We start from the raw sequence: 144,179 nt of genomic DNA, 5'->3' as shown, positions 1-144,179 counted from the left end.
ACCTCTCCCCACCTCTGTTTCCTCATAAACCAAGCAAGAATAGTAATACTTGACCATATTTTCCATCCTGCCAGCATCAGCCAGCCATCTACTACTGCTGCTGCTTAAAAAAGCATGCACCTTTGCACCAAAACCTTCTCACTCTCGAGATTGTCTTTGCCATGAAAACCGTCACTGGCACTTTTGGCAAGCAGTGGTATGAAGCTGATGCTCACAACTGCAATATATTGTGTCCCAGCTCAGCCTGTCCATGCCCGACATCCCCCTCCCAGCAGATGCTGCCTCTGCACCCTCTGAGCTGTTCACGGGTCCAGGAAAGCAAAGTCCAAACAGTGGCTTTACATTAAATCAAGCAGCTTGAGGACGGGCAGCCGAACTTCTGCTGTCACCTTCTCTTCCAGCTCCTTCCCACTGCACTGAAGAAAAGAAAACTGAAACACAAATCAAGTCCTATTCTACAAAATTAATAGTTTCCACTTGCTTCTTTTCTGTGTCTGCTTTCACTCTGTAATTACGCAAAAAGACACAGCGTACTGCGTGGTGCTATTGATTAACAAACCCCACAGCTGCACAGGCAGACCCGCAGGCAGTTCTGAAAGAGGCATGTTAAAGAAAGTTTGTTCTTTAATACTGAGATATTTATGGTACCCCCTCTGATTTGATGTGATAACATGGATGAGGTTGTCGTGTGGAGCAGGTGGCAGTGTGAGGACATGCAGTTCTTATTCTTGTAAAAAACTTCATAAGAAAGTTATCTCCTTGCTATTGAATAGAAAATTACTGAATAGAAAATTATCTCATCGCTATTGAATAATGATGCCAAAAACCCAGGGAAAAGATCTCATTCTCTATTAAGTTCGGTAAGATTTATCAAATAGTTTCTATAGAATCTGCCTGGGGTTCTACAGATCTCTTGGCTTCATCTCTCCAGAGGGTTTTGGAAGGGTCACAGAATATTTTCCTATTATCAACCCCACTGATGTCCTGTTTAAACCCTGTGATTGGCAGTGTTTATTTTTCTCTTATTAGGACTCCTTTCTTAGATAGAAAAGGATAAGCCTTACCAGCAATAAGGCTTACAGTCTGCTGGGCAAAATAGTAGAGGCCAGAAGGTTTAAAGGGAACTGGGTTTGTTTGCTTTTATTTTTAGGGCTTTATTTTTAAATTCTAAATCATATTTTTTAAATGTAGAAGTGCAGATTCTCAAGGTAAGTATAACACCACCACATAAAAAATAATGTCCTGATATTTACTTTATTTGGTTATCTTGCTATGTTACAGCTCGGTATTATTGTTCTGTCCTCCAGTGAGGCATCAAATGCCCGGGGCCCCAGTGCGTGGCTTTTCCCAGAGGCGGGCACAAACATCCACGAGGGCTGTGAAGAACTCCCCACTCCTGAAGCCTGCACACTTCTCCGGGCAACCACCACCGCTGTCCTAGGGACCAGACTCCCGGGGTCTGCCTGGGCTTTCTCGTGTCGGCACTGCCATGGGGGTCCAGCTGGCACGGCACGGCACAGCGCGGCACGGCACAGCGCCGGAGCACCGGGGCAGTTCGAACATCGCCACGCTGCTGCCGGGCACGGTGGGCGCAGCGAGGACGGCTCTGGCTGGCGGCAGTGGTGCCTGAGTGGGGCTGAGTGCTCTTGCCTGCAGATCCCAAAGTGGCCATTGGCTCAGGACTCATCTCCACTCCGGGAACAACAACATAATGCCAGGTCCCGGCATGTCTTCTCGAAAGGGGGAAAAACCACACCTCCGCGGAGCCGCGCCGTGGGAAAGGAGCCCGGTGCGGCATTTGGGAGGCCGCAGCTCTCTGGGGCCGTGCCCGGCCCCGGGGCAGCAGCTCGGAGGGGCTCCCGGCGGCACAGCCGGGGCGCGGGGGCCACGCTGGGAGCAGCTGGACAGGCCACGAATTCCTGCCGGCAGCCGGCCCGGCGGGACATAGCAACGGGAGCCGGGGGAGGAACGGGAAGCAGCGGGAGCTGTGAGAAAGCGAGCGGCGCCGCGGGCGAGGCAGGGGATGGAGCGGGGGCGCGGAGGAGGAGGAGGAGGAGGAGGAGGAGGAGGCAGGGGCGGCCAGGCCGGGGGGCGCGGCGGCGGCTTGGGCTGTCCCTCGGGGCACGGCCCCCTCTCCGGGGCAGCCTTACGCCATTCTAACCCGCCGGTTTGAGCCCGCTCGGTTCGTGCCAGCGCGCCCCGGGCTCGGGCCGAGAGCCCTTGGCGACAGCTCCGCGCTGTCGCCAGCGCCGCAGCGGGGGTCGGGGGCCCGGGGGCCCTGCTGCCCCCCCGCCGGCTTTGGCTGCCCGCCTCTCGCAGCGCCGCTGTCTCAGCCGAGGCTGTGGAGCAGCACCGCTCCCGGGGGCACCGAGGGCTTTGGAAGCGCCGCGGCTCCGCCGCTCGGCGCAGCCATGGCAGCTCCGCACAGGGTCCAGCTCCCGGGGTGAGCCAGCCTCGGCGGGGGCAGGCACTGTGCTCCCACACAGATTTCATGTCAGAAAGGATGTTTTACTGCACTGGTTTGTTTCTCTGCGTGAAGAAATTGTTAATCAAACTGCAGAGGATACACAATAGCTGTACAGATACATTAAATATCTAGTTACTACGCAATAAATAATAAATAAAGTTAACCTATTTCACCATACTCTGGTCAAGTCATACCCTTATAACCGATCAATAGCAATAAGACATAACATTTGTATGAGCCTTCTCTTTACTGCGTGATCATGAATAACCAACAGCTGAGCACTCCCAATTCCACAGGCCAGCAAAAACTTAAAGTTTCGATTGTATCAATAATTCTATTTTTAGTTTGTTAAATGCTCCTGAAGTGTCCAGCCTATCTAGCAGGCACATAGGCTGGGATTTCCCAATGAATTTAGGTAAACTAAATGCCATGCTCCTATTGACTTTCAATGGAAACAAACTTCCCAGTAAGTTCAGGCCTTTTCAAAACCTCAGCCTTCATATTTTTTGAAAGTTACACATACATAGTGCCAAGTTTTTAACACTGTTCTAATTTAGCTGGGAAGTGTCCTATATAAGAAAGGAAACAAACAAACAAACAAACAAAAGAACCTGGCTTAAGAACTGCAGAATATTGCTTATTTGTATGAAGTTTACAAAAGTTTGTATAAAGTTTACAAAACCATCACTAGAATTTCTGTTTCAGCAGTAGCAGAAATCTGCACCTGAAAGAACTCTCAGCTTGAGGATAGTGGAGGGCTGTGAGACATTTCAAAAGGTAGCAACAACTGTCCTGACTTCCTCAGGAGTTAAAACAGTTCACAACACACAGCAGTTTGTTTCTTCTTCAGCTATTTGGAGAGGAAGATTTGACCCCCACAGGGAGAGACGTGGCACAGGGGGCTGGCACTCCTCCCAGGCCACTCTCACTGCCCTGGGTGGCCACACATATGGGGGCCTGAGCACCAACCCCTTGAAGGAAGCAACTGAGCTGAAGCCAAGACACTGAGTTTTCTGCAGATCAGCACCCTACAGCTGGCCCAGGCTGCCCACAGCCAAGGCTGCCCCCAGGCTTCAGTGGGGTGAGCCACACCTCCAGCTGCTGCCTCAGGCACTGCCATGGCAGGAGGAAAAGATGGCTTGTACCTCCCAGGGTCAATGGCACCAATCCTGGATGGCCACAGAGATCTCCCTGTGAGAGATCTCATCCCCCCGTTCTGTTCTGTTTGGGTGCACCCTGCCCATCACCACCACAGGGCTCCTGTCGCAGTCAGGGCAGGGGTTGTTTCCAGGCACTCTCTGCAGCTCCTCCTGCTCCTGGGAGCTACTAACATCTGTGTGAACAAGCGAGTTTGCCTCTTCAGGGTATCTTTTGCAGTTATATGCCCAATAACCACAGGAAAAAGGCGGCCCAGCTGGATGGGAACAGGTCACTGAGACACGGTGATGGTTGGTGAAGGGCCAAGGCTTGCCAAGGCAGCCAGTGCCAGAGCTAGCCGTGACATGGACTGCTTCTAAACCCCATGCCATTGCCCTGCTGCCAGCCCACCCTTCCCCTGTACAGTGAGCTCTGACAGTGGCGGTGAGCAGGCCCCCAGTGCAGCCATACCCCCCCTCAGCCCATCCCAGCTGTGGTGCTGTGCTCGCAGGGTGCACATGGCCACCCCCAGCACCGAGCACTGGGGCCACGCTGGGACGGCCAAACTAAAGAGCCGCAGGAGGAAGAACACAAGAGCTTTGTAGAAATATGTATTTTTACATCAGAGTCCTTTGTATATACAAAAAATCCCACCCTGCTGTGCTAGGAGAAAAAAAAGTCCTGTGGGCATTTCAGACCAACCTATTTTATTAATGCAAACTGCCAGATTCAACATGCGAGGCAGCTTGAAAAATAAGGGGCTGGGGAGGAGGAACGTATCCATGGTAAGAACTCCTCAGGCCCATTAGTCACATTGCTCTTAGCTGGAGATCAGAAATAGAGGTGGGCAAGTGATAGTGATGCAAAACAAAGGTGTCTGTAATTTGAAGTGGGTTTTGCTAACTCTGCCTAGGGCTGTGCTGTACGTGCCTTTTCCTTACTGTCAGATGACATGAGAATTCATGGACAAAACAGTAACAGCAAACCTGTTTTGGATGTGGAAAATGTCTGTGGCAACTGCTGCCTACGTTTGCACAGCTGAGTGTGTTACACCTGGAACACGGCTGCATATGTCCTGGTTGGACCCATCTGTGACATTACAGGACTTACATAGCCAATTGCTAACTGCCCTGTGAGGCATCAGTGTGAAATATTCATATAATAGTCCAGTGTACAATTTCATGAGATTTCATATGATTTCAGAATAACTGCGTATTAGAAAATATCTATAAAGTGAACTCTCAAGAAAAGACGTGAAAAATTTAAACCGCAAGTCATTACATATTCACTGTGGTGTATTTGCTCAGCTCTAATCAGCATCTGAAGAGGGCTGATAAATGCTGCTTAGGAGCAGTTCAAACAGTGGGATGGGTCAAAGTAAAAAAGAAAGTTAAATCTCAGGGTATCAGCAGTCAGTACAGGGAATTACTTGCCCAACAACAGGATGAAATAAAAGCTTGGGATAAAAGACTTCCCAGATAAATACAGTGGGCTCATTCTGATGGCTATTTCTGGAGGTGCAGACACCAAAGCTCTCCCAGGGAGAGACAGAACTCCAGGTGCTCCCTTCAGGGACACGCAGCAAGGAGACACCTTGCTGCCCTCACAGGGTGTTCTTGTCCACCCCCTAACTGAAAAACTGGGTGCCTTTGATGTCACTGCCTCTTTAATGCTGTCAGAAGTTGATACAGATACACACGTGGAATAAGGCTGCAGACTCCTGTTTTGCTATGAAACCTCACTGCAAACCCCTCTCACCGTTTTTATTTAGCAGAAAATATGCCCATGCAGGCAGGGGCACAGAGGACCAGAGCAGCACCAGCAGAGATGGGAGCTGGAGCACAGACAGAAGTTGGGCTCTGGAGTCAACAGAAGTGTGACTGGGTTTTTGGTGAATGTTCTATGGCCTCAGGGCAGTGCCATGGGACCTGGGCTCTGTGTCCACCACAAGTGCAGCAATCTCTAAGAACTGCACATTTGAGCATATGCCATGAGGAAAACAATGCTCTTGAATTACTCTGCCTCAGTTTCACCACTGAGCAAACGCAGCTGGTAACTGGTGTATCTCCCTAGGGAATGCTCCACGACTTAGGCTGTATTTGGGTCATAAGAGCCTTAAAACATCCTCTGAGCAAAAGCACTAAAGTGCTGTAAAATGTGACAGGCACTGGTAGACAGTGACCTGGCAGTAAGGCATGCTACGAAATTCTTCTAATCTTTCCTCCCCAGCTGATTCTGTCAGCCCTGCAATCAGTTGTGCAGATCTTCCTTGAACTCTTCCTTGCCCTCAGTATTTTTTCGTACAAATTGGGATGCCCAGACCCATCATGCCGTAACCTCAGTGAGATGCCAACACAGCCAGGTAGTCTCAGAGGGGTGCAAGCCCCAGCCCCACTGGCACCCCCTGTCCCAGTGCCTGCGAGCTGTGATGATGAGCCATGTGCCTCTCAGGAGCCCAAGACCTCAAATAAGGAAGAAAAAAATCAAAAAATTATGGAAGAGGCTTGGACACTGTCAGAAGCCAACCCATGAAAAATGCTGGCCAGGGGTTAGTTACTAAATATTTTAAGATCAAATAAACCTGATGTTTTAGAGGGCTCTTGTCCATTATTTTTGTTCAAATTACATGTGTGCATCCTCTAATAAATACCTCTGCAACCATAAACACAAAACATGACAGAAACAGAGAAAGAAAAATCTTACTGAACAAGGGAGTTACATACTGTAGGAATGCAGGAGTCTGTGATCTACGCTGTTTCTTTGCTTAAGGCCACCTAGCAACAGCGCATAGGTTAATCCTCCACAGACTGAACAGACAGCATCAGCCAACAGGAAAACAAAACATCCCTGCTAGAAGAAAATCAGAACAAGAATTACCCATTTGCAAAAGGGTTGTAGGAACAGGCAGCAACAAATAAGAGGTATACATGATATTCCTGCAAAAGGAAGATTTCCCTGTAAATAGAGTTATTGTCCACCCTGTTATTAAAAATACAAAAAGAGCTTTACAACATTTACAGAAAGCCTCTGAGGGAGCTGCAGGAGCCCTGCTCTGCAGGGAGCTGGAGAGATGAGCTGGACCGTGGTCAAGGCTGGTTGCCATCTTAGAGAGCACCTTTAAATGATAAATAGAGTGTCCTCTAAAACAACAAATAAACCTCAGGAGCCATAACCCTTCTGCCAGGGGTTAGCAGCACCTCCAAGGGTGGGTTCAGATCTCTACGAGCATTTCTTGGGTGTTAGGACATACCCTTACTTTCTTAAAGCCATTGTTTGCCCCCACTCTTTGCAGCTCTGCCAGGGTCCCCTGCACCAGGACATTCTGCTAAAGAGGCCTGGAAACACAGAATTAACTCACCAGGAGATTCCCACTGTGCCAGGACCGCTCCACACAGCTGCTGTGCCCTAGAGAAGGCACCCTGCAGGGCTTGCTGGCCCCAACACCCACTGGGCCTGCAGAGCCCGCGTGTCGGCAGCACGCAGGGTGTCCTTGGCAAAAATGCGGCCCAGGAGCCCTGCTGTCCCCCCAGTATCACCCCTGCCTGTGCCATCCCTCACACTACCCCAAGGGGTAGCCAACAGGGATGGGATTTTGTAGGAAAACACAGTGGGAGGCCAGTGCTCCTTGCCAGCTTGCTGCAGTGCTCTGCCTGCTTCCCCGCTGCCCGCTTTCCTGTCCGCCCCGAGCTGAGTGTCACCTGCTGCTCAGCAGTGCCAGCACAGCCGGCCTGTCCCCAGGGCAGCTTCTCACCTAACTTTTCCAAGGGGTCTTTGCAGCACAGCACATCTTCCCGTGCTCACCAAGGAAGGTGGCCAACGTGGTGCCACACATACCTGTGTATCTGGGAGGTGATTTATTAAGGGGTCTATTGTTGCTCCTTTGCTGCTGTTCACCAACAGATGGTAGCAGCACCGCTGCTGTCATGCCAGGCCAGGAGCTGCTCACAGGAGGTGATGGCTTCTGCTCTGAAACTTTTCCTATTTGATGAAAAGTCATGCTTTGCCATCTCCTTGCACCTCATTATCTGTGTTTCCAGAGCAAGTTTGGAGAGCAGATTATCTCCCAGCACTGCATATTCTCAATTCAAAGCTCTAGGGAGGGACATGGGCAGTTGTTGGAGTTGACTCTCTGTTCACTGAGGCTGGAAAATCAAAGCATGCTCGAGTGCACCATCAGTGCCTGGGCTGAATGCCTCAAACCTTCTAGTCTACATGGGGCTGCAGCAGTGCATTCTGCCTGGCTCTGCCCACACCAAGCCATTTCCAAATGGTGAGCAACACACAGCTTGAAGATGGGCACCAGCAAGGACCAAATTAATTATTTCATGTATTATTTACAAATTTATTATTGGACAAAATCAGAGCATTTTGTGCTACTGGCTACACCGTCCACTTGCACAGGATAGGGCCCCAAGCCACTCGCTGCCTTTGCTGGATGAGCACCAAAGCCAGCTGGAGCTTTGCCTAAGCAAGGTCTGGCTAAGATGGAGCTAAGTACAGACCTCAGGATTTGGTCTGTGGCAAAACTGCTCTGCGGACGAAAAACAAACAAGCAAACAACTCCGCTCCAGAGGCTTCCCCTAATTCTGTAAAGTGCTTTGAGGCTTGCGAGTGGCTCTGAATAATCAATAACACCATTAACAAAAAGGTGGCCGAATGGCAGCTACCTCTGATTAAAACAGAGCCCTCGGTGTATTGCAGCAAACAGCCATGTAGCCATTTCTCCTATCAGGAGCAGGTCTTTCCTAGTGTCATATAATTCATGTTAAAATTGCAGCAATAAGGCAGACTTCCTTGCAGCCGTTCAGAAGTCTTTGGAGGCTGCCATTAGACTTCACCTTTTTAATGCTTTATGTATTACAGCTTTATTTTCACCTAAGGCTGTGATCCTAAGCTTCCTCACAGCCTTATCTACAACTCATATTTCAAAGCCTAATTTTCCTGCCCCCAAATGTAGAATAAAATAGCTTGCAAAAAGGCCTGCAAGGAAGCTGCAAGTTCTGTGGTTTTACAGCCCTTCTCCATCAGATCTGTATAGGTACTATTCCTCATGGAGCCAAAACCTTCCCAGAGAAGTACAGTAGCTAGAAGATATTTCTTGACCTGGCATACACTCTGTCCACCCCAGATGGTGGAGAGATTATGAAATTTTAATTGGACTGAGAGCAAGATATCACTATAATTGGAGCCCAAGTGCCTGCACGAGCCTGAGAGCGAGGACTTGCTGGAAATCCTCGACAGTCGCCAGCGGCCCCAGTGCCTGAACGTGCCTGTGCCCCTGCACGGAGGTGATACACATCCTCTTCTCCACTTGTGCTGCAGCCACTGGTTCCCTTCCAGAAATAAAAGGTTTTGCAAAGGAAGAATGCCCAGGCCCATCCAGGTTTCCACCTCCCCTGCAGCAGCACAAGAAACCACAAGAATATCGCAGCTCATCCTATCACAAGCTTTTGGGAACATATGTTCCTTGTCACAAAATGACTCTGCTGCAGTGCTGGCAGTGGGCTCTCACTCCACTGAGCTGTGGTCCCCTTCTGCAGCCCCTGGCCGGCCAGACAACCCCACTGTGGCTGTATGTGCACAGCAGTCCCCTGGCGGGCACAGCTCGCCCTGCAGCACAACATCTCAGGTGACACACTGAGTGGTTTTGTACCACCATCTGGTGAGACATAAACCGAGCACTGACTTCCATCACCTCCAAAAGGCAGGCAGGGGCTGTTGTTTGGAAAAGACAGGCATGCTGAAGGAATGCAAATCGTGGGATTATTTATTATTCACATGGATGCTTATCCCGTAGCATGTCACCCAGCTCCATGTAATCATACAAATCACTCAGCTGAGTCAGTGATCTAACTGTAGACCCCACAGCTTGGGGACTCACATGATCCCAGAAGGACCATGCTTGAACATTCATGCCCAGATGACACTTGCTCCCACACATACCTTTTAAATTTTTGCCAGACACGGTGAGACATCAATCTGCATATGTCACACATAAAATAAGATCTCAGTTATACTAGGAAGCCCACACTGAAGAATCTTCTGGAAAACAGGGTGCCACTACAAAGTAGCAGTCTGAATGCATAGCAGAGATCATCTTTATCTAAAGGTCAAAGCAAACCTCCCTTGCATAACACGTTTTTTTTCCTAGGGAAGTACAAAGCCAAGCTCCAAGGTAGCCAAGTGTTCCCCTTCCTAATAGGCATCTGCTCACAGAGGGACCTGCTGTGCTCCCCACTCTGGCCATCCCTGCTGCAAAGGGCTTATTGTGTTACCACTGCTCTGGGAAATCTCCACTCCTGACACGGGCACTGTGGAGGTGGCTCTTGATGAAGCACCATCCCTTTGGCTTCTTTTCTACATGTGATGCCATAAAACCTTAATGGGCAAATGGTCCCACGTCAGGACAAGGAACCAGCTTTGCCAAGAGGTTAGGCTGGCAATAAGCTTTGTTTGTGCTGGTGTGAGGGACAGGAGATCAGAAACACCTTGACTCTCTGTGGTTGCCATACTGAGGCCCTGCTCCACATTCCTGTCTGGTCTGTGCTGTTCATGGCACAGGCGCTGCCACAGAAAGGCTCCAACGCTACTGATGAGCTGTGCAGGTCATTCATTGTCCTGAGAAAAGGAGTATTTTTAAAAATACAACAATGAACTGAAGAAGTAGAAGGACAATTTAAAGTGTTTGCACTGGACAGATGTGTCCTAGAGCACACTTCCTGCTGCAAGCTGCTGTTTTGAAACCACTGGGCAAGTTCCTGACCCTGACTAAAGGCAGTGGCACAAGTGGAGATTGCTTTGGTCAGGTCTCTGACACCAGTGCCAGAGCATGCTTGGGGACTAAGGATGAAACTTAATTTGGCTTATGTGCCTGATCTCCTTTAGCATGAGGATCACTAAACAGGAAAAAAACCAAAAATTATAAAAAAAAGGCACTTGAAGAATAGACTGCATTATATATAGCATTCATTGAGGCAGAGCTGGGAACAGTATGTGTGGCCCTAAGGGATGACCCATCCTATCTAGCATTGGTTTCCTCCTCACACTCTCTCACCTCCCCATGGCCCACATCTCCCATCACACCCCAGCAGAGCTGCAAACGTCCACCCCAGCACAAAGCACAGGTAGGTCATACTCTGCCTGCTGCCCCTGGCCAGCCTCCAGCCCACCTGCATGGGAACCACAAAGGGAAGGCAAACAAAATAACCAGCAAGAAAACGCTTTGCATTTTAGTTGCAGTCTTCATCTGAACAAAGCATTTTGCAAGCTGTGCTGGATTCAATTAATGAAGCCTTCATTTCTTAATTCATTAAGAAACAGTCTGCTTTATGATCTCATAATTGAAACCAAGTTGTAAGATACTGAATAAATTCAATTTTTTTCTCATTTTGTGAGAAAATTAATAAAAAAAGAGTATTAAAAACCTGACTCTGTTTTGAGTGAGAAGGGAAGGAAATCCACTTCTTTGTTATAATAAGCTATCTATATTTCTGCTTAAACATTTTCCAGCCATGCCATCCAGCAGGCACACTCTGCGAGTCTGAAGCCAGAATGAGGTCCCTGCCCTGGGAATGCAGCACATCATTTGGGAAGGGAGCGGCCTGGAAGCTCTGATCTGCAGCCAGCGCTCATCCCACAGTGACGGGGTGGCCCAGGAACAGACCTGCCCAAGCAACCGGGGACCAAAGTCAAACAGTACCAACCCCCCTGTTAGCATAAATAATTGGCTTTTCAACATGAAGGCCCCCACAGTGACTTTCCCATAGAGGAACTATGTGCTACTAAGAAAATTAAAGGTTGAAGGTTCATTACTGGGACAAGTAGAGCACGAACTTTTGCAAAATGCTTCATCGATTAGCATCATCTCTTGACCTAAAAGAGAAACTCTAAAGAGAGATGATAGGAAGGTGATTCCTGCTGGGGTTTATGCTATTAAGTATTATTATTATTATTGATTTTGGCTCATTATTTTCCTTTATTATAGGAAGAAAATAAACATAGAAGGTAAAAGAAAAAGAAGTTCAATGGTCTTTTCATCAGTCTGGCTCCAGGTAAGGCTACTCATATTGCAAGGCAAAATAGAGTTGCACATACAGATGCTATTAATACTTCCTTTCTAATTAAATTCTGCAAGAAATTGTGCAGGATATTTCTGTCCCCATACTCATTCTAGTCCCATCATCTTTTGATTAACTATCCTCATGCACTAGGAATTAAGGTGTGACCTCTAACTTTTTTTGAGAGAGTGCTGTTTTTAATATTAACAGCTCCATCTTTCCATTGTTCCTTGAGCAGGGTTGGGAGGAGAAATATAATTACACACAATGGGGGTATAATTCATACATTAAAAGTGACATTAAAATGATAGGTAGCAAAATATAACAATATAACAGCTTGTCTGTCACTCTTTTATGGATTGTTGGCACCCTCCAACCCCATTACAAACACATCCCTGGAGGGAGCACAGCAGGAAGATGTGAGTGAGAGTAACACCACCATGGGGCTCCCTGGACAGGGGTATCCTGCAGGTCTCTGCTTCCTGAAGGTGCCACATCCATGAGCTGGCTGCCACAGCCCACACCACCAGCACCTGTGGGTCAGCCTCTCTCGGCGAGGAACCACCCCAGCATTACAGATTCCTGCAGCAGAATCCCAGCACTTCCATGAGGAGATAATGTTATGCAGTTTGATGTATCTGGGGCATGGGAGGTCCTCCTGAGCAGCACACAGGAGAGCAGCTCTGCTGCCTGCAACATCGCCTCCTTCCCAGGAAAACGAGCTGGGCCTGGCAGGGAGGAAGCCAAGCACCCATCAGCAGGGAGGCACATCAAAAGGACTGTCAGTGTGGAGCCAGGCTGTGGGGACCAGCTGCCCACAAGGCAGGGGATGCCCAGGATGCTATGGCTGTGCCACAGTAACATGTCTGGCCCAGCAAGTCACTCAGGCTTTGCCTGCCTGTGGAACCTGCAGCCCAGTTTCACCTGCACTGCATATACACGGCTGCAGAAAAAACGGTGCAAACCCCAAAGCCTGCAGATTTGGTGATTTTTTTCTGCCTAGATGCAGAGGGTACTCCCTGTCAGCATAACCTAAATGTGAAACTGTTTGGAAATTGAATTAGGGCATCATCTGCTGAACACACCAATGTCCAGCATCCTTCCTATCCCCATGGCTGCTGGGTCCCCTTCAGGGTTCCTGCACCAGCTCATAGGCAGATGGATTTGTACTGATTTGCCCTAATGCACCCCATTTGGCCTGAAGTGAATTAAAAAACATCTAGGTGGGTGGGAGCCATCCCTCTGGGCAGGGAGGCACAGTCTCCCCAAAAGCCCAGCAGGCTCCAGAGGAGGATGCTGTCCCTGGGCAGGGGAAGCTGGAGCTCAAACAGTCTCAGTGTATGCCTTCCTTAGGCTGCAGAGAGCTTTCTTCTGAGCACAAATGCTTTGGTCAATGATCACCATGCTTTATCTAGTATGAAAATCAAATTAACTTAAGCACATGCTCATATTTAAGTGTAACTGACTCCTTGGTTAATCCCCACAAAGAGAAACCTGCAATCACTCCTCTCTCCATAACCTTCCTGCGACACTGGGGCCATGCTGCCTCAGCTGCATGGAGTCTGCACATTCCTCAAAGACAAACAGTAGATGTTGCTTCTGACAGCAATTAGCTAATCTTCAATTAAAATTTTTCTCATGTCCAGTTTTGAGACCTGAAGATCCTGATGAATTAAATACAAGTGTAAAAACATCAGTGCTGTTATTGGGGGATTCTGATGCAGCTCCACATGGAAAGGAATGTGAAAATCCAGAAATATTCAGTGTGAAACCTTATACCAGCAGCCAGCAAAAGTCCAGCAGCAGGAACTTCACTGGACACACAATATTCTAAGTCAAATATGCAAATTGTTCACATTTGTCTGGATAGTGAAATGTGTATTTTAAGATCAGCCTGTTTTGAAGAGCACCAGCCCTTCCTGCTCTCTGCTTTTTACATCCCCAGGTCTCATTTAGACACAGGTTAACAAACAGGAAAGTAAGATTGTCGGGGGTCCTGCTGCAGCAAGCAGAGTTTTCTTGCCCAGTGTCACCCTGCAAATGTAACTGCAGGATTTTTGCCATAGTTGTATTTGTTTTGAGGAAAATGGATGATGGGAGGCCTCCACGCCTGGAGTGCACATCTTGCTCTCTCCAAGCTGTTCTCAGCCTGTGCCCCACACCTTGGGCCTGCCAACACAGCCCATTTCTCAGTCCTGGGAGTTGGTTTCATCCCAGTGACTTTTTTTTTCTTTTTTTTTTTCCTTTTTTTTTCCTTTTCCAAACATGGAATATTTTAGTTCCGTTTAGCGCTCCTCACCGTATAAACGTAAGGAATTAGCTGACACCAGAAGCAAGGTTTTGCTGCGTTAATTACAGCAGCCCCAGTTCTTTTGGAGCGGTGTGGAGCAGCACATGGCAGCAGCCCCAGTGGAGAACAGATCACCGACACGGTGCTGCGCTTTCTCAGGCTGCGGCACCGAAGGCAACCCCAAGGAATTAGGTTCGCTTGATGTCTAAAATTAACTCGGAAAAAGTAGTACTTGCCATGGTGGCTACCCCAAATAAAAGCATCAGATGCTTTTCGTGGCAGAAATCTAAAGCAAGGTGATCTGTAATTTCCACATCAGGGAAACCCGGTGTCTCTGTGGCACGACAGCCTGTCCAAACAGTAGGACAGGGGTGACTGCTTCAGCACCCAGCCCTCCCTCGGAGCCCCCATCCCACACGAGGTCCTGCATCACTCTTGGCTCATCCTGCAGGCCAGGGGCAAGCACCCACCCCAAAACACGGAACGAGTTTCAGTCCTCAGGTACACTCAGTATTAAACCAAACCACTTTTCGTGTCAGCACAACTTTCATGTCAGCTGGCAAATTGTGGTTACACAGGTTAGAGCGTTCACAGATGTGCCGTTTCAGGCAGCACACACGTAGAAACTAAAATGACCACATTGTGATAAATGGACTTCATGTTAATTTTCTGGTAACCTTCAGAATGGTAAATGTAAGACTGAAAAATAATGCACTCCTGGAAAATGTAGGACAGTTGGGGTGTGAGGTTAAATTTTGTGATTTATAGCCAGGTGTAGTTTTATGCAGTCTTTGAGTTCCATTTTATTTTCTGTGGGCTGCTGCTTACTGAGGCCTGCTTTCTTGTTGGGAAAAAAGGTGAAAGGAGGCTGGCTCTCAAGCATTTCTTGCAGTAAGGTGGGTTTTTAAACAACAGAAATCAAAAATATTTGGGTATGCATTTTTTTCAGAGTTCTTCTTTTTCCCTATGCAGTCATACCCACAACTACCATTTCACACTCCTGAATTCTGCACAGCCTGAGGTAAGACTATTTAATGGTGCCCTTACTATAGATAGTCCTTCAAAGTGCTTTACCACCATCTGATGCCAGTGCCCCAGGAAGCTCTATGTGATGGGCAGCCCAGTATGATTGCACAGCATGGGGAGTAACAAACTACATCCAGCTTTAAGAAACTCTATTACATTAAAGACTAAATCTGTCTGTCTGTCTTCCCAAAAACTATTCACAGATATTACCATGACACTTGGGAAAACAGGCACCTATGAATTCCTTGGTAAATTTTATATATATAACATTACCCCTTTATTAAATAAAATATTGAGAATCATGCTTCCACTTTCCATGAAGCCTTTACCTGGATATGCACATTTTCATATTTTACTTTAAACATAAAATTTAAGCACATATCCAAGGGTTTAGCAGTGCAATTGGAAAGCTCTCCATGGACTGCGAGTCATTAGCTGCAGCTTACAGCAGATGAGCACTGAGCCTTTGGAGTAAAAACCTGGGGATTGTGTTTATTTGGGGTGTCCCACAAGCACTGGAGGGGAGCATTGTTGCAGGGTGCAGGTCTGGCCCTGGTACATCATCCCCAAGGGGTCTGTGGTCATGGGATGTCCTGGGCACCTCGAGCTGCTGTATCATCACCATGCTGGCATGTCACCCCATAAGTTTATTTATTAAGCAGTATGTCCACGTTTTTTCTTTTGTTCACATCCTAATATCCTCAAATAGTTTGAGAGGGCAGTTCAGTACATGTGACTTGGCAGCAAATAGAAGCTGTTTTTTTGAGACAGCCCTGCATCATTCTACACTTGTTCATTCAGGTTTTTTCTACACACTTTCCCCTCGCAGTCACCACCCAGTGCTCCAGCAGGGCCAGGCTGCTCAGCCATGTGCTTGTGAGAGCCAGTTCAGGGCACAGATTTAAAGGCTGCTTTTGCAATCCAGTGTCTCACAGTCCCCTCAGCCACAGGGCAGGGTGGCAGCCAGCAAGTGACTCCAGAGTACCACCAGAGGGTGACACCAGAGGGTGCGGGTCCAGAGCCAGCCACACCCTCAGTTCAACTGCTGGAGTTTCCTTCAGCAGGAGTGAGGTGAGACCTTTGGAAAGGAGCTTGAAGGATGAGGAAAGCTCCAGGTACAGCCCCATCCCTGCTAAGCAGTGCCAGTGCAGAGGTCAGCAGTGTGGTACATCAGCAGCAGCAACGCCGGGCGCCAACGCAACTGGGCACCCACCATGAGCTGCAGAAAGCCCAGAGAACAGCAAAAACCATGAACACCTTAAAAACATCACCCAGGAAGGCAGCTTTAGTGGTGTGACTGTATTTGGTCTACAGAATGAGAAGCCTGGGGAGGATATGCTTACAGTCTCCCTGGAGGCAAAGGGTTTTGCAAAGAGGAGTGAACCAGTGCTGCAGGTCCAGGGCAAGGATGATGCACCCTGACGGCTGCAGGGGAGATTGGAGCCTGGCATTGAGGAAGAACTTTTCCATTAGAAGTGAAGGAAGAAGCAACCTCCAGAGATGCTTCAACTTATTTATCTTTCTTTGTTTTCCCCTACCAGGTGAGGCAAGGAGCTAGTGAGACTGTAGATGCACCTGGTCCTGTGTCACAGAAGGGAGATGGACTGAGCTGGTTCTGACATCCACTCCAAACCTGTGCTCCTGGGGTTATCTTGACCTAAAGCTTCTCAAATCCTTTCACATCAAATTTTATCAACACAACTGTTTAAGTGGACAACCAACTCAGCGCTGCCAAGGCAAGTAGTGCATTCTAGAGGGCTACAGGCTCCTTGTCTGGGAGGTTTTAAGACTGACAGGTTTGTGTGCTTTCTCAATAAGCAGGGTGGCAGAGGCACAGCGCTGTGATGTGAGGATATCACCAGCATTGAGCTCCAGAGCTCCCCTCACACCATTTACATGTCCTCAAAATTCGAGTGCTGTCCCAGGTGGGCAGAGCACCCCAGTACCACTGCCTGCCAGGAGCCAAGGCTCGTGAAAGGAGGGGGTCCTGAGGTGGCTGGGAGGTCACATGTGCTCACAGGCTAACATGACAAATCTGGAACAGAGCTGATAAATCCTCCTCTGCGTAGACAGCACAGTTTTCTGTTTTGCCTTTGCAAGCTCCAGTAGCCCATCTCTCACATACAGTATAAATGAGCCACAAAAATCCAATGCGCAGGCTGGAAGGTGTAAAGACCTTCCCCGGATCTTCGCTCGCGAAGACTGGCCATTATTATTATTATTTATAAATGAGCCCAAAAAAGGGAGGGCCACTGCAGATGAGCTGAGCATCTGGAGCTCCCATGAGAGCCAGTGGCTATCACAGGCACGTGGCTTCTCTGACAACGGATGGTGTTTTACCTTTCCTCTCTTAATGACAAGATATTAACAATGAAACCAAGAGGATAGTCCTTACACCCTCCAAAGCACACTTACAGCCTGATGGGCAGGTAGCAGACAGAGAGGACCCCCAGCCCTTGGCTGGAGTACCACAGCTGTCACCAGCAGCACTCCTGCTACAGGAGGGAAGGACATGCTCACACCTGCCCCAGTGTTTCCCATGGCATGTCAGGTTGCTGCTGTTAATAACCCATCTCTGGGCCAGCTTGGCCATAGACCTATTGGGCACATCCTGCAGCTTCTTCTAGCAGTGACAGATCTGTTCTAAAAACACATTTCCTCTTTACAAAACTCTTTAGTGGTTCTGAATAATTATTCCCTGTGATACTATTTTCCATAGTTTTAAGAGCCAGTGATTTATTTTACTGCTGTCCATCTATTAGACTTTCATTTCCTCAGGAACACGAGTGCTGAGAAAGGAGGCAGTGCAGACTCCCTGTGATTGTACATGAAGCATTGGCAATAAAAACTTGCAGCAAGTTTTCATTTTCTGCTTTCTTGAGCTAAGTTTCTGGAGAACTGACATCCATTTGTCAAAAGACATTATTATGAAGCGATACCTATGAGCACTGATATTGACTTACTGTCTCTGCGAAATTTCTTCTCATCTCTTTCCAGCAGAGCTGAACACAAAGCTGGCCATGTCCCCAGGGAGCAATCCAAATAAACTTTTAAGCTAGTACCAATGCCCAACTCACTTCCTTCCAGGACTGGCAAGACTTCAAGAAACCCACTGGGAAGCTGCTGTGGAGAGGTGTGAGATGCTCCTCCCTTTGATTTGGAGTGGACGATGCTCTGGGGGCCATCGTGCAATGGGTGGTGGTCACCCAGGGGATGAGTTATCACTTCCACCCACGCAGAGGATGCAAACCTCCCAGAAAACAACAAAACACTCTGCAACACTGAATCCTCTAAATTCATGGAATATGCTGAGTTTGAAGGGACTCATCAGGATCATAGAGTCCAACTCCTGGCCCTACACAGGACACTCCAAAAATCCCAGCCTGTGCCTGAGAGTATTGTCCAAACGTGTCTTGAACTCAGGCAGTCTTGATGCTGTGACCACTTCCCTGGGGAGTCTGTTCCAGTGCCCAAACACCCTCTGGATGAAAAACTTTTCCCTGATATCAAAGCATTTCCAGGACCTGCAGTTGAAGGAGGTGATCATGCGGCAGAGTGCAGGACTGGCTCACAGCAAACAGGCAAATACAGGTATATTTACCCCCCTTTTCTATTCCACAGAACAACTCAGTGCCTCAGCAGAGGAACAGAAAGCTGAAAGTGGGGCAAACCTAAGCTTGTTGTGTGCTCCAGGCAGGCTGGGCTAATTTGTGTGTGCAATGCTCTGTGTGGGCAGTGTGGGTAGGCTGTGGTCCCTGGCAGGCTGTGGTGAGGAGCCAGCACATCCCAAGAGCCTGTATTATGGAAATGGCAGTCTGTGATCATAGGAAGTCTCCTGCCACAGGGGCAGGAAAAGTTTTGGCCGTCTTTTTCCCTTGTCATCTCTGCCTGCCGTTATCCCTCCTTGCGCTGGAATAAGGAGGTCAGCCAGACCCACACAATTAGAGGAAATTGTGCAACGCTGACCTTGTACCCTGCCAGGTCCTTTCAAGCGTGGGCAGTCTTTATCAGTAGCAGCATAGAAAACACAGAAGAGATGTGCTTATAGGTGGGAGAATGAGATTGTTAAGACATTTTTTCCCCTCACTCTCCACAAACTAAGATAGTACCTCTGCCACTTGGGTGAACTTAGGTTATTCCCACTCATATCTGGCAGCCCGTGGTTTCCTCCTTCATCTTGACTTCTGCTATTTTCATTCTGTGATGTCTGTACTTTTGCACTATTGGGAGTGGATTGTGTGTGGATCACTAACTTTTGGACAGGTCAGCTATCTCAGCCTGAGCACCACTAGATGGATACTAATAAGAGGAAACGAATACATCAAAGAAAAGTCTCTCTTTTTCTCCTCATATCCCTCTCCCAGGCACACTGCTTTCTTCTGCTCTTGTTGTTGCTGCCCTTTCTCGCTCTGCGTTTATGCTCTGATTTCTGCAGATGGAGCTGTACCAAGACGAGGTGAAGATTCACTTTTTAGGTGTGCTGGAATTACACGAATGAGCCCACGTGGAGCCTCCCTTTCAAAAGGGACCATGTAAAAGAGATAATGGATGCTACAAACTGCACACAAAATTTCACAAAACAGTTAGAGCCATGGCTGTGAGGAGAAAGGTGATGTTGCTGTCAGGAACACATGGAAGTAAAGTAGAAGTGGCTGTTTGAAGGAGACTAAACCCTAGAGAGGACAGGGAGCCTCCAGTCTAGTTAAATCATTTGACAGCTGGATGTGGCTGTAGCTAATATTTGGCTCAGATGGATCTAGGCAAGTATATCAAGTTTGCCACTTCCTTGGCAGAAGATGAGGTGGAGGAGCCCTGTAAGAGCTGAGCAACCACTCTTCATTTTGTACAGCTTTAGTAGACACAAGAGTGGAAGTCTGGAAGGCCACTGTGGTTGCTGTAATAGGTTTTCCAAGGACATTGTCCAAACATAAGATCACTTTCCTTTTATTTGTAAGTAGTGGAATGTGGTACATAACACAGTAGATTGGCCTACCTGACCACAGACCCTGTGTAACTCAACCCAGTGACACAAGTCACTGCAATTTGTCACTACAGCAATGGTGTGAGTTTGGGTATGCAGACCAAACTGTCTGGTACCAACCTTAAGGCACTCTGGGCAGATAATGTGTGCAACATGTTCTTGAAAGACACAGACTTTCAGAAATAGCTTTCAAATCCATTTTCAAAAACTCTTTAAGTCCTCATTAAACTAATGATTCTAGTTAATAAGGCATAATTTTTATTATTTTAGCAAACAAGTGCAGAAACACCAAGGTTCAGTAACCACTTACTTCCCCGACTCCTTTATACAGAGGCTATTTATTTAAAGCTGTTTTAATGGCCATACCTGCCTGTGCTAAGTAAAATGGAACAATGCTTCCATTAGTGCAACTTGGACATGGCATCTCACTTGTGGTTTCCGTTTTGCAGATGCATTGATAACTACAGCCCACATTAAATCCCACCATCAAGGACTTGCTCCACCTCTGGTTAATAACAAGTGGGAAGTTCTGCCAATGCAGGTACATCCTGAGACTCCATGCCCGTGCTGAGGCTCGACAAGCAGCCAGGCACCAGCTTGTGCAGTGGCCATCACCCACAACAGCCCAGCAGCCCCGGCCTTTTCTCTGTGCTCTTGGTTCATGTTTGGGTTTTCAAATACACGTTTCATGCAGTATTTCAAAGACTAAACACCAGTCACCTCTGACACCACTTGTTTTTAAAACCTCATTCAATGTTTGTATGTGTGGTGTATTTTCCCTGGTGGCTGTACTGAAAAATTATGGTAGATTTAAATTTTTCCAAGACAATTATTCTCCTGAATGTTTTCTGCTAGCTGAAAAGTAGTACATACTGGAAAAAAAGCAGCAACAACAAATTCAAATCTGATCACTGGGGTCAGAAAACATACTCGCACATGGCAGGGTAGTCCCATCCTTTTTTTGAGGAGGTCACAACTGCCCACCCGTGGCAGGTGTCTCAGCTCAGCCACCTTCCTTCAGTCGTGATCTAACATAGCTATTGCACATGTCAAATTAGGATACTCAGTTCACTGAAGAAGGTAATGCACGACTTTTTTAACAGCACTACTGAAAATGTTTCCACCTCCAAAATTTTTCTGTGGACATCAACCCTTCCTACTCCAAGCAGGGAGGTCAAGGATCACAGCCTGGTATTATTTGGGTGCAGGTTCCAGGGAGACCTCAGGATGACTGGGCCTCTAATGAAGAACCACCTCTGATCCCAGCAGTACGTGGAGGAAGCACAGCTGGCCTCAGCTGTCACCATCCAAAAGTGCAGGCTGCTGGCCTCCACAGCCCCTCATTGCCCATGCAGAGATGAGCCAAAACTGAGGAGAACTAACCCAGACCGCTTTGTCCCAAAGCCACATGGAAACACTCATATGTTCCCATATGCCACTGGGACCCCTCTGCAGGAGGAATCAGACACTGAGGAATGGGAACATTGTCCTGACTACAAGATGATGTCACCTGGGATTTGCCTCCATCCTACCGAGCCACAGTTCACCAGTCCAGCAGCCTTTTTTGGAGGTATTGGCTGTCTTGGGCCTGCCCACAGCAAGCCCCCACATCCTGCCAAGCCCCCGTGGTCGCACAGCTCTCCTGCTGGCCCCAACTCGACCACCCCCGCGTCTCCAAGCTCTCCCATTTGCTAACATCCCCATTAGCTGGTAATGACTGCCATTTAGAAAACATATTTCCTCCCACATGGTTCCAGAGGGGTTTGCAAACTGAGCGACAGGAGCTCGGCAGGGACTGCTCTACTCTCAGGGGCGAAGCATCGCGGCGGCTCCAGGGTGCACTGCAGCCCAGAAGTCCCACGCACCAGCACTGCTGTGGGACGGTGCTGATACCAGCAAGGGGCTCGGCACTGGGGACGGATTCCTGTGTGCAGACCTCTTCAGGGAAAGTCGCCCCCAAAACTGGCCAACACGTCCCAGGCATCAGCGGTTGCTGGCGTGCCCAGGCAGCACTGCATCCCAGTGTGGTTGATGCCCAGCGGGCAAAGGCTGCCCAGGGACCACCAGCGCCGTGAGGGGCTTTGCTCCACCAGTACCCACTGTCCCACACCTGCCACGGGGGCCGAGAAAGCTGGCGAGACAACAACCGTGACACACTCCGGCTACTTTCCTAATTTTCTAAATGTCCAGCCATTAAGCGTTTATTTCAAATTCCTTGCCTCGGAGTCATTACGCATTCAGGTGGAGAGGAAAGTGAGCTCCGCAGGAGGCTGACAGTAATTCTGCATTAGTTAAGCATTAGCTGACAGACGTACAAAGCAAAGCCATTACTCCTGTCAGCCTCTCTGTCCCAACTCCTGTCCCTATTGTGGGGCTCCTCCAACCAACAGCTCCAAAGCACCACATAAATGCAGGAACGAAAGCCTGGCAATAGGGGGGAAAGGGGGAGGGAGTGCAGTCGTAATTAGAGGTAAATGAAAGCAGGGAAAAAGATTTTGTCTGGAACACAGTTTGGCAAAGTGCTACCGTTGCGTTTGTTTATTTCAGGGCCTTTCTGCTGAAACAATGTCAGGGGTACAAACTTTTCCAAATGCACACAGGCCATTTAGAGCAGGCATGCCAGAAGCAATGCTTACATAGTGTTCAGGTTGCTAAATATTAAACAAATTTGAATTTATTTGAAATTCAGCCCATTAGTAATCATATTGTAAAATCACAAGAAGTCCCTGGAAAATTTGGCCTCCAAATAGCTCTGACTAAATCACTTACTACATACTAATCACTAAGTACCATTAATAGGAAAAGAAATACATGAAGAGATCACTACATACAGTCAGAATCCAGAATTGTATAAGAGATCAATGCTGCTTTTCTGCCGAGTAAACTTTAAAAAACATTAAGTATATAGAAAATCAATGCAAATTACAATTCCCTGTGATTACTGTTGTTGGGTGCAAAATCAAAGATACATGGAGCAAATAATTAATTCTCTGTAGCATTTCTGTACCCCTCCATCATCAGCCTGTCTAAGCCCTGCACAAGCCTGAGCACTGTCTCATCACCCAAGAAAAGCTAAGAAACATGCTCAGGACTATCGGGAAGAACTTCCAGTGTGGTAGAAAAATCAAACTGGTGTCTCAGACAAGTCCTTCCTATTGCATTCTATTTGATGCAAAATTACCCAGGAACATAAACAGCACATTATAAAGTATTTCAAGACATAACAAGATTAAAAAGCCCCAAACCCCACAGCCCTCTATTCTTGCTGTTTACTAGATGTTGTCCACATTAAAAGCTTTTACACAAGCAAGTGCAAAGATACAGTGTGAGCAGGACCCCCTGTGTCAGTTTGTGTGGGGTCCCCTGCAAGTACAGAAAATCAGGTCCAGAAGAAGTAGAATTTACAGCTCTCCATGATCCTGATGACACTCAGCTGAATACTTATTTTCAAACATCTGAACAAGATCTGCTGAAGTTTCCATGTAATGAATTTCTCCTGGTACCTCCTGGTGCCAATTTTGCCCCCAATTCTTTTACTGCTGTGTAGTTTCACAGCAGTGAAACTTGCCCTCTCTGGGGATGGACAGTGTCAGCAATGAAGATGCTTCTCTTTAAGGCACCTCAAAACAGCTTTTGTTTTCTTCCACAAATGGGCCATAGAGGAGGGAAGGGAAGGGGGCTGTGAGTGAGTGGCACCTCACACCCACTGGACTTTCTAATGGTCCTGCAGGACTTCTTGCACAACACATGAAACTAGTTATACTTTCTCTTTCCCCCACCTTTAACTACTTCAACATCACCCACCTTTTAATGACTGACTTCAATATTTTATTGCCCTATACCACTTTCTGTTAAACCACCCTTTATCATTTCCCTCCTGCCCGTTAGACGCTCCCCCTAATAAATTATTAAACCACGTACTTAGATCCCAGAAGCAAAAGAATTAGATTACATTGATCCATGTCAATTTGCTCTCAAACAATTTCTTCGTGAAACAACATCCCTGCGATGCTTCCTTCACATCAAACCTCAACATCGAAATCCAACACTTCCATCAGCTCAGCACGTGGCTAACCTGGCAGTCAGGGTGGGCACAGGGCAGGGCCACATTCTGTGGTGAGGACACCCAGCATAGACACATCCCCACTGGGCAAGTGCTTTGCAGGATGAAAGGAGGCCTCCACAGAGGGGTTTATCAAACTTGAGAAGGGATATTTCCTCCTTTTTGCATTCTATTTCTCTTTGGCAGTCCTTTTCTTAAAGAAGAGACCAGATGGAATTTTAATTATTTTCAAGACTTCTCTGCAATAGCAATGTCTCTGTACAGCCCTGTGTGCTGGCTCAGGGGGCTGTGATACCCTCCCAGTGACAGTGTGCTCTTGCAGGCCTGGGACAGTGGCAGCATAACCACATCCCACAGCACTGTGGTGGGGACAGGCAGACACAGAGAGGGCTCACAGATGCATCAGGAAGAGATTGTAAGGGAACTTCTGTCCATTTTTATCCATAGACAAATGCACCTCCCAAACCTGGTCATTCTCCAGAATACTCCAAGTATCTCGTCCTTTTGCATAATTTTTTTGACACACCAGTTTAATTTCAAATGGAAACCAGCAAAACAGACAGAGAATTGTCACCAGCAGGGTACTATAAATAAATGCTACCAGTACCAGCCTGTGCCTCCAGGGAACTCCTAGGGCCATCAGGGTGGGTCAAGGCAGCCCATCCCACAGGAACAGGCTGTGACTGGCAGGCAGGTTGGGTCTCTTTCTGCATGGGAGGGGGGCCCTTGTGGGAGCTGAGCAGAGCTGAGCCCAGTGCCACCTCTGAGGGGGCACTGCCTTCCTGGCTAATTGCAGATGACACACAACATGGGCAAAACCCACTTAGCTTCAACAGCTTGCCTCTGTGGGGAAATTCATCTGGGTCCAGCGTGGTGTATTCAAAGCAGAATAGCTATTTCTGACCAAAATTATCAACCTATTCCAAGCTCTAAAATTAGCCCAGGCTGAAAGTACAGATGAAGACTAACATTAATCAGATAATTCAGTTTGTGCCTAAGCACAGGAGGTGACTTTGCACACCAGTGGGATGAAAGAAGGATTGTTTTCCAGAGTGAAAAATTATTTCCCTTCTGAGGGGATGCAGTTTTCCAGGGCAGACAGGCCCAGGTCATTGGCATGAGATGCCCTGCCCAGCCCAGCACATGGTACAACAGCAGCATAGGAGGGTCCTGCCTTCACAGGACTGTGGTGCAGCTTCAGGCCCTTTGCTAAGGGGCTGCTGGATGTGCCAACATCCCCAGTGCATCCCTCAGCCAGGTGACCTCCCTGACACAGCCATGCTCCACCCTGTGGAGAAAGGAGCAATTATTTTTCTCCTAAGATTTCTCACTTCCCCAATAAGATATTAAAAGGGACCAGGTTCATTATCAAAATTGGCAAGAGTAATTGCACAGCTGCACAAAATAGCAGCAGCCAGGGCACCTCACTCTGCTGCCCAGAGCCCAGCACTGTGTGACTGACTGCACAGCACTCACCCTGCAGAGCCTGATAATGCTAATTTTGTTAACTTCCCACATCAAAATATGAAATTAAACTCTTTTTTTCCAGGTCCCATTTCAGACTTGTGAGCAGAGATTTTTCAAGCCTGCTTTGCCACTGTGGGAAAACAGGAGAGAACCCAATGTGCAATGGGGTTTTTTTCTAACGTGGGGAATTTTGGAGGAAAACAGCTGTTTAAGTGCTGTTGCATTTATCACATCTTTCAATAGAGTATTGAGGAGATTCTTAAGAGATGAGCCAGTCTCTGTTTGCTACGTGTTATCATAGCAAATCAACGCAACTCCCAATTTTCTACAGGTTCTGTAACGTTTAGTTGGGTGCAGTGCTTCCTGCACAGAAGGTGGAATGCTCCTGGATACCTGCCTGTTGCTCCCACTGCCCCTAAACACTGGGGTCACCCCTCCAGGGCAGGCCAGATTGGTGGGCAGAGGCAGGGGAGGTTTGTTTCTGATTTTGGGGTAGTTTTGTTTGCTTGTTTTTAAAACTCGGTGTTAGCTAACAAAGAATATTTATCCCTTTCTGACCCAAATCCAATCCAATGTTTGAATGGAAATGTCCACCTTTTTAACCACATTTTTAATTTCATTGCATGTTCTCTTATAAACAGTTCAGGTAGGAAGTGGAACAAAGAAACTGCAACCCACAAAAAACTTTGTGCCCTCTCCTCCCCAGTTCAGCTACGCAAGCTTTCAGTGGCAGGACAGGGTTGGAGCACAGATGCAGAGACAGAAGATCTTTGATTTTCCCCAGATAAAACAACTTTAGATCAAAACTCCAGTTTTAATCAAGGGAGGGCTGGTGATTTCCACAGCCTTGTGATGCTACTGAGCCTTCCTTCTGCCTGAGCATGGGCACAGCCGGCCCAGGAGTGCAGCCCCTGCAAAGCTGCTCCCCTGGGTTCGGCCTTAGCGCTGCAGCCCTTGTCCTGCTCTCCCCCGTTGCCTCCCTGACCCACCACACACAGCCCCGGCTCTTTTGATTCCTGCTTCCAGGATATGGGAAGGGAACCACGCTGAATACCCCTCAGCTTGGGGAAGGAAGTCCTCTGTCATGTAGCTTTATTTGTTCTTTGCGTAGTCATGTGCCAGAGCAAGCTTTATAATGCACGGATAAATACCAGAGGTTACAGCACTGATAGGAATGGGTATCAGGGAAACCATACAGCCCACGTTTTACTGACACAAAGATCCCGACCTACACGAGAACCATCCCAACTGAGCTGAGCGACGCTGAGACGCATTATTTCAATTCCTCTACTTGCTTTCCACCCCCCTCCCCTCCACTTCCTTTCTCTTTCGAAGGCTCTCGGAAGCCAACCCCGTCCTACAGCGCCTCGCCAACATTCCTGCCGGGAAAACCGCGGGCTGGGAAGGCGGGATGGCGGCGCGGGGACACCGGCCCGGCGGCCGCTCCCGGAGCGCCGCTGCCCCCTGGCGGACACGGGCGGCAGTACGGGCGGCAGTGCGGGCGGAGGCGCCGCGGGACGGGGACAGGGACAGGGATGGGGACAGGGACAGGGACAGGGACGGGGACCCTGCGGGCACCGGCACCGCCCCGGGACAGGGCAGCAGGCACAAGGAGCGCGGTTCTCCTCTTTGTCCAGCTGCAGCGGCACCTCTCCCTGCCCGGGCTGCGCCAGAAGGCTCTGCAGAGCCAGCGCGCCCCGCGGGCACGGGCGGTCCCTGGGCTTCCTGCGGGTCTCTCTCCATCAGCAACAGCTGAACTCCCCGCCTCTGGGCTTTTCCAAACACGGGCAGACCGGGCGCTGCTCCCGCCTGGCAACGCCTATCAAAAACTTCCCAAACGGGCCTCCAGCTTCCCGCTTGTCCTCTAACGACTCGCTCTCATCTCTCCCTCGCTTTAAAGTCACAGCTTTCCTAACTCTGCCGGCCCCTTCCCACAAAGCTGGGGAGCTGCTACCAGGGATCCTAGGAGCAGGTCGCCAGGGGTAGCAGAGCGCAGAGGTGCATTCGTGCGCGAACAACTTCAAAAGTCGCGGAGTAGAGTTTGTGTAAGGGGCTATTTTCCCCCTCCCTCCCCCCTTACGTTACTGCTTTATGACTCCAGGCATGTGGCATCCCTTTGAAGGAAAGGCTCGGCGCTGGAAAAAACAAAGGCACTGAAGGAACTGTTCAGCGAGCTCAGGAAAAGTGCCACAACCCCGGCAGAACCCGCGGGAGCTGCGGGCAGAGGGGCTGGTTGCGATCGCTTACAGGGGCGGAAGCCACTGAAAACCCCTCCGGCTATTGCCGGGGCTGTGAGCCCAGGGTCCTTAGATTATCTGATTACCGCCTCTGCCCGTTGATCCAGGTGAATTCTCGACAGCAGTTAACCCCTTGGAGCTCCAAACTTAGGAAAAGCATCAGAGAAACAGCATATCAACAGTGATTTGGGCAAGACCCTACAGAGACAAGAAGAAAGAAGTAAAAGGGAAAAAAAAAAAAAGTTGTCGATTCAATGAGTACACCGCTGAAGCTCTAAGAGCGTGAGGCTTGTTTTCACAGTCATAGCTCGTTTCTGTGGTCTCTAATAGAATCCCAATGTATCTCCAAATCCTCCCTAAAATATGGACTCAAACCAGGCAATTTCTATGCTTTTTTTCTCTGACAATAGAACCACTAAAAGTGTTCTCCTTTCTGCTATTGGAACTAACAGAGAAATAAGCCATGCAAGGATTGGGCTTATTTCTTTCACTGCAGTACAGCAGTCTTACAGCTGCAGCTCTGAGGCACCATCTCCCATCTGAAACACAACTCACTTTCTTTGTGAGCAGATGTGCAGCAAGAGCCAGCTCTTGCCTGTGCCTGTGTTTGCTGATTGAGTCCACTTAGCCAACCGAGTCAGCCAGAAACAAAATCTTTGTTGTTTACTACCTTGCTGCTTTGGTCGTTTGAAAGTTTTGCCAGAAAAGGGTTTCCATCACTTAGAAGTGCTCAATCTGCGGCACACAGGCTGTGCTTGGCTTGACAAACAAACTCAGCCTGCCCCAGCCTCTCTGCCCTTTCTACACAGTTGTCAATAGCAGAAATTTCAGAAGGATTTACCCCAAGGGTCTTAATGTTTCCGGTGAAAGAGGCTTAAAACCTCACAGCTTCCATGAGGAATAAGTTACCTGCTGTTGCAGTTTCAGAGTAGCTCACAAGAGGCAGCAGATACATTTACAAGAAGAATTTCTACTTCCATTCATGCCATCTGCAATGTGTGTCTTGCTTCAACACGTCTCATTAGTTTACACAAATTACACAATCCAGCAGTCTTCTCTCCAAAAGTCAGAGAGAAGACCCAAGCAGACATCACCAAACTGTTCCACAGCTGGTTTGCACTGAACAGCATAGGAAATTGCTACTAAATAAAGCAAAGCAATACAGTAAAGGTATACTGCCTCTAAATAAAGTAATACAGTGATGCTTCTGCTTGCTTTTCAGACCCTAGGAAGCCTCACAAAGCTTCACAGATGCAGAACAAAGTGTTCAGATGTTAGGACTGACGTCTGAGTTGAAGGTGTGTGGTTCACTAAAAGGGGGTATAACTACGGGAGTGCCTTCAATTACCACCCAGCATTTAGCACACCCTGCACACAGCCTCCTGTTTCCTGTGACTTTTTCTTGTCACTGAGGTTAAAAGAGTCAGAGGTTTGGGGTACTCACTGCCAGCATACCGGTTTGGGTACTCAAAATAAAAAAATCCTAACACAAACAGGATCCAGTTACATACATTTTACATGGGTTGCCTGCAGTTACATGGAAACACTGTGACAGGCAAGGAATTGCAGGAATAGCACCATGCTTTTTGTGATCTCTCAGCTCTCAGGCTTAACACAGCCTTAGAAAATTGCAGCATGTTGCTGACTTTTATCTATGAGGAGCCTTCCAATTTCTGCAACACTCTCTGTCTTTCTTACATAAGGCAGCTTTGATTTTAAAACACCCCAGACATTTTGAGACAAATATCCTGCACAACTAAGTGAACAATTATCACACAGGATGGAGGACAACCATAAGTAGGGAGTACTGCAAAATCACTGTACGCATCTGGGATGGGAATGAACTGGAGTCTCAGTTCAGCATCTTCCAAACACTTGAGTTTGCAGCTTTAGTGTTGTTAATGTAGCCTGAACACATAAGCCAGCTCTGAACACAGGTTACATACCTTAAATCAATCAGAACTCAGTTTCTGACACTTGAGTCTAACATCTACCCAGAAAATCCCCAGAATTTGGCAGGGAACACTTCTGAACAATTAGTTCTCAGTGAAGGGATATTAAGAAGCTGATAAGACATCAAAGTAGCTTAAGTACCGTCAAGCCAACGCTGTACATAATTTCATTCATAATAGACTTGAGAACAGACTTTTTCTTCCCTCTACACATTCTATTTACCTTCCCAACAGTGTTGCACCCCATTAAACACTATAAAAGCATTTTGAGGAAAAAGTACCAAAGAGGAAAATACCCAATAAAATCAGTACTTTTACAAACATCAGCAGGAAGTTTACAACACACAAATGATCCCAAAAGAAAGGATAAGAGCTTTAGGCTCACACCATTTATTCAGCCCAAAAACCAAGAAAAAACAAGTACCATGTAAAACCTTCTTATCACAAGAGGAAATATATTCTTGCCTGGTACCCCCACAGCACTCTCATCTTTAGCAAAAAAGTGCAAACTGAAAACATGACAAAGAATTTATGCCCAACCCTAAGTGTCACAAGTAACTAGAAAAAAGAGTTTGAGAAAGAATACAGAATTAGGAACAGTATCTAAAAACATTAAAATAATTAATCATCAAGCTTCCATCATTATGCACTCAGACACTAAAGCAACTGCCCTCATCACTGAGCAGTTAACAAGCCAGCCAATATTTGTATTTTTCAACACGTCTGTTGCAAAGACCAAAGTTTACTGCTGCCCTACCACAGCCTGGTACACAACCTCCAGCTTCCCTACTCATGCTCTGCACTTGGAAAACACTAGAAAACACCTTCATAAACCAATAACTCTTCAGTACTTTTAAAATATCACCACGTGAGCCTTGAGGACATTTAAATCAATGGCAGAACTGGCAATGTGAAGAGCTGTCAATAATTCAAGCACTCTTGGCCATGTGTCAGCCTTAACTACAGATGAAAGTTATCATTCCTTTTTCTACTAGAGCAGGGTTCTGATTAAAATCTCATCTGATATGTTTTCTTCTTGGTAAAACAAGACATAGGCCTTGAGTGACTCCTGCCCGGCGAAGCAGTTTGGAAAGCAAACAGCAGGTTGATCAAAGGATGTGTTGAGAGCCATTTTCTGCCCACAGCAGTCCTCCTGTGGGCCTTGATGCTGCCCATGCTTTGGGTTTATTCCCATCCTCGAGTGTAACATGAAAGGTTGAAGACATACAATGGAGAGAGTTTCACTCTATTTCCTCAGGATATTTAGTTCTAGCACCTTCCTCACCACACAGAGGAATTAGTGTTTACGTGCACAAGGTGTCACTCACATCTAGAGGCCACCACAGGGCCAGGATCAACCCCTGTGTGCCTGAGCTGCACTGCAGCTTCCCACTCCCTGCCTTTGAAAAGCGACATTTTACACCATGACAGGAACTCTTTAGCAAAGTTCACCTCAAAACCACAACCTTGAGTGTTAAAAAAGAAAAGCCCTTAAATGATACAAGTTATTACATTTAATCCCTTTGGGGTAGTGGGGAATGATTTTGTGATTAAGGACCTACTGTGGGGCTCAAGAGAATTAGTTCAATTCCAGACTCTGAAACCAGCTTCCAGGTTCCCCTGGGAAAGCCTAAGCAATCTCCTGTCTCACATGGACACTGGCAGGGCAATTTATGTGTGTGCAGCCCTCAGACGCTGTAGTATCAACACACAGATAAATTCATAGGCAGGAGTTGAGTGGGGTTCAATCATTTGGAGGATCGAGAGGGCACTACCATTAGACTATCACTTACCACAAGTCATTCTTACATTCTTAAAAATGGATATTAGAGTCTTGAAAAATAGGAAGTTATATTATTACTTACTCCTGGGCTGACAGCTAGCTCCTAATGGGTTTAGCTAATGCATTAATGAAAATGATGAATGAATGAAATAAGCTGCAAGATAAAAATAAATTGGCAGGTCTTGCAGAAAGACACCACTTAGTTCTCAAGCACAGGATTATTTCACACAGTTTACACTGCAGGGAAATTTTGTTCCATTAAGATCTATAGTTGGTACTGTTTCTTGGAAAAAAAAATTAAAAAAATGAATTGATTTAATTCATAAAATGAAGAAATTCAATAATAAAACCTCATCTGACAACATGAGTTATGACAGAGCAAATCCAGAAAGAACTATCAGAAAAACATAATACTGAAATAACTGTAACCTTCTAGACAGCAAAGTGCTCCACTACCCAATGCACAGTGAAGGCATTAGACAGCCTGTCTTGGAAGAAGAACAAAAAGATTTAATTACTCTGATATACTGATAAGAACATATATTAGTCAAATTCTTTGCTATTCACTACCAGTGGAAATTTTCTCCTACAACTATGAAAAGCAGTTGTCACACACCAGAAATATAAAGTAAAAACTACTTCACAATTTTAAAGATATTGCAATCATTTTAAAATTTCCTTTCTGAAAATGTGCTGTGCCTATTATGGTTGCAAGTGATACCTATGATGTATTTAATACATTACAGAAGTTACTTTCAGTAACTTGATTTGTGCTTCATATACTTCAAAACTACTTTCTGTATGGAAGTAGGAAAAATTCACATAAAATTTCAAGACCAGCATTTCTGGCACGTTTGTTTATGTTCAATCTATAAGCAATAATTTAAAATTGATATTAGGTATTTTTGCAGACCACCTGCCATTTATTTTGCACGTATAAAGTTCACTTGGTATTTATGTAGACATAGACACCAGGCTTAAGAAATGCCTGAAAGCAGGCGTCTAAAAAACAGGAAGGAGCACTGCAGCCAAAGCAGCGGCACCACACACCACCAGCTACAAACGCCTTGGCCTCTCTCATTCAGAGCGCCCTACTTTAAAAGATGCACGGCCACTGAGCTACCCGTCCAACCTTCCCGCAGGTATTCAACAGCAGGGCACACTGACCCACAGTGGCACTAATCTTAGCACGGGCACACGACAAAGGAAAACTCTCTGATGTTAATGTTAACCTGCACACGCAAGTTAAAACAAACTGACAAATGAAGTGCAGTTGGTAAGAAAAGTTTAAAGCCAGATTTTATTTCCGAGTGATTTTGTCATGACAAATGTACTAGATATCATCTGAGGCTGGTTCTAAGCAAGGATTTAATCCATGATCATAATGTAGGTCACTAGTTTTGATTCAGTTTGTGCCTCGTATTCATTCCAAGGAATCAGACTCAGCACTAACATGAATAGCTGTTAGGAGCGTACATGTAGTTTCTTTTTACACTAGCATTCAATAAAAGAAAATAATCCAATTAAGCAGATGTCACAATATTTTTTGCTGACTTCCCCATTGATTTCAATCATTAAAGCTATATTTAATTTCTAACAAAACACTAGAATTCTAAGCATCCGAGAATATTCATGTTTAAAACCTGAACCGCCCTCACCGTTTCTGCTGCCCTCTTGGTTTCCCATGAGCTTCAGTAACTCAAAAGAATTGCAACCAACTTGGTAACTAAAAAAGAAAGCTTTGTAGAATGGGAAAAGTTCACAACAGGGGAGGAAGAAAAGCCTTTCTAAAATAGCCAGGTGTTCACCTCAACCCATACCAACTTCAAATAGATGCAAGGACAGTAGTTGAATCTGATTTCAGACTAAGGACATGAAAGATGAGCATTATATTCTTGTGCTTTTATAATGTTAGAACGAATTCATTTTTAGATAAAGAATAGTATACTCCCCTACTCTCCCATTCTTTTACACAAAGTTTGCTCTGAAAATAGCACAGCTGAGTTCCAGTCTTTCAACTATTATTTGATCACTGCCAAATATTTGCAAATTCAGATTTTTCCATATTTCACCCATCTACTTGATGGCGGTTCATGTAGTATCTACTATGTTTTATTCTATGAGTAAATGTACTGTGGCAAGTGATCAAGTCAGTCATGGAAACAGAATTAATTACTTTGAAATACAAAACAGAAATAGTGCTGGAAGAAGAGCCCCTGACAGCCTTTCACCCAAATCAAGGCTTAACCTCAGGAAGGGATGACTGGCCTAAGACAGCAATCCTGCCTGGCAGCAGAAGAGATGGGGATTTGCTTAAAGTGTGGGCAGCAATGCCTGCTCATGGCCTTGCATCCTCATGACATTGTGTCTTCAGCTTCAGTGGAAGGACGAGTTGGTTCAATAAGGCTTAGTTTAAATGGACAAAAGTGGTAAGTGATCCTTCTAAAGAAATTAGGAGCACAAGCCTGCAAGAATCTCACTATCCTCTTATCACAAGGGTATCCAAGAATTTTCTATAGAGTAGATCTACAAATTAAAATGACACAGATATTCCAAGTCTATAATTTATATATGTGGTTGGGTGTTTTTTTTTTCTTCTAGAGATATTCTGCTGGATATTAAACTAATTAAAATAACTTCATACACCATTATATTACTGAGTGCTGTTAAACCAAAAGTTGCATTCTATTCTGATGGATATCACTAACTTAAATGCATTTCTGTGTACAGTGCTATTACAATTTCAATACTCAACAGCATTAGCAGATGACCAAATATTCACTTTGCAACCATAACCTGTGAGAGAGCAATTGCCCACTAGGAACATGAGGGTACGTCCTTGGAACATTCTAGTTTTGTGAAGAATATCTGCACGTACTCCAGGATGCATGTGGCCATTAATACACACACCAGCATTTTATACATGAACTTTTGATCTCTAGTACATATCATTTATTTACAGATTATTTCTCTGGAATGTACCCAAGCTTAGGTATATCAGATTTAAAAGATGATTGAAGCTGTATTTCAGACGGAAAAATATTAATACCTTCAATTATACATTTTCTGGTATTTTCAGAGTCACTTGCTGGGTTCAACTCCAACCAATCCAAGTATTTTCCTGTTCATAACAGAAATAAGTCTAATGTTCAGAGGCAAACTGCACATCTCACAGCTCCCACACTAGGTAGTCATCTACCACATCAGCTGTCTTGTGTGAAACCCTGGTACACTCCTGTTGCTCATGCTCAGCAAATCTATTCCCAAAAGCTTCAACTATGAGAGCCAGTGCATCCTCCACAGGCACGTTGTGAGGTACTACAGAAAAGGGATGGATGGCTTTATCAAGCTGTTGTTTTCAACTTCACACTTTCACAAAAAGATAGAAAAATATAGCTGTAAAATCTGTGTGATATAACAGAGTGAGTTTTTTAGAGCCTTCAGTTCAGTATTGGTACAGCCCTCCTGTAGCTATAGAGGTTACTTTTAATTTAGTACCAGTATATGAACTTAATTTGAAATATAAATGAAAAGCTGTAATTTCTCCTTCCCACTGTCAAAACATTATTGGTCAGTTTAGCTTTAGATCACAAATGAGACAGATTCCCAATTCCATACAAAGGCTTAACTGAAGAACAGGACAGTTACTTTTCCTCCAGGAGAAACTGCATTTTTACTACTGTGTTCCTGGTACAAGAAAACATGTGAAATTTGTAAATTTACAATGAAAAGTCCTGCAACAAATGGAGATAAACCTTAAGAAGGATTTTTATTTATTTACATAGAATCAATGTAAGAAAGCAAAATTATAATTAGGCAATTGCTGTATAACTTCCTATAATGTAACTACTATGAGTTTGTTACATGCATTTTATGCCATTTAAGCAGCAATTCAGGACAGACATTTAATCACTCCATGTATTATGCATTATTAGAAATTAATTCAGAGAACTATTTCAAAGCTGTCTCACTTTAACTAGGTCAAATTCTGTTACCCAGAAGTGCAATGAATCAGTGTTTAAAACTTTAATGGGTTGAAAGAAATTTAAACTGTAGTTCTGAATGGAGAATACTTTAAGTGACATCTCTCAAACAAGCTAAACTTTCTCTGGATAGAATAATGAAGCCTGATTACAGGGCAAGAGAAAAGTGCTGCATTGAGATGTTCAAGAATACAGAACAGTTATTTAACTCCTTGGAGTGCATGTGTGAGATGTGACCTATGTGAGGTATGTTACTTTCACCACACCTTCAGTTCTTGTAACTCATCCCCTACAACTGTAGCTTAAAAAAACAGAAGTTGGTTATATAAAACTAGAAGTCTGTGTCATTGTTTCCCATCAGTGGGTTGTTGTCATTTTGTATGTACCAGAAGCCACAGGTGCCAAGTCCAATGTTGAGGTGTGAAAAACCGGCAGAACAAAGTGTTCTTTGATCAGATACACTTTCTACAATATTGGGAAGTGACTGTGATCTCTATTTTAAGCTACAGAGAAAATTTTGAAAGTTACTTTGATATATTAGGAGGCTGTAATATACATAAAAGGAAGATATTTAGTTAATGATTCCTGCTTGATCACATTTTAGTGCTAGATTTGAGAGTGAAACACATTATTAATATTAGTGATATTTATAATCTGATTCTATCTTACCACCCTAGTATACTGGGAAATATTCAACAGAAAGGAATATTGTCTATTATGAACTACTACATTGACATTAGGGTAATTTTGTTAGCAGCCTCTTTTTGGCAAAAATACTGAACACAGAGAGCACAAAATTTAGAGAGCACAAAATTTAAGACTAGTAATAAATATGTTCTGAGGATCGATGCTGATGAATACCTTCCTTTAAGAAGGTAACCTGATTTTAGTCTTCTAACTTTGAAGATCACATTTCTTTAGCAATGTGGAGAAATGAAAGTCACTAATTCCATTCACTGACAGAAAAGTTTGCTAACATTGATCCTGAAGTAACCAGTGAGACAGTAGACAGCCATGGAAGACCTAAGGCTTATTATTCGTAAATTGTAATACACCTACATTTTTTGGCCATTCTAAAAATGATTTATCTACATATTAAAGCAACATATCTGGGCATAAAACAACTGAAAACAAACTGATCTGTCACCTTCAATTATTTAATTGCTTAAAAAAATTAGAAGCCAATTTACAACCTGCTCCGATTATCCCACACGATCTTTGCATTTCAGGCACATGAACCAACCCAGCTGAGGTAGCTGTAGTTCTTTCTATCTGGATTTCAAGTATCTGCCTAAACATTTCCATAGATCACTAAACCATGATAGTGGCAGAGAATTTCTAAGTCGCATTTGAAGAGATTATGTACCACTACACTTGAGCAACACTCCATGAATTGAAACAGAAAATCTCTGGTGTAGCCACAAACATATGAGTATCAGAGAGGGATATGTCAAATATTGAGGTCAGTGAGGAGGAAGGAAATTAAATATTGCAAAAGATACTGCCTAGGAGATGCATAAGAAATTTTAGGACTAACTAGAAGTATTAAGGAGATCCTATTTAAATAGGCATGATCTTCAAACGTTATCTACATATTTGCAGGGTCACATTTCTGAACTGGGTTACACTTACCTATGTAATTACCATCTCTGTAATAGAATTAGCTAAAAAAATTTTAATGGAAACCTACTTTTGCTCCTTGCTGGTGGCAGCAATGACAGTCAGAAGGTGTCTCAGTCTTTCTGCATCTGTTAGTAAAACTGCACGTATACCTTCTCTCCACAGTCATCCCTGGTGTAGTCATCTGCAACCAAGTGAAAAATCAATTAAGCAACAGCACAGACTGCAAAACTATATTGGAACATTACCAAGTTTCACTACTTTACTATTTAACAATACTGTCAAAAATTATAAAAAGAGTTCTTTGAAGCAAGGGTTTTTCTCTCCCTCATTTTCTTTTTCCCTGAGGAAATTTCTTAGACATGCAAAAAGGGCATAAGAAACATGGTTAAACTTGGCTGCAAACTTGTTAGAATTAATCTACTGAGAACAGCCCATTCATCTATTCCAACCCACAGAGCTTTATCTTTGTACCAATCTCTCCTGAACTATCTTCCGTTTTGATGCCGGAACTCAAATCTCACTCCAAGGGAAGGCAGTGACACTAGGAGAAGCCACCAGAGTACCGTTTTTTTTCACTATAGCCAGACACCAGAAGCTAAACTGGAACATTTTTCACATGTGTTACAGAACACCTTTCCTAAATACTTTAGGAGCCATATAGAAAAATCACCCACAACAGACATACATCAATGTAGGAGTCACCAGAAATGAGCTTGCCTGCCCATCTCCAACATACAACTTATTCCTTATTCCTTCTATAGCATTACAAATACTTTTCATAGGATGTTCAAAGCCTTAGAATAATTTCTATTTATGCTACTGAAAGTTTCTTTCCTATTCAGATCTTAAAAATCCTTTGAATAATCATCTTGGGAAGAATGACTCTTGTAACATGATTTGTAAGGATTTATACTAGAAGAGGTAAGAACATGAGATTAGATATATAGTACCAGAAAAGCCTTTTAAAAGCTAGAATAATCCAAGACGTTAAACTGATAAAATAAGCACATTTAATAGATTTTCACACTACATTTGTTCTGTAAAGAGTGTCATATCAAATAGAAGTGATGTACTATTTTTCCTTCACCACTCTTCATTAACAAACTCTGGGGAGATGTGAAAAGGTCAGGTTTCCTTCTTCAGGTTTGCCTAAACTACTGAATGCCTTATGATACACTTGCAGCACCTCAGTCAGCTTCTCCTGACACTGCTTAAATAAAGCCTTAAAAAGTACACTGACATCCCAACAGTCACTGCATAAATTTGCAGCCACAGGGGGACATTTTAAGGCAAGATTTCTGCTTACACAAGATGCTTCCAAAGCTTTTTCTTCATCCATTTTTCCTTAAAGTAAAGACGTACTGAAAAGTGTACAGCAGCAAGTATCATTAAGTATCAGCAACTGAAAGCGACTGCTGCATTAAGGGAATAGAAATTTAGCAGAAAATAACCCCCCTTTCCATTCCAACTAGTCCTCAGAGATCAGAGGGGCTGCATGCAAGACGGCTTGATTTTTGATTAGAACCAATTCAGCATTATAGGTCTGGTCAAGTTCCATAAGAACTTGCATGAGCACAGATTTGTAGTATAGTTTACTGAAGCTGCAGGAAAGCAGATTCAGGACTGCCAGTCATAAAGGCACCAACTACAGAGTGTTAATATGTGTTGTGGCAGAAAGTATGGTAAGAGAGATCTCATAGCACTATATGTATATAAATGCACATTCCTGGATCTGCTTCAATGCAGTTGGAGGTGCAAAGCTCACATAAAGGTGTCCCTTCAGGGCAGGAGGAGAGACACAGTCCATCAATCAATACTGAGCAGGAAGAGGGGTTTTCCCTCCTTGACTCTTTCTGCCCAGAACTCCCCCTTTTATACTATAAATTTCTGGCCCTTCACAATGGGATGGAACAATTGCATGTTATAGGGGATGTCTGGTGACTTTGTACATACATGTACTACGTCTCTTGTTCCTCCTCATTTGCATTCCACAGGGTGTGGAAGTTAATACATAAACAGAGCTTAATGAGGGTCTCTTACTTTTGGTCAGAACTTATAGCTGACAAAAAAAGGTACAATAAACAACTTGTCCCTCCTGCACATACTCAGGCAGCAGCCAGGGCCATCTGACCTTCTCCTGACAGTCTTTGCACACATCCTTATCTCATTAATGCACCAGATTTACAGCAAGGCTGGTTGCTCAGGGTGAAGGGGGAGTAGGCTGGTGCAGAGGCGTGGGTGCTCTTCTGTGCCTCACAAACATTTGGCCATGAGGCCTCTGCTTCCCTCCAGACATCCTGCAGTTGTTAGACCTTTGCTAGAGGCAGGTGCAAGATAAGTGAGGGGCCCAGCTCATGTTTTTCTCAACCAGCCTCATCAATTCTTCACCAACCTAAAGCAACACTGTACAATTCTGACCATTTACAAGTGACTTACGTCGGTATTTCATTTCTTTGCTTCCCACTAACACATGGCACTTGTACATTACTTGCACATTCTAAATTAAGCATCTTTTCAATTAGAGTATCAAAGACAGACCTTACTGAAAAGCTACACCCTGAACTCGCCACAACACAAACTCATACATGCTTATTTCCCACTTCTCTGGTATAACTGCAACACTACAGAGAGAAAAGCAAGGGAAGTTTACTTAACAGAGGGATAGCCATGTTATTTCAGAACATGCCCTTTTGGAAACAGGTAGGGGATGGAGTAATGCAAGAAAAAAACCTCATAACCATATTTGTGTGCTTGTGGTTATTTTGTTAGTTTTTAATAAGGGGCACTTCTGCTTGGAAGAAATCACTGTTTTGCAAAAGTAGTATCACACATTAACCCTACAGGACAAGCAGGAATGCAAGCAACCCTCAAAGCAGCAGCTTGTGAACAGGATCTCAGGCTGAACAAACAGATACCCAAAACCATGGTTGGAAACAAGAAATACAGCATATCCTGGCAAGCCAGCAGGGCACATGGCTCATCATCTCAAAAGCCAACAAACCTCCTACTCCCATGTCTGGCACAAAGCAGGCTGTGAGCAGAACAGTTCAGACAGTGAGTAGATGCCAGCTCTCAGGAAACTGCTGTAGGAATGCAGCTGCACCTGCACCACAACCTGTCCTGCTGTGCTCTGCACCCATAACAGCTGGTAAGGACACCTTAGGGCTACCCCTTGGCTGCCAGCCAGGGAGGGAGGTGGGGACATATCCACCGGGAATGACCAGGCACACAGGAACAGTGGTCCCATCACCTCTCAAGTCTGTGTGCCCACAGCGAGGAAAGGACACTGCTATATCCAGTGGAAAAGAAACAAATCCATCTTTCAGTCTTGAGTTCTCTACATTGTTAGTAACAAACAGTTTGGTTTTCTCATGAGCCTTTATTTTTATGGTGTAATGTCTTTGCCATAAATCTAAGATATCACAGAAAAATGTCCTTGTTCTAAATACAAAACTTTCAACCTGAAAGTCAGGAAAAGAAGACAACTGAATCACTCAATATTATCATATGAGGAGCGACAGTTGAAGAATTAAGGCACTCCTCGAAACAAGGAAAAATCAGATGAATACATCTGTTCCCTGACAGCTTTTAGAAAACCAAATACAATGTGTGGGAGAAGAGGGGGAATAAGCAAAGAGGCTGAGAAGACTCTATTTGGGAATTAAATGGGAAGGACTAGGAACTGGAAAAGCTGAATACACATGGTTCAAGAGTGAACAAGAATCCATACCCTAATTAAAAAAAAGTAACAAAAAACATGAACAAGAAGTTGCTGAGGGGAGTTCATTGTGCTAAGTGTAAGGAAATTTGGCAGAAAATAAACCCCCTTGCATTCCAGGTGGTCCTCAGATACCAGAGGGGCTGAGGGTGGCTGGACTTAAATTCTGAGTAACAGCCAATTCAGCACAATAAGTAACAGAAATGCAGAGCCACTTCAGTGCCATAAGTCCAGTCATGTTTTGTAAGAGCTATCACAGCCAGATTCACAAACAGCAAATTATTGAAGCAACAGAAATGCAGATTCTTATTGGATTGCCAGTGATAACTGGATATCTAGCTCAGCAACTGTGTGACACATGCTATGCACTTTATGAGTTATACAGTTCCCATACCTGCAGTGATTTACAGCAGTGCCTGGCCATGGTCTCTCTGCTCCTCCATCCTGTTTCCCTTAGGTCAGCATCCCAAGCTCCCCCAGTACCATGAACATCTAAGACTGCTGCCAATGCTGCTCGAGGAACAGATATTTCATAAACCAGTGACATTCCAGCCCTGGAAATTTCCTTACTGTTACTTCTCTTAGGATGTGGACATAACTTTAGCCTCAATAATCTTTCCCAAGTAACTCTAGTAATTCTTCGGCATTTTTTTAACTTTATATTCTATGCTTAACATAGAAAGATTCACTTTTTTCCTCAAACTGCTTCATAGTAAATTTCTGGTACATATTATTCACTTCAGATGACATGGAGTCTACCTGGGCTTAAAGTTAAGAAAGTTTGGAGATTAAATAATATTGAAGACAAACAGCAAAGAAAAGTCACCACAGTTTAATAAAACACTGTGATATTTAGAACACAGAAATTCTACAACATTCTTTTAAGTTCCCCTAAAATGTGTTAAGAGGAACAACAAACTAAAAAAGGAATTACGTTATCTTGGATATAAGAAGCCTGTCTTCAAAAGTATTATATGGAATATGAAGGTGAATTATTCCTGGTGTAATATATAAAAATATATAAAATATAAAAATATATAAACCCCTCACTTCAGTTGCAGAAAAAGAGCAGAGGAACACAAATTAGCTTTACAGATCAACAAACTTCAAAGCATTTATGGCGTCTCAAGCCATAATTTACCATATTCAGTGTGGTAGAGTAAGTTTCATATTACAGTTCTAAGAAGGGAAAACAAATCTCACAAAATGTGTATTTTTACACTATACATAAATTGTGTAGAGATAATCCTGTGGATTCTGTTCAGTTGTCTAATGAACTGCATTCTGTTTTCTATAGACCACAGTGGACTATTTGAGAAAGCTCACAAATAAAATAACTTTAAAATATTTTCTATAGGCCTACTAAAAAAAAAAAAAGTAATGGAGGTGTTTTTTTTTTCTGACCAGAATTTTTTGTTGTCTAAACCAAGAAGCTCTGAATATGGATCTTCTTACAGAAAACCCCCAGCAGTCCTGTAGATAAGTAAGACTTCTCAGGGAAAATGAGACAGAATGAATAAAAAGAGGACAGTCTCTTGATAAGATTTAAGCTTCCAAAATCTACTCAAAAAAGGAATATAAAGCATGTAAACACTATCCTCTTATCACTAAATGCAAGTTGGGATTACACTTTTCAAACTTGGAAGGTAGTTACTACAATAAACAGATTTATAAAAATACAGCATTAGTACATTCAAAAAGACTGAATTTGTAACAGCCTTCAACATTAACACAGTATCTCTGAAATAACATGTTGCCTCAAGAGGGAGGGATTGTTTAGAGGAAAATGAATGTATAAGGGATATGTAGACAAAAACATGCAGAAGAGGACTGGAAAAGCAATCAAACTTAGAAACAAGTGACCCATCCTAATTATCTCTGATAGCAGATGCTGCCAACAGATGCTCCCACATTATGCTCCAAGTACAGCTGTGGGAACCAGAAATAGATAGCAAAGCTGCTAAACTCAGAAAGATGCATCCCTTGCACCTCGAAAAAAGATACTTGAGATAGCACCCTAAACTGAAAAAGCGCATTTTTTCCAATCACCTCTGCATTGGGAAGCAATCCAAAGGTACACTAGGCTCTTTTGCTTAAACTGTTCATTTTAAGGTTTCACAGGTGTTGGAAGAAAAAAATATCAAGGATTATTAACAGATGCACTGACTCTAAGAAACAGTTTATTCAAGTCATAGTTGTAGTATGATGACAGTTGCATCATCTTGTCTCATTTATCTTAGTTAGTGAGCAGAATTTTACAGAAGAAAGTAAAATCTACTCGGGAAAAAAAAAGGCATTTTGAACTGCCAGATAAATTTTACAATACAAACAATAAAGGAATGATTTGCTTATTTACTTAAGCATCTCAAGGGTTACAGGTCTTGGAATTTTTTTCCTGGTGTTGGTTCAGCCTTTAAGTGTCACAAATCATCAAAGTTTGAAAAAACCCAGCTTTAAAATACCTGTATCTGTTCAGAAGTAAACCTAATAGTTAGAGCAATATAAAAGATCAGAGGAGATCTGCACATCAGCAAGCTCACAGAAGTATAAATAATGCAAATCACAACTTTCATCCTTTCAGGATTCTGGAAATCTCCAAGGGCTATGCACAGCACTCCACTTTTCAGAGTAGCATCCAGCTTTTTGGGTCTCGTTAATTTAAGGTTCTACCAACTGCAAGAGCACAGCTGTAGCAAGGAAAAAACACCTACTTCTCAGACTGATTCAGTGAAATATTCTAGTGCTAATATCTGCTATAGCCTCTATTGACAGCCAGCAAAAAAAGACCACTGAGGTGTCCAGCCTTTCCACGTAGCTGACAGAATTCCTACCACCACCAGTGTAGTGTTTCTTCTGGTTTTTACACTGGCTAAACTGGTGTAAACTAACTAGGCAAAACTATAATAAGCTGGACTCAAACACTCTTAAGAAAATATTAGGCCATCATCTACATTCAGTGAGTTATCACCAAAGCAAAAGTAACTTATGACTTTCTAGAAAACACATTTTTTTTCATGATCACAATTAAAACAAATGAGAGCAAAATGGCAAGTCATATTTCATGAATTTCCAAGGTCTCTTTAAAAAAATTAATGCCCTGCCCATGCTCCCCAGAAGTAGAGAAATGACACCGCATCTCACCCCTGAGGGCACTGCAGCTCTCTGCTTTGAGCAACGCAAAATCCTTACTGGACCACAAAACATAATCCAGGCTCCAGTACCGGTTAGCTGAAAACAGATGGCAGTGCAGAGAGCCCGGGTCCCTGGAGAGCTCACTAATCGAGTCACTCCCTAACTCAAAAAGCTTTCATTTAGCAAACAGACCAGTTCAGTTAACTCTGCACCCTAGCTGGGACAGCAGCAGGCAGGGCTGTGGGATCATGGTGGCCAATCCCTGTACGTCCAACGGGACACTTACAACCGACAGAGAAACCCAACCTTTCCGCACTGCTCTTGGACGATCGCTATTTCAGCTGTTGCCATCCCCTACGTGATCGCTACTGCCAGAGCACAGTCGGGATGAGCAGGATCCAGAAGGGACACCACCAACATGCCACTGTCGCTGTCCCCATCCAAAGGCCCCTTCCTGGTGCCTCACCAAGGGAAGTAGCAGAAAACTCGAGGGGTGATGGGTAATGGGTGATGCGTGCAAGCACCTTGCACCCCTTCTCCTGACAGAGACACTGGCCCCAGATGACCCTGGAGAGTCTCATTAATGAGAGTCCCCTTAATGAGCCTCATGTCTGGGGAAACAAAAACTGGCCAAAACATTCTGCCACAGGTTACCACACCTGCCTGCCCCGCTCTCACCTGCCATCTCTGGAGATGGCTTGTTCCTTCACCTCTAGTGGAAAAGTTCTTCCTCAATGCCAGGCTCCAATCCCCCCTGCAGCCCTCAGGGTGCATCATCCTTGCCCTGGACCTGCAGCACTGGTTCACTCTTTGCAAAACCCTTTACCTCCAGGGAGATTGTAAGCATATCCTCCCCAGGCTTCTCGTTCTGTAGACCAAATACAGTCACACCACTAAAGCTGCCTTCCTGGGTGATGTTTTTAAGGTGTTTGTGGTTTTTGCTGTTCTCTGGGCTTTCTGCAGCTCATGGTGGGTGCCCAGTTGTGCTGGTGCCCGGCGTTGCTGCTGCTTATGTACCACACTGCTGACCTCTGCACTGGCACTGCTTCGCAGGGATGGGGCTGTACCTGGGGCTTTCCTCATCCTTCAAGCTCCTTTCCAAAGGTTTCACCTCACTCCTGCTGAAGGAAACTCCAGCAGCTGAACTGAGGGTGTGGCTGGCTCTGGACCCGCACCCTGGTACTCTGGGGTCACTTGCTGGCTGCCACCCTGCCCTGCTGGGGCTGAGGGGACACAGCCTGGTCTGTGGCTGGGGTTGATCTATTAACACCAGCTTCTCAGGGCTGCATGGAGGTGAAATGAATCTGGTCTCCCACACAGGGAGTGAGTGGGGCATCGTGTGGGTACAAAGCCTGCTGGCAGCATCCCACTCCGACTCTTCGTGTCCCGGTGCCCTCCTCTTGCACGGAAACTGCATTTGTGAAAGATTTAGCCCTATGCTCGTGCTTGTCAGCAGCTTTCAAGAGCTCTGCCCAGCCTTGCTGATATTAGAGGTCACTCTTGCTCGACCTGCTTCCAAAACACGGCAGAGCAGCCCGGCCGCGCCGGAGCGCTGGATGGTGACTGTAAGGGGAAGGTGCGTAGAAAAAAACCCTGAGTGAACAAGCGTAGAGGTTGACCCAGGGCTGCCTGGGGGAGGGGAATAAAAAAGAGCATTGTGTCTTCTTTTCTAGCTTTTATTTTCCGCCAAGTCACATATACGGAACGGCCCTCTCAACCGACCCGAGAGTGCCGGGATGTGACAACTGGACACAAGGCGGGGACACCGCTTAATAAACAAAGCCCGGCCAAGCCGCTCGTCCGCCCTCAGCGGGCCGGGCCGCGCCCCTTCCCCGCCCGCAGCCAATGCGGGCCGCGCTTGCTGCGGGCGGCGCGGCGGGCGAGTGGCGCGGGGCGTTGTTGCGGGGCCGGGCCGGCGGGCGGGGCGCGGCGTTCGGCCGGTGCTCGGTGCTCCGCCCGGTGCTGCTGCTCCGCCCGCCCGCCATGAACTCCCTGGACCAGGCTGAGGGTGAGTGCGGCCGCACGGAGCGACCCCGCCGCTGCTTCTCCGGCGCGCCGGGAGCTCCCGGCTCCACGGCCGGGCTGCCCGGGCGCGCTGCGCCGTCCCCGCGGAGCGGGGCGAAGCGGCCGCGGGAGGCCTCGGCTCCCTCTGCACCGCGCTCCCGGCGCTGCTCCTCGGCCCAGACAGGCGAGCTGGGGCGGGGTCCCGGGGCTCCTCCGCATCCTGCGCTCGGGGCGGGCTGTGCTGCTCCCGGGGAGCGGGGCCGAGGGGAGGCCTGTGCCGGGGGGCTCCTGCCGGCCCCGGGAAGAAGGGACCTGCTTCCCTTTCCCTGCCGCTGCTCGGCTGTGGCTTACTAAAATCCGCTTGTGCTGTGCTAAACCCGCGGGTTCGTGCGTGAGGCGCGTTTCTTGCAGCTCCGAGTCCCACACTGTGCTCGAAGAACGCGACCTCAAATAGCCCTTTCTTATCCGAGGACACTGATGGTCTGGGATACGCGGTCCTTGAAGTTGCAGCTTGCAGCATGTCAAAACCCCGAAAGGAGTTTTTAGCGTTCAGAAATACGGCTGGTAGGGATTTTAGAAACGCATCAGTGCAGGTTTTTTGTAGCGGACATGTCGGCAGGAACTGATAGTCCGGCGTTGTCAGGGCTTTGTTGCCATGTCTCTACAAGCTAAGGGATCCCAGAAGGGAGCCCTGCTGGTCACAGCTGCCCAAGGGATCAACTCAGAGATAATAAACGAAAATAAGTTAAAACTTTCATTTCCTGTTTTCTGAAAGAGTTTTTTCATTTTTTTGTTTTCGTGATGTCTGCATTATGCAAGTGTTTCCTTGAGAGCTTTGTTGTCAGTAGCCTGATTTTATGCCTTCAGGGTGCTGCTTCTCAGAGAGCAGATTTTCATGTGCTGCCTCCTATTCCCCCTCTCACTTCAGTGACTAGGTGCAGGGGCTTGTGCTAGTCAGGGAACAGTTAATTAGCTTTAATTGCTGGCAGTGGTTTAGCTTCCCCAGAAGGGAGGTGGAGGACAGGCCATAACTACCGGGCTCTTGGCGGTAATTAAGACTAGTCAGCTGTTCTGTGGCTGAAGTCAAGGTACTGTAATCTTAACCCATGAATTCACCTGCAAACCACTTAGGAGTAAATTCAAGTTTAGAAAACTGCATTAGTAATGATCATAATAGCGACACTTCTTTCAGTCTTACTCTCTATTTGCCTTATTGAGGTAACTAATTTAGCAATAGTTGCAAGCTGAAGTTCCACGGTGATGCTGATGGAGACTTTAGCTGAAAGTTAAGCTGACGCTAATTAAAACTTCAGGTAAAATTCTACGTGGTTGTCATATATTGACCTTGTTCAACAGAAGCTTAAATCTAGCCTGGACTTGAGGTGAAACAGCTCCTGTAGACACACGTTGAGAGGTCAAGATTTTTTTAAAAACAAATTAGGAGTATGAACTTGAAATGCATTTAAGAGCAATTTCAGTGCAAAGATTATGGGAGAAGGATGGCAGTAAGAAGAAATATCCGTTTAAAGAAAATAATGAATTAAACTAAGATCTTTGGGTCAGTGTTTGCTGTGGGTATTTTTACATATATGTGTATATGTATGTCAGGGCACTCAAAGTTTCTACAAAACAAAGTCATCAAAGCCACACTGGTACAAGTAATCCCTTGAGCAGCTGGCAAAAGGCTAACCTTTTTTAAAACTGCTGTTATATAGATAATAGAACATAATAGTTTCCTGATGTACCTAATAGTCCAAAATGTGATACTTTTTTTTGTTTGTTTTGAGGGGCAATTTAAGCTACTTAGAATCTAACTCTCAGTGTTTTTAAAAATATCTAAATAGTCTGATTTCCCAGCTACATTGATTTTTCTTTTTTGTAAGTGGGAATGTTTCTTGCATTTAGTTTTACTCCATCAGTGTACTTTTTACCTGAAGTTGAGTAAAACTACTTTGCCTGGGCTTTTATTGCATCTAAATGATCATTGCATTGGTTTTCTCTGCCTGTTTAAGTGGGTATGCACAGGGGAAAATGAATTCCTTTTATCTTTTACATTAAAATGTGACTAAATAGATGAAGATCTAATTATGCTTAATATACATCCTCCCCAGATCTCAAAGCTTTTGAAAGAAGACTTACTGAATATATTGCATGTTTGCAACCAGCTACAGGACGTTGGAGAAGTAAGTTTGATGTTCCAAGGGATAAACAGGATTCTGTCTTTTAAGGTTTTTAGATTTATCAGTGTATATCTCTGATTTAAATTTGCCCAAACAAAAATCTGGTTTTCTTTAAAATTTGTGGCATAACTTCAAACACTGCAACAAGTTAATACAGGATAATAAACTAATACTTTAGCCAGAGTTAGAAAAATGAGGTTAAGATTGAACTGGTTGGAACAATAAGTTGTTATGGTTTTTTTTCTGTTTTATTCTGGGTTTTATGTTTTGTTGGGGGGTTTTTTGAGACTCAGACTTCTGATAGTCACTATAGTTACCTAAACTAAATATAATTGAGCGAGCTAGTCCCTATAAAACTGAAGGTGAAAAAGTTACAGCAGTGTGCCATAAAGGCAGCATATATCTTCAGCTCTGTTCTAACAGGGAAGTTTGAAGGAGGGGGAAGGTCAAAAGATACCACAGATGTGCTGCCAACTTCTGAATCAGTAGTCTGTGGTGGAAACACACAGCTTTTTTTTTTTTTTGTGAGATTCTGCTGAAGTTTCCCTACTGAAAGAATACTGATGTTTTTTGGAACATATAAAATTGCATCTTTTCTCCTGAGAGACCAATTTTGAATGAAGGAACAACTACTTAAAAAGCAAAACCAACACCACTACCCCAATCCCCCTTGTTTCGGAGCAATCAGGAGGCAGGCAGATATTTATATGCACCTCTGCCAGACTTGTGCATACCTATTGTAGGAATGCATTTGGCTTCCAGAATTGTTATTTACTGTCAGATATAATTAAAAAAAAAGTACCGAAAACTTCTAGGCATATTTAAATGACGTTTGCATAACTAGTATTGTATTCAATTGTAATTCATGTTTTTTTCCCAAACTACTCATTTTTCTAGTTTTGCAATTCACATAAAAGAGGAACTGTCTACTTTAATTGTAACAGGGTATTTAATGTTTGCTTTTCTTCCTGTTATCCTGAAAAAAATGTGTTTGTATAGAGCAGCTTTATGCTTTTGATAGATCTTCTTCAGCTTTCTTTTTGAAAACTTAACTTGTCAGAGTTCCTGTTTTTTTTTTTTAATTTGTAATATCTATAAGCAATACGCAACTCAATAGCAAATTATAGCAGTCTTGCAAACCTGAAAGTAGTATTTAGTGAATATTTGGGTTTTGTTTCCAGGTTCTTCCCTATGATCCTAAAGGCTAGTAACTCCAGGCCTTCTCTTCCTTTTTTTTTTTTTTTTGTTGTTTGATTTGTTGGCTTTTTTTTTTGCCCTGCCCTGCCCACTTCCTTTCTAGTAAAAATTTATTTGCATCCAGGCTCCACAGAAAACACTCAGAACTGCAATGAAAGCTACAAGGCCTTATGGGTGTGCAATATAATACGAGGTTTCTTTATGTTTATATTTGTTCTGTTTTTCCATCAACCCCTGTTCCCCAACCCTTTGTAGTCTCTCAAAATCAGTCTATTTATGTTTTAGTACCAACTTGTACAGAATCTTTACAGTTTCCCTTATTGGAAGTTTTTTCACCTATTTTCATTTCTGCCTCTCAATAGAAGCTTTTCCTCATGCAGAAGTAGGCAAAGAAATACAAGCTTAAAAGTTGCAGCTGAAAAATAAATGCTCTGAAATATGAGTGAGGTATACTATTTATGACTCTTGTTCTTTTCTTCATCAGTGATTCTGATAGTGGTATCAGTTTGCACAGCAACTGGGGCTTGGAACTGGTTAATAGATCCGGAGACACAGAAGGTAAGATCAGGCTAGTGCTGCACATTTTCTGTTTCATAACTTGGTGCTGCAGTCAGGTGGTATATTGAAAACTGGAAGGCTAAACCATGGAAGATAGTTTTTAGTAAAGCTCTCAAGCTGTCTGGAATTGTTGTGGAATGTGTCGTGGGATGTTGCCTACCAAAATGCTACGCCTTGAGTGCTGATATGAACAATTGTTCACCAGTACTTGGACAGGGCTAGGAGCAGTATTTTATTTTTCATTAAGCAAACTAGGAAGCAACTTTCTGTATGTTTTAGAAAGTATATAGTGAGACTAATCCAATTTCTTTCCTAGGTGTCGTTTTTCACATCACTTTGGAATCACCCGTTTTTCACAATTAGCTGTATTACCCTAATAGGCTTGTTCTTTGCTGGAATACATAAAAGAGTGGTGGCACCATCAATGTATCCTTTAATTGTGTTTGTCAGGTTAAAAGTGTTGTAGTTACTGCTGTTCTTGAAGCCTGTGCTAATGCTGCTGTTTCAGTTTTGACTTACTCTGTGTACGAGTGTTAGCTGCTTTCCTTGACACAGTCCACACAGTATAGCAGCCCGATGTCGAACTGTTTTGGCAGAATATAATATGTCCTGTGATGATGTAAGTGTTAGTTGTTCATTGCCTAAACTTTGTTTGTATAAAAAAAAAAAGGCAAACAATTCAAAAAGACACATTTGTTTCTTTTCTGAACAGTGTTTGTTTACACCTCAACAAATTCTGTGTGTCTGTAAAACTGGAATGTGAAATGCTCAGTATTGTTGTCTGTATTAAACTCAGCCTCTAATATTGAATTTGAAATGGAATTACTGGGCTCAACTTTCAGAGTTTAAACTCTTTTTTTTTTTTTTTTCTCTCTTGCAGACTGGAAAATTAATATTAAAACCTAGGCCTCACGTTCAATAAGGGCTGTCTTCCTTCAGTTTTTTCCACTGCCATGGAAACCAAAAATGACCTTTTTTAAGGTAGTAAGACAGCAAAAAACAAATGGGACTGGTTGTCACTGCCTGGGAGTGAAAGTCTTAACACAGTTGACAGTCAAAGTGTGCAATATTACTTTCTTGAATATTTATCCAAATTCTTTGTTATCACATTATCAGTGCTTTTGCTACTTCTGATTACCTCTTTTTCAGTATTAGTCTCACTTTTTTACTTCGGCTAGAAAGGAACATACAAGTTGAGTATGTTAATCAGCAATGAAGTTGAACTTGAAAATTAAACCTCATTTGTGTTACATGTCTTTGTATGCTATTGTAAATAGCACATCAATGCCAGTGTTCAGGAAAAGGAGTATTTGATTTATGGATTCCTTTGTTCCCATGAACCGTATTGCGAGGAACACTTCCCATTCTCCTGATGTTTTATTAGCACACTTCCTCATTACAGCTGTCTTTGTCTCCTGGTCACTCTTTTTGGAACTGGTTAAAAGGCTCGCAGGAAGACGGTCTGTCTGTGCTGGAGAAAACTGGTCTTACTGTTTAAGAACTTCACAAATATATCAAGGATCACCTTTGTCGAGTTGTGTATATAGTGCACCAGCCACTTTCCTTGTGGTTATACGTAGTTCCTTGTTTGATCTGGTTCAAAACACTGCTATTTTAAGGTTTTAATATTTTAAAAGTTGTCTTAAATATGCTTGTATCTTCCTGATTGCAAGGTTGTACTGTATCTAAAGTCCACCCGAACATTCTGAGGGGATTTTTATGCTGTGATAGTCAGAACATGAAAATAGTATTGCAAATGCATAACTTCAGATTTGGTAAAGAAAATATAAAGAGTGCCACAGGAAAATAACAATTTTGTTATTCAGAGTGTTAACAACGAGGTGTGGATGAAATATGCTCAAAGTGTAACTTTTGAATAGCTAAAACTAAAGTTTTAAGTTTAAGTTGTTCAAGGTGCCTTTTTAATTGTTTCGAACTCTTTAAATTGACTCTAACTGCAAAGCTCTTGCAACTTCAGTAACTCCTACTACAGGGTAGACTGGCTTTTAAAGGCAGCCTATTGATGTAACTTTGTCAGTTAAGACATTAAGAATTGTCTTCTGGATTTTTTTTCCAGTAATTGTTCTGCCCACGCATTATTTTTAACTGCTGTATATTTTGTAGGTAAATGTGTATAAAATAAATCCTTTGTATAAACAAAACGCTATCTTCTTTTGTACCGTGCAAATGCAGATCTTCAGCGAACGCAGAAGAACTTAAAAATTTGTAGCTGAAGTCTGTAACTTTCATACCGGACCAACATTTCCCGTATTTGATGTCAGTGTCTTAGATTATAAGAGCCACACCAGAGAGAAACCCCCCCAGCCGGGTTTCCACCCTACAGGTCAATCCTGCCTCTGTAAGTGCTCTTGGAGGAAGCTGTTTCATGTGACACTTTTATTGACTTGTTGAGCTGGGGGAAGGTCCGGCGTACCCCGAGGCAGGAGCGGGGTGCCGTGGGTGCGGGGTGCCGGGGTGCGGTGTGCGCTGTGTGTTCCGTGGGTGCGGGGTGCCGTGGGTGCGGGTGCGCTGTGTGTTCCGTGGGTGCGGGGGGTGCGGGTTGCGCTGTGTGTTCCGTGGGTGCGGGGTGCGCGGGTTGCGCTGTGTGTTCCGTGGGTGCGGGGGTGCGGGTTGCGCTGTGTGTTCCGTGGGTGCGGGGTGCGGGTGCGCTGTGTGTTCCGTGGGTGGGGGTGCAGGTTGCGGTGTGTGTTCCGTGGGTGCGGGGTGCGGGTGTTCCTGGTGCGGGCCTGTGCCTCGCGGTGCTCGCCGGGCGGGGCGGGGCGGGGCGGGGGCGGCGCGTGCGCGGGGCCGCACACGTGTTCGCGCCGGCGCCGAGCGCAGCCATGGGCAAGAGCCGCGCGCGGCGGTTCCGCCGCCCAGCCCTCGGCCCCGCCGGGCCCGCGCAGCGCCCGCACGGCGAGCCCGGCCCCGAGGAGGAGCCGGCGGCGGAGCTGCTGGACAAGGTGCGGGCGGCGGGGCGCGACCCTCTCTCGGGGCAGCGGGTGCGGGGGGAGAGGGTTGGGGCCGCCCCCGCGGCGGGGACAAGCCGAGCAGCCCGGCGGGGCCGCCGCCCGTCCCTCCCGCCCCGCGCTCTCCCGGCTGCGCCCGCGGCTCGGCGGGGCGGGGCGGCACCGGGAGATCCCGGGTATCGCCTCCTGCGGCGGGCGGGAGGCGGCGCTGCCCCTCGTCCCGGGAGGGGCTGGGAGGCAGCTCCGGCGGTGCTTGGGTTTGTTCGCCACTCCTCCTCCTCTCTACGGGAGAGTTCTACAGGTGGTCAGAGCGATGAGTCAGTGAGCCGTACGTGAGGGATAACTGATGGAAACGCGGAAAAATGACTTGTAGCCACTTATGTAGGCCGCAGTCTTGGTTCTGGGTTAAGCATTGCAGATGAAAAGTGATGTAAAACTCGTCTTGCACACGTGACTTTAGAATCAGAAGCAAAAATCTGTTTTCCCCTCAAGTAATTGAATCTTTGTTCACTTTACCGAACTGAACTCATTGAACAAATCACTGCTTGATTACTCTTCTGGACTGACCTATTTAGTCTGAAAATTGAGAGAAAGTATATAAAGGCAGAGGTGAGGATGAGCTGAGGCACTTCTATCAGTGTCAGTGAGGTAGGATGTGATGTACCACTCTTCTACTCTGCTCTTCAGTAGACGTTTATATTTTCTGTTAGGTTTTCAACAAACTACATGACCTTCCAGGATATACACTTCAGCTGCTCTGTCATTTTTATGTCTGAAATTCTTACATCTCACCTAAACCCCTGTTACAGCACAAGTCAGCATCATCTTATGGATGTAGAGAACACTTGCTTCTCTTTGTTAAGCAGATGCTCTTAATCTAAAGGCTATGGTTTTTTTATTATTATTTTTTAATTCTTCTATTTTTCTTTATGGTGTCATGTGTTTTATATTCCTACCGACTCGTTCCTTTTTTCTTTTAAATACATGGTAATTGAAAGTAGATATGGGGTCTCACCGGTGCCAGCTAGTGTCAAATCTGTGTCTGGACTATGGCTCTCTTGTTAAACACCCAGAACGGTGTTTATTTAGTCATATAGTTAACACACAACACAGGCAAAGATTTGTAAACTTTCATGGAAGTTAAAAGCTCTTGCTTCCATTCAGGAGCAGTAAAGCTTCCAGCTACCTTTTCCCTCAACCTGATCTGCCCTGTTTGTGTCTCCCCAGCTGCAGCATCCAAGTGCTGAAGTGAGAGAGTATGCCTGTGCCAGTATTTCCAAGCTGTTGCAGCAGAAGCATGTCATCCCAGCCTTCCTGCAGAGGGACGTTGTGCGGTGTTTGGGGCCGTTGCTGATGGATCACAGCTTAGCTGTTCGGGAAACAGCTGCAGGTGCTCTCCGGTAAGCAGAGTTAGAATGGGGTAATCCTGGCATAGGACGGAAAACAGTGGGGTTTTGCTGTTGACAGCCATGAACTTGAATGCCAGCATGTCTTGCTTTAGCTCTGGCCTCAGTAGGTATGCACACATCAGCTAAAGTCCACAAGAGAGGGGGTTTTCTTGCTCCATGATACTCTAATGTCAGGAGCAGGCTTTATGCTGGAAATGTATGCTTTATGAAGAAATACAGAGGACTTGAATGCAGTTCATATGGCACTTTGTGTCTTGATGTTTTAGTACCCATAATCCTTCGTGTTGCGCTTGACAAGTAAGTGAAAATATTCTTTTCCTACTGCCAAAGTTATTCTTTGGTAGTAGGTAGAAGACTAAAGTTACTGATTGAGCAAATTGATTTTAAAACAAAAAGTACCATAACCTTTAGAGGAGAATATAGAATATCTGATTTTTTGAAACATTCCTGGAAAGTGTTGTATCTAATCCAAAGCATTACTTTTTTTGTTTTCCTCAGAAATCTAAGCGCTTGTGGAGGATTTGAAGTCTGTGATGACATGGTGACAAAGGACATTATGACACCCCTTGTTGCACTTCTGAAAGAGGTGTGTTTATTCTGATTTTAAAACTTATCTAGCCATTGAATTATCCCCACTTACAAAAATAGTTAAATTTTTGTAATCAATTATTAAGATATTTAAAAGATATTTTAGAAGAATTTTCAATAGATTTAATGGTACAAAAATTATTCCAGAGATTTCACACCACTAGCTTCTGTCTCCTGACCAGCTAATTTTGGTCTGTGGTGAGGCTTGCACCCTGGGATAATTTTTGCATGAAAAGTCTGGAGATTTTGGGTCTGGAGAGTTAATCAAGACTAGTTTATTGTGTCAGTCAAAATCCAGGTCCAACATTTATGTTGCAGTATTATTCTAGTGTGGTTTTTTTGGTGAGCAGTTCTGTCTGAATAAAAGCTTGGGTTTACAGCTGGGTACTGTAGGATAACTTGTACTGAATACCTGTTCTTTGTTTGGTCCAGGTGTTGCAGTGCAGTTTGGAAATCTGTCTTTGTATGAGCAGCCTTGAGCAATACCATCATTTTCTGTATGTTTCTTCCCCATTTTAAAATGAGTAATAGCATTATTGTAAAGCATAGCAAGATATTAGCTGAATTAGTCTTTGTGGTTAGAAAGAACTGTTGACAGTGGCATACAGACTATTAGCAAGAAATAGCGCCTGGGGTTCTAAAATTGTAAAGTTTTTTAATTAAAAAATTCTTCTAAAGACTACTGAATGCAAAGCAAATAGTATAAGAGTCTTTCTACAAGAGAAAAGTTGCTGATGATTCAATTCCATTATTGCCCAATTTTCTTAAAGAATAGGAAACTAGTCAGGTTTTCTGGTATTAAACACTGTGGCTTGATTGTTTCCCAACACTGGTTTTCTTGTTTTGTTGTAGTGTAGCACTGAGTTAGATGCTAACCAGCTGTCTCCAAAGAAATGCAGAGAGACAAACAAAAATTATATTGAAGACATAGCCAATGAAGCTATTAATTTGCTGTGGAATATATGGTAAGTGCTGTGTAAACACTGGCCTTTTAGACAAACTAAATTAAATTATTCCTGAAAAGTAGCCTGGTAATTGAGGCAGAAAAGAAATGACTGTCCTGGCATGGGAAGATGTATCCAGTTGCTGATTCTGATTTCTGATTGTGTTGCTCCTACATGTGCCTTCCTTTAATAATGGTGAGCCCTAATCTGATTGGAAATACAGGTTTATCTTCTGCCATAAATTACTTTTTTAAATTAAGGATTCTAGAAGTCCATTAAGTTGGTCATTAGTTTTAGGAGAGTGACGAATTTTTTTTCTATTGGTTGTTCATCCTGAGTTCTGATTTTGTTTTCTGGACATGTTCTGTCATAACCTGCTGTGCAGTTTGGGTTGGGATTGGGTTGGGATGTCTTGCATTCAGTTCCTGTAGATCCTTATTGTGCTATGAGAGATGGAGAAAGTTAAATTCTGATCTGGACTCCAGTGCTCTGGGAATATGAGGACTTCTTATACTACTTCCTCCCTCTACAGGTCATCCCAAAAGCTAATATTAAATGTTTGAACCAACTATCCCTTGGTTACTGAGACACTGATACAAATCTACTTAATTATGTGAGAAATAATGTGAATTGTTCAATTAATATTTGTGTTGGAAACACCAGGTGAAGGAAGAAAAACAGCAACACTTAATACAGGAATGACTATGAACACTGAAGTGATAAAAACATATTCTGAAAGTTTTTCTTGAGTTTTGTGTTGTTTCTCTTCATTTTTTAACAACTGCACATCGTTACACACCTTGGTGCATACAGGGTGTGCTTTAGTGTTGTACAGTGTTTCAGTGGAGCTGCCTCTCTGCCTGACTCTGTGGTATGGCTGCTGGCTTGAGGCCTTATTTCTAAATTGGGATTTTTTTTTTTTTTTTAGGAATTGGAGTCTAGAACAGTAGAGAAACTGCATGCTCAGCACCTTGCACAGAGTACATGACCCTTTGTGACTCTGACTCAACAATGTTATGTGTTCTTTTTTTTTTTTTTTTTTTTTTGCTTTTGTAGTCAGTGCTTTGGAACAGGAACTATAATCATTAAGTGAGATATGAATCACCTCTGTATTTTGAACTTTGTGGCAATGAACATGAACTACTGACTTCATTGCTAAGTTTGCTACTTAGCATAGATACATTGCTAAGTTTGCTACTTAGCATAGATAAAATTGGGGCTGGCACTGGTGCTGAGATATAATATTTCCAGAAATAAATATTTGAAGATCCTTGTAGCCGATTAGGTCCTATGATTTTTTTAGTTTGAATTAGTCTTATATCAATATATTAGTTTAAAATAGGGAATAACTGTGGAAAGCTTGAAGAAACACAAATTCCACTGTTAAATAATTAAAGTGAATGCATGTCTGAATGATAAGAGCAGTCATTTTATGGAGTGAATGAATATTGATGTGAGAGGCAGCAACTCTGGTCAGTAGGTTTGTGGGTGAAGTTTTCTGTGCCTGCAGAAAGCCTTGGGCTGGCTTATAGCCTGCAGCTTCCTTTCACTCTCTGAGTGGACTCGTCCACATTTGTATTTAGACTCCCAAATAAACTCCCAAACACTGTGTATGAGGAAGCAGCTGGTAGAAGCCAACTTTCCTCAAAAGTGGCCAGGATTTTGCAGTTTCTCTTTCAGCATATTTACACAGAGTTGATCATAACCTCAGTAACGAAGAATAGCTCTTTGACTAATGCATAATTCCTACATAGTTTTTATAACTCTGAGTAATAGTGAGTATGAGGTACTTAAAACATTGTTACAGTATTTTTTTTCCTGGGAAAAGTGTTTTAATTAATCTTTTTCATACATTAGTGAATGCAACAACACCGCCGTGTACATATTCAATAAAGAAGGGTGTCTGGAGGCTGTGTTACATTACATGAAGAAATTCTCCACAAATGTGGATCTGGCTATTTCAGTAGGTAAGTGGTAAAAGGAGGAGATAAGGATTTAAAGATACTTTTTTTTTCTTTACTGTATAAACGTAACATTGATTTTACACACATAATGCACCTGTCTTAGGACTGCTGAGCTTTACACTGAATATAAGATTTAAAATTCATTTTTGAACAGCACATGATTCAGAAGTTTGCATCTGTTGTGCTTGTTTTCAGTCCAAAGGACGATGACTTATTGGTGGTTACATGGGAGGAAAAATTTTGTGGAAAGAGGGGTCTAGAGGGGGGCAGTGTTTTTAATTTTGGTTTTGGGTTTTGGTAGTGGAGGATTTAGTTTGTTGAGCAAAGGACATAGTCCATCTAAAAAAACCCCAAACAACTCCTATCACTTTCAGTATGGTTTTATTAGTAGTATTGTTATTATAGTCTTACAATGGTCATACAGGTGTGTGTGGTCCCAACATTTATTATGTTGTCACTAGTCAGTATACAATGGAGAAATCTATTTTGGAGTAGCTGAAATTAGTACAGCCAATTCCATGTCTGATATGTTATTGTCCTCATTTGTTTTGTGTACAGGTTTGCCACAGAGTGTCTTTTAATCTAAAACACAGATTGTGAGAGCAGTGTTGTACCATTACAACTTGATGCTGCATGAATTTTTTTTTCCTTTCAACGTTTCATTACTCCAGCTTGCAGGAAGATAATGCTTTTTCATTAGGAGAGTGAAAGCTATACTGTTGGGTTTGTTAACTATGTTTGTTCTTGTTGTTTGCTGCAGCAAACTGTTTGCAGGCGGTGACAGAAGATAATCCAGACCTTCTTTCTTCATTTAATGCTTCTGCACAGCAAGTATTGGAAACAGTGATGTTGTGTGCAGAGAGCACAATGAAGCATGTCCTTCTGAGAACACTGATAGCAGGTACGGTGCTCGAGGGTGCTCACTGCTCTGTGAAGGGGAGCACGGCAGGTAAAGGGGGGTGGGAAGCACAGAAAGCTTAGGCTTCTCGACTGAAGTTTGGACATCTGATTGTCAAAGCCCATACAGATAGTTCATGAGGTTATATATCTGCCTTTTGGAACTGCAAACAGATTTTACAACTAGTTTTGAAACTGTCTTAAATACTTGACTCTAAATTCAGTCCCTGATCAGGGTGATAAAGCATTTTATCTGCTTATTTGGTTTTCAGCAGTGAAACGGGTCAATAATGAGTGGTACAGGAGCAGTTTTGATCTTAATAGGTGTAGATTTTTAACTCAGATTCTCTACTTTGCATTCTTCTTGTAGCCTTGGATGTTTAACCATTGTGATTTTTGATACTGGAGTGTAATAAATTAATTTTGAGAATCCTTAGAAAATTCTCTCATGTGGATTTATTATCAGGTACAAAGTGATACCGAGGTCAGTCCACATAAATATTCTGTAGTTACGTATGTGCTGAAATTTACCTGAGTTTAAAATGTGGGCATAGCAGTTATTAGAGATGAGTATATGAAATGCTAAACAGAAAAAAATACAAATCTGTAAAGCAAAGACTTCAGCATTTATACTGAATGTAATCATTGTTTATTTTAAGTAGTGCAGGTTGTGTCCTTACAAAATATATGACTATTACAGAGAACTGAGTACATTAGTAATTTTTATATTTTGGTTATCTCATATTTAGGCACTATCTGGAATATCAAGGATACCATTCCACCAGGCAGCCTGGGAAGCATGGTTAATGCGATCCTGAAGATTTTTTCAGAATCGTTAGCAATAGATGCTGGTGAAACAATTATTCGTATGAATGAAGCTGAAAAAAACAGGTTAAAACTTACTGTGGAAGCAGAAACAGAGGAAAACATGAGTGATGTGGTGGACAACTGTGTTTTGAGTGAAGATGATAACATGGAAGAAATACCAAAAGGAAAACTCAGGAGAGAAAATGATGTTTCAGATTTACTTCCGGTAAGTGTGGCTGGCTGGCTGTTGGGATTTGTGCTTTTGGCTGAGCTTTGGACTAGTCTTGACTCAGCACTGGCCAGAGGAAATGACCTGTGAGTGTTACTAACACTGGTTCTCAAATAGCTTGGCTATTTTAGCGAAAACCTCAAAGATGAGCATGGAAAATTTCAGCACAACTTGTTCCAATGTGGCCAAGTTGCACAACCACATCAGGAAAGCGCATTTCCATGGTTTTCCTCCAGTGGAAGGTATAGGCTTACCTGACACTTCTACCTGCAGCTGCTGCAGGAATTTTGATTTCTGTTTACAGCAAGTGAGATTTGTAGCCATTCAGTCATGAGTGAAGGTGGCTCAAAGGTTTACAGATGCAAAGGGAAAAGGGTAACAGGAATATATGTTTCTGTTAGGGCTTTAGGTAATTTTTTTCCCTTACAGCTGTAGTGCAGATGGTATTTCTTGAAGATAAAATTTGCTCTGGAACATCCGACAGAGATGTGGTAGCTTACGCCTCTTGGTTTTGTGGGGCTTTTAGCAAGTTTTGGTGTAGAATGAGAAGAGAAAATGGCTGGACTATAATTTTAGCTGACAGCTTGGGTAATTTAAGTTGCACTTAAATGTTGTTTTACAAAATCAAATTTGGTTCATGTTTTTATTTTCTAGTCTGATAAGTGGGAACTGGAAGAAGTGACAGCTTTACTGACGGCTCAGCAGACTGCTCTGGAAATCATTGTTAATATGTGCTGCAGTGAAGGTTTGTAGGAATGTCTTTCATTGCAAGTGTTGTGGTGTGTTTTGTTTTTGAATAGGTCACGTGTAGTCATCTTGGCTTTTAAAGGCAAACACACTCAGGCGTATTGTCCCTGATACCCTCATCAGAGGGGGGCAGATTAGGTTGTAATTTCTATTACTATTTCAAGTGGGTTTTTTCATTTAAGTGATTTATGCTGCTTAAATGTTTTTTTTCTTTTTTGCACGGTACTACTATGTGCCAACATTTAATTACAACAAAAAAGCACTTGCGGCAAAGAGATATTTCCTGAAGTGTTGCAGTAAAATCTTTGTTCGGTTAGAGCGTGGTCTGAGTGTTCTTCTGATACAATATGTGTGTGAATCTTATTGCAGGATGGGGCCCTTGATTTTTTTTTTTTAAAGCAGATAAGTCTTGTAGCTTCGATTTAGTGTTGATACTACAAGTGTTGCGGAGCCCCTGGTGGTCTAGTGGTAAAGGCGCCGCGCTATCACTGCGGAGACCCGGGTTCGATTCCCGGTCAGGGCCACTCCCGGGCAGGTGGGGCTCGTTAGCCCTTAAAGGCAACCCACCTACGTCCTAAGGACCTCGCTGCCACCGTCCAAGCTCGCTTGGCCCCGGCAGATGAACCTTAGGATTAAAGGGTGGGCTCAGTTCCGCGCACACTGTGTCTCACCTAAAAAATCCAATGCGCAGGCTGGAAGGTGGAAAGACCTTCCCCGGATCTTCGCTCGCGAAGACTGGCCATTGTACAAGTGTTGCAAAATTAGGAGTAGATACAACTTTTGCATGCAACTTTGGCAACAATGTAGATTTAGGCTTTCGGAGCTCTGCCTTCATGAGGTTTTTTGAGGAGAAGAAAGGCTGTTATTTGGAGGGAAGTAGGAAATAGATATTCTATATCTTTTATGAACTCTGATACTCAGGTTTGATAGCTTTTGTCCTCATCTTCAGGAAAAGAAATGAGAGATTATCAAATTCTAATTAAAAATGCCGATAACCAAACAAAATTAATTCCCTAAATCCTTCAACACCTAAAAACTTCGGTTACAGTTTTAGCCTGATGCAAAAGTAATTGTCTAGGAGATAACTGAGTTAAACTTTCAGGTTCTGATAGAATCCACAGTAATACCGAGTTATTCCCAATGGTGATTTTTTTTTTTCTCTTGCAACGCAAGGAAATTCTGTGTCTCATGTATGAAACTCCTTTCATAACTGTATTTTTCATCTAATGAGCTGTAATTCATAAGTTTTTTCTTTTAATTGGAAAATCTCTTGTGGATAAGCTGCATATTCTGCCATTCACTCAGTATAATGTAAGGTTGATTGTGTTATATTGCACTGCAGTTCTTTACCCATTCATGGACAGACAGAAACATAGGCTGTAGAAATTAAGAGGAATCCAGAAGCAGCTGTTCATTTAATTTTCAAGTTATTTGAGGACTAAAATAGCTTTAACCATTATGCTGAATTCATACAAACACTTGGCTTGCTACAGAACTGAGGGAAATAACCAGGCTGGCAAGAGATGTGTTTTACTGAGCACTGGCCTGCGTTTGGGAGAAGCAGAGTGCTCTCCCCTTGACGGGGACATGGGCAGGAAGCCAGGAGGCTCCAGCATTGCTGTCCAGTCTGCAGTTCAGAGGTTACCAGTGCTAGTTAAGATGGGATTGCCACTGGAAATGACTCTGTGTTTCCCAGAACATTACAAGAAATGTGATCATAGCCGATGTTCTAGATCACAGTTCCCGCTCTGCCCTGGTCACTGCTGTCTTTGTTGTTGCTGAGTTGCATTGTCAGCTCATATTCTTATCATTTAGTTTTCAAAGGAGATTTTTATTTGCTTTGTAAAGATGCACATGGAATTTTTCTGCAAGAGGCAAGAGACTTAAGGGGATGTTTGCTTTGTTTTCATGTTTCTTGCTGCCATGGCCTGGTAAAACATAAAAGACAACCATTTTCTCATGGAAAGGCTGTTAACACCAACGTATTATGGCTGCAGAATTAATTTGAGATTACCATAAGTAACAGAAGATACCTGTGTTGTCAAGTTGCTGCAGCTTGATGAGTTACTTTGCATCAGATAAACAATAGCCACGACCTTCAAATAAATTCTTAATTTCTGCACGGTACAGGAGAAATGCATTAATTTACATCTTTCTTGCTGTATTTTAAGTGACTTTACCTTTTGCCATGGAAGTGGCATGGCTGTTACTATAGTTACTACAGGACCTCCTACATCTCAGGAGAATCTGTGTTGTTAGACGAGATTACTTGGTGAATCTGATATTTTTTCATTGCAGTAGTTAAATGTCCTGACCTGTGTACGCAGGCAGAGCTTTCATCGTCTAGAGAGGAGGATCAGTCCAACCTCTAGACTTAGGACCTGGGTAAACACCAGTTAAAATGTAACCAGGTTTAAAACAACTTTTGATAAATCTGTGTGAACCCTGTGGACGTGGTTATATCAGTTTAAATATAAATTATGAAGTGAGCTTGTGCTTGTTAGGCCAAGCCTGGCTTTAGCTGTGGACAGATTATTCACTTTACAGTAGCCTGTTGGTAATACGACCTCAGCTCCTCTCACCACGTGTGATTGCCCTTACATGACTTACTCTACTAGATCTGTAAGTATAAATCTAGTTCAGGTTTAAGACTAAACCTAGCTTAACTTACTTTAAATATGTTGCCTGAAATGACTGTCAGAGGTTATTTAGCTTGCTTTGGCTTGTTTTGCTGTCATCTTTTCCTTTCAAGTGGCCTTGCTGTGGAGACAGTAACATCTTCATCCAGCCCAGTTACTGCCCAGGCAGAGGACATCTGTCTGTGGCTTCAGTACTGCTAGAGGAAACAATTACCTTAACTTTTTTACTCAGTACAGTTAAACCAGTGTATCTGATGCTTGAATCTACCTCAAAAATTGAAACGGTGCAATCCAAATTCAAATCTTAGTAAATCTTTATGAAGTTTCTTCTATACCTTTTTTGATATTTTTAAGTGACCCATTGTTAATATCACAGATTAAAATACCTGTGTATGAAGAGCCTCTCTCATGAGAATACTTGTTGCCTGAGTGAATATAAAATATCTTTTTCATAAAATATTTAGGACTGTGGCTTAGTGGCACTTGGTTTGTGAGGAGTTCATAGAGCCCAAGAACTTAAAGATTCCTAAACTAAGAGGTGGAGTCGAGTACAATTGAGAAGTAGGATACCTATTGTGTGAGGGTTGTTACATTTACAAGTCTGTCTTGTGTCCTCAGATCCCTCTGATGATGAGTGGGAAGAACTCTCCAGCAGTGATGAAAGTGACTTGTTCATGGAAAACTCATACAATGAGGGAGGGGGGCTGCTGATGACTCCCCTGTGCCTCTCTGATGAGGTTCACTCAGCATTTCTGAACAACCTCATTCCAAAGAAGGTAGTGTTTTCTGTTTTATTTCCAACACATGGCACAGTCTTCCCCTATTTCCTGCTTTATATCTCAGGTTAGGCAAGGAAATTATCCCAATCCACCTGAAGGAAAGAAATATTTTTTTTTTAGTTTAGCTTCACATTTTTTGGCCTAGAGACAGTGCATCATTGCATGAGCTGTCTTGACCTAAACAATTCTTCATGTAAGTTGAAACAGAATAGCGTTTCAGAAAGCTGGTGGAGTTTCTTTTAATTTGTTGTTTTTTGGTTTTTTTGGTTTTTTTCCCAAAATACAAAGGGTGTTAGTCCTTGATTTGGACATGAAAAAGATTACCTGCCAAAAGAAAGGGAACTTCGGCAAAACATGACTGCCAGATTTCCATATTAACTAAATGAGGTGGAAGTAACGTGTGAATGGCAACAGTCAGCACTGAAAAAGTACAAGTTCCTCTTCCCCTGTTTGTAGAAAGTGTCTGAAGGACAGTATTTGACACTGACAGGATTTTAGATGTTTTTGTTTCAGAGTTGTTTTGCTCATTTTTATTTGGGGTTGTAAAGATGGAGTTTGTTATTTGAATTGTTGCTCTGCTGGTTCAGCAGCGTTGTAGAATTCCAACCTAAGACATTAAGGTGCGAGATGAAAACTTTGAAGGCTTTTTGTACTTAATACCGGGAATTTTATGGCAAGGCCTTCTACACTTGCAGCTATCTGAAAATTCTGTAGTGGCATCTGTAAGAAGAAAGAACCAAATAAGAAAGAATAGCAGAGACCTAGAAAATCACCTGTTGTTCAGTAGAGGTAGATACCTTTAATATGCTATGCTAAACTCAGGGTATAATTGCACCATTTGAGTGATTGAGGAAAATGCTGACGTTTTTAGCAGGTGAGACACTTGCTGCCTGGAAAGCTTTGAAATACCTAGTTTACAGTATCTGTTTGAATCAAGATAAAATTTCAGTCTTCCCTCCAAACACACTATAACAAAATATATTAAAAAAAAGGCTTTATTGCTAAACATTTCTTTTTCCCCTCCTCAGATTCTTGAAAAAACTGCTTTTCCGAACAGTGTTGCTCTAGACATCTGTATGCACAATCCGTCTTGGAAACCATTAATTAAAAAGTAGGAATTTCATTGTCTCTCTTACTATTTTTCATTTATATTCAGTTGTCTTAGAACTCTTAGAAGGATTTTCCATCTTTGGGTTACTTTTAAGATCTGAGTACTGGCAGATCTGATATATGATTTTGAATAAAGAGATAAAAATGCTTTTGTAAACTGCACATCAGATCACAGACTTAATTAATTCAAGATTCTTATGTATATTTCAATGTGTTTTCAAAGGGATCTGCTAAGTGCTTTTTTTGTTTGTTTCAGACTGAATGCAGTGCAGTGCAGAGCTTTAACATGTCTTCATAGCATTTTGCTAGTGTCGGATGTGGATTGTCTTGGAGGAGCTTCAGCACTTCAGTCCCTTTCACAGCATCTCTCACAGCTGATCTTTTCTAAAACAGGTAAGATGTTTAGTAGAGGGGACTTGCTGACCCCCTTTGCTGATCATATAGGTATAAGGTAGCCATATAAGTTAAGTTCTAATGCCATTTAATTACTAATTGTATCTCTTTGGTCTTTCAGTATAAGGATACTGACTGTTGGAAATGTGCTGGAAAAACAATATGTCCTGATAAGATGTGTTTATCCAAACTGCACCTCAAGCAAGTCTGCTCTTAATGCAAGAATCTGCTTTACATCTGGGTCCACAAAAAAATCACTTAGTGGATGAATCCTGCCTTGCTGAGACCAGAACTCTTTGCTTGATCATGTTTGTGATAACAGTTTTTCATCAATCAGACAAGCCATGAAGAAGATAGGGCATTTTTTTGAATGTGCTGGCTAGCTTGCCTAAAGAGATGTTAAAAAGAGGATATCTAGCGCAATCTTTCACATAACTTTTTTCTAGGAATCTTATAAATTTATAGCAAAGGCGGTTGTTGCAAAAAAAGAAAATGTACGTGGTTGTTATAGTAGGAAAGAGAGCAGCCACCTTGTCTCCAGGACATGCTTTATGCTTATGATGGCACAGCTTTATTGAAAAGATATTTGTAGTATGAAAACGTGCAACGTTTTTATGACTAAATATTAAAGCTACTCCATGTCCTGTTCTGGTTTGATTTCAATGGAGAAGGTAATAAATTTCATACTATTTTAGAATATCATATATATATATTTAATATATTTAGAATTGGAATGGACTGCCCAGGGAGGTGGTGGAGTCACTGTCCATGGAAGTGTTTAAGGAAAGACTGGATGTGGCGCTGAGTGCCGTGGTCAGTCATAGGTTGGACTCGATGATCTCGTAGGTCTTTTTCCAGCCTCATTGATTCTGTGATGTATCCTGGTAAACACTAGAATATATCCACTATAGATCCTCCAAGGTGCATTATTTCATAGAGATACTGTGAAGGTTTCCCCATACATCTGATAGTATCACTATTATTGGATGGTCTGTGCAGCACTTGGCATTTCCAGCCACTTCCTGGAATCCTATACATGAGATCAGCATCATTTCAATAATCCTGTTGGACCATTTACTCTGTGATCTCTGTTACTGACATGAGAGAAGCTGAACTGAGATTTAACAAAAAAAAAAAGAGGGGGGCGGGCAAGAAAACCCCAGCTGGTTCCAAACTGATGATATGGTTCCCTGGTGATCTGGGTCCCTGACAGGCTTGGCTTCATGCAGACTGTTCTGATAATCTGTTTTTGTTATAAGGTAAGTGATGATGGCTTTTCAAAAGAGAAGAGATATTCTTGGAGGCTGGAAAAGCCTGCCAATTCTCAAATTTGTCAGAAGACATTTTCCCTGAGACAGATCTGTTGAAGTTGAGCGTATGTGTGGCTTTGTCATTTCTTGTCTCTTAGAAGATCGAGAAGCTCAGTTTCCTTCCCTTTGTTCCAGTGTCTCCCTTTGTAGCCACAGATGCAGCATTTGTAGTTCTTTGCTGTAGTGTGTAGAATGACACTGCATTAATGTTTGAAAATGCATCTGCCTGCAAAACACACTTTTTTCTCGGTGTCTTTAAAAGCATGTGATCAGTCCATGGGAACATTGCTACTGAGAGTGTAGTTCTTGAAAAACTAAAATGCAGAAATGAAAATATCAGTGAAGACATACGCAAGGATGTTCACATAGCATACTAGTCTTATGCTTAAAGAGACAGCTTCCAAGATTTTGGATCTACCTATTAAGCTTTGCAATAGTCAGAAAGTTCTCAGAGGAAGCTGGAGAAGTTGTAAGCTGAGGACAGATGGTGCTAATAAAACTAATTTGACGGCCTGGGCCCATTTTTTAATGGTTAAATGCTATGTAATGGATACTGCCAGATAGAGTTGATAAAATACCAACATGTGGTTAGAAGGAATCCTGTGGTTTACAGGGTGAAAAAGAGGCTTAAAGATCTAGTTGCTTACATGGGGAGGGAGGAACTTTGCATTAATTGAAATGTTCTGCATCTGGAATGGTCCAGAAAACAAGAATGCATTAAAAGAAAATAAAAAGCCTGAAGAAGTGCAGAACATTCATTGAAGGTGATGGCTGGTATTGATGAGTTTGTAGTTAAACAAGAATAATGCAGTGTTTGAGTCATACATTCCTGAAATGTTATTAAACCACCGGAAAACATGCTCTTTATATGAATTGGAAAGAGTCCAACGTTCTGGGTGTCTAAAAAGCTTGCTCAAGAAGGCAGAAGAAAGGAGGTAAAATACACAGTCAGCTTCTGCAGTTTTCTCAGTTCCTATATTGTGGCCTCCATGTTATACCAGTTTTCAAGCTGCTGTTCTGATGACACTGGTTTGTACCATACCTTGAGTCTCACAAGTGTCTGAACCAGGGATGTGCCTGAAAATGAGGACCAGCTGTGGTCTAACCTCTAGATGCAGTTAATACTGAATTCCAACAAATTGCTATGGTTACAGCCTACAGAGACTACTCTGAAAATCTGGCTTTTCCTGTTGTGGTAGTACCTGGAGGAACAATTACAGGATTAAGGCATTTGTATTTCTTTGCTTCCTGTGTCCCTCATCTCACTGTTTAACTTCTGTGTCTGGGTTCAATTCTTTCACAGAACTCCCTGCAGACACAGAATTCCTGGAAGCCATAACCAGTGCTTTGAGGGCTCTCCTGCAAACAACGGCATCAAAGAACATCTCCCAGGTAAAAGCTTTCAGATTTGAATGCTCTGTTAGGTTCAAATTTGTGTGAGATTGGGCTGGAAGGTTTTTGAAACAAAAATATTTAAACGCAGTGCAAAATTTTAGCAGGTGCAGACACTGAGGGAACAGATTTAATAGCATCAACTCTTTGGGGTTTTCACGGACCTTACAGGAATACTTTTTTGTTTACCTCTTCCTTACACATAAACAAATGAAAGGTATTTCAAAACCAGAAAAAACAGGTAATATCTTCAGGAGATAGGTATAATGACAAATATTTAGTAAATTAGCACCTAGAAACGTGCATTCTTTATTTCTTGATGTCATCTAGTTGAAGCTGGTTGTGCTAGAATCTTGGTTGGACATGAATTAGTGAGCTAAATACAAGAATGAAGCATTTTGTTATGCAAGACATAATACTAGTCTGCTGGTCCTTTCTGGCCTTAAACTGAAAAATGAGAGCTTCTGTACTGTTAGTTATGATGAGGTGGAAGCAGCTATTGAGCAGGGTAAATTTGTGAAAATCTTTGGGCTTAGAACTTTTCCTTCACCTTCATGACAGCCTTTGTTATATTCTGGAAGAAACACCTTAAATAAAAAGGGAGAATTTGACTGTTTTCTTGGTAATTACGTTTTCAGAATTCACGTAGTTTTCATAATCCAGGGCTCTTTATTTCTCTGTTATAAATTTCCCTGTGTTCTGGAAAAGCAGAGTAGCTAAATGTCACATTTGAAAATGTCCACGAAAGTGTAAATGTCTTCCTTTTTTCCCTCCCTTCCCTTGCTGTGCAGTGTATGACTCCTGAGCAGCTGTTGGCTTTATGTGAGGCTGGTATTCACAGCAGCAATGCCAGTGTTAGAGTGAATGCAGTGAGCATCCTTGGAATTTCTGGCAGCGTCCTGGCAAAAGGACAAGATACAGCTGAAACGCTAAAGGTGAAAAAGCAAACTTTGCATTGCAAACCTATATGAATTTTGATATTTCTTTCGATTTTCCCTTGTTGAAAAATCATTTTTTCTCTCTTATTTCAGATGATTGGAAAATTTCTTCTTGAAGTTGCTATGAAGGAATCTTCTCTTGTTGTAGCAGGGGAAGCCTTGGATGCACTTTTTGATGTATTTGCAGATGGTAAAGAAGCAGAAAAGGCAGCGGTGCAGATCAAGTTGCTTCCAACACTGAAGGAATTTCAGCCAGTGTTCAGAACAAGGGTAGGCATTCGAATGCAGCCAGCTCAGGGTCTCAACACACAATGTGCATTAAAGCTTTGAGATTTGGGCTCCTAGAAGAGATGGAAAAAACCCAAAAAGTGTGTGATTTTCTGATATTCCACTTTAGAGGAAAGCAAATACCTTAAAGTTCATGGAACTGTCAAGGCGCAGCGCCTCTGTTGCAACATCTGCAATACACTGTCAGTATTATTGATGTCCAAATCACTACATTGTTCAGAAACATTTGTAAAAAAATCCTGCAGGTGTCTCTGGAGGAGTGCAGCTAAATTGGTGGGAGAGAAGTCTCTTCTGAAGTTACATTGACATCTTTTGTTTTTTACTTCTTGTAGTTGCAAGTGGATACTTTTGTTCTGCTGTTGGTTAACTGAAACCATGTATTTTGTGTTTTCAAGAATAACAAGGCCAGCATTCTAAACTGTAATTTTAGGTACATGCTTGTCTTAGGGAATGATGGTCACATATTGTTTCTTTGGTCAGATGAAGCCCGAGGAGTGACTGTCATAATCTAAAAGCTAAGCACTATACACACAAAATATATACCTGATGGTGCCTCAGTTGTTTCCTTAGATGTGCAAGGTTTTCCATATAAAAAGCTGCAGAAAAGAAGTGTATGTTTCAGGTATTTGAATGAAATATGATACCAATAGCTTAATTTTAGGCAGCAATGTATTATAGTAAATTGACTAGCTCCGCATGTGCACATGTGAGCACCTTGGAGTTCTCAAAAGCCATGGGTAGCATATCCTGACAGAAGACCTATATACAGAATTGCTGTAAACTTGAAGTGATCTGACAGGAGAAACCTCTGCATTAGTAAAGCATGTACTTTCTTTGGTTTTACAGATGCGAAAAGAAGGCAAAGGACAATATAGTGCTGATCAACTGTGTGTTCTTGACAATGTGAGGATGAATTTGAGAAGATTCATTGCATATCAGGAGACACTAGGGAAAACTCCAACTTGAAACATCGAGGGACTTTTAAGGTTTCCCTTATTGAGTAATGTTTTCAAAAATATAACCATTTTGAACTTCTAAAATTTACTGAGCAGAGCAGTTTTGCTTTAATGTTAATACTACATTTTGTAATGTTCAGTATTTTTATACACTTGGGTTGATGCAATGTGAAAGTCATACCAGCATAAAAAAACCTGTAGCATACTCTGAGATGGTTGCAGTGATAAGAAGGTGCTCCTGCAGCCCTGAGGTCTGTACACAGCACCACTGTCGTCATTTAGAAGTCTTCATGTACCCTGGCAGAAAACTACAATTGCATGAAAAGGTAATTTAGAGAATATTCTCGGTGATGTGCCAGATCAGGAAAAAAAATTAAAAAGCTCAGGAAATACTTAAGGGAATCGAGCAGTGGCAGAATGTTCATATTTGCTGTTTGCTCTTACCTGTTCCTAGAATTGCACAGGCACTTATGGCAGGCTTCCCAAGAGAAGTTTGTGACAAGTGTGTGTAGATTCCTGTCAGCACTTGGTTCTGTTATTTCATGAGGTTTGTTGAGGAGAAAACTGTTTCAGATTCATTCATGATAAATTCACTATGATAGCTTTTTGCTGTGGAAATCTGTGTAAGCAGATCCTACAGTTAGACACAGCTCCCTGGTTTTACTTTATTTCGATTGGTGTTTCTGAAAATCAAATCTCCTAATTTACATTCTTCCTTGTAATTCTACGTCAGGGTGAATTTGAATTCAAGGAAGTAATAAGCCAAATAAAAAGCATTTTTTATATTGAGGTATTACCTAAAGTAAGTTTATAATTGCTTAAAATACCTTTTAGAAATATTTGTAATGGAGATTTTTAAGCTCTAAAATACAGAAACTGTTATTTTCAAAAAATGTCACCAATTCTTGAAGATTGTATGTAAACTTCCATATATCAAGAACTTTGGTTTTGTTTCTTTGAATGAGATTCTCTCATTCATTCTCATACACATTTTTCTCAAGAAAAAAAAACCAAAACACAACCAAACACAAAAGTGTTTTGTTGTGCTGCATTTTGAAATAGGAGGGGGTTTTTTCCCTCTCTTTAAATGCACTGTCTTAGCACAGGCATATAGTTTTTGGCAAAATTTTGCCCATGGTGTTAAGCATGGAACTTTTAAAGACCAAATTTGCTCAGTTTGTTAGATTTCAGTCTCTAAGATTGGAAAGCAGACTTGGGAGCTGACTGGATAACTTGCAAATGACTGACTTTATGAAATCCTGGCATATGGTATTTTGTCAAATGCAAGAGAAAGTGAAAGATGAGTTTAAGCAGCTCTAGTGCCTGGAAGTCATGTCAGTACTGTGACTTTGGAGGAGTTGGATGAAATGTGTGACGCGATGCCTGCTAACCAAACGAGTGAGAGTGTGGGACTGGGAGGGCTCCAGGGTCACTGAGCATGGCCTGGAGAAATCCAGGAGAAGTTGTGAGGAGCATGGTTGAGAGGTTATCCAGGAATTTAGCAGGGCAGGCAGTGAAAAGGGCCGGAGTGTAACACCTGGGGAAAGGTGGATTATGGCATAAGACTACACAGTGTGTGGATTTTAATCCTAGTGCTAAGTTATACTTGCTGTTCACTGAGGATAGTACAATATTAGCCTGATGAAAGGTAATATTTGTTTAGTCCTCAAAGGACTTTGTTGTGGGAAGTTCTGCTCTCAGTTTCTGAGTGCTGCATTGAATTGGAAGATGATCTAGATTGGAAAGGATCTCTGGAGGTCTCGTAGTATAGTCTCTGGAGTCAGATAGGTTGTGCTATGCCTTGAACATCTTTCAGGATAGAAATCCTACAACTATGGCAGCCTTGGGGGCTTGACTGCCCTCACTTGAAATACTTTTTTTTCCTTTTCCCCTTTGTGCCTTGTAGAACTTCCCCCTGCTGCAAATGCACCTCTTGTCCTTTGCACACCACCTTGAAGAGTCTGGCTTCATCTCATAACCCCCATCTGGTAGCTGAAAACAATTAAATTCCCCTCTTTTCCAGCTCCCTTAGCCCTTCCTTGTACTAGCTAGAGTTCTAAACCTCTAACCATCTTAATGGCTTTCTGCTTGACCTGCTGTACTGTGCCTTGTACTAAGGGGCCCAAAACTGAACACACTTCCTCAAATGTGATCTCATAAGTGCTAAATAGAGGGAAGTAATTGTTTTTCTTAACCTGCTGGCCATGCTCCTGCCAATACAGGACCCTTTGGTCCATCTCTCCAAAGCTGCTCTTTGGTCATTCAATCAAGAGCCTGCTCTGTTTCGAGGGATAACTCTGTCCCAAATGTAGGACTTTACATTTTACATCAAGTGTAGCAGTCAGAATCTGGTTCCTGGGGACTGTTAGAAAAATAAAGTATGTTGTTTTCTGTTTAGGGGTTTTCTTTTAGTTAATAATGAGAAGAAACATTTCATCTTCAAATACAAATTTGAAAGTTGCAGATAAATATATAGAAGATAGGGCATCCACAACAAAAAATGATTTTCTTAATACAATCTATCAGACCATGTTTTTTTCCTTCAAGTGAAAAAACCAAACTGAATTTAGATCTTACACTGTTCTGGCAGTAGGAATGCAGAGATTGTTTTTTTGCTATGCACTGATCAATGGAATGTCTTAGGTGCATAGTATGAACCATATTGCTTGCAGAAGTATATGATTTTTAGTGCTTAAAATACTTGCTTCTGTCTTCTGGTACACATGCCATTTCAAGCGAATAGCTAAAAGAGAAATGAGGATATGGGAAATCATTTTGTTTTCTTGCAAGTTTGTACTAAACCCCTGACATACAAACCCTAAAACAATCCCTTCATCTGTTCCATCTGAGGAGACCAGAGCACTTTGGTGGCCTGTTTGGATGAGGGCATGAGACACTGACAAGCAGGTGGCCCTGTCTCCAGCTCACCAGGTGTGTTTGGGTGGTAGAGAGGTGAGCTGTAGCTCTTGGGAGGTGTTTTTGTACTCTGTCGCTAATATTAATGACATTAGATGTGATTCCCTAATACCCCATGTTGTAAGGTCTTTGCCAAAGTCTATTGCTCTTATCAGTGGCCCATGGCAAAATGGAGCCCTCATCTTCCTTTGGGGTTTCTAACATAAGCCAACTGCATATTTTGATGTCTGTATTTTTATTTCTCTGAATGGGAAAAATCTTACTCTATCATCTGCCCAGCTGCCAGTTCAGTGTAATTTGTTCCTGATGGCTAATGAAGGGCTTTTGTCTGAATGAGAGGCGAAAAATTTGTATGTTAATTTAGAGACCACATCGTGCTTCTAAGGGACAAGATGGGAATAATAGACATGGACAACTTCTGAAGACTTGCATCTATGAAAGACAAGGAAGTTGTCAGTGATTTAAAGAAGTGTCAGATCAGGGCCTAAAGCCAAATGAGATATATAGGTACAGAAGAGCCAAGCTGTAAGATTAGGGCTATGAAAGTTGTTCTGACACAATTACGGAAAATTAAGGCAGCAGCAGAAGTGATGATGTGCAAATTAAATGTTTTGGGCACTCTTTTGGCACTGGTTTATTTTAATAGGTTTTGGGTTAGCCTCAGATGAAGGCAAGATCCTTGACAGTCTACAAAGTGAAAGACAGATCTTGAAGACACTTTAAGGGTGGCAGAAATTGGAGTGATTTAGGCAGTGTGCAGCATAAGTAAAGAGATGCTAAATAAAGAGATTTAAGTGATCTTCATCAGTTCATGTAATCACACAGATAAGACTGGTATCAAAACAGGTATCTGAATTTGTTTGCTTATTCTGGTCCCTAAGGCATCATCTGTCTGTACTTCAGTTAAAAACTGCAATCCTTGGAAAGCATGGATTGCTGCTTTATTTGTCTCCCTGTCTGACACTGAGCACAACAGAATCTGGGTCTTAAGATGTAATTCCAGAATAGGTGCTGAATTTACATCGGTCTGTGGTATCAGGTAAAGAGTGTGAGGGGGGCTGTGGGCCCCCTGCCCTGTTCAGAAGCAGTGGGACCCTGGCATTTGCTGCTGCTTTGGTTTCTGCAGCCTGCAAAATATTGAATCCCCAGCTGCGTAGAGAAGGAGTTATCATTGCTGTGTGGTTTTATTTTTGCTCTCTACAAAAAGAAACAAGTGGCAAGATTTAAATGGGCATTTGTTGTGAAGTACTTTTTTTATACATCATGCCTTGACATTCAGAAGATGGCTGTTTACCACAATAGAGTCAATAGCTGAACTATTTGGGGGTTATGGTGTGTGTTGAAGGTATTGTTTTGCATAGCATGTGGTTTTTTTAAGGATTGTCATCTCAGAGGAACAAGAATATCTTCAACTAGTACTACTTGGCTTGGGTTTATATTTGTATTTTAAGAGAAAAATATATAAAAAGTGAGATTAAAATAAAATATTAAAAATTAAAAGATTAAAAAATAAAATTACAAAATAAGAACTGTGTTGGAAAACAAATTAATGTAAAATTTGTTTGTAGTTTTAATATTATAAATGAAATGCGTATCTTGTGGAATATTAACATCGAAAAACCAACCAAAAATGCCCATAAACTCAAGTTCTGTTTTCTTAGGAAATGATTTTCAGTAGAAGCCTTTCCAGAGGATTGGATAGAAATGTCTAGCCTTACATTTACTGTTGCAAATTCTAATTCAGGCAATGGCAGTGGTAATTGAAAATAATGTAATTGTTTCTTTTTGGCACAGGTGACTTGAACAAACAGTCTAAATATAGTTTGAGCTGGACATGCTGTTAAGATACATAACGTTAAGGTATTTGGCAAAAACTGAAAACTCTTGACAGTCAGGTCAGATTAAGGAACTTGAAGTTTTTCCACCAGGGCTGACAATAATGGTGAACCTTTCTGTTTGAAGCAGCTTTTACTTGAGTACTGGGATTTTTTTGGTCTAATTTCCAAATAGATTCAACAGTTAATTTTTGTACCTTCTGGGAAAAATAGGAGGTGTTTAAGTCAATTCACTTCAATTTGATTTTGTTTCTGTGTTATTTTTGCAAGTTTCTTGTTTCTGTGAGAGGCGTTTTGTCATACATACAGATATAGTTCAGTGACCACAGAAAACATAGTTTGAGACTTGCAAACAAAAGGATAATGGTAAGATGCCTTTTTATTTCCCCTCAAATCTGGGTTTCAGGAACTTGCATCACTGTTACGTTATGGCCTTAAATCAAACAGCTTGGGAAGTGAACTAAGATCCTACTGTAACAATCCAAATGCAGTTGGAATGATTGTGGCTGCTGCGTGTTCTCAACACAAGGAGAGTCCTGATGCAGCCCTGGGGTTGCAAGCTGCTCACATCAATCATGTACCAACGCTTCAAGATGCACTGGGATTTCAGTAAACCTTCTCCAGCTTTGTGTTCCTGTTATGATAGAAGTCCCATCAAGGATTGTTTTCTCTCTCCTCTGCATATGATTTTTTTTTAAACTTTTGAGGAATATTGCATTGGCCTCTTTCCTCCTCCCCTCCCCTTCAAATGGAGAGTGAAAAGCACTTCCAGAATGTAACGGAAGAATGGCTGATTCAGCCAGTAAATGCATGATGTTTCTAAATAACCTTTTCTGGCAAGTTCTCTTTTTAGTAAGTAAAAGAGTTAAATTCAGAGTGTTGATTAAACAAAACACTCCAAACCATATTTAAGTGTGGGTTTTGTTTGTTTTTTATGCCTAGCCCTGGCTATACTTCCTGATCTTAAGCATTTGTTGTACTACACCACCTGTATCATGTCCTGGCTGTGTTTGCTTGGGACTGGGGTTGCTGCGGAGGAATCCTGTAAATTAATAAACTTCAGTCTTATAATAAAACTTGTTTGTATTTACGTGCTGCAAGTGTAGACCAAATCGTGGGGTTTTGCAGAATTAACTTTATTTAAAAAGTAAAGAAAACAAACCAGTTTTTTCTTCTGTTACTGTTATCTCCTTAAGGATAACAAAACCCTTTATTTGACTAACGCTTTTCTTTGTTGCATTAAAAAAATGTTTATGAATTGAAACCTTTTTATTTGCATCTTTGATGTGCAGGAAACATTAGAATAGACCTTTCTCATTATCTTTTCCTGCTATGCTTATAGTTCTCAGAATAACTGAAGAATATGGGATTTGGAAAATAGGGTTATTCATAGTGGGCTTTCCCCATTTCCAAGATGTGTTAAAGTCCCACCAGCTTCCACTTGGCTTTTGGTAGTAGGTTTAGGTACAAATCCTAATTTTAAAAGGAGTTAAGTTTGTCACCTCAAACCCCAAATTTCAGCCACAGCTTCTTGCTGTGGTTTTCTCTTGGGCAATGCAGATCAGACATGCTGTGACATAACAGAGGAGGGTTGAGGACAAAATCTCCTGCTCTGCGATGGTGGGGAGAAGCCAAAACTTCAGGCTTTGGTTGTCACCAGGAAGTGGTGCTAAGTCTTCTTCTTTGCAAACTTCGTGGGACGCTTGGAATTGGAATGTGACTTTTTAATTCCAAAACCTCCACCTCCAGCTTCCTAAAGAGAAATCCTCTCCCATCCAATTCTGAAACTGGGGGAAGAAGCACCAGGCCCTCCATGCAGAGCGTGCTGGAAACTTTGTAGCCGATATTAAAGATGTTTTAAGGATGTAGTACGAAAACACTAAGAACTGGAGTCTGACAAGAACTGGCACTACTCCGTGTTGCTGTTTGGGGCGTCGTGTGTGTGTGATGTGTTTTTCTATCTGCAGGCAGGGCTGTACCTAGCGCTGCCTTTTCCTCTGCTTTGGAGTTGAATGCAAGGCAGGAAGAGCCAGAAGTATCTGTGACCACCCCCGGAGCAGTTTTAGGGGAGAGCAGCGGCGGCTGTCGGGGTGACGCCGGTCCGGGTCCGCCTGTCCCTGTGCCCGGCGGGTTTGGCAGCGGCGGGGCCGGTGCGAGGGCTCGGCCCTCCGAGCGCGGCTGTTGCCCCGCGGGGCCGCCGCGCACCGGCCGTGCCGAGAGAGGAGCCTGCCGGCCCCGGGCCGCGCTCCGGGCCGTGCCCCGGGCTGGGCTCGGCTCCGGGGCCGGGGGAGCGGCCGGGGCGCCGCCGCCGCCCCCCGAGCTGCGCGCGGCCCCGCGTGCCGGCGGCTGTCCCGGCCCGGCCCCGCCTCGCCGCGCTCGCCAGGAGGGGCGGGGGCTGTGGAGCGACGGCGGCAGCAGCGAGCAGGCAGGCGCGGAGCTGCCCTTCCATAGGAGCCGCCATTAGCGCTGGGACCCGCTGACAGGGTCTCGGCGGCGGCGGCCGGCGCGGCGCGGGGAGCGGAGCAGCCGGGGTGGGTCCCCGTTTGATGGATCCCCGGATAGCCTGGTTCCAGCCAGAGCAGCTCGGCCCCTCGAACCGCCTGTGGATGCAGATCTGGGAGACCACGCAGGGGGTCCGCAACCTCTACTTCCAGCAGCAGCAGCAGCAGCAGCAGCAGCAGGAGCAGCAGCAACAGCAGCAGCAGCAGCAGCAGCAGCGCCCCCGCCGCGGCCGGCCCGGCCTCCCCGCCCGGCATGTACCGCGCCCCCCGCGCCGACCCCCCGCCCGACTTCCTGCCGCTCGAGAGCGCCAACAACCCGCACAGCCGCGGGCACCGCCAGGCCTCGCCGCCCCCGGGGGCCGCCGCCTGGGCCCGGCCCGCGCGGGGGGCGCCGCCCGCCGCCTCCGCCGCCGCCGCCGCCAGCAACAAGAGGAAGCGCGACAACAAGGCCAGCACCTTCGGGCTCAACTACAGCCTGCTGCTGGGCCGCGCCCCCGCCCCGGCCGACGAGCCGGCCGCCCGCGCCCAGCCCGGCCTGGCCGAGCCGCTCTACACCGGCACCCCCTGGAAGAAGAGGAACTACAGCCAGGGAGTCGTGGGGTGAGCGGCCGCACGGGGCGGGCAGGGGGGCGCCGGGGCCCGGTCCCGCTCGGCCACCGGAGGAGGAGGAGGAGGCGGGGGCCGAGGTCCTTCCCCGCCCCGGGGCAGCGGTGGCCGAGGGGCCGCTGGGCCGCGGGCCCGGCGGGTGGCGCAGCGGGGCCGGGCCGGGGCGGCGGGCGGTGGGTGCCGGGCTGTCGCTGCCCGGCTGTGGTGACAGCTATACCCGCCGGTGGCCGAGCGGCCTGCGCGGGGCCGGGACAGCCGCGTGTGTCCGTGTGTGTGTCCGTGGAGCGGGCGCGCCTCTCCGCAGGGACCGGCGCTCCGCGGGCACGCCGCTGTCACCGCCCGTGCACGTGTTGGGCGCTCCCGGCCGCTGCTCCTCGCTGTCACCGCGCTGTGCCGGCGGTGTGTGCCGTGCTCTGGAGCTCTGTGGTGCCCTCGCTGCTCACACACGTGCGGCGGGGCCGGGGGAGGGAGGCGGCGGGGCCGGCACGCCTGCCCTCCGCAGCGCTGTCAAGCACACCTCTAACGCTTTGTGCTGCCTGTGCAACAACGGCGTGGTAGGGACTAGAACTTGAAAAAAAATAATAACAATAATCTGCTGGCGTTAAAAGAAAGCGCACAGACTAGGTAATTTCCCGGCGAGTGTGTTTTCTAAGAGCTGACAGAGTGCACGCAGGCAGGCACCTGCTCTCAGAAATAAACTTCCATGCATATGTAGTGAGCTATGGATTTCAGTGTGGGGATATTAATGGTTGTCATGGATCTCTGACTGTGGAATGCGTGTGCTGATCTGAATATTTTGTCCCTAGTGTTTTTGCGTTAGCTTAGGTCTCATCAGTTGGCAGTGCATGAACCCCGAGAGATGGAGGGCAGCGAACACCCCTCTTCTATTCACCTGAAAACTGGTTTGAGCTCCCCTCTCCTCTTTTTGTAAATATGGTGATGGCTTTTGATATGGGTGATGCCCTGGATAAAAGCCATTTGGTAACTTCTGGGGATTTTTTTTTTTTTTAGAGTTCATGTTTTTCAAAATATAACCTTTGCCTTGAACCCTCCAGGGTCCGTGTGGTGGAGGTTCACAGTAACAGTTGAAGGCCTAGAAGAGCTCATTTTAGAAATCAGTAGTGACTGGGCTGTGAGAGTTTTTGTGTGCTCAGGTCGTATCTAAGGGTCCTTCAGCCCTCTTCCACTGGAAAGCATCGACCTCTTCGTCTTCCAGAATCTCTGTTCTGTAAGATTTGTCAAAATGACTGTTCAAATTTGCTGGTCGTTTTGGCAGACAAACTCTTACCACCTCTGGCTCCCTGTTTTCTTGTGAGCACTTATGTTGCCTTTACTGCTGGGGTTATAATAATTAATAAAGTGACACTGCAGAAGTATGTTTTTTTAAATTTTTTAGTCACTATAGCTTGGAACATTCTGTAACTTTCTTCACACCACTTAGAAGTAACATACCAAGTACTCAGTTTTTGTAAGTTAGTTTTTGGACTCTGTTTATATTCTACCCTGTAACTTATTTACTTGAAGGCTGAGGAACATTTTATAGAAGAGCTTTGCTCTCTCTCTGTCTTGTAAATTCATAAACCTTTTTCTGTATTGAAGATATAGGGGGAGAAAAGGGTGAGTTTCAGCAAGAGGTTAATAATAATACTAATAATAACTGGAACTCTGCCAAAGTAATCAAGGTGGCCAGAGTTGAATTTTGGTGGAATCAGTTTCAAACTCCAAGTGGAAGCACATTATAGACTTCTTTTTTAATAGTATCAAAACATACTCAGTTATCTTAGTCTACATGTGCATTGACTATCTAGTTTGTGGCAAATATTTACATGATGCTGAGCTTCTGTCTTAGCTGTTTCCTTTCTTCAAAGGGGAGTAAGGTAGATTGTCTCCAATGTACCCCCCTACATTGCTTTTCATAAATTATGGAAGTTAGCTTCTAAAATGCTGTTTATTTCAAAAGTTTTTAGAGGCTATTGACTAACAATCTTGAATGAAAAATCGTGGAAACGATTTCTAAAAGGAACTGAAGCCTCCTAGGAAAGCCTAGGAAATGCTTATGCCCTGTGAAGGTTGCAGTGTGACCGACTGGCTGCTGACAAGGCCACGTGAAGGCTCCTGTGTGAGGTGCTGCCATTGCCCCTGAGTGCAAGTTTCTCTTTAACTCTCTGTTGTAAGGCATCTGTCTGCATCTTGAGGCACTGGACAGTAATGACAGATAGAGAGGTTTGTAACTTAGCAAATGAGGTTGTTGCTAAAGTAAATATTTTAAATTTGTTATTTCCATCGTAGATTCCCAAATTTGTGTTGACTATTTCTAGCAGTTGTTGGGGAAAAAAAAGATACCTGCGTTGCTGTTACAGCATTACTTGTGTGTTAACAGGTATCTTTTTCTCCCCTGATTGTTACTATCCAAGTTGTGAAACAGTAGTAAAGGCCTGCAGTGCTTTTCCCTCTTTACCATCTTATGATTTTTTTTTCAGTTAATCACTTTAAATTTGGAGTCTTTGGAATATGGGTGGTGTAGAACAGTCCCACTTTCAGAAAGATGAGGCCTGATTTGCTGGCAAACACGTTGGATGCTGATATGTGGCATTCATATTTCTAGTGCAAGGGTGTCACTTGTGTGTATGGCTGTGCAAAATCAGCTCTGAATATGCAATTCTATTGATCAGCTGTCTGGGAAAACAGTCTAATAACTTTTAGCCTGTTGGACAGATTATGTAAACACATAACAGCATGTAACTAGCTGTCTAAAGATTTAGGTAAGGTAAACAGGTTGAAATAGAGATTTTGATTAAAGGCTTAGGTATCTGTTCAGTCAAATCTTGGATTTTTTTTAAATTATTGAGAAACATACTCTTTTATTTAATAGTATTTACATATATGAAGAGATAACCAAATAAATAAAAAATAATGCATAAGAGTATTTGTTTTGATTTTAAGATAGATTTTCTATGAAGTCTGAACATTATTTGCTAACATTTACCTGTGTTGAAATATGGACATTCAACACGTGGCCAGTTTTTACTCTCACGGAGTTACTGGTGGTATTGTGTACATCCTATTCTGGCCTATCTTTAGTACCTTTCTTCAGTCTAAGTTCTCAGACTTGAAAATCTGTTAATAATGCAGATGGCTGCATTAATTTGTTGTGGCACTCTTAACTTTGTGACTTGTGAAATATCACTGTAAATCAGTTTCCTAGCGCTGCCTGTGTGTTGTTTTGCACCAGTTGGATTCAGCTTGTGTGTCTTCCATCCTCTGGGGACTCTCTCATCAGACAGTAGTGCTGGAAAGAACAGAGAATGCAGAAAATGAATGAAAAGTTTTACAGCAGGCGTACGATGTTACTGTTGACTTAACACCTACCTTCTAAGAGTTAAATTGTATTTGCCTTGCCAGAGTAGTTAGTAGCAAAACTCAGGGATGTAGGTTGGGGGTTTTGGATGGGATTCTCTGTGTGTGTGTCCCAAGGGCATCAGTAAATAATATTAGTGGTGTCACAATTAGAAAGGAATAAAAGGTTGTTGGGTTACTGAAATACTGTTCTACAGCTTTCACCGAATTTAGATTGAGCCTGGCAAAAAGATGACACAAGAAGAACTGCTGAAACCAGAAGCTTTAAGCATAACAAAACCCAATAATAGAGACTTGCACTTAAGTTTGGCATGTTTCTTGTTGATTTCTGTGATTCTTGTGCCAAAGGAAAGAGTCCAGTTCGTACACAGTTCCCAGGAAGGAGATATGGATTTAGGGAGGCTCTGTATGGATCTGGTTAGTTTTCACAGTAATCTGCAGCCAAAGGTGCAAACACAGTTAATGTGTGAGTTTAAGGAGTTAAATCTATCATGAGTACTGCTGAGGAGGAACATGGTTTACATAGAAAACAGCGCTTTTTGAAATATTAAATGTACACTGTTTTGAAATACTGATGGAAACTCTTCCATGAAAGGGAGAGAATCCTGTGACCCCCAGAGGAGGGAGATGCACACAGACATTCACACTCTCCCATGCTGCTGAATTAGTTGGCACAGACTAGAGCAGACTTCTGCTTAATTGATATAAGGGTTCCCAGCATGTTTCCCAGGATTACAGAGGATACCATGAAATGAAATTATAACTACTTTAGAGAAGAAAATAGCTTAAAGCCATACATCTTTGCAACAGAAATTCCATAGTGAGTTTTTCGTGTGGAGTTTGTCAGCTTCTCGGGTCTTTCAGTCTCTTTTTTCAAAGAAGCAGAGTGCGTGAAGGTGGGACAAACCCCTTCTCCCAGGTGTGAGCTGACCAGAGGACAAGGAGCCACATTAAGGCTACTGTCAGCTTGTGATAACTTACCTTAGGTCTCCTTAGCTCTATTGGCTCAGGCCCTTGCATGTTATTAGCCATGGCAGCATGATTTCCACATGGGCTGCAGCATGAACTGAAAGAGCTGAGTGTAGTGTGAGCAGAGCAAGTCTGTGTACCTGCAGGAAAACCACTAGCCAGCCTGAATGCCTGACCTGGGGAAATTTGGTAAAATCCTAATCAATTGTGTTGTTTTTTCGTCATGTACTCTGAAGTGCTTAAATCAAATGCAGGGGTGGTGTTTGATTTGCTGTTGCATTACTTGATACAAATCTCCAAGTAAGTGAAACACCTTTGTTCACAGACTTCTGATTCCTGGTGGAACAAGAAGGAGGTGTGTGCGTGACTTCTTCATGTGTCTTCTTGTTACAGTGGTTGCATGTGGTTTGGATTTGGTGAATTCATGTACATTGAAACATAGGTTGCAGGTGAATTCACTATGTACATCGCGTGTAAAAAGGAGTTATTTGGGAAAAAGTCATAGACACAGATCTGCTTGGTTTCTGGAAAAGCCTCTTAGAGCAGCTCTCTGTCCTCGCTCTGTAGCTGCGTGTGTCGCTGTAAGGTGGAAGCGCAGGGATGTGACTCGAGTGCAGATCCTTTCCATGTCCCTGTCGGATGAGATCCACTGTCGCTCCCTGTCTCATCCTGAGTCATGCCACAGCACTGTCCTGGCAGTACCCTTGTGACAGCTTGTGCAGCTCTTGAAGCCAGTCAGCTGGGTTTTGTGGAAGTGAAATTACATATTATCCCACAGCCTCCTGTAGTAAGGAATGACTTCTTTTGGAGTGGTTAGGAGAGAGAAACACGTTTACTAGGGAATGAAGATGATGGACCAAAGGCAGATTGAGGAAACCTTTAAGAAATATATTGTGCCTGTTATACAACAGTATTGCTTGAGGTTGCAGAATTTTGGAATGGGGCCAACATTTCAGCATGTTTTGTTTAAACAGTTTAAGGAGGACTTCAGAGGCTGCTGATTTCTGCACGTGCAAGGAAACAGCATGTGGATGAATTCCTGTGAACTGCTCTGATTTCTCCGATTCATATCTTTGGTTTGGGACTTGGATACCTATTTACCTTGGAGTGGCTATATAAGGAGCAGAAGTTTGGCAGACTTTTTTTGGTAGATAGAGATGTCTATATTAAGTAATAGGAAGAGCATGTCATTCCTTCTTATGTGCTTGCTGATTCCCGAGAGCTGCTGTGTGCTTTATGTAGCAGTAGGCATTGAAGAAAGAGGATCTGTTCACTCTGAGTCTTTATTAGTATTATATTAAACCATATTGGGGTTGTAACTCATATTTTTTAATTGTCAAACTGTTACTACAAGGTCGGCTTTAAAAAAGCGTGAGACCATGTTATCAGTCCTAGGGAACACAAGTAGATGGAGATGTGTATCATGGGAGCACATTGTTGCTCTTTCTCCACTTCAGTATTTTCTGCTATCTCACTATGTTAGTTTGTTCCTGGGCAGTTTCTAGTCACTTATTTAAAATTGGAATATGAGGTCTGTTTTCCACTTTGGGAATTTGCAAAACTCTTAAATGTGGTTTTCAGAAGTCATGTTCATAACTTTACCATTAAAATAGGCAATAATGGAAATACATAATATTTTTGTTTTATTGACCTCATAATCTGAGGATTCTGAACAAATCTTTCAATATGCTGTATATGCTCCCAAAATAATGCATATACCAGAATTTAAGAGGTGATTGTTCCTTCAAAGCTTGTTGTTTATGTTGTGTGGGATGTAAAACAGTGGTTCCTACACTCTCTTTGCTGGATGTTGGAACCGGCAGCAGTAGGAGAATGCAGCCTAGAGCCAGCTTAGGTGTTGTGTTGAGGGATGTCTGTGCTGGTAGTGATATAGCAACATAACCAGTGAAAATCTTACACAATACATCTTATAAGCAAATAAATACCATTGCTGTTCTCAGTGAGCAGTTGGCATGCTAATTTATTATTTGAACATACTGGGAATTCTTAAATTATGAGCATTGTCTTTTTGAATTATCTTTTTTGGATGAACTACCAAAGAGTGCTCAAGATGTCAGTTGTGTTTGAGTATTGCTTTCTGTCCCTCTGCCTAGAAATTGGGGCTAAAGAATATAAGCAAGAAAAAGGGAGGAAAACTCGTGAACTGAACGTAGGCTTCAGTTATTTTTCCTAGGTGACACAGAACTGTAGAAGGAGCAATTTGAACTTTAATTATTTTGTAACTTTACTAACAACAGATAACACAGCAGGATTTTTTTCTGGGAATACTACAAATTTATGATATCAAAGCAAGAGATAGACATGAATTGAGGCAGCAGAACTCTTGTTCTTAAGTTTGTACAAAAACCTCTCCTACAGATCTCTAGAGCTGGTATAAATCTTTTCAACAACTTTGTGTTGGTGACCCTCATGTTTTGTATCATAGTCATGCAATCAATATTAGTGTTGCTGCATTCAGTACAGATCTTCTGATACTGCCTGTCCCTGGTGGTTGTCTTCCTGACCCTTAAAGCCGTGTCACAAAATCTGTGTGAGACTGAGCCCCACATCCCATGAGCTGATTGTGTCCCTTGGCTGCCCCCAGGGCCGCCAAGCTCTGAGGGTGGGTCATGGGTGGGAGGCAGCTGTGCCAGGGCAGCTCTAGCTCAGCAGCTCGGTGTGAGGGTGAACTGGCTGCCTGACTGGGGCTGAGGATGTCTTATGCTGGTGCATCAACAACATCTGTTAATTTTCTTCCTCCCGTGGTGACAATTAAGATTATTTGGCAGCCCTCATTCCAGATCAGCCTCTCTGACAGTCTGATAATGTCCTCCATGGCGTGAGAGCTGCATCTGAATTATGCAAAAGCAATGTGCAGTAAAAGAGGCAAAATCTTGCTACAATTGCTCGAGAAGGCTTTCTGGTGTGGTCTGTGTCATGTAACCTTTTTTTTTTTTTTTGCATTGCATTTTTTAGGATTTTTGCTGGAAAACAATGGTAGCAGAGTGAGTGTCTGTGCACCTCCACTCTTCCATGTTGTTGATGTGATCTCTTATGGGAGAAGTAGCCAACATTATGTTGAAGATGTTGTTAGACAGCATGGAGGAAATAGTATTGTGATTCTGCAAGTAATAGGATGTAACAGTAGACAGATGCAAACATTAAAGTCCTCTAGGAACTTCCAAATCAGAGAAATGAGGGTAACATTATATGATAAATGAGAGGTGTGTAGCTGAGTAGCAACATTGGCTCATTTATCTTCACTCGTTGTGGATTTGTTTCCAGTTATATTAAAGTACAGCCATTAAAAGTATCACGTGCTTTCTTACCATTACTTTGTTTCTGGATGCAGTAACACCTGAAAGAACTTGAATTAACCTGTTGCAAATAGCAAGCATAGATAAGCCCATCATATAATATCACATGGTAATTAGAGTAAGAATACAGCTAAAATACAGCATGCAGGAACATTGTGCTGTAGTCTGTGATGACTAAGGTGTTGGTCCTACTGTTATGTGTCATTGTGTAGTCTGAAGACTGCAAGTCCTTAATCAAAACTTGTTGACCTTGCCTGACCTCTTGATGTCGTGATTGATCTGAACTGAGAAAGTGTGATAATGTGACTTATTTTCTTAAGCTTTCTTACATCTCACTCTGTTCATTTTAGAACTATTCACTTCCGATTTTACTTCAGGAACAGCTGATAATTTCCTATATATTACAGAAAGTAATTGTTTTGTTGTGGTTTCAAGGGGTCTTTTTTGTTTGTTTTGTTTCAAGAGAGTTGTTATTCAAAGCATACTTCTTTATTTGCATCTGCATTCCTCCCCCTTCTGCCTCAGTAAGATTTTGACTTTAAAATAAATATGCATGTCATTTTTTAAAATGGTGTGAAGGAGTTGTGCCTTGCACATGACTTTATCTGTTATATATTCAGAGGCACTCCTGGTTGGCAAGCTTTCCACAGCTGCTGGTCAAAGTACTGAGTGTGGTGAAGGAACTATCTTGATCTGAATAATGGTCATGATTGCAAATCACAGTCTTGGGTCACAGTATAGAGTCAGGCTGAGAAAAATGAGGTCATGGTGGTTTATTTTATTTGATTTTTGTTTTGTTATATCACACTCTTCAGCTGGGTGATTCAACTCACATGTTTGAGGATCTTTTATATACTCAGCCTTCTGGTTGTGTTTTGGGCTCAGCATCTTATGCTCATTTGTCCATGGGGATTTTTCCTTGTAGTAGTCATACTTGGCAGGTAATCACATGAGAAAATTTTCATGTTGATTTTTGCCTTGAAGAACTAGTTTGTTACTGAGGAAAGCAACTTCCCTACATGTACCTCTGCTTCTGACATCAGGTGGAAAAGAAGTTGGCCTCATCAAGCTGTTAGATTTCTTTTTATGGGATAGTGTTTGAGATGAGGGAGAAGGGATAGTACTGTCCTGCTTTTATTGCTGTCTCATATTTGCATTATACATCAGCTGCAATCGTTTTTCTACCGAAGTCTGAACTAACCAGTGATCTTCTGAAGCTGCTCATGTTACAACCTGGACAAATGTGACAGGGCACATACAGGTGGTAAAATATAAAGTTTCAATGGCAGTCAGTAACAGTGTCAGCTCCTGGCATAACAGCACCTTGGAGCAAATGAAGAGAATAACTGTATTAACACACTTCCTCTCTTGTTTTTTCTGCAGTGTGGTATTTGCCTGTAGGCGTTAAGTCACTGAACATTATATGCTGGAATAGTTCAATTCAGCCTTTGCTCCTCTGAAGCAAACCTGCTTCAGGCATGCTGAAACGTGCTCTTTCAGTTGCTATTGATTTAGCAGTTTGTGAAGCTCACAGCGACCCTCTCATGCCTGTCTTATAGCTGATCCCCACTGCTGCATCTGCTACTCATTTTTTGGGCACACTAGACACTTTTACTTGATCTTCAAATTATTTTGTGTGGCTTCAGCGAGTCAGATGAATGCTGAGCGGGTTTTTGAGAGCTCTGCACAGCCTCTCGCTCTCCATTTCCTACTTTTGTCCATGCATAACATGTGGATGATGTGAAGAGGTGTGCCACGCCAGGGATGCCCCATCCTAGAGTGGGTTCCAGTGATCACCTTTGTGATACTAGGTCTGGGTTTGGCCATTACAAGTCTCTTTTTTTTCTGTTGTGCTGATTCTTTTGTCATTAAGTCCAAGCAGAACCCAGCAATTGAGGTAGTCATGTGAAATCTTTAATAAGTAATCTTTCAACATATATTGGTGTTTCTGGTACCTGTACATCCTGCCTTGCAAGGAGGAGTATCTGAGCACAAGAGAACAAACCAGAAGATGAACAAATAGTTTCTAATATATACCTTTAAGGGAGCATATTCCTGTATCATGAGTCCCAAAATGAATACTGAATTGTGTAATCTGAACATAGTTCACTGTACACACCCCTACTGTAAAGATAACAATTCATCCAAGCAAAAAGTTACCTGAAATGTTCCTTGTACCTTTGCCATATTATGTGTGATTGTTCCTCCTCCTTCTGCACCCAGTGCAGGTGCTTTTAAGCATTTGGAAGTGAGGGAGAACTACATCTGTGATTTTAGTTTTGCTTGGGTATGACAGCAGTGCATCTAAACTTGTTTCGGTACTGTGGCAGAGTGTCACTGAAGTGCAATAACAGGTAATAAATGGGTGATAAGCTTGTTCTGACCATGAAACAGGTAACTTGGAGTCACTGTCCATTTTGCTCGAGGAATATAAATTTAACCTACAAACTTAAAGCTTTGTGGTTTTAATTGTAATTGCTAGCTTCAGATCTTTTCTTAAGAAGTTTTGAGTGCTTCTAATATAGGAAATGTACCAAAGTAACTTGTGACTCACTTTTGTATTCCTTGAATGTTCCAAAGTGCTATGCAAAATTCCCTCCTCTAAAAAAAAAAAAAAAAAGGCCACCTAAAAAACTGTGAAGATTAGAAGATGCTGGAAAGTCTTGGGAATCTGCATTGACTTTCCAGATGGCATATTGACCCTTCAGATTCAATTTGAAAATGATCTTATTTTGGACGTGAAAAGTTATTAACGAACCACAACTCTGGCTAGTTATTTGACTTAATATTTTTATATTAAATTATTTTAAGTTTGATCTTGGGTTACTGAAGGAGAGGTGTTTGGAGTTTTACTCTGTTTTTGGTTCTTCTGCCTACTTAGCAGCTAAAAAGCAGGCTGGCTGCACAGATGGATGTAAGGAGGGTTTCTGGAGTTAGCACGGTGCACACTTGGTGTGTGTTCCTGAGCTGTGGGGCCAAGTGTGCCGGCAGCACTGGCTGGAACTCGGACCTCAAACAGCTTTTTGTCTTGGCTTTGAGGTGACAGCGTAAGCCTGGCATTACCATAGTGTGTTTTCTGTCTTGGGGACTGGTGTGTGCTTGTTTGAGATGGATGTTGGAAAGTGTAAATCAACTCTGATGGATGGAGACAGGAACTAATAATTACATTGCTCTTCTTCCTTTCATTTCACTAATCCTTCGAGTCAAATAATTTATCAAGTCATAAGTAAGAATATTTGCCAGGCAGAACCCTCTGTGTGTGTGGAAGTAAGGGACTCTGCTCAGCTCTGCTCTGTGTGAGAAAACCTGTGCAAGGCTTGCCAGACTTCGTGTTGGGTGACCCGCTTCGCACTCAGCTGTCCTGCCACGGCAAAGCTCCGTACTGCGGGATTTTAGCTCCCATCAGAGTCCTCAGGTGGAGACTTTTTTCCAAGCCCATGTTATCCACCAGAAGTGCTCATCAGCTTGCTGGGAGTGTGTTAGTCTCACCTCTGCCCAGATAACATGTGGTGCCAGTTACTGGCAGGTCGCAGATCGTTTGTTTATGTGATAATATTTACTACACCAACAAAATAGGAGCAGTGTACTACTGATGTATAAAGAACTGTGCTAGTGTGGCTTGTGGAGACAGACAGAAAGGTGTATTACCTGGCCTGCTGTTTCCTTCTGCTTTGGTTTAATAGTAACACCACTGGTGAGATTTGCAGAACTGATCTGATCTAATAAACCTTCCTTTTTTCTTTTTAACTCCCTGCTCTGAGCTGTTGTGCTGTCTCGGAAGGGGTCAGAGCTGCTCACAAGTGTTACACTAATTTAGTGTCTGTAGCTTTTGTTGGAGCTCTAACCCAAATGTTGCTGTGTTGTTGGGAAAGTTCAGCTAATACTAATTGAACTACTACTGATACTGATAGTTAATTTTACTTCTTGTTAAGCTCTTGTTTTAAAAAAATCCCAACTTATAAACTGTTGTTTGTTCTTTTCGAGTGAGAGCTTTTTAAGGAAGGGGAATTGGCAGGCTTAGGAATTACTAATTCCCCTCTGTAGGAAATAGATACCTTTAACTTGTCTGTGGTTCTCATTGTTTGGAAATTTACCTCAAGTTGTAATTACAGAAAGTCTGAAGTGCATGCTAATAGTTGCACTTTAAACTTTAAAGCTTTTAAAAATACACATCTCTATTTTAAATGAGGAGGTTGCAAACTCCATAGGTAGTGTTTGTAACTTTCAGCAGACTAACACTATTGCAATTGAGCTAAAGAAAAACTTGTGGCACCATTTTATAGGAGAAGTTAGAATTACTGGTGTGTTTCAAGATAATTAGATATTACAAGAATTGAAGTCTCTTTGTCATTATGAAATAAATCAGCTATTTCCCATTGCTGCTCTTCCCACTTTGTTTTTCCTGCACAAAACCTTTTTCTCCTGCTTCATCTTGTTGTTTTGTTAGTACTTTGTCTTTCAGCACAGTTGAAGTAGCCGTTTCTCTCTCTTTTTTTTTTTTTTTTTTTCCACTCTGTTAGCAAAATGCATCTTTGGCACCCCATTTCCTGGGAGAAGAGAAGCAGGAGACTCTCACAGCACTTGCTTACAGAGATAGGGGAAGGAGGGATGATATGTAGATACTTTCCAGGGAAGAAATAGAAGGTTATTCCCACACATGCAGTGATTCAGCTAGATTGTTTTTATGTACAGTGTGATTAAAAAAAAAAAAAAAAGTCAGTGGGAAGGGTATTTCTTGAAACAGTCTTTCCAGTTGGCATTTGATGTTTTTGCTGGAAATGCTGTAAAAATAAAGAGCAAGACTGAGCATGCATATGGCATAGGTTTAAAAACCAGTGGATCAGTTGCAGAGTTACACCTCAAATGGCTTATTGGTATCATCTGGTTTATAATTAAACTTCAGTAGAATTTTTCTCCCTCTTATAAGACAAATTTCTGTGGGAAAAATTCTAGTACATCTGAGTGTGTTTTAGGAAGGCAAGGCACACACTGAAATTTATAAACAGACAAAAAATGCTTGCTTCTACCTTGATAGGAAAAAAGATCTTTTACATTACTTCTTGACTAAAGAATGTGTTAGAGACTTTTAATTAGAAGTAACTTGGATCAGTTTTAAGAAGAGGGTATTCATCCGGATGGAAACAAAGGATCTATAAAATAAATAAAAAAACCTGAAAATATGGAGATAACAGTTTAAATAATTGAAAAGAACTTGCCACATTTCTTCTTTTTCCAGTATTTTAATGTCTCTGCTACACTATGGCTGTTTCCATAAAGCAGTACTACATTAGTGCCTTTTATGATGCAGTTAAACCTGTAAGTTAATGTAAAATCCAGAACGTAAATGAAAAAAAAAAAACATTAATTTGAGGGATCTGGGGGGAATGGGTATTGATTGGGAGGAAGAAAGAGGGGCTTTGTTATAGGCTTTCAAATACTTGCACAGGATAGAAATTGTGGGTCTTGTAATGTAAATTTAACGGCATCATTGTTTTTTTTTTCCTTCACAGCATTTGAAGAAATGTGCATAATCACTCCACCCTAATTTCTGGAAGTGAACAAACTAACTTCATGTTTTCAAACTCAGTATCAGGATAATCAGATTAATCCCCAAGGACATTAGTCCTGAAAACAGGATCAGGGTTCCTCAATCATTTACATATTTGTGGAAATTTTGCCCTCCCTCGGTCCTAAAAGGCAATTCTGTGAATTACTGAGCAGACAACAACTATTAGTTGGAAAGATCAAGATGTTCTTGAGTGACCCAACACTGAAAGCTACCCAGAGGTGGTCTGGGTGTAGAAATGCCAATAGAAGGTGTTTCTTCTGCTGGCCTCTTTCCTCACCTTGCAGTCTGGGTGGGAGTGATGGGTCCTCCTTGGGCTCCCCACTGTGCTTAGAAGTTGGCTGCTTTAGCTGAACCGATGGAGGTGGTGGGATTTAACTTGGCTAACTTTGCCCTGGATGGATTAGGGTGGGTTGTGTAATCCTGTTATAACAGACCCTGTCGCTGGGAAGCTGGGGGATGGTAACAAACACCTGGGCTATAAAGGACAGGGACAGATGTAAATCTCATTTGTGTCACTCTCTGCAAAGGGAAATTCTCCATTTGCATCTTCAGAAAGTGTTTGTATGGTAGATATCCTGATTTTCAGTGATGTTTAGTAATCATGAGGCAGTGGAATACCTGTTTTTTCTGCATTTTAGGTAAACTGTGAAAAGGTGGTCTGTGAAGCTTTAATTCAAATGAGTGAACTGAAGAAAAAGGTGTGATGTCAAAAACCCAAAGCTCCTTAAGCTTTCCTGCTTTTGTCAGGTTACTATTATGGGCATGTTTTGGGATGTTTCATTTTAAAGCTCCCATAGGGCATATGTGGCTCAAAATACAGTTACTATGTGACCTATAATATATTGATATGGTTTAGTAACTAAGGATGTAAAAAATGACTGTCAAAGTCTCGGAGGCTTTTGAAAATTATTTGCCTTATTGTGCACAATTTTACTTTCTTATAAGGACTGATGTGTCAGTCACCATGAAAGTTAACTGCCTATTAAATCACCTGCAGATGCAGTTAGGGTTTTTTTTTCAGTAGTTTAAGCAAGCAAATATTAAAAGGATTTGTCTGCTATAGGGGCCCAGGTGGTAGGGAGAGGACCTCGGCAGATGCTTCATGTTTACTGTTCCCTTCACTACTCTAATGTTTGGTTTTGCTTGAGTTTGTAGGTGGGAAAATAATTTGTGATCTTTACAGTGTTTGCTGTTGTTCCTGCTTCATTATTGAACACATGTGGATGGTAATAGTAATTTAGAAATTATATTATTAAGCTTATGAAAGATCAGTGTTGAAATTGAAAGGCAATTTGGGAAGCTGTTGGGTTCCCCAATACAGATGTGAGGAGGAGAGGGAAGGTTGGGCTCTCTGTGTCTTTGCTTTACCTTAGTATAATGTTCAAAACCACTTCAGGACCAAGTAGGGTCCAAGAGGAAAAACCTTTGTTTAAGTTTTGGCAGAATTTACCAGTACCATCTTTTTCTTAGTAAAATACTTTGTGAAGCTTCAAACTGAAGTTATTCTCTCTTTTCCAGCAATGCTAGCTTTCCTTTTGGGAGTGGAGGGATGTATGCAGTATTGATGCTTTCAGGAGATAGAATACCTCAGTTTCCTCCTTCACATTCTTCCCCAAAGACAATTATAGTCTTTGTTGCCTTTGATTTATCTTCTTTTCCTCCAGAGGAGACTTAAAATGATAGGGGCAACTAAATACTGTTCTGTTGAAATTATTAATCCGAAGAAAACTGAGATACAGAAGGCTTTTTTAGTGCTACAGGGGTACGTTGCAAATATCTTTTTCAAGTGTGGATATAAAATCATTAGACTCTTAAATCAGAAGTGAGTCATCCCAAAGCATAGAGTTTGGGAAGACAAAAGTCACCTGTGTGTTCATTCCTTACTTCTGCCCACCGTCCACAGAGTTTCTAAATAATTTAGATTTTCGTCATTCTGAAAATGAGGCTTCTTTCAGAGAATCCTACCAAAACCAAATTGTATTGTACAAGCCCTAGATGATTTTTTAAAAGTCTGGTTGATATCCATTATTTTAAATTATCTCACTGATGTTGCATATAGCCTTTCCTGTGCAAAGCAATATATACACCCAAGGCAGAGGAAGCTCTTTGGGATGGATGAGCAGAATTTTTAACAGTTGGAGCAGAAGCCATGGGTAACGCCCTGAAGAGAGAAATTAGAACATGCATGCCTGTATAATTTCTCCTGTGAAATGAAGAGTGAAGAAGAGCCAGAGGAGAGTAGAAGTGTAACACAAGTCCAGAATGACAAAAGCAGGAAATTTTTCCATTAAAACTAATTCTTGTTGTTAGTATAATATGGCATGTTGGCACACAAAGGCAGCACTTACCTGCTCTCCTGTGATCAAGCAAAACCAGTCAGAATCATCTTGATCTCACTGGCTGCTCTGCTGGGCAGGAGTGGGTTCTACTGCTCAGCTGCCCGGGGGAGACCGAGGGAATGGTCCCACTTGTGGCGGCTGCTGCTGTGGCTGCTGAGCCCTGGTTCAGTCGGGAGGCTTCCTCCAAGCTGCTGAACTCTGTGAGTGTGGTGGGCTGGTCATTTACTCTGCAGCAGGATCCTCTGCAGGGAAGTGAAACTTGTAGTATCTCCAGTTGGGTTTCACAGTGGTGTGCCTCCCGGTGTCACTCTTGGTTTCAGTCCTGGACTTGCAGCAGGAGAGAGTAATGCTGGTTTATGTGTCAGGTGGCTGAAGTGTACAATCAAATGTATGTTCTTGTCCACATCATCTCTCTGTGTGCTGTACATACAAAGCAGAAATGACATTTTGTTCGTACGTGATTATTTTTAATTGATTGGCAGGTGTGCAGTGAGATTCATACTCCAGAATAGCAACGTCTTGAGTATATGTAAACTAGTTTGAGATTCCTGAGTTGCACATCTAGAGCCCACAAGTTGTGCTACAAAGTAAAGTAAGGTGTGATCAAACTAAGAAAGTATGGTGTTCCATAATACTTGCACCTGCACGAAAGCTGCGGCTTTTCATCTAAATGGAAGTCTCCCACACAGTCTTGTGTTCCTTGTGGGGCTATTGAGTGTCGTTGCCATCAGAAGTCATTCTTGTGATTACAACTTCTGCAGCCATCATTTATTTTTTAATGATGCATCACTGTCAGATGAACATAACAGACACTATAATCCACTAAATTGAGTGGCTTCTGTTCTCTATAATTCTGTTCAGTCTGTGAATTTCTGATGGAATCAGCTTACCAGGCTTGAAAACAGGCTGTGATTCAGGTAGAACTTTGTTTTAAAGCTAGAAAAAGTCTAAGAGACAATTTTATTTTTCTTTTCCCCATGTGTTAAGGTTTCTGTAAGTAGAGGACAAAGACCCACTTGTTTACTCATATTTACTGTAATAAAAAAGCGAACTAATTCTCTTATGCATTGCAAAGAACTCTCTCCATGCATCCCAGTAGTTCTTGGATGTTGGTATTCTTCAGTGTGACTATAAAGCCAAATGAAATACCTTTCCATAGTGAAGTCAGGTTTACTACAGTGTAATTTCCTTCTAAAAGAAAGTTTGCTTTTGAGGACTTTTATCTGAAATAGCTAATGAATGTAATGGTATTAAATAATTAAATAATAAAATACTGTTATGATGCCAAAAAGAACATCTCAGTCTCTTTGATCTTCACTTCTGCTAAAGATAGAAAATTTCACTAGAGACTTGTGTAAACAGACTCCATTAATCCAAACAAATTGTTTTGGAAAACAGCGACTATAATACATGTTAAGACAGTGAATAACCTTGAGTTTTAATTTTCAATACAGTGTGAGTTAACTCCACATTAATTGGAGTCACGCCTCTAAGTCATGTTGTACTGCTCTGAAATCCGCGTGTGGCTGCTTCTGTTTGTCTTGGCTTTAATTAATCATTCCCTTAGTTCTTGGCAGCAGCCATTATAGGGCAGGGAAATACTGTTCCAGGTGTAGTGTTGAGCCTCTGTAGCCCCTGCCTGCCTCCTGCATAGCGAGGCTCTGTGCAGCACAGGCGGTCCTGTCAGCATGCAGTCCTGCAGCAGATGAAACACAGATATGTCTGTACTATTTCCAACTGGTGTGCTGATGGGAACTGTCTCTAGTAGTCTTTAAGCCTTTCTTCTATCACTGAAAAAGTTCAGATTTCATTTTTTCTGCATCTGCAGTGTTTAGTAACATTCCGTTCATGTGTAATGTAAATTGCTGTGTGTTTGCGTGTAGCTTGATTTTTGTTTTCCCACAAAGCTTTTCATGACTACCTAAGAATAAGAAGGATCCCATTTGAAGAGATGCAGACATCTGTTATTTATGTTGAGAAAAAGAAATACATCTGGTTCTGACAATACATTACTTTATGTCCCTCTTAAGAATTCACCAGTGGATATAACTGTCTCAATTAAGAGTGTCAGTGGAGTTAATACAGAGCAGTACCCTGAGAACTGCAGTGTCTGTATGGCTTGGCTCTCTGTGCACTTTGGGGACATCATTTCTGATTGCCTTGTTCTTTCAAAGTTCCCTGATGGGACAGGGGAACAATTAACTCCTGTAAAGCAGAAGCCCAAGAGCAGCTGGGCCCACTAATGATGGGCAGTATGGATTTGTGCTGTACCATACATGAATTTCTCCCCAGGGATAGTCCCTTGGTGTCATCCCAGCATGTCTCGTGCCATTCAGTGTCCTCAGACAACATGGTGTCACTCCTCAGGGCTCACAGTGCACGCATGCATTCAATCCTTACTAAAAACACTGCTCTGGGGCAAATCATGTGCCTTGTGGATGTAACCAGTCTGTTCCAGCTAGTCCAGAGGAGAAGAGGCAGAAGTGGGGCTGTGTTCCTTGATCAATTCCCCAGTGTGTAGCCCAAAAAGACAGATCTGACTCCCAGGTCTTCCTGTAAGCTGGTTCTCCAAATTTCAGTTGAAAAATAATTTGTATTTTCAAGAGTTTAATTATTGGTTTTTTGACTGTTTTCCTTTTTGCTTCTGGTTTTGAATGCTAGCTTAATGGTCAAGCATGTGGAAACTAAATTTAATTCAGTACGTGTGACTGGCAGTGAGGACAGAGAGTGAACTTGGTTGTTGGAGTGCTCAAATTGTCCTTTATCACATATTTCTCACCTGAATCCAGTTCTTGCACTGGGAAAATAGCTGTAAGAAAGTTTAAATGCCAGCATGTGGAATAGCAGTGAAGAGTAGAAGAAGAGATGGCTGAAAAGCTGAAGGCAGAGTAGTCAGTGTGGTGTAAGGGATTGCAGTGGAGTGTGCATGTTAACTCTGGGGTGTAAGTTTCCAAGGAAAAGCAAGAAAGCAGCTGTGGAAGGAGGTAAGAAACTTCCTCTGTCAGAGGAGTTCTTCTCTTTGCCTTGTCTGTAGAGAGCTGTCGTGGTGGCCACCACAAGTTGCCAGGCTATCGTGACTATTTCCCTGACTGGGAGAGGAGTTTGTGGGGAGAGAAGTTTGTGTTGTTCATAACTCTGCAGTATTGAAGGACTTAATGGAGCTGGTTTGAGTTCTTTCCCTATCCTGACTCTGTTAAATACAACTATCAGATATTTTAATCAGTTTTGTTGGCACCTGTATACAACTTCAAATTATTAACAGTTGATTTATTTAGGTGTGTGTGCAGTGGGGAAGTATTAGATTCCCTCTCTCAGCTAAGGGCTTGCTCTTAATAAATTGCTCTCTTCTGATGGTCCCTCAGAGCTTTAGAGAGATGCAGTTGTACTTGGTAACTAGAAACAGCACATTTTTAAAGATAACTAGCTATTACTATAGTGGTCATTGCAAGAAACAAATGAAATTAATGCAGTTACTCTGTGGCTGGAATTATCTTATTAGTCAAGATGATGATGTGTTTATGGTACTACAGAAGCACAGAAATTTGTAGCACTGTATGAAGACATTTTTATTTTAGCTCTTATCACAGGCAAGCTAAACATAACTTACTGATTGTGAGAAGCACATGTAATAGAGTAAGCTATATATGGGTTAACTGTCTGTCAGTCACTTATTCTTCTGAGCCACCGCTGCTGCATGTGTGTACTACTTATTTTCTGGGGCTGTATGAGTTTATGCGAGTTCTGTGAGCAGTAAAAGAAGCAGTTTTTCCAGCTCTAGTACTGGCACAATTACTGACAACTTTTGCAAGCGTGGTACTGAATACAGACTGCTGCCTGAAGCTCCCTGGCTGGTGCCAAGGGGCTGACTAGGAAGTGTTGGCTAAAAACCTCCTGTTTAAATTTTTGTGAAGTGTGTACTCAGAGCTTACAGCTGCGTTCGTAGCTGAGGACTGAACCATTTCTGCATTACGCTGGCATTAAAATAGAGTGTGACTTTCCATGTGAATTGGAGGCACTTGGATTTAGATTTGCTTCCATGCTTTTAGCAAATGAAGTGCAATATTGACCTGTTGGCATGAGACGCTAACGTGAAACGAAATGCTAAGAAGTGTTGTGAATGTGGATTTTTTTTTTTTTAAATTACATGCTGCTCTAAAACTGCCCCTTGAGGGAACTGGGAACTAGGAGCTTAAAAAGCATATTTGATTAGAGTAGTTGGTATTTCATTCGCCTGTGGGTTTTTTCCTGACTTTTTGTTCTTTTTTTCTTTTCTTTCTTAGTCTTCATGAAGAAATCATTGACTTTTATAAGTATATGTCTCCCAGACCTGAAGAAGAGAGAATGCGGATGGAAGTGGTGACCAGAATAGAAAACGTTATCAAAGAGCTCTGGCCTAATGCAGATGTGAGTAGGATGCTGTTTTATTTGTTAATTTATAAAAGCAACATTTTGTGCCCGTTTACTTCCTGAAATATTGAAATACTGAAAATACTGTTTATTTTTCCATGTTAAAAAAAAACAAAAACCACAAAAAGATTCTGGTCAAATGAGAGAGCTGATCTTTCTTTCTAGAATAATACAGGTTAACATTTTCTATGACACATAGGACCAAAGACAAGTTAGTCCTGCTGTAGTCACAGAAAGGATGTGGGGTGTGGCAACATTCTGTCTCATGAATATTTATTTACTAAGATTAATGGAAACATATCAGGCATCCATGCATGTATTTTATTAAAAAAAAAAAATCTTCTGAAATTCTTGTCTTCACTAGTAGCAGGGCTTCTAGTCCAAAGACCCTGCAGTCTTAAATAAATCTGTTAAGGTGGAACACCAGCAGTGCCCTTACACAGACCATGGTATATTTAATGGGCAATTAAATTAAATTGGCATATCTTACAAATTTAAAAAAACCCAGGAGTTTCAGTATAGGAAGAAAAAAATCTGTAGATCTGTGTATTGAGCTTACAATCTGTAACACCTCTTCCCACTCAAGATGGGGTTTTGGTAGCATTTACTCATTTGAAACAAGAGTTTCTCCTGTGCAGAGCTAAGCATTTTTTGCTAAGGTTGGATTGAAGAGAAGACAGAGAAGTTACTTTTACAAGTCAATATGATTTTATGGGGACACAGTTGGATTTCTGGCATAATTGAATCTAGGTTAATTGTATTCCTCTAACTAATATGGTGTTCATTTCCAGAATGCACATTTGTAGCTGTAGTCATCTATTTGTAGATAACAGTAGCTGAAAATAAGGGCTTGGGAGTCAGAATAGCAAGCCAAATTCAGACAGCAGAATCTCTAGTATAAGGAATGCTCTTTGATCCTGCCACAGTAAAAGATAATGTTTTGACATGAGTGACTTAAATTCCCAGTTCATTTCAAGTCTTCTTAAACTGTTTTTTTTTGGAATGTGTTTTTAGAAATTGGCAGAATATGACAGAATATGAATTCTGTATAAGCTCTATGTATCTGATGTGTGGTTTTGTGTGTGAAATATACTCACATTGTCAAGGTGATTGTTGCTATAGACAATGTATCAGTAACGTTATCATATGGAAGGAGCACTCCCCATTCAGGGATAGCTGCCTTTGCTCAGTTGGAGGGAATTGGTGGAGTCATTACTACCTGCATCTGGGAATTTTGAGCACAACCTTTTGAGCACAAAGCTTTCCATGGAAACTGTGTAAGAGACTTTAGCATGTGTCACAGGTGTTGTACAGCTCTCCTTAATCCAGTGAAACAGTGAGGCACACCCTAATCAAGACTGGGAGCAGTGAACTGCCAGTCTGACAGGCAATAATATAGGACACAGTGTGGGTATGAAACCGTGCATGCTGTGATACACCCTGTCAGTGCCTTTTAGGAGGGGATTTCACCAAAATCACCAGTTGCCTCAGCCTAGAGAAGATGACACTATTTCTTAGGCAAGTTTGTGTGCTGCAGACTTAACTAGTGCAATGGGATATGTGGATTTATGACCAGGGGATCTCTCTTTGTTACCACCCACACTTTGAATGGGGTATAAGACTTACTGCTTACAGAGATACTGTTTGTAGGACAAGCTTGATCTGTCAAAGTTAAGTCTTTTGTATTAAAAATAATTTTTTACATATATATATATATTTTAGACCTTGAGAAAAGTCTTTCTTAAAGCTACTGAAAGTTTTTTGTGGCCACAATGTATTTAAGAAGGGGAAGCAGTTTACAAGCCTTACCACAGGAGACAGCTGACCACTGCGCTGAGCTGTAACGTGACCAAGAGGAAGCACACACTGTAGTTGGAAACTGAAGTTCACTTTTCAATTAGTGCCAGTTAGAACTGCCAGGACTGTCTTTCTCTGCTGTGCTTGAAAATGCTAGAGAGCGAGAGTGTGCCAGTTCCGTTTTCTCAAGTCAGTAACTGTTCTTCAAAGCCCAACTGCATTTTGTCTGCAGTTGTTATGTCGAGGAGGAATTCTCCTTTTGTATATCCTTCCATTTTCTGGAGGCTAGAAGGGAACTGAACAGTGACAACAGACCACTGGGTTATAATCTGGAAATTTCTGTGTTGTTATTTTTCTAACACTTGCTTTATCAGATCAGCTTGGGAACTGAACTGCTGAACTCAACTGTGCTCAACTTTGACAGTCTCTTGTAATTTTTCAGTCCTTTGAGTTAATCACTAACCTTTTGGCAATCTGTGTTGGTTTAGCTACTTCTAAGATTCAGGTTTTGAGTACATGCTCTGAGAAGGTGGAGTGTTATCTGGTCCAATGTCCTCAGCTTTAGCTGTGGGTAAAGTGATGAGTTAATGTTTAAGCTGTTCATTTTGAGTCATAGATGCAGCCAAAACAGCTAAAATAAACTTGTAAGTTAAACATACACATTTAGTTTGTAGTTTCTCACTAAGCACATAGGTGAGACATAGTCATTGAAAAGCAGATACCAAGAAAAGGGAAATCAGGTTTCATGAATCTAAATGTACAGAGAACATGTGGAATGTACCTGAGCACATACCTTTTTTTTTTTCCCCCCTTTCCTGTTCCATTTAGGAAAAGGCTGAAAAAGCAGATGGAGGGGGGTAAAACTAGGTACCCTAAACTGTTACTTTATTTATAGAAGTTAGCAATTGTGTCATTTGCTCTCTTACTCAAGGGAATGTGCTTAGAAGGAAACATTCCTAGTAAGTGAGAAATGTTCTTGGCATCAGCAAGGCTCTGACCATAAGAAACGCTTTAATTACGCTGAAACCAAACATCCCAAAACCTTAAAAGAAAACATTTTAAGACAAAGATTTTTGACCAGTTGAATATGCAAATTTGACTGTTGAACAAATAAGTACTTAGACAGTGGAATTTAGGATACATTTCCCAGAGCGTCTGCGTGACCTCACAGATCTGAAAAGAGGTAACGTTGCATACTTCATGCCCTTCAGTTATGAAAATACTGTGATGGAATGAAAGCAAAAAGATGAATTCTGTTTAGTTCAACAAACCTCAGAAATTCTACTTAATGACGTAGAAGGATGGGAAATTAAATCGGCTATGGATAGATTTTTTCGTTTTGTTTTGACAGAGGTGTTTTGGTACCAAGGATTTACCAAGCTTTTGTGGTTTTCCAAGTTGTGTTGTGCGTAGTGAGCACGTATTTGGGCACATATTCTAATTAAAGCTCCTTTGAGAGCTTTGGAATTTAATATGAACAAGCTCACAGAAATGTGGGAGAAATAGTAACAATAACACAGAGGAGTAGTAGTCACTACAGTACTGTGAAGTCTGAAGTTACCTTATGAGTGCAGATACCTACCTCTGTCCATGTAGAATAAAAATATGATCAGCAGTGTTGGCACACCACAAAAACTAATGCTCACATCTCAAGCCATAATAGAGTCCTGTATTTGGGATGTTTTAAATGTGTGCATGGCTACAGAGCTTTGGGAGTTTAAATTCCAAATTGATAATAAATCAAAATCCTTTACAATCTGTGTTCTGATTTCACCATTCTTCCTCTTTTATCTTTCCAGATTTTGTGAGAGAGAGGTTGAAGTGTGGGTGTGGGTTTCTTTTAGAATTGTTCAATGTTTCTCATACTCTGAATTATTGTACAAGAGCAGATGTTGTCTCATTCCTTTCAGTAAAGGTCATATATGTTGTATCAGTAAGTTTATGAATACTTTCAGGGTTGTTTATTCAATAAAGGCTCTCTTTGCTGTTCAGCTGAACACACTGTTTTGTTTGATAATGTGAAAGCACATTTAGTTTTTTTTGAACCCATCAGTGGTCATTTTATTGTGCAAAAGCAGTTTTCTGATGTTTTTGGTGGCCAAATAAATCCTGGTTTGACTGAACCCCATTTCATAGAGGGTGCTTTTAATATTGTTCTGGATTAAAAATAGTGATAATTATTATTACAGTCTTAGCTTTGTGATGCCTTGTGGTGCTTTTTTTAAGATCTAGTGCAATATTGATGCTTATTCAGTGGCATCTCTTGCAGTCTTTGCTGGTTTGAAAAGCTATGAACTTTCAACATTAAGTTGTGTATGTACTTTTTATTGGGCATGGGATGAGGGGGTAAAAAGATGAAGTGATAATAAAGAAGAAGCATCAAACTGCTTCTTAGTCTGCTGAATTATTAAGACACTCGCAAAACATCATCTCTTCCTGTTTCCCCCTTTTTCTTATCCTGAAGGGGGAAAACCATAAAAAGTGGGTCACTTGACATCCAAATAGGTGGCAATCAAGCTAGTGTATGAGACTCATTAAAGCAGAATACTCAAGTCTGTATAAGGTGGCTCCAGGAAACACATCAGAAGACTGTCTGGTTGAAAATTAGTCCAAATGTGTAGATATTTTTACTTTGAAGTCTCACCAGCCCCCCTTTGAGACTCAGCGCATGAGTCCGACCTCCTGCAAGGCTTCCCTAAGTAATGAGAGCGAGGTTTTGGACAGCTTACAGTGAAAACCTGATGATTTACACCTTCAGTGATAGTAAAAATCCAGCATAATAAAATAATTCTGTGGGATGCAAAGCTTGACGAAACTTTGTTGTTTAAGCAGAAATAAACAGCGTTATGCTACTTGCTTTGTAATTCAGAAAAAAAAGGGTCATGATATAATTTTTTTTAAGTATACAAAGCAATGGGAATACATCAAACTTAAACTTAGAAAATGCTTAAAACCAGAAGGGTATACTTTGAGATATGAAAGCAAAAACCAAATTGAGCTGTTGCTGGTTTTTTAAAATGTTCTGTCATCCTTAAGTGTTTCGAAATCTTGTGGTTTCTGGGTTTTTGCCAAATTTGGTCATGAAGACAGTTTTTTGCATTAAAAAGGAGGTTTTTTTTAACAGAAAAGTCAAAGTTATTAGAGTTTCATGGGTAATAACAATGAAAATCAGCCCTTTATGATACACTGAAGATATGAATGCTTTAACAGGAGCATTCAGAGTGCCTGTCAGCAGTACCAGAATCTACCAATGGAGGGTAGCAATAGCCAGCCCTTGCAAGCAGCTTAATAGAACTTGTTTGTCTTCTGAAGCCTTAAAATTTGTTTTCATATATATCTTGTTCTTGTATTTCAGGTGCAGATATTTGGAAGTTTTAAAACTGGTTTATATTTGCCTACAAGGTTAGTAATTTTTTCAGTGTAAATTCTGTGCAAGAAAGAAAAGATGACTTGTTGAAACTTTACCCCTGGGGTGATTTATCTGCTCTCCCAGTGTCTGTGTTACTTGTGTTACTTGATACTTGTTACATTAAGAAAGTGTTAAGATACTAGTTTTCTGCAAAGTGTACAGGATTACAGCAAATAATATTAGCTGTAACTCGTCTATATAGATTTTGCATGTATCAGTAAAAGGATCTGAATTACCATGTGCTCAAAAAAGCCTTATGTTGTGATTTGGCTTCGTTAATAACAAAAGAAGAGATTGGCTTTAAAAGAAAAGCTAAATTTTGTCTCCAGATAGCTAAATTGAAACCTTTAACATTACCTTGTTAGTGTTAGCACTGAAGAGAAAAGATTACATACAGAATGGGCTTTTTCCTTTCAGTCTTCTTTTGTGAAACCTGTACAACAGTCAACATCTACCTTTTCCAAATTTATTTTGGAGATTATTTTAGTTTTCATAAAGAAAAATCATTACTCAGGGACAAGGGTATCTTCTGTGTAGAAATTGTAAGTATTTTTAACAATTAAATAGAAATGAAAGGCTTAAGTGGCTGCAGGGTACAAATGCATTTAAATTGCATAATTCCGAGGATAGCACTTGAACAGAGTTCTGTACTTCAGGAATATGAGGACATCTAATACTGACTGCAGGTGATGAATACCCTTGTCATTATTTCATCTCTTTTTGTAAAAGAAGGGACCTGACAGATGCTTTAGCATCTGCTTTAGTCTTAGGAGTTGCAGAGAAGTTGAATTGCTCAGTGTCTGTTTGAAAAGCCAGAAGTTAGATGTATAAATACTCACTGTTTTCACATTTGCCCTCATTCTTGGCCTTTTTTTTTTCAATGATTTCAAATAGGCTTAATAAAATTTGATGCTGGTAATGCACTTGACTGATAGTTTTTTTACTATGCTTGATTGTTTTGAAAGTGATGTAACAAAAATGCTCTGCTGTTGTCTGTTTGGTTTCATATACTGCCTTGCTTCGGTATTTGTTTCAGCTGAGGTTTTGGGGGGAGAGCAAATGCAGATACTTCAAATACAGTACATAAACTCACAAACAAACCTTCCTGTGGCTGTGCTTACCAGACTTTCAAAATAACCTGCATTTGTGTTGGTTATTAATTCACTGTTGCCTTCTGTCAAAGCTTCTCTTCGCCCTGGGTTTTCCTGACCTGTCAGTAACTGTATAGTTAGTTTAGATTTCAGGCTCTGCGATTCAGGAAGACCTACAGTGGTTTTTTAATCCTGTTTCTCTGTGCTATTTGCCTTATATCCATTTACTTAAGCTCATGTTGAAGGTTTGTGCACACAGTTGTTTAGCTACTGGATCTCTGTTCTTTTGCAGGCAGTGTCTGTACTCAAGGTGGCAACAGAGCTGCTTTTTCTGTTTCGGTGTGCATCAGAAAAAGGCCTCCTGTTATTAACTGTCAGCAGTGGGTTTAACACTAATTTAGATTAGAAGAGAAATGTTCAGCAGCATTTCCTGCTCTCCAAGCTGGTTTTGAACATAGTTTTCTGAAAGCTGTCCTTGTCAGACAAATGGTCTGTGTCTGAACTGCTGCTGAACTCCTGCTGCCGGCACTGCTTGTTGGCAAGAGCTTGTTCATTTAGTGCAGATGTAGTTTCTTTGAGACTGTTAAAGCAGTGTTGTTTGTGAATCAGCAGACCTGTAGAATCTATAGGGGGGAGGAAGCATTCCTGATTTTTTTTGTGTGTTTTCTGTTATACAGTTTTCCGTATCACTGAAGTGTCCTGCTAACATAACTACAGGTTTACACGCTCACCTCCTCTGTGTTCCCAACTAAGCAGGGAAATCAAAGAAGTAGGAGAGCAAAGAGGAAAAAGCTCAGGATGTCACAGTACTCCTCACTGGCTTTGGTTGGGACACCAGCCACCTTTTGAATTTGGGTTCAGGGACTGAATTAGGGTGTCAACTCCCTGTATAGTCAAATGAATGTGTGTGCACAGGGAGGAAGGGTAGCAGGATGGAGACACCTCTTCAAGGAACTGAGTTAATGAGTGAAATTAATTAGGTGGTTTGATCTTATTTAACAGCTTGTTGCTTCCTGAAGTCAAAGTTGCCAGGTTTTCCTTTCCCTGCTCCCTGTTCTTGGCAGTACAGGACAGCTGGTTGCCATGTGCCCATTGGTGCTCTGATTGATCATGCAGAAAACCAACTTTGAGATGCAAAGAGACAGGAAATTAGCCCAGAATATTCTGGGGGCTCTTTAAGAGGGGATGAAGAAGGTTTCTACCAGACCCAGTGACAGGTTGAACTGATTTGCTGTGGATTGGGCAACCACCAGACCTAGAGCAAAGGAGGAGACGATGGGGAACAGGACTTGCCCTTTCAGTGACAGATTGTTAAACTGGCATTAGTGGTTAATACAGGCCAAAGATGGTGGTTCAAGTTCATTTCTTGCTCTGAATCATTTTGGAGAAGCTGATCTCTCTCTACTCACAGTGTGGCCTGAGAAGACTAATCTTAGGCTTTGCAGCCCAACTGTGTGTGTATCTGTCCCCTCCCCTTGGTGTTCATCCCCATCCATTTCCTCAGAAAATTATTTGGTTAAGCTACATTCTGTCAGCCTTATTCTAGAGATGTATAGATGTCAATTGTTTATATTTTAACTGTGTTGGTCTTTTATTTGAATAATTTATTTTTTTTTCCCATTTCAGTGATATTGATTTAGTGGTGTTTGGAAAATGGGAGGCATTACCGCTTTGGACCCTGGAAGAGGCTCTGAGAAAGCACAATGTAGCAGATGAAAACTCAGTAAAGGTTTTAGATAAAGCAACTGTAAGTTTGGGGGAAGAGGGTATTTCTTTGTTAGAAGCTAAATTTCAAATCAAAGATAGATCTTTGGGAAAAGAATGAATTTTTGTTAGAAGAAACTATTTTGTTACATTAAATTTGAAATAGAACCAATAGTACTTTTTTAAGTAAGGTTTTTATTACTGACAAAATAATTGATAGTGTAATAACAAGTATTTCTTCTGTTGGGGAAATCATCTGATATCCCATACACACAACATACACTTGCTTTTAAGAGAGATTAGACTAGTCATTGTTGTGAATTAATGTGATTAAATGTTATGAATTTCTGGACTGGGTTTTTACGTAAGTAAATTGTTTATTTTTTTCTTTTTGCAAGTAAGCAGGCAAAATAAATATTCACATAAAATACTATATACATTCTTCTGTGAAGAGGTAATGGTATGTCATGCACAGAATAGGACTGATTGTTATTATTTCCTACCTTCTGCTAATTTTAAGAGTATGTAAGAGTGTTGGGGTTTAAACAGGTGTCTAATTCATAGCTATTATTAGTAAAGGTAATTTGGCAACTACTCAGGTGGAGATACATCAGAATGCTCTCAGTATCTGTGCTTATTGTTTGAATCAATTTTGGTGAGGGAGCGATGACCCCAGTGTCACGAGTTGTCATTTCTGGAGTCTCTGGAACCATTTCTCTGTTTCTCCAGAGTTTGTCTCCCCCTGGTGTCTGTGGTTCCCATCAGGGCTGAGCTGCTGCACCAGCTACTGACCCAAACCAATCAAAAATCTCTAGTGGAAGATGAAGCATTAAGTTCTGTTCAACAGGACAGTAAATTGAAAATAGCATTTATGAGTTAGAAAAGCAAAGTTTAAGTAAACAGATTGGCAAGGAGAGTGAGTTCATAAGTAGGAGTCCTGATTTCTCTACCTACTTCCTCTCTACAAATTCATAAAACATTTCAGTTTTACTGGTGCATATAAGTATAAATGAAACCAAATGTGTCTTGGAAACCTGTATTGACTTAACCTGTCTTTTTTTGCAGGTACCTATTATTAAACTGACAGATTCCTTCACTGAAGTAAAAGTTGATATAAGCTTTAATGTACAGAATGGGGTTAAAGCAGCCCAGCTCATCAAAGATTTTATCAAGGTTAGGCAAAACTATAATAGAACTACAGAGCTGATTATTTGATAACTTAACTTTATTTCCTGTTTGACTGCGTCATTACACTTTCATTCTGTTATTTTTTGTTGTCTAATACTACTGAGGGATGTTCTTACGTTTTAGGTATATTGCCTTAAAAGACATGATGATATTAAAATATGCAAAGAAAGTATGGAGTGGTTTTAACGGTACAATCATTAAGGAAAATGCACTAATCTCTGTCTTCAGTGTTCTGCTCTTTTAGCTGTGGTTCTCAGAACTCAAAATTAGTAATAACCACACATTTCTGAGGAATTACAAATCATCTTGTTCTGGACTGAATATTGTTTCAGCATACAATGCTAATGAAGTAGAATAAGTTAAACTTACTGTTCAGAGATTCTCTAGTACATGTATCATAGGTATATTACAGTTAGTTTAATATATGGGATCATTTTGTTAGGATTATTGTGCTTTTGTATTTAAAGTTTTGAAGTATCATTACACTATTTTCCTTCCCTTCCCTTCCCCTATTCAGTGCATTGGACACTCACAGTAATTGTTTCATAAAAGCAGTAGATAGTTTTTCTTAGATTTTCACGTTCTGTTTAGGGAAGTGAAGTGCAGTTCAGTCTCACCGAAGTGCTTAGGTATTGCTGTTCTAATACTGGCTGTTTTGTTCCTTTAACCAAACTACTGGAGAGCAGGAGAATCAGAAATATTTTGGTAGCTAGATAAGTAGCTGTGTAGTAGATAAGAGCTGGCCTTGAACTGAGCCTGGTGTGGCTGCTGTGGAGGGTCCTTTGTTTAACTTGTAGAAATCCTGATGTGTATTTGCCAAGGGACTTCACTGGTGTTCTTGAGGTGCTCTCCATCAAACACGTGCAGGGCATTCTCGTGGGTCCTATTTTGTCCCTCATAGTTTTCAGTGTCTAACTGAGGTGTCATATTCGGTATTAGCCTTGGAAATGCCTGTTTCTCTTTGGGTATGCAGTTTCCTGAGAACAATCCTGTCTTTGAATTTTGGTATACACTGTTATTCAACACTTCAGCTTGTGACCGTAAGTTCTTAATAGTTCAAAAAAGGGACTTTGGTGTCTTCAGTTAAATCGGGCTCCCAATACTCACCATAAGGCTCATGCAGAGAAGTTCTTAGTGAAATTCTTCTTTCTCTTTAATATTCTGCAATCACAGACATCATGATCCACATCTCATGTCTGACACTAAGGAACTTTTTGGCTCTGAGTTCATAAAAGTGATATTACTGAGCCTCTTTTGCCCCTCCCCTGTGAAGGGGCATACAGAGTGCAGGCATAGCCTCCACTACTGTCCAAAGGGTCCATGTTCTCTGCACGTGCAGCAAATGCACACCTCTAAGGCAATCCATGTGGATAGACCTATCAAAGGACCAGGTATCCAAAGGTAAGTATTTGGCTCCTTTGAAAATGTTATCTGAGTTTAGTAATTTTGAAGGGCTTTTTTTAACTCTGGGCATCTCAAATACTTGCAGGACAGAAATTTCGGCCTACTTTGGGCTATCACCACAGTTGTATCAGGAAGGTTTTGTTATAGATCTCCGTAGTTCTTCCTTTACAATACTTTTCATTTGTATGAGAAAAGCAGGTATATTTATATATTCAAACCAAATTAATTCTTACTTTATGATCTTTTTGCTGTTGTTAAATCTGCCTCCAGAGTTGAAGAGGTAAATAACTGTATTGATCACAGACAGAGCACTTGGCTTCTCCCTGTTGCTAAAAATAATAGCTTAGAATTGTACATGGCTTTAAGGCTGAATATAACAGATAGTTTCAATATGCTCTCTTAGCATCCATTGTATTCATGCACCACAGTATCATAACATCTTTGTTTTTCTCTTTCAGAAATATCCTGTATTACCCTTTCTAGTTTTAGTATTGAAACAGTTCCTGTTGCAGAGGGACCTCAATGAAGTCTTTACAGGTGGAATCGGTTCTTATAGTCTTTTTTTAATGGCTGTCAGTTTTCTTCAGGTAAGCTTCACGGAATCTGTGGATACCACTGGTCCATAAGGAAGAAGAAATTTGATCAACCCTTAAATTTAATAATTTAAACTATCATGTTTGTGGATTTGCACCCCTTTTCATTTAAAAGTAGATACATCCCACCTGTCTTTTCCTGTTCTTTGTCCCATACTGATACTTTTGGTATGAAAGATGTTTAGAACATCTGTTTGTGTATCAGTGCCAGGCACTGATACACATGATACTGACATACAATATTGATACATATGACCTTGACATTCATACTAAAACAACTTGAATGTTTTGTAACTTAGTTGGGAAAAGCTCCAGGTGTTACCTGGTTGGTGTTACCTGCAGCTGTCCTTTGTAACACTTGATTTCCAGGTCATCTGCCCTGTATGTGCTTTAATGAAAGCAATGGAATTGTGGTTGGTTGTCTAGGTTTCTAAATGTGTTTCACAACTTTCTCCTGAATCTAATAGGGCAAAATGCATGAGCTCAATCTATATTGTTGTGCCTGGAGGAGGAAAATACTGTACAAATATGAAGTAGTGATTTCTGGCTGTATCAGCCTCATTCTTCCTCTTGAACTAAATGTTACTGTAGAAATGTGTGTCTGTAACTGTAAGTCTGTACTTTTCCAGACTGTAGTTACTTTTAAACCTGAGTCTGGAACTGGAGCTCAATGTTTGCTGAGTGCTATTGCAGTTGCCTGCTGAGCACAAAAGAAATTAAGGCAACAGGTATCTCTTTTTAAAAGAAACCAAATTCTCTCCCAACCCAAGTTTTTCTTTTATTGACTAATAGCACTTCCATTTGCTCCTGCAAAAAGGAAAAGAAAAGAAGTCAGGTTTCCTATTATGTTAAAATTAGGAGCTGGTTTTGTTCATAGTTTCTAAGGCCGCTACTTTAACAGCAGAGGGAACCATGGGTATAGCTGTGCACATAAGAAGCCTGTATTTGTATTACAGACCCAGGTTTATGAGGTGCAAATATCTTTGCTTTCTCACAAGATCCCTGCCATTAGTGCTGGAAGTTCACTTACTGGACTGAAAGTTCAAATACAAAAATGTTAATGCTTGATAGCCTTTTTTTAAAGAGGTAATTAGTTTATAGAAATTTTCATGGCATCTTGATTTAAAGATGCAAAACTGCTTTATCAAGAGAAAATACTATATTTGGACATATTTTATGTGAGAAAGAGAAGACTCTTAAAGGCACTTGAAACTTGAAGTCTTAAAAATATGATTTTTTTTTTCTCTCTTCTTAATAGCTGCATCCCAGGGAAGATGCCTGTATGCCCAATGCCAACTATGGTGTTCTTTTAATAGAGTTTTTTGAATTATATGGACGTCACTTCAATTATCTGAAGACTGGAATCCGAATAAAGGATGGTGGCTCTTATGTTGCCAAGGATGAAGTGCAGAAAAGCATGTTGGATGGCTACAGACCATCAATGCTGTACATCGAGGATCCATTGCAGCCAGGTATCCTCATAAGGCAAGATTTAACATAGGGAGTAAGAAAGAGGGGTTGAGGGAGGAGCTCTTAATCCAGTGGAGTTAAAGAATTAGGTATGTGACTGTATATCTATAGGTAGATAACAGATGGAATGACCACCAAGAACCAAACGTTTGTTTGTGCGTAGGAACACAAGATCTCCTCAGAATACAGTGATAGGTGGCTGCTGAAGTGGCGAGTCAGGGGCAGTTTCAAGAAGAGAGTTAACACATTTCTGATCTAGAAAAATGTCACCCAGGACAGTACTGTTATACATGTAATATATTCAGTACAGGATTTAAATTTTTTTAAAATAATTTATTAATTTTATTTTTTCCTTCATGTATTGCACTTTTACCCAGAGAATTGCTGTTTTGGAATTTCTGTGAATATAAATATCTATACATCTTCTAAGCTCTTTCAAATATTTACGCTTCATTAATTCTGTTCTACAACAAGTATCTGCAGTTAGTTGGGACTTAAAGGCAATTTTTAAAAAATACTGATGTCTCCTGTCTGAAAGGCGATAATCACAGTTTCAATCTTATTTATTATATTCTTATTTTAAGGTAATGATGTTGGGAGGAGTTCCTATGGTGCCATGCAAGTGAAACAGGCTTTTGATTATGCCTATGTTGTTCTGAGCCATGCTGTTTCCCCAATAGCTAAATATTATCCCAACAACGAAACGGAAAGGTAAATTTTCCATGTCTAAATCTCAGACATTATTTGCTGATATTTTTGTGTGTCTTAAAAATTAACTGTGGTGATGGTTTTGTTTTTCTCCTGGTTTGCAGTATATTAGGGAGAATAATTAGAGTAACACAAGAAGTGGCCACATACAGAGACTGGATATCCAAGCAGTGGGGAATGCAGAGCAGGACAGAGTCTTCGTGTAATGGTAAGTTTTGACTCAACTGAGCTGAGACTGGGAAATTTCCTGCAGATTTTGATCATACAGATTTTATTGTTGCTTTTGCCTTACATAAGGCAATGTGTGCATCTTAGTAGGAATTTCCTTCTTTTGTTCAGTATTCTCATCCTTTCATCCAGAAAAGTTAGATTTGTACGAGAGTAAAACGGCCTCGTCTTTATTCTACTGCAATAGATTTGGTCAATAGAGAGGTCTGTAAAGAGTGCTGCCTTCCAAAAGGAGACTTTGGAAAAACTTCCAATTTAAATGTTGTCATTGTTACACTTCCTTTGTCCTTTAAATGTGGACAAGGTTTTAAAAAGAATTACTGGAAATGCTAGTTTAAATCTGAATACTAACCCTCTGTTCTTTTATTTTTCATTTTTAAGTTTAACATATCATATGTGTACAGAAGTAATATTTAATCCAGGATTGACTGTATAAGTGGAATAAGCCTTTTAAACAGGAAAATCCTGAAATATCAATAATTATTTTTTTTTTAACAAATGGAAACAAAATATACCCATAGGACTTGGTGACAGTGTCTTTTAAAATCATCTTTAATCCATTGCCCATGTTCTGACTTCAGCAGTCAGTTGCCACCCTCTTTTGGTGTAGGTGTATCTGCTGTCTGGAAATTTTCAAACTAAAATTAATTTTAATAGTCTCCAGTTAATTTTAGAATGTTACCTTCTACAAGTCTTCTCTTGTAAGAGATTAATTAGTACATGATGCAACTACCCAGTCTTTCCCCAACGTTGGGATTTTGTTTGTTTGTTTTTAGAACCTGTGTTAGTGATTTCTCTCACTGTACCTGTCAGTGGAATGTGCTCTGGGCCATTTGTGTTCTCTCAGGCCCTTGTGGCCCTGCTGTACCCCCAGGAATGGCAGAGAACTGCTGGTCAATCCTGCAAGGAATCCTTAGCTCCCTATTAGCTACATCCATGCAAATACAGCTAGTGGGGCAACAAATGTATGTTATGTAAATCAGAAGGAACTCCTAAGTGTCTTATGTGAGATAAAACAGCAATTAAAATAATGAAAATAACCCCTTATTAAGAAGGTAATGGTGACTGTTACAGTGGTTGTCTTGTAGGTTTAGTTTGGATTTAAGTTCTAGTTCTTTTTTTTTTTTTTTTAATTAAGACAGAAGTTAGTGAGATGTGAGAGTTCTGTATCTTGTATCTTCAGTGTAGGAAATCGTATAAAGTTCTTCTGATCCTATCAGCTCCAGCAGAAATAAAATGGGAGTTGCTGAGTATTGGGCATATAGGAACAGAATTTAAACCTCTGTATTTGAGTGCTGTTGAAGCATGGCATGAAACAATCTGAAGCAGCCCACCTGAACTTTGTTACTGCCACCTTCTGTGTGTTATTGCTCTAATTTCCATCTTGAACTGTGGGCAGTGCCCAGGTTTTCAGAGTGTGCATCAATGGATGTTGTTGGGAAGGCACCACGCCCTCTGTGAGGTGCTGCCTGCAGTGTGTGCTCAGACACCTGCCATGTGTGTTCAGTGTGTGTGTGCAGGTGTCTCTGCACATCCTGCAGGATGTAACAGGTTCTGTGGATCTTAGTGGGTATATTACAAAAACCCAAGGCAACATACTTCAGCAGTTAGTGTGTGGTGATGCTTCTGTTTTGTTTTTACTAGGTAATGGAGTAACCTTGATAGTAGATACTCAGCAGCTAGACAAATGCAACAATAACCTTGCTGAAGAGAATGAAGCACTGGGAAAACCTAGAAATAAAACTTCAGAAACACTTAGTAAACATTCTTCAAATTCTTCGTCAGGTCCTTTATCATCATCATCGTCTACACTGTCCAGCTCTAGTGATGTAGTAAGTACTGGAGGTTTTCTGATTTTTTTTTTTTTTTAAATTTCTTTGGGGTTTTTCCCCCCTGATTTGGATCACCACAGAACACATTTTGGAAGCCTGGAGTCCTAGTTAGTTATTTCACCCAGAATCCTAACTTGCGTAAGATGTTAACTCTTACGCAATTTCTACACATATAAGTTGCAGTGTGTTTTTGACACAATACACGTAGAGAGTAAATGTAGCAGATACAAAGTTCCATAGCTCTCTTTTCTCTGGGAAAATGGTATTTCAAAAACAAAAAGAGACTGGTAATCCTAAGCCACATGCTTTAAAAAACAAAAAAGCAAAAAGCTTTAAAAAAATCTGCTTGGGAATTCTATTTAAAAAATAAAAGGAAAATCTCAAAATCAGAATCACATATCAATAAATTTTTAAATCTGTCTGTTTTACTCAGTAAAAATTCTGGATTGAAAGAATTTTAATATCCATTAAAATAAACATATTTTGAGTTTTGTCCACTGTTAGGTTTATTTTTAAAGGAAAAGTCACTTGTAGAAAAACTTACTCTTAAGAAAAACTCACTAATACTTTACATTTTCCTGAAGGATTCTGATGGAACACCTTGCAAAACCTCTAAACAATTGAGTTGTCGTCAGTCTACCACAAACAGAGTGGGGTCACAAGAAGTGTCACTGGAATCCTCCCAGTCGAGTGGGAAAACACAAAATAGCCAAACAGCCAATACATCCAGCAACACGAACAAATCTCAGGTTTGTGGAATGTTTGAAACAACCTCCCCTTTACCCCACTAAAAGGTTTTCAGCACTGGATTTTATCTAAAGTCACCTGGTTCTTTCTTTGCTTGCACAGATGAATTTGCATCTGTGGCTTTCCCAGCCTTAAAACAGGCGAAATTGGACTGACTTTATTTAGGGACATCTAGATTTACCAGAGCTGTGTTGCACCCATTTCCTCTTTGCAAAAAGCACATCAGTCAAGTTTTGACTGCAGAATTTGAGAACTAACTGACTTACACCCAGTGAAAAACAGTTATCTCAAATATATGTTTAAAACTCTGGCTGCTCTGTTAGCTGTTGATACTTGTTGAGCTGCCTTCCATTAAGGGAGGTTAAGATTCTTTGCTGACACGTGAAATCCCCTCTGATTTGCCCCTTTAGACAAATATCTTTATGATGACACCTACCAGAGCTTGTGCATTTAGGGGATTTCTCATGTTAAGAATGCTTCTATGGCAACTCAGTGTTCTGGAAATATTATATTCCTCTCTATATACAATATACTTTGGATATATGCGGTTTAAATTTTTATTCTTTGACACAATGTGAGACTTTTGAATTTGAAAAATAGTCTGGAATCTTCTGGAATATTATTCCTGAAAATAATTCTAAACACATGCCGCCTCCTTGCTAATGATCTGTCTCTAGCTTCTAATGAGACAGTTCACAGACTGGGCCTTGCCTATGCCATGAGTGTGTTTTTGTGTTATTAGGCAGGACTAATTCCAGGCTGGAATGTGAATGTGCACAATCTGAGATACTCTATATCTCTAAAAAGATGTGGTATAAAATTAGTCCTGGGTGAGATTTGAGCAGTGTTCCTCTGGATTATGGATTTACTTTTCTGTGAAATGGTAGAAAAGTTCTATCCTTTCCAAAATTCCAAGTGCTCTGTTCTTTTCTCTGGACCTGCATAGTTTTGGATCTAGAGATGAACATTTGTTATCAATCCCCAAAGTGGAAGATGGGCAGTGCTGTGCTGCTGCCTCAGCAATGGCCAGATTCCTTCTGCCATAGCAAGTTTTTCAAGTGTAAGGTTTTCATAAGGTAACATCCTCATTATCCAGAAACAGGGATGTGTAATTGCCACGCTTGTTTCCTGTTATCGTGGATTCACCGTGTTTTCTTTCTGTTTCAGCATGGATCTGCACGGTTATTTCGCTCTTCCAACAAAGGCTTCCAAGGTCCAACAAACTCAAACCACGGTACCTCAGTCACAAACAAACAACATCAAGGCAGCAAATCACACCATCAGTTTTTCCACGGCAAAAAGAGGAAACACAAGAGGGATGCAGCCCTGTCAGACCTTTGTAGATAGTTGCCTACTTTATGACTGTTCTTCTGTGTGCAATGATCTCATGCTACAGGATAGTTTGATAGTGACTCCTTGGATCTCTTCTGGAGCTTCAGACTGTTCAGACATAGATTAGCAACTGCATTTTTTTTTCCCAGCTCGCCACGGAACGGAACATGAAGATTGATCACTGCAGAAAAAAAAAAAGAGGAAAAAAAAAAAAAAAAAGGAAAAAAATGGAGAAAAAAAGGAAAAAAAATTTTTTTTAAGAGGAAAAAGGCTGCTCATTTGATAAGTCATATGCTACAACAGGGTCATTTAGAATATAAAAGCTTGAATGTAAAATAAATGTAATTCCCATCAGCTCATGCTGACCTGTAGAGGTAGTACTCAGTGTGTCTAGGGGGTGGTAACAAACAAATAAAACACAAAAAAATAGGAAAAAAAGGCAAAAAATTGTATTTTGAGGGAAACCCAGCCTTTAAAGGTGAAAGTAATTTGTGCATGATTTTTTAATTATTTTTGCATATACTTACCATTTTATTGTGTATATATAGATGACCATATAGGAAAACTGACATTTGTAATAGTGGATTTGTTAATACTTTTTACATAACATTACTGTTTAAATTGTAAACATAAATTTTTCTCAGGATTAGTTTGGAAAATAATCTGAATTGTCATCTTAACATCCATATAAAGAGACATTACTAGTTATATTGCTCAGAATTTCTTTTCTTGGCATTTGAAAGATCTGATAGAACATTTGATCTGCAAAAGCTGTTCCTCTGAAAGAAAGGTTTATGGTGGCAAATGAAGATTTTCATTTGTATAAAGTGTACATGTACTTTGTGTAGACACTGAGCTTGTCATCTCAGAGAAGTAACCTTCACCTTGTTTTCTAGAGTGCCATCATTTCAGGCAATGGGGTTTTATAGCTGCATCCTTCTCTTCCTCCCCATAGTGGTCTCTCCTCCCTCCTTTCTTCTTTTTTTTAAAGAAACAACATAAGGCCACTCGGGGTTTTTTCGTTTGATTGGTGGTGGTGATTGTTTTCTTCTTTTTTTTTTTTTTTTTTTTTTTTGGTTTTAAAAACAACAAAACTATGAAAATCAGTTTGTTACAGACGTTTGCATTCCTGGGCTGCTTTAATCCCATGCCTCCTTGTTTGTGCCTTTCCTCCCCCTTCCAGGTCTGGGTTTTTTTGTCTTTTATATTTTTGCTAACTCCTGTAGGAGATGATAACTGTTGAAGCTTTAAGTAAATTTTACAATTAAAGTATTTTTTTCTCACTCCCCTCTTAGGCATTTTTATATTTACACTTAATTATTAAAAAAACAAAACGACCGTTTCAGATAATGAAGTATACTTTGTATTGCCTTAAAGACCCAAACCTTTCATATCTCATCGTATTTCTTCATTGACCTAGTTATCATTTCATTTAAACTCCACATTTGTGTGGTTCAGTCACATTACAAGTCTAGGTTGCAGTACCTTTGATGCCATGACTGCGAATGAAATTGCGATTGCACTCACAGGCATAGCTTGGAACAGGAGTTGGGACACTTTGGTGGTGGAGAGTTAAGTGGCATTTATTTTCACGTATGGTGTTAAAGAGGAAAGTCTGTGCTTGGCGTACGTGGCTGTATTTAATGCAGCGGTTCTGAGATGATGCTTTTATAAAAAGTACTGTTGGCTTTGAGAAACTCTTTTTATATACATTTGCAGAAAACTACAGACCAACCTGACCTTTAATGGGCACTAATGAGTGCAATGATTTTTAAAGTAAAATAAGACCAGAACTGGTGTTATCACTTAAATTAATAAACATTTTCAATGTGTTAAAGTGTTTTACTTCAAAAAGGAAAATATATATATTCCAAAAATACAGAAAGTTGTAACATTTACTCCAACACTAAGCTTAAGTGATGTTAATTTGACAATTTTTTTTTTAATTCTTAGATTCATATTTTAATTTGATCAGATAATTTTATCAAGAAGATGTTCAGCTTTTGTTCATAGAAGCTAGTAAAAGTTGTACCACATTATGCATAGCCAAGTATTTATTTTGTTTTAGATTATTGTGAATGTGTAGACTTATGTTCACCGCTTAGGGAACAATTATTTATAAATTATATTAATCCAGTATTGTTAGCTGCTATTAGCAAAACTGTTCCAAAAAATTAATACTTGCAAAGATCTGTATCGCATTTACCACACTGAAGTGTTTTTAAAAGAATCACCCTCATTGTTGAAAGCAAATGTACTCTTAGGGTGCAGATATTAGTGTTCCAATAAGCATGTGATAATTTTAAGGTGGTGGTAGCGGGAAGATAATCTTGATTCCATTGGGAATCTTAGGTTTGCCTCAATTTATGGTTTTCATAAATTTAATGGAAAATAGCTTTTCCTGGACTGCTCAAGTTTCTTTTTGGTAAACAGTATCTTTCTAAAAGAAAAAAAAAAAAAAGAAAAAAAAAAAAAAAAAAAAAGCATGAAGGAATAATTGAGGTATTTTACATTGCCTCAAATGACCAGCATTGTATTCATAAAATACTGTATATCTTGCAAATCTTTATTTAAACGGAACAGTTGAACTGTTCATTTTTCAATCTGAAGTAAAATACTTTCAAGACCTTTTAGTTTGCCTGCTCATTTGTCTTGTACATTTCATCTCTGTATTTGACTCAAGTCTAATTCCTTTTTGAGTTTCAATACTTTTGTGAAGATTTTGTGAATATACGAAAAATAAATGTTTAATCTAACTACTGCAGTTTATCACCATTCTTGACACCCTGTTCTCCTCTTCACAGCACTGTGGAAAGAGCTACTCGAGGCGCTGTGTAACATTTTTTGTAGTACCTGGGTCCTTCCCTGGCCCGGTGCTGGGCCACTCTGCCTGCAGTTTGGAAGCTGACTTTGTTCAAGTGGCCCTGGTCTGCTCTTTGTCCTTCCAGGAGAGCTGGAGCAGAGTCTGTAAGCCTGAGAATAAGTGGAAGAATGTACACACATAAAGGGGTCCTTAATGTATGATTTTTCTCCAACTTTCCTCCTCACAATACACAGGGAGCTTGTGGAAGGATTCTTTTTTGTTTCTTCTGAACTTGGCCTCGGGGTAGTGCTCCAGCTGCAGGACAGGAGCTGTTCAGAGCTGCCACACTGAGGGGGTGATGTAGAACTATGCAAGAGTTAATTTGATTTACTTCCAGCTCAGATCTGTGTTTAGCAGCTCCTGAAGCACAGCTGAGGTTACTGAAGTGTGTTCTAAACTTTGGTTACCATCCTTCCTTGCATGGCTCAGTTAGGAAGACTCATACTGGAAGTTGTTGTAGTCTTACCACTGGGAGTCTACCAGAGACCACTGGAAATACATAAATAGGCTGAAATGTTTATATATGTTCCTATTTGGTGTTAAATTGATTTTCTAAGGGTTTTTACATTTAAAAAGAAGATTGTTCAAATGGTGTTTATAGTTAAAAGCTGTGTATTTGTTAGGGGATTTTTGTCAGTCTTCTACCTTGTGGCGGAAAAGAAGCTGAAATGTAAGTAAATCTTCCTAGACCTTAATCTGTAGAAAATAATTAGTGATCCAGTGGCTGGTGGCAACTTTTTTGATGCACTTTCAAAATGGACCTTTTCTGTTTTCTATCTGGAGTCATCATGAGTGTATCCTAAATATAATATGAGCAACTGATTAGAAAATAGTCTTACCTTGAAAATACAGTGTAAATAAACCCAGCCAGCCGTTTGACATCTTGATGGATGTTAAAACTCATGAGAGATCTTAAAACTGAATGTGTGGATCCAACTTTATTTTCAAAAGAATAAAAGCTATAGGCAATTACAGAGTGTGTAATTACTCAAGAAAGGAGTATATTTACCTATATAGGGGCTGTAACAAAAAATAAATTCAGTTATTCCAGCTGCTGTTAAAGTGCAAATAGTGATTAATCAGCTGATTCCTAGAACTTGATGTTACAAAATAATTTTCTAAGAATCAAGTTTAAAATGTCTTGAAACTGTTTATCTTGGAAGTGCAGAATTCAAGAAGTTTACATTCTGGGTAATTTGTAGTGTTCCCCAGGTTTTCCTCAAAAAAGTTTTCTAGGTACAGTGGCCTAAATGTGTCTTACCTATATTTCCAGGAGTCATTTACGAGCAGTTCTAACAGATACATTACTCATGATTTAGCCTACAAGTTGAAAACAACTTTGCTGTTCTCCTGGTGCTTTGTTTTGTCATGGTTGTAGATTTTCCTGTGTCACAGTACTACGAGGCCCTTCCGTGTAGTGGTTTGCTCTGAGTCTAATGAACTGAACTTCAAAAGTTGACTTGTTGGGATGTTTGAGATGGTCCCACAGAAGTACCCAACACCTTTGCAGGTTACTTAATGCCCTGAGTAACATGGGAATTAAAATTTAAATACCTTTATTGAGTGTTTATAAACCCAAAGTTTGGTCAAGTATCTACTTGAAATAGGAAGAAAGTGGCTGTTAATTGTGCATGGTAGTGCAAGATCAAATTAATGTATATTTCAGATTATTCTAAAATTTAGATCACTTATTTTTCAACAGCTTTTATTTTTATTTTTTCATCTATTTAATGATTGGCCCACCATGACTATTTTATCAATCTGTGGACTCCCAAAACTTCTGAGTGTGGTGCCTTTGTTGGACACCTTGGCCATGCTGCTCAATGGGCCTCTCTCTTGGCAATAGCCAACTTAAAGATGGGCTATTCCCATTTGCTCCTTCCTGTGGCAGGGCAGGATATGTATGAAAGTGGGCAACAGTAGGAACATGAACCTTTAGTTTTTTATAAATTAATTGGTAAAAGCTGGTGGGCTTCTGAAAATCATGTAGATAGACAAATAAGTAGGGGAAGACAAAAAATCTTGGATATCCTCTGCATAAAAGCCATTTGGAAGAATGGCATCTTTCTGCTTCCAAGATGCATGAACGATGATGAGGTGCTGCAAGGCTCCTGGTGAGCACCTTTGCTCAGGCATTCCTTGAGGGATACTGAATGACCCGAGCACTGAATCTGTTGAAGGTCTTCTCCACTCTGCAGCAGGTTTAAATAACTCTTGACATTTGAAACTTGCTGCATTGAGTTTCCCAATCCTTTTTCAACTCTGAGTCCACCCTTTGTTCTTTGTGGCCCAGAAATTAAGTGCTGAATATGACATTTATCAAATCTCATCCAGCAGGTCTCAGTGAAGCACGAAGGGGATTGAGATTGTTAATGCTTTAAGAAGAGTATTTCTTGCTGCTCCAGCTGCTTTTTAAAGAAAAAACATAAAACCCCACTGATTGAGCAGGCTGGAGGAGGAATATGTCCTCTTAGCCCTCTTACAGCCACATTTGAAGCTGGTTTCTGTGCTAATTATTCAACAACCTAATGTTGGGATGCTAGGTTGATTTTTTAAAAATCCTTCTGTATAATGAAGTCAAAGTTTCCCATAGTGCCAAATACCAGCAAGAAAAAAGCAGTTGACTGATTGCAAGAGCTGGCTTGTAAAGAATTCATTTGTGTGGTGGTGGAGGAGTCTGAGGAACCTTGAGGGCAGACCTGGTGAGTGTTTTCCTTGTTTAAAATAAATAAAACGTTCTTGTACGGGAGTATAAAACAACTCTTGCTGCTGTATGAAGCAATGTTTGATTCTTGATCTTAAAGATCACTAAGCAATCAAATGCTTCTGAGTAGTTGTTGGAGAAAGTAATCTCTGCTCTCAGCTCCATTTTCCCAGGTCTAAAGTTCATTTACTTTCCTAGATTTGGTGACAGCGAAATCTGTAAATAAACCTGGTTCACATAAACAAATTGTTTGGTTATGCTGCCTGGCAATGTAACACAAAAATATCTGTTCTGAACTTAAAGCTCCCATCTTAAAAAAACAAACAGACAAAACCACAAAACTAGTCCACCTTGCTGGTCTGTACATGACAGATTGTTGCATCAGGAGTAAAAAGAAATACTTTTCTTACAAAAATAACATGATGTGGTTTGGGTGGACTATGCGTTAATGGTTGCTGTTTGCATTTCCCTCCTTCTGTGACTATTTCCAAACAGGACTGTTGTTCGTTCTTAAGTAAGGGACTGATAGAGGCTGGGTTGGGGTTTTTTGCCCTCTTAACTATAGTGGATCTTGAATCAAGCTCCTTTGTGGTTGCCTGGTAATAAGTAACTGTGGAAAGACTATTCTCAGTCAGAAAAATCAATGGCTAACCCAATAGCAGGTAGAAATGTTTCATATTGTCTTCCTTCAGTGCATGTTGCCTTTTCCTGCTCAAAATTTTTCACAGCGCACAGGAGGAATAACTTATAAAATAATGTAATTATTTCTGTAAGATTTTCTTCATCCCAAAATGTGTTTTACTAAATTAGTGTTATGATATCAATTTTTATGCATCAAGATAACATTAAAAAGCCATCTAATTGCTGAAAACTTCAAGTGTGTGTGAGCTGCAGTGTGTACCATCTAGTGCATCACTTCTGTGCAGTGTCTAAGCCACCCACTCCAGCTGTAAAAGGCAGTTGGAAGGCTCCTGGTTTGTAGCATTGTTTGTATGCAGACAATAACACTTTCAGGTAGTGGTAACTGCTGTGGTATTGGTGAGCTACCGCCTAAATCCCACAGAATCCCGTTACTATAAGGGGATAACTGAGAAAACCGGATTTTGTTGCCAAAAAACCACCCAAAAAACTTTACATAATATCAGTGGGGTCAAAAGCCAAGGGGGTGAGAGTGAAAGAGCAGCCAATGCCAGAGGCCATGCTGGCATCTCTGACTGTGCCCACAGGCAGCTTTGGCTCCTCTGCAGCACTGGCACAGACCACATGCTGTCCCCAACCTGCTCTCCTACTCAAAGTGCTTTATGCTAATACATGTACGTGCTTCTAAATTCTTCAGAACAAAGTCCCATGATGGTCTGCCAAAAGCAGAACAAACTTTTTGGAGAGTACAGACAAACATAGACGCTGGGAATCTGGAAGCTGAAGCATTAATGTGAAAAGGAAGGAATCTAACTTTTGCAGTTGGTTTCAATGTATAGGGCTATGTTGATTTAACCAAATAAAGTTTGTCCACACACTTTTAAATTTACTTTGTAGCAGTTTCCTAGTGCATTCTCTGAGAACTTTCTGTTCTAGAATTGTATTCCAATTTATGTAAGAGTGTTTTTCCCTAATAATATACATGCTCCATTTGTTCCTTACTGGTTTTTCCAAAGTATTCTTCTTTTTTCTCCAATATACCCTCCTGGCTACTAATGCAAAGACACTGAAGGTGCAAATTGAAAACAGTTAGCTAAACAGTTTCACCATTTGCTGTGAACATAAAATGATCTGTTCTGTGTTCTTTAAATCAATAACATCTTCTACTTTGTGTCAAACTCCACCTGCAGCATTAAGATACCTGACAGGGAAATGGCCTTCCCTTCGTTTATTTTCTTTTCTTGTGTAACGTACTAATTAACGAAAAGAAGTGACTTCTCAATAAAGACCATCTAACAGTTTTCTAGGAAGTCCCAGACCAGATCTTCTGTCATTGTAGAGAGTAATTCAATTTCTAGGAGAAAATGTTCCATTTTGATACAGGTCAACTTGAGTATACAGAAAGGCTTAAAACCAACTCTGATCTATGACCCTTAGTGCAGCCCAAATCACACCCTCAAGTACAGGTAAAAGGCTTAAGCAATTAGCCAGGCACTGATTTTTCAAGGCAATAATTCATTTTCTTGTTCAGGAGAAACAGTCTTAAGGATGAACAGGAGAGGAGATGGAGATGTTTTTCTGATTCTTAATTCAAGAAGTCAAACAAAACCTCCTAGCCCAGGCTCCAGAGCTGCAGCCAGTGGGACTGGAATTCATAAGTCCTGCAGTTCCTCTAGAAAACACTGCATAACTCCTCAGTCACATAGTTTTTGGACCTTTCCTAATTTCTTCTATCATTTTACAGTGCTGTGAATTTGCATTGAGCTTGAAGTTTTCTTTGGAGAAATTACAGTTGTAGTATTAAGTCCCACTGGCTCTCATAAAATCTGGAATGCCAGAAAACATGATCATCATTTCAAGTCAGTTAAGAGTCTTGAACAACTTTAAAAGAAATAACAAATAGGACAAGAGACCTGAATAGCTTTTCATTTCCCTAAAGAAACATGTGGAATTTATTACTTTATTTATGGAAAGCAGCACATTATTCCCAAACATTTGTTCAATTGATCCAAGGGCCAAAAAAGGCAAGCCATGTAACAGCAGTGAAACTCTGCCTTCTCTTTAGCCAGGCTGATGCAGTAAAGCACTCCTGCATTTAACAGCATAAAGCTAATGGTCTTCAGCAATTGATTCTAATATTGTCCTGTAAATGAGGGTGATGGCAATGAAGCAGCTGAAAATAATGTCTTGCTACATCCTTCCTAAGCATGTCGTGCCTAGCATGTTGGGATTGCTCTATTATTAGATATCTTTACAGGAAATAGCAAATAATTTACTCAAGTTATTTGTCTCATTCTCTAAATTGATCAGTGGCCTAAGAGAGAGTGGAGTGTGTGTGCATGCAGACTAGTAAATAGATGCTAAATATCATCCAAACCAACCAAACAAAATTTCTAAGAAATACTTCGATGTCAAAGGAATATTTAAAATGAGTGAATATATTAAAAGTCTACCTGCTAATTTTAAAAGTACAACTTAACATATTGTGCTGCTTTATATATATATACTATATATACTTTCTATAACGTCTAACCCACAAAACAGTCTATATTAATTTTCAAATTATTCTAAAGGGTTTAAAAGAATATTTTCTGAGGCTATGACTGTATTTCTGATTTGCTTTTTTCACATATTTATTTGGTCGGCAACCATCCTCTTGAGTCCTCACTGACTCATTTGTGGGAGCCACCGAAAATCTGAATGTTGAAACATTTTGCAAATAAAATTATTTAGAATTAACTTGCTGGGACCGAATGCTGTCATCCACTTTACTGCTGTGAATAGTACAAACACGCACATACTGAAGGCACATTCAACCTGTAATGACTTACTAAGAGAAAAATGTAACTCCCCCACATAAGAGTTATACTTGAAATTTACTATGTTTTTCTAGTTCTGCTTTTTTTAAGAATAGTGATCTTTCTCTATTTCATAATGATTCATGGCCCTGGATACTATGGAATTTACACTGAAGCACACATCTGAACTGTACAAAACAGACTTCCGTAATGCTCTGTAACTCAGTTTGTAAATGACACTGGTCACACTTATAATCTGGCATAAACATCCTATCTACAAATAATTTAAATAGAAAATTGAAAATTTTGTTTTATTAGACTTTAATCAGCTAATGTGTTGCATTTTATCTTTACTAAAATTCTAAAATTATTTATGATACAGTTACCCAGTTCAGTCTTCAGAAAGATTAATTTGTGTCTTTAATACTCTGATTTTATACATTCAATATGTATGTATCACTGTAAAGCTGCTGGACATTTTTTCTAAGCAAGAGCTTGAAAGTATTAAATAATGCTTGCTTGCCTATGAAGAACACTTTCACAGAAACAAACACAACCCTAGGGAGTGCTGGATTCAAATTCAGACAACGTCATTTCAGATGGACCTTTAATTGACGGCTACATTTTCAGAATATCAGACATTTGCAGCTATCACATATGCATAGGAAATTTATTTTAGATCAATTTTTCTCACCAGGGACAGAGCCTTGCACTTAGGAAATGGCACTGAGCAGGGCTCCCAGCAGTGCCAGGTGCTCTCCAGTAAGGGGTGATATCATCTGCCTTGTGGAAACCAGCTGTGGCTGTGCTTCAGCTGCACAGCACTCCAGAGACATTAGCAGCAGGAAAAAGAACAGGGGAAGTGTATATGTAGCATATACAGGAGCCAGTTAACTGAATATTAATTTCATAATTTTTTTCTTTTACATCAATTTTGCTAAAAATGTGTTATAATGATTTCCCATAGTTAAAGAGTAATCTGCACAACAGTGTACATACAGCACTTGGAGTGCTTTGGATATACTGCCATTAAAAAAACACTGCAGCGTCAGTTGTGTTGAACCATGCAGGAATTTCAGATCTTACTGTGGGATAGCAAGTATTTGTTGTGGGTATACAGAAATCTCTGTACTCGGAAGCTCCACAAATTTTTGATGAAAAGATAAATTGAGTCCGTCTGTTCTGAAACGACTCCATTTATGATCTCAGCAGAACAATTGTATTTTCCATTTCCTGCAGTTTTTAAATCTTGTAATCTAATCCAACTTTCAGTGAAGACAAAGAATTCTTTTTAACAATCATTGTACTGGAAGATTCTTCTTCTCCCTCCCCTAAGAAACAGCCTGAACAGCCTATGCACTGCTTCCATCTGAATGCTCCAATAATTTCCTAGTGCTTTCTAGATGCACAATGTCCAAAACAGGAACGGAGAAGACCTAGATATTTTTAAGTGCCTTGCTCAAGACTGCACATAAAACTGTCACAGGGTAGGGTTAAAAGGAGCAGAAAGTCCAATTCACTACCCAGTCCTGTGCCTCAGGTACATAACCACTTCTGTATTCCTTATATGTTGCCCCACATTGTTGAAACTGGATTTAAATTCCTTTCCAAGATTCCCAGCCCTAATTGCCCCAAAGCATCCCAATGGCTGGGCAGTCTCAGGGAGTAGAGCCTTTCCTATTTGCCCACCAATATTGGAACAGGAGCTTTGAGAGTCACATAAAGCTGTTGTGCTCGTGGTGTGTGCACTGAACTGCTGCTCCCTCCGAGAGGCAATTCAAGCTCATTGCTCGGGCCTACTGAGTGTGGAAAACACCAGCTGGCTGCCAGGACAAAAATAAAAGCTGTATTTAGTTACTAAGGTATTATTGCAGTAATGGTAAGTCCATGGATGACTAATATGTTGTAGCTGCAGGTAACGGGGCACACACCTGCCTGCCACGGGCTGTGTGACTAAAAACAGCTCCCCTGATAAACCTAATCCCAAAATCCACAGAAAACGGCATTTCTTTCTGTTGTCTCCAGTGAGCTTTGCATCGGACTTAACGTGTGGTGGAGCCAGGCTCGGTCTGAATTAGCAGCCATATGTTCAAGGCTCGATGCACTGAGGAATCGTTGCTAGCCCGGTGAACCTCTCAGGAAGCAGCCTGAGGTGACTCCAGTCAACGGAGCGATGGGAAACTGGAGCCGTGGGATGCTCAGGTCCCTTGTCCCCAGGCACAGCCTGGCTGCAGGGAAGTGGGGAATCCTGCCAGGAGCACCTCAACAGTGGCCAGATTTTTAAAAAGCTGGGCTGTAAACCTTCACATTTTTCAGAGTCTGGGGCAGAAATTTGTTTCCACCCCTGTACAGCGTGGATGCTGATGGGGAGGGCACACGGGCGCTCCCCGAGCTGTGCAGGATGAGGTGCTGCTGACCCCGAGGGGAGCAGAGCTGCGGGAGGCCGGAGCCCCTTTAGGCGAGGCTTAAGGCGATGCCTCGCGTAGGTCCCGCCCGCGTCCCTCTCGCAGGCGGCAGAAGCAGGAGGGGCGATGCCGCGGCGCGTCCCGCCCTCGCCGCGCCGGGGAGGCTCCCCGGGCCCCAGAGACACCTCGGGCGGCGGCAGGAGGAGGAGGAGGAGGAGGAGGAAGAGAAGGAGGAGCAGCAGCAGCTGCAGCAGCGCCCGGTCCCAGCCCCGACCCGCTGCTCTCCCACCGGCCCCAGGTGAGAGGCCGCCCCGGCAGGGGAGATGCCCCGGGAGGGTGAGGGCTCGGGGGTCGCGCTCCGCCGAGCACGAAATCAAAAGCGCCGAAGGTTTCCCGTATAATGGTTATTTATTATCTCTTATGGCACCACTTGATACACTTGGGAACAGCGAGCAAATGTTCGGGCCCGTAAATCTTCTCTCTCAAGTTTATTTTGCTTAGAAAAGGAGGATTTGGTAAAGCTGGGGGCCTGAGAATTGGGGTGGGATTCTGCCCGCCGCGTGAATGGAGAACTTTGGGTTTGTATTTTGCTCTCAAAAGTCGAAAGCTGACTGCTGTAGTATGGAGTATTTCAGATCCTTTTAGGCTTGCACTTTTTTAGTGTAGTAGTGCTTTAAGTTGCTGAAGGAGTTACTTAAATACCAGGGAAAATTTGAAATAGCAACAGAAGTTTGGCTTGTGTCTTGTTTACTGCTGAATAGATAAATAAGTTGCGTCTCATCTCGGTAGGATGTGTTACGGTATTTTTATAACAAGTTAATAAAGGGATTAAAATGCTTTAATACATATAGCACAGCACTAGGACATTATTGCAAGGATCTTACATTTGCCAGTGGCAGATGAAGGAAATCCTAGAACAGGTGAATATCATCACCAACAACCCAGGACCACACTGAAGAGAGAGCCTGAGACTTCTTTCATGACCAGTAAAGGATGTGGTCAACACAAGTGCTGAGAACTGGCAGAGACACTTTGAAAGCATTTTTGGACACACAAAGTAAATATGCACTGTAATGTTTGAATTTGATTCAGCATAGAAGTCTGTTTTCCTTCTCTTAGATGTGTTATATTTTATTTGTACTGCTGAGAGCCTGACACCCTTGGCCCAAGACTATGCTGCTATAAGTACTGTGCAAATATAAGATGGGGGAATCCACACAAATGTACCTAAAACCTGTGGCTTTGATTCTGAAGTGTTTGTGATTTATTATAGGAAATAAAGTGTCCTATGCTGGCCACTGCAACATGAAAATTTCTTCACAGTGGGAAATAAGGTGTAGCTGTATCTGCATTAGTGACCTTATTGCTTTCTGCGAAGATTCATGATGGGAGAGGGTTGTGTTGTTTTTTTGTTTGTTTGTTTGTTTGTTTGTGTTTGTTTTTGTTGTGTTTTTGTTTGTTTTTTGTTTGTTTTTTGTTTTTGTTTTTTTAATGAATATGAGGACCTGGGAACTTTAAAAGGCACTCACCTTAAGAAAAAGTACTATTAAGAAGTTCTGTGTCTATGATATATTTTGAGGATAAATAAGAAAAATTTTCAATATTATTTTTATGCAAGCAAGATTCCAGGAGAGAAAGTTCCTAGGAGGGTTTAATGCTTGTATCTAGGTTAAAAAAAAAAATAAATAAGCAAACAGTGGGATAGAGTGGTTGTGTTTGCGCTGAAGGGGTTTCTTTGTTTGTTTAGGTATCCTGACTTTTTAAATGTTGAAGTCCGATCTGTAAGTATTTTTATGATCCCCTATAGGTGGAAGAAGAATGTGTTGAGGTCTGTGTTAAGACCTGTGATACAGAAATGTGGAACGGAAAACAGGGGTATGTAGAATACCACTCTGAAAACAGTAAGCCAATACAGGTTTCCAATGGCCATTATAATTCTTATTTGTGCTTCCAGAAGCCATTACTAACAGCAATTAGGGTCATTGGGGGTTCTTGTAAAGCAGCCATTAAACTTCTTAAATTTTTCTTAATGAAGCTAATGTCAACACCATTAAGAGTAAAGGAGGAACAGACTTCATTCCCTAATGTATGTGGGCATTTATGTTCTCATGGCTTGTGCTAAGTGAAAGAGTAGGTGCTGGTTGAGAGCTAATTAGTTTAAAGTGTAAGCCTAGAGGTGATGATCACTGTTTTCTGTTAAGGTGGGTGCTTGTGTAGTTGCCAGTTGCTCTTAAATTAAAATAAAGACAGTAATCCCCCTGAATTTACAGTAAAATCTCTAAAATGAAACTTTAGATTTATTTTTGTGTTACAACTTTGACTTGGGTTTAACATTATGGAATTTATCAAGCTTGTCCTGATTATAAGTTATTATGAAGGCTGTAAAACAGGGTGAAATGCTTCACTCAGTGATTGCTCCCTCAGGCTCACTGTTTGTGTTGAAGCTACGGTTTATCTTTCTGGAAAAGGATCCAGTCTACCCTGGTTTGTTAGGTGGTTTAGGTTAATAAAATGTAATAGTTAAACTACACTAAGCATCTGGCAGGACTTCTGCATCACAAGTGTCATTGGGACTTTTTCTATACAGAAATAAATCAAAGAATGCTTTGTAATGATACAAAATCAGGCTGGGAATTCAGGTGCGTAAGAACAGCCGGTGGGATGGGTGTCAGAGTTGTTTGCTGCTGGTCGGGGCCGAGGTGTGGGGTCTGTGCTCGCTGGCACCGAGGGAATCTCAGCCAGTGCGTGGCCACTCGTTCATCTTTGCTGTTCCTTTGCTCTCCGAGCAACAGCTGTGCTCACAAGCAGTTCCAGAGACCTAGGCGTACTGTTGAAGTGCAGTTACAGACCCTATTGAAACCGAAAAGGTTTTTCGGACGAAAACTGGTACCTGGTTGAGCCACAGATGGCTCTTTTCTTCCCTAATTAAAGCCCAGTCAATATTCAAGTTCTTAAGTGCAGTCTCCTTAAAGCACCATTTGGGGAGCTAAGCCGTTCTTTCGAAGGCTGAATACTGCGTAAGTAGGGAGATAATCTATTAAGGCAGCATCTGCAAAGTTTCAAGATGATTATTTGCTAAGCTGACAGGATGTTACAGTGTGAAATAGTTTGTAACCACCGTGCAGCTAAATCATCTTGTATTACAATGAGGAAGTGCAACTTCTTCTTTAGGTCATTACGTCAGACTTCATGAAGAGTCTGTCTTGTGTTTGCTGAAAAAAATGAATTCTATATTTTTCATTTTGAAAACGGTAAAGATATTGATCTGGGATTTTCTCTTATTAAAAAAAAAAAAAAAACCCACAACTTTTTCACCTGTGTTATAAAATTAGGAGTTTTATAATGCTCTTATCTCATAATAAAAATCATTATCATTGTTATCTCCAGAGATTTGCAAATCCCTTTAAATAACTGTTGGTGTTACTTGTCTTTTGCCTCTTACACCAACCTATCTTCCTGAGACTCCTTGAGTAGGATGCAGTCTCTGTCCTGTGGTGCCAAGCAGCAGGGTATTCCATATGTGCAGGCAGAGGGGCAAGCTCTGCATTGGGTCTTTCCTTTAGAAGTGTTCTTTGCTTTACAAGTATAACATAGGATAGCACAAATGAGCTGTAATGATATTTCCTGCACACCATGTGCAGACTGCTACTGCTGAGCGTTACCTCTTCAGAGTTAGTAAAATTGAGGTGTAAAAAGTCGAACAATTTTGTCTAGGTCCCTCAGAGATAAACAGAAAAATTTAATAGAAGATGAAGATACTGTTCCTTTTCTAACTGAGGTAGTGCTTTACCTCAGCACCTTGCAGTTATGACATGAGTTTGTGTCAAAATGTGTCCTTCAAACCTCTTTGTTTTTTGTAGCTTGTTTGCAGTAACATTTTTATAAAAATCAAATAAACCTTCTTCTCTGTAGAACCAAGCTGCTGTTTTGAATTTTACAGCACAGGTCTTGCAGTTCAGAGGCTTCAGGTCTGTTGCTACTCTAAAGAAGCAGCAAAATCAAAGCTGGCTCTCATGTGACACAATGCCACACATACCACTTTTCCTAAAAGCCTTCTTCACAGCTAATGGACAAAATGTTCCTCTCTTAACAGCTGTTCTGTAATCCTCATTTCAGCATTAAAAGTAGCTTCTGATCTGTAATTAGAGAGAAGGAACAAACAGGGTGTGTTTAACTTCTGTTTCTGGGCATAAAACTAAGTGAATAAATAACACTTTCTAGTTAAAAACAGAAATAACAAAGATTACCAAGGCTGCAATTGGCATAAGTCATAGAAAGCTGAGAAGTTTCTCTGAATACAGGTGGCTGCTTCTGGCAACTTCTGAAGTGCCCTGAAGTACCCCTGTGCTACAAGTGTTCTCTGTTCACCGCAGGACATGTGTGTGTGTTTGCTCTGCTCAGCAGCTTGTAGGGCCGTCTGGTAAAGATAATTAAGGAGGTAATTTTCAGGCTCATTCTCCTGTGTCCTGCATCACTGTTTAAGTGTAGTGATAGAGCTTTGTCCCATCTTCTGTTCTCTGGGATGCAGAAATAAATACTGTTTGAAATCTGAGTTGTCATTCAGCCCACAACAAAAGGAATGTGTTTTTGAGATGCTCAGCAAGAGTAGTAATAAATACTTTTTTTTTTTTTTTATTTTAATAATCCTGCCTTGTAAATGGCTGGTTATAAAGCCACAGGCTTTATAATGTAATGTAATCAATACAAAAATGCTTTAAGGGGCTTTGATAAAGTTTTTAGGTCTTAAGACTGCATGCTTTATTTCACAGAAGGAGACAACATAAGGGTTTTATAGGTAGATAAATGTAGAAATAATTTACCTGTGACTGTATAACTTTGGTTTCAGTTTGTTGTTTTTTATTTAATGAATTTTTGTCATGACTAATAATGATTAGTTAGCATTTCAGTGAGTTGAATGAAATATTTTAGTAAGATGCTTTTCACTTGCAATATAACCTGGGTTTTAGTCATTATTGACTTTAATACTTAATGTCCAATCTGTGACGCTTTCTGATTTATTTATTGATGTAAAGACATACATTTATACTGGGGGTTCTTTTAAGGAACTAGTTGATGATCAAACCACCTAGCAGTGAGTAATTCTTACTTGGATACCATTTTCCAAGTAACCAAAATGGTGAGGAAACAAGCATTCCAATAGAATGACAGAGCACATGGAAGGGCTGGGTAAGGAGTGCAGCTGGGAAGGAGCTCCAAAGGTGAATTCAGACCAACTGAGCTCACTGAGGTTTATTCAAACTCAGCTGAAATTAATGGAAATGGGTGATAAAGGCCTGATCATTTAAATGCCAGATATTCTTAGCATCTGGCTCGTGTCAACCTGAGCCCATCTGTTACAGTATTTCAGGCAGGACCTGCTTGCTGAAACAAGCTCAGACTTAGCCAGGCTGTGGGGGAAAAAACAGATTGGGTCAAGCTGAAAGAGGATGAACTTTGTACTGCAGCTTTTCTGTGTGTCTGAGTCTTTTTCCTTATTGCTACTGAGCATATGTGGGATTGAATCACAAAAATTAGTTTCAGTAGCAGAACAGAATTTTGGTTTTAATTTCCTCACTTGAAAGGAAGCTGGGGTACCGCTATCAAAACTTTCTCACTTCCTGACCCTTTCTGCCTGCTGTTCTCCTCCTCCTTTGCCAGTGGTTTCGAGCCTGCTGCTGTGAAGGTGATAATCATTTCAATGCCAAGGAAATAAACATTTATATATTTGTGAGGTACACGTTTTGTTGCAATGAACTAAAATAAATAATACAAGATGTGAGAAATGTATGCAGGTATTACTCATACATATTAATCAGGAACTGACTTTTGAGGTTAAAATACTTTAAGAATTCTTATCGCAGATAAAGACAATGAATCAGTTTTGATACTTGAATTGTGCAAGTTCTTACTGTTCTGCTAATTCCATGTGCAGTACCTGTACTAATGTATGTAGGCCCTGTGCAGTTTGTTAGAAGATAGGAATAAAATAGAGGCAAAGTATACTTCTGTGGCTTTATAACTTCTAGGTCCTGGAAACTTTAAATTCCTTTCTGCTCACTAGTTATGTAAAAATGACTAATGATGTCTGTTTAAAAAAAAAAAAAAGTGTTTTTTGTTTTTTTTTTTTCCTAGAAATATCCTTATATGACTTTAAGTCTGAACACAGGAGTAAATGCAGTGAAGGCTGTGATTTTTCTGGTGTAGCTAGGCTGGCTCAAGGAGAGCTGTCACTGAAAGTGGGCAGCACTGCTTGCTTGCTGCCCCTGTGCCCCTACCCCTCCCTGGAGTCAGCACTGCTCATCTGACCCGCAGCTGAGATGATTCATGGAACTAAATGGGCCAAAAGAAATTTTTTGAATAGTATAAGCATTTTTTAAGTATGACTTTTTTTTCCTCTGTAGGAACAGAACAACCAGGTTAGAGGAAGTGGCAAGAACGTGTAGTTGAACTTCTAGAGAGACAGATGGGGACGGTTCCCTCCTCTCTGGTGGTGGCTGTGCTGTAAAACTGGGCTCCTGGTTATCCAAGTGGTAAGTTATACTTCTGCAAACACGCTGGAAAAGTGAGCTGGACTGTGTTTTGGTTGAAGGTATTGCCAGTTGCATTGTGATCCCAATTCCAATATTTCTTAAGACTGAGCTCTGTTCTTCTGTTTTACTTCTACAACAGGAAATGAATGGAAAAAATATTTCACTGTAGGACTTTTTAAAAATCACCTCTAGTTTTTTTCAAGTTCCTGAGGAGTATCCTGTTTTGAATTTAGTAGTTTTTACTTTTTATTTTTAGATTGCTAATTGTAACAGTTACAAGCTCCCCACTCCCTTTTCCCTCAGGATGCTGCACTTTTAAAATAAGGCAGAAGATGCTTTGCAGTCCTAGAGCAACAGTTGAGTTGACATATATTGTGGTTTGCCTAAGAATGTGCAGTGTTACTGCACATACTATTACAAGATACTAACACAAAATCCACACCTGTTGGAAGGTAATCAGAGCTAGAAGTTGCTCTAAGAAAGTGAGAATTGATTTCGTAAGCGTATAAACACCATGTTTAGCTTCCAAAGAAATAGGAAAAAACCCAATATAGTTACTTTGTAAACACAATTTGATGCAGTTTTTGCAATGCCACTATAGGCAAAATTCCACATAGGCAGTTTTATTTTCCCCAGTGAGCTGATGTGTTGATTGCTTGCATGTTCAGAGCTCTCTTGCAGAGTTGTAGAACATGATTTAGTGACACAGGTTGTCAGTGTGAGCAGAACCGCATGTGGGTGTTAATTGCTTCTGGTGAGGTGCAGACCAATTAATTAGAGATGTTGTTAGATAAAGGAGATTAAGTTGCAATTAATGAATAGTATATTGGAAGAGCAGAGGGGGAAGTTTTATTTTTCAAGATTCTGGGCAGATTTAGGCAAGAAATAAGAGTTGCCCTTTTCTCACATTGGCTCTGTGTTCCATAACCATATCAAGCACGTTTACACAGGGAATTTGGATGTAGTTGTAGCTAAACTGGTTTATCAGAGTAGCATTAAATGCTTGTTTTACAAGTTGAATTAATTTTTGTCCTACTTTTATGCAGGCAGTTGTATCTGGAAATATGTTCTGCTGTATTTGTTTTGAACTGAGCTGTTCTATGTTCATTAGGCTTTCCTCGAATTGTCTCTACTGCCAATAAAATATGTATATGCAAGGATACATAAACATCTAGTAGTATAAATAAATTAACTAAAGTGTAATTTCTGAAAGCTGTAGAATCTAGAAGATACTGTGCTTGTTCCTTTTTACCTTTCTGACTGGCTTCTTCATCACATTCTGTGTATCAGTATCCCAGGCATCATTCTTTGAGCTTGAGCATTTACGAATAGCTAATTTTTAAAGAAGCACTTGCCAAAAAACCCCAAAACAATCAAACTAACTACTTGCTGGCTGGTAAGTCCGAAGAGTGTTGGCTGTAGAAAGTGTGGGAATCAGTTGTTGCAGTTTTTACATGCTATAAAAAATATCCTCACTACAAACTGAGGGGCTTTCAAGAGGGGAAAAAGTGGGATGGGTGGAGAGGAAGTTGGATTTCTTTAACTGTGCACTACCCTCCCAGAAATGCAATAACTGCAGGTTGCAGGCAGGGAAGACCTAATTTTATTGTATTATAATACTATAAATGGACCTGGGAACAACTTACCCTGATCCAGAGTCAGTCTTAGGTTACTGCCAACATTGAGATGGGGACTGTGGAGATATCTGAATGGGAAAGGAAGCCTGGTGAGTTTTAGAAGCAGTTTTGAAGGCAGCTGTATAATACATTGGAGGCTAAGTTGTCCAGAAATATTTTTTATTTGCTGTGACCTGAACCCTGCTCTTAGAGCAGTGCCCTAGCAGTGGGCAGGGGAAGTGTGCATGCTGAGTGGGGAACAACTCTATCCCTCTTTTCAGCCTCATGGTTGAATTTAGTAAGTTCTCTTTTTGTGGTAGTTAGTGGTGGTATCACCCTGATTTGTGCCTTCTCTGCAAAGTACTAGCCAGCTGTACTTGTGTCCACACCATATGTGAGTGCTTTAAGATCTTGGGGTTCTGAGTGCTGCCTCTCTGCACCTGCTCACTGAGCCTGCACCTTGGAAACAACAGCCCTGGACATTAAAATCTGTTCTGACTGTCTCTGTTTGAAGTAGACAAACTTCTCTGGAGTCCCAAATGCTGGGACCACAAGATGTATAGCTAGTTGTTGGGGAAATTTCTAAAGCAGCTTTCCAGGTAACACTGGAGGTTGCTGGTCATTGCAAAATGAACAGTACAACATGCTGTTCCCTGAATCTTTCTTCTTTGAAGTGCTCCTTAGGATTTGCTCAATGCTCTCCAGGGTTTTCATGTCACTGTACTTGACACGCCCATGGTGCTTTTCTTTGCTCCATGAGAAGGATCCAAGCAGACTTGGATTCTCTTGCTGTTCCCTCTGCTGCAGTGTGACCCTCTGGGCACTCACAAACCCTTGGGTGGTCTGTTGCGTGGTTACCACACAGTTTTGAGTTCAGACCTGAAAAACTGGTTTTTGTACGCACAAACCACCTGTTCTGCTGGGGAACAGCCCAGGCAATTGTGGATGGTCTTTATTGGTGTCTTATTCAGCACTCTTATGTTTAAAGAGTGTCAGTAATGTCCACCTGAACTTCAGAATACATATGTAGGCTCCTGTGGCAGGCATAAGGAATTTGTGATTACAGAGAGGAGCTACTTATGACGGCACTGTTTCCTCACCTCCCCTGCAGTGTACATGGTCAGGCTGTGTGTATGTCTTCTAACATAAATGTATATTCTTACATTGGGGAGCAACATGGTAATGATGGCCAGGCTGGTTTTTAGACAATAACCAGGCAGGCAACAGGTCTGCCCTCTAACCTAAGAGGGTGACTGCACAAAATGTTGCCAGGGAGCAAGTTAAAATGCCTTAGTTATTACCTGTGTATAATGTTATCCTGCATAAGGTAAATGCAAGGCAGGCAATTCTACTTTGCTTTATAGGAGGCTATGAGTTTGTACATTGGCAGTTACTATGGGAGATTTTACATGCTATTAATCTTCATGTTTTAATTGATCTGCTAATAATTTGTTTGTGCAACTAGGTAGGTAGGTAGGTTTCTTTACCATGGTAGCCTTTTAAAAAAGATCTTTAAAATCTGGATAATTTGATAATTTGATATAAGACCATTTGTAGAATACCAACTGCATTGTGTGCCTTTTGGTGGGAAGTAATGCTTGAGTCAGAAGAATCCCAAGATCAAGCAGTTTTCTCTAGTTCTAAGCTGCTTGGGATGCTTGCCTGTATTCCCATAAGGTAATCCTTATTGTTAATTCTTTTCTATGTTTCCATATAGCTAACAGAAGGGGTAATACAGCTATATAGCTAACAGCAGGTTTTACTCACCTACCCTTTCTCTGTTTAAAGAAGCCAAGCCTTCTTTTTTACACAGTAGTAACCTGGTGGATTGTTGCACCCTCCTTGCGGTGTTGCCAAACATAGCTTTTGGTTATGAATTTTTTACAAAAAAAAAAAAAAGGCGTTTCAGAACTGTAAGCTGATGTTTCACTTCCCTTACAAATTTTTGTCTACTGTTGGCCAAAGCTGAGTTTTTCTCTGCAGCCAAGTGTTAAAAGCTTTATTTAAAACAAAATTTTGTGATTTACGGTCCATTAAAAATGTCTGCTATTATTAATATTTTGATAAAATGCTAACATTTTAACTCAGTAGGCTAAATCATTCTTATAACTTACTTCCTGTCTTAATGGAAAAGTCAGCAAACTTTTAAGCACTTTCTTTGGGCCTGTGACTGAAATTTTTATGTGTATTTCCTTATAATGAAACATTAACTTCAGATTTCAAGAACACTTTTTGAAGGAATATATGGCAAAGATAATATGCAATGCTTGTGGAATACAGCATACAGTTACCTTGGGTTTGTACTTTACTAAAGCTTTTTTATGGAAGAGACTAATTTCTGACCAAGAACAGGAGTACTGACACAAACATCTGCTTTTATTGATGAGCTTCCTGGCATTTCTTTTGTTTGACTTCTGCCAGAATGAGAATTTGCCTTTTCTTTTGGGGATTTCTTGACCTGCAGTCTGAGTTCCCTGATGCGTCATTCACTGAATCATCCCCGCTCCTTACACTGACCTCCTGATCCTTCCGTAGGGTCAGAGAACAGGGGCAGACTGGGGAAGTCGCTCAAGCTCTTGGAGGAGGAGCAGTTGCCACGCCAAGAGGTGCTCCCTGTCTGCAAGGGGGGAGCATCAGACCTCTGGTCTGCCTGTATCAGCCCTGGGAAGGTCACACACACGTGGCTGTGATCAGAGTCCCTCGGGAAATGTGATTTTGTGCGAACTGCCAGGCTTCGTCTCAGCCAAAGGAGGAAACTTTAAGGGAAATTGATAAAATCTGACACCACTTAAAAGAACTGATGTATTAATTATTATATTTACTGTCATTAATATCATTTTCTCTAAATCTTAATTTTTTTTTTTATTGTGGGCAACTCAAGTCCTTGCTTTTTGTTCACAATATGGATTTATTTCAGCAGTGGTGGTGATAAAGTGGACATCTAGTGTAAAAATCTCTCTGATATTTGGGATGCTTGATTTACAGCTTTGGTTTTACTTTATTTTACTATTCTGAATGTCATCTTGCAAAAGAAATGGAGATTTCATAAAATTGGTGGGTTTGGAGAGTTTGTTGAATGTTGGTTTCTATGTTCATCGTATCTATCTAGTGTCTAAATATTAAAACTTTTTCTTAATGCTTTCCTTATTTGTACTTGATATTTGGTACTGACAGTGGCAATATGTTTCCCAGTGGGACACTTTTCTTTTACCCCACCAAATTTTTTTGAACATCACTTGAACTTCTGCACATTTCTCACAAATCTCTTGTCTCTCCCAGGCACCTTTTTTTTTGAACTTCCTCTGAAGCTGAGACCTTGTGTGAAAACCTTTTTCTGTGCTTGTCACTGAACACATTAAAGCAGTCATGTCTTTTTGTAAAAATGCTGTGGAGTGAATAGAATGTTTTGGGACCTAAGTGCTGACTGTTTGCATGTATTTAATTTCAACTCACTTTATCATCTGTTTTTTGTGCTTATATATGCCTATATTGACATTTAACAAATAGACAGTGTTGAAATATTGGTATAGTTCAACATATTTGTGCCTGAATGCAGTGTCTGCTTACAGTCATTTTAAGGAGTGGATTAGAACTTTTTAACAAAAATACATACCAGACATTTTTGCTTACATTTTGTTCCTTTCTTTCCTCATTTCTGGCTTGTACTGTCCGTATGCCTAGGCTTAACATGGTGATAAAGTAGTAAAAGTCTGGGTGTAAACCAGTGTTTTATGATTTAAATAAATGTTACAGCATTTTTATGTCTGTATGTAATACATAGAGGACCTAAAAATGTAGATTTGCTTGTTTTATGCATAGTTAATGTCACTGAAGGGTTGCACATGGCTTATGTTTTTCTTTACCCTGAAACACTTGGGTGTTAGCTCCTGGATACCGTGGGCAGACTCAGTGACAGATGCAAACACAGGATTTGTCATATTGTGCATTATATTGTATTTCAGTGGTTTTCTGCTTCATTTGTTAAAATTTGGCTTTTGACAGACTTCCATTTTCAAGCATCATGGTATTTCATACTGAAAGTTTGTGAAAGTCAGTTAAATTCAATTTAAAGCCAACAAAAATGAGTGAAAGTGTGTGGGGTTTGGATTTGTAAATATTTGGGGATTATGTTACTTCAGAAACACTACACAACATAAATGTTTGGCTTTTTCTTTTCTTTCTCACTGGGAACTCATATGTCTTTGGAGGCTGGTAATGAAATGCAAAAATATTCTGGTTTTGAAACTAAGGTGTGTAAGATGGAAAACATATAATCTGCAAAATGGTCATGAAATGATTGATGTTTTTTCAGTTTGTGTGCTTAGCTCCCTTTTGCTTAAAAGTGTGAACTAAGCTCTTCAAATAGTTCTTTTTATCTGCAAATTCCCTTAATTATTCCTCCCCTATTCCTGCCCTTGAATACAGGCCCTTTGAGTGTACATCTTGCCACATAACACTCGTAAGTTGGAAGGAAAGAGCACTTTTTTTTTCTCCACATGAAATTACTGGATTTTTAGGCAGCAAACTTGAAGTGTGATTTCATGGTGGAAGCATAAACCTGGCAGTCAAAAGATGTGAGTAGTGCTCACAGGGTGATTCTAGCAAGTCTGATTTATTTCTGGCTTTTTTTTTCCTGTGAAATGTTGATAGAAATAAGAGTACATGAGGTTTTATTTACTCATCTTGCAGACTCCCAGACAAAAGTGGAAAGCATTCTGGACATTGACAGTAATTTGGCTGCTGGAAGTTGCCCAAAGTACTGGCAGTATGTTCTTGCTCTTACTGAAAAATAAAGTAGCAGTTCTCCTTTCTTTAATAAGTGCGAGCCTGCTTGGATCCTGCTCAGCAGCCGGTTGTGAAAGTCATCACTTCTAATAGCACAGGGCCCCAGGGACCACCACAGGGCATTGACTGGCTCAGTACTGACTCACAGCCTAAATCGTTGACACTGCTCATCTAGAAAAATGATGCAATTACCGCTCTCCTCCCTAGTCTGGGAAAGCATCTTGGATCTCCTCATTCACAGCTTCAGTTTTCAGAGATGGGCTGAGCCAGTCTGACCGGGGTGAGTTTTCCCTGCTTGCCTATATTTATTATTCCTCATTCTTTACAGTCTTGATTATTTCCTGCAGGTTGTGGAGTGTGTATAACTAAACTGTTAATGGCTTTTGTTGGAAGTTAAAATAGAGAAACACAGACCCCCCCTGACTACTTGCTTAGGAAAGGCATAGAGGTCTATCTTCCCTGAGAAGCTGATCTCTTCTCTTGCTGGCCCTTGCCTGGCACCTCTCTGGGCTGTCCCTCATCTTGGGCCACACGTGGGAGCACAGTTCTTCCCATGGCAGCTGCAGAAACATTTTCAGGTTGAGGAGCACGTTCCTGCTGTCACCTCCTTGTCCAACCTCTGCTCAGCAGCCAAATGCTCTCAGCTGTGTCGGCTGCGCTGCCCACAAAGCTGCTGCACAGTCAGTGACCCGTCTGCCTCTTGGGCAAAAGAAACAAAACCTAGGAGAGACAAATGGTTACTTTTGAGCTGATCTGACTGCATGTAGACCTAGAAAAGTGACAGGCATGTACCAAAAGAATGGTGTGGTGACAAGATAGGAGCAAGTGGTGGGGAGAAAGAGGGAAAAGAAAGAGAAACTTGTTGAGCGTATATTACAGCAGACGCTCCTATTGCAGAGCCACAACCAAGACCTCTGGGTTTAGTTCTTTAAAATGAGCAGCAAACCTTTCCTCTCTAAATTTCTGTTCGTTAAACTGATTTAAACTCCGTGTGTAGGGAGGATGGTGATTTATGAATAAACATGCACTTGCTGTAGTAGGTAGTTGTACTTGAACACACTCCTCACATCTCTCACTTCCCACGTGGGCCCTTCCCCTGTTATACGAGGGTTTGCTGCTCGGGCAGTGAGTTGTGTGTGAGCAATGAGGAAGCGATGGTAATTGTGCATGTGTCAGCTTGAACCAGGCCTGAAAAAGTAGTGGTGGTGTTACAAGCACTTGAAAGAAATGAAAGGAACTTCATGATTTCATCCACTGCTCTGTCATACCATTGCTCAGAGATGCTGATTTCATTTGCTACCAAAAAACTGGTGTTATATGAAAGATTCCCCCCAGCCCCTGTTTGTGTAACTGAATTTACAGCACTGATTGACTGTGTTGTATTTGTAACCACTGTGTCTGTCAGTGGGAGCTGAAGGGTGGACATTCTGCTGTCCTTAACATCATGCATTCTTATTCAATTATATATTTATTTTTAAAAATATAATACAATTACACAATAACTTAATTATTATTTTATGGGATGTTTAAAACCCAGCGTTATGCTTCCTGCCACAGCTGAACAGACATTCTCCTCCAGGAATTATATCAGTTTCTGGAAGTATGAGATTAAAGTCCAGCAAAATATTTAAGTGCCAACAGAGATGTTTACTGTAATGAATTGCTATAGTCCAAAATTATTTGTGTCTTATAAGCTTGGGACTGCTGTATTCCTAAAAAGTCTTGTGAGTATTCCTTTATTTTGTTGGCACCTTTTGTGGGTGGATGTTGGTATCAGATCAGTTCCTCTGGGAAATAAAAAGGGGATACCACACACTTTGAGCCAGCCAACAGAAAATCCATAGGAGGGCTAAAAGCTGAAAAATGGATTTGAGTTCTTTGCTTTAACCACAGCAGTTGTCCCACTCATACTGGCATGGAGGCCTTCAGAAGGTTTGGATAATTTTGTACGTGGACAGGATGGAAATATGGGATTACAGATGAGAGAAATCATTCTGGAATTTATTATGCTTGAACCACAGGATGTGGTCACTGAAATAACATTCTTGGGTTTTTGGCAAAAACCCAGCCATTTCATGTGAGTTTGTAAGACAGGGGTAGCCAAGTTCAGCTGCAGCAAGAGGTAAGATGAAGATGGGAACTGAAGGCTCTTCAGTGAGTTCTAACATGTACAACCAGCATGCTCCTTCACGTTGTAGTTTAGGAATTTAAAAATCCCTTTTATAGGAGAAATCAACACACTCTTGACTCTTCTTGTGGTTTTCAATGTAATTTTGGTGGTAGTGTGGGAGAAGAAGTAGTGCCAGTTTTATCTAATATTTTTTGCTTTGTTCTTTCTTTTTTGTTTCTGAGCATTTCTATTATTTCTACAATAGACTGTCTTGGATGCCTCTGAGTAAAAATAAACTTTAAACTAGTGATCAGTTCAATTTATATTTCCTTATACTGTCTTCTAGCATGGAAGCGATCTTTAGAAGATCTGCAAGTGTGTTAGCCAGGCAGTAAAATAGAAAGAAACATCCCATTATTTGTAATAGTTTTAGTTTGATTTATAAATTAGTGTTCATTAAAAAAATAGTTTGAAATAGATTTTAAACATTTCTGAAAAATATTGAGAGTTTTTAAATAAGAACAGTATGTAGCTGAGGGGAAATAACTTTAGCAGTGTTGTAAAACAACATCTGAAGGATCTGCTGGTTAAGGTAGATTTTAAGTATAGCACAGGATTTTAATGATTCACGTCACATTTTTGTTTTAAAATACTTTCACTTCAGTTAAAATTGCTGTAATGGAATGTGCTTTTTACAGATTAGATATAAAATAGTTTCAAACTGGTACTCAATGCACATTATGCCACGGTATCTTGTCCAACAATACTTCAAATGAATGTCAGTATTTCAGTGCAAAATGATTATTAGTGAAGTTGTTAAAAAGAGATGGTAAAAGAGATTTGCTGTAAAATATTTCACTTCTCAGTATAAATGTGATTATTTGAAATAAATGAAGATATTTTTATAATTGTGGATATTCAGGGTGAGCATTCAAATCAGAGCTCCAGCAGAACTGGTATTGCTGCTGTATCTCCTAGCAGGATAAACCTTGAGTCTCATGGCAACTTTATAGTTTGAAGTTAATAAATAAACTGTGTAGATAACCAGAAACTCTTGGTGCATTGCAGTGCATCTTTACTGAGTTTTGTGATGGTGTCCACTGAACCAATCAGAAAGTCTGAGTAAGGATAGTGTGAACACTTCTGAAAATAGTTATCATTAATGATTTCTATTTATGTTGAAAAAATTAAGTTACTTGTGGCAATAAAAAGCATATATCATAACTGCACCAAAAGAAAAAGTGAAGAGGGCTTTTTTGAAAAAGAAGTCAAACAAAATCAGTGGTTTTTTAGGTTCTGTACAATTTCTGTAGCCACAGCAAATTCTGGGTTTTCAGTTTATTTAGTTTGCTGCTGACTGTCTTAAATAAAACTGTAAAGAATCAACCAAATTTGCAAGTCTTTACTCTAAGCAAGTGTTAAGTTTGGTGAAAGATGGTAAGTCTGGGATTTTTATAATACAGAAAGAATCTATCCCTCTCTTATTGAGTTTGTTATGTGAAATTTGTGTTTCTTGAAGCTAATTAAGTCTCCCTAAAATTAATCAAAAACTGTTGTGATGTTCTTCTCTCCTGTGTGCTGTAATACTCCAAACTCAAAGGAAACATCTGGAAAACAGTAATAGGCAGAGGGTTACTAAGAAGGAAGACCTTCTGTTAATAGTGTAGGGTTTTCCCCCCCCAACTTCTGACAAGTTTTAGTTGATAAAGTTCAGATAGTTTAAAAAAACCAACAAAACACCAACCCCAATGCAGCAAATCTGTGCTGCAGGTGCAGCATTGATCCACCAGCTCAATTCAACACAAATAACAATTTGGTAGGTGTGAAAAGCAACTGCTGCGGTAGCAGCGAGGGGCAGGGCTCATAATGCAACTGGTTAAATGTTCTTCAGTCAAAATGAAAGTGCCCCACAAGCTGTTGCTAGGGAAATAGGCACCTGTGGTTAGTGCTGAATGCAGGGAGGCTTGTCTGTCTTGCAGATCAAAAAATGGCTCAAAGTACTCTGTGTATCACTTTACTGCCGGAAACTTGCAGCTTATCAGCAGATGGGTCTTTGTGCCTCTGAGGAGCTTCGGTTATAAATGTCTTTCTTTTTTAGCTCCCTTCCCTTTAGATTGTGATGTGAAATATTTCTGCCAGGTGCTCCCCTTGTTTGCAGTGTCTGTGTATGGTATAGGAAGGATACTGTCCCTGGGG

The 144,179-nt window shown here is 41.5% G+C and overlaps 4 protein-coding genes across 8 annotated transcripts in view; all 4 read left to right on the top strand.

Annotated features, from left to right (window-relative positions):
- Positions 1-45,806: 45,806 nt before the first annotated feature.
- Positions 45,807-52,017, top strand: CNEP1R1 (CTD nuclear envelope phosphatase 1 regulatory subunit 1). Its single transcript, XM_050311237.1, has 6 exons — positions 45,807-45,924; positions 48,032-48,103; positions 49,782-49,855; positions 50,172-50,281; positions 50,420-50,474; positions 50,736-52,017. Exons 1-6 carry the CDS (start codon positions 45,900-45,902, stop codon positions 50,775-50,777), a joined length of 378 nt encoding a protein of 125 aa, XP_050167194.1. The 5' UTR covers positions 45,807-45,899; the 3' UTR covers positions 50,778-52,017.
- Positions 52,018-52,685: 668 nt separating this feature from the next.
- HEATR3 (HEAT repeat containing 3) lies at positions 52,686-76,055 on the top strand. Of its 2 annotated transcripts, XM_050311229.1 has the most exons (15): positions 52,686-52,818; positions 54,052-54,224; positions 54,732-54,819; positions 55,674-55,786; positions 57,623-57,732; positions 58,490-58,630; positions 59,376-59,659; positions 60,317-60,407; positions 63,667-63,824; positions 64,856-64,938; positions 65,194-65,330; positions 67,944-68,032; positions 68,824-68,967; positions 69,064-69,240; positions 70,105-76,055. In XM_050311229.1, the coding sequence occupies exons 1-15, from the start codon at positions 52,699-52,701 to the stop codon at positions 70,222-70,224; spliced, it is 2,028 nt and encodes a 675-aa protein (XP_050167186.1). In that variant the 5' UTR covers positions 52,686-52,698; the 3' UTR covers positions 70,225-76,055. The 2 variants fall into 2 exon arrangements, with proteins under 2 accessions (XP_050167186.1, XP_050167187.1); XM_050311230.1 differs by lacking the exons at positions 52,686-52,818; positions 54,052-54,224 and having other exon boundaries at positions 55,679-55,786.
- Positions 76,056-77,442: 1,387 nt separating this feature from the next.
- On the top strand, positions 77,443-116,608 carry TENT4B (terminal nucleotidyltransferase 4B). The gene is given in 13 exon segments (XM_050311228.1): positions 77,443-77,681; positions 77,683-78,066; positions 97,904-98,027; positions 103,183-103,229; positions 105,954-106,074; positions 107,097-107,204; positions 109,082-109,210; positions 110,475-110,688; positions 111,271-111,397; positions 111,499-111,602; positions 113,267-113,454; positions 114,039-114,203; positions 115,369-116,608. Coding segments are annotated over 13 exon segments (2,061 nt in total). The 5' UTR covers positions 77,443-77,511; the 3' UTR covers positions 115,549-116,608.
- A 10,522-nt stretch (positions 116,609-127,130) lies between these two features.
- Positions 127,131-144,179, top strand: part of ADCY7 (adenylate cyclase 7) — a 59,275-nt gene continuing 42,226 nt past the window's right edge. For 2 of the 4 annotated variants that reach the window (XM_050311224.1, XM_050311221.1), the window contains exons 1-2: positions 127,131-127,240; positions 133,344-133,472. The gene's annotated coding sequence lies outside the window, so the exon portion shown is untranslated. Of the gene's footprint in view, positions 127,241-128,798; positions 128,818-131,365; positions 131,381-133,343; positions 133,473-144,179 lie in introns of those variants that run through there. The other 2 variants (XM_050311222.1, XM_050311223.1) reach the window with 2 other exon arrangements.

This window comes from Myiozetetes cayanensis, unplaced genomic scaffold (genome assembly GCF_022539395.1).
Source record: "Myiozetetes cayanensis isolate MyiCay16 unplaced genomic scaffold, myiCay2020 scf16, whole genome shotgun sequence".
Classification (NCBI taxonomy): Eukaryota; Metazoa; Chordata; class Aves; order Passeriformes; family Tyrannidae; genus Myiozetetes; species Myiozetetes cayanensis.
This window is presented reverse-complemented; position numbering and strand designations above follow the sequence as displayed.

Bases quoted from the DNA above. Each gene is read 5' to 3' on its own strand.
- CNEP1R1 (XM_050311237.1), top strand. From the start codon at position 45,900: ATGAACTCCCTGGACCAGGCTGAGG. The intron at 45,925-48,031 runs GTGAGTGCGGCC...CATCCTCCCCAG, and splicing joins CTCCCTGGACCAGGCTGAGG to ATCTCAAAGCTTTTGAAAGA. The intron at 49,856-50,171 runs GTAAGATCAGGC...TTTCTTTCCTAG, and splicing joins TAGATCCGGAGACACAGAAG to GTGTCGTTTTTCACATCACT.
- HEATR3 (XM_050311229.1), top strand. From the start codon at position 52,699: ATGGGCAAGAGCCGCGCGCGGCGGTTCCGCCGCCCAGCCCTCGGCCCC. The intron at 54,225-54,731 runs GTAAGCAGAGTT...TGTTTTCCTCAG, and splicing joins ACAGCTGCAGGTGCTCTCCG to AAATCTAAGCGCTTGTGGAG. The intron at 60,408-63,666 runs GTTTGTAGGAAT...TTGTGTCCTCAG, and splicing joins TAATATGTGCTGCAGTGAAG to ATCCCTCTGATGATGAGTGG.